Source organism: Manihot esculenta, chromosome 9 (assembly GCF_001659605.2).
Source record: "Manihot esculenta cultivar AM560-2 chromosome 9, M.esculenta_v8, whole genome shotgun sequence".
NCBI classification, from domain to species: Eukaryota; Viridiplantae; Streptophyta; class Magnoliopsida; order Malpighiales; family Euphorbiaceae; genus Manihot; species Manihot esculenta.
Genome location: NC_035169.2, coordinates 7404879 through 7549057, shown reverse-complemented (window position 1 = coordinate 7549057; position 144179 = coordinate 7404879). Strand labels below are relative to the sequence as shown.

At 33.7% G+C, this 144179-nt stretch overlaps 11 protein-coding genes, 1 non-coding gene and 2 pseudogenes across 19 annotated transcripts; 5 read left to right on the top strand and 9 right to left on the bottom strand.

Annotated features, from left to right (window-relative positions):
* Window positions 1-4956: 4956 nt before the first annotated feature.
* On the top strand, window positions 4957-6441 carry LOC110622728 (calcium-dependent protein kinase 1). Its single transcript, XM_021767330.2, has one exon. It carries the CDS (start codon window positions 5132-5134, stop codon window positions 6179-6181), a length of 1050 nt encoding a protein of 349 aa, XP_021623022.2. The 5' UTR covers window positions 4957-5131; the 3' UTR covers window positions 6182-6441.
* A 996-nt stretch (window positions 6442-7437) lies between these two features.
* On the bottom strand, window positions 7438-12533 carry LOC110622939 (myosin-binding protein 7). 2 transcript variants are annotated; one of them, XR_006352065.1, is made up of 5 exons: window positions 12237-12533; window positions 10348-12004; window positions 9887-9933; window positions 9172-9400; window positions 7438-7942 (listed from the first exon to the last, which is right to left on the bottom strand). XR_006352065.1 is itself a non-coding variant. In XM_021767696.2 (4 exons), exons 2-4 carry the CDS (start codon window positions 11782-11784, stop codon window positions 9298-9300), a joined length of 1587 nt encoding a protein of 528 aa, XP_021623388.1. In that variant the 5' UTR covers window positions 11785-12004; window positions 12237-12533; the 3' UTR covers window positions 9006-9297. The 2 variants fall into 2 exon arrangements, 1 of the variants encoding a protein (XP_021623388.1); XM_021767696.2 differs by lacking the exon at window positions 7438-7942 and having other exon boundaries at window positions 9006-9400.
* Window positions 12534-16272: 3739 nt separating this feature from the next.
* LOC110623574 (cell division cycle 20.2, cofactor of APC complex) lies at window positions 16273-18568 on the top strand. Its single transcript, XM_021768569.2, has 5 exons — window positions 16273-16643; window positions 16847-17125; window positions 17218-17484; window positions 17588-18172; window positions 18271-18568. Exons 1-5 carry the CDS (start codon window positions 16566-16568, stop codon window positions 18409-18411), a joined length of 1350 nt encoding a protein of 449 aa, XP_021624261.1. The 5' UTR covers window positions 16273-16565; the 3' UTR covers window positions 18412-18568.
* A 7311-nt stretch (window positions 18569-25879) lies between these two features.
* On the bottom strand, window positions 25880-43061 carry LOC110623523 (D-lactate dehydrogenase [cytochrome], mitochondrial). The gene is made up of 18 exons (XM_021768504.2): window positions 42727-43061; window positions 42477-42570; window positions 41967-42067; window positions 41145-41193; window positions 40771-40863; window positions 40203-40317; window positions 39857-39917; window positions 38566-38602; window positions 38434-38495; window positions 37990-38086; window positions 36185-36259; window positions 36005-36113; window positions 34115-34224; window positions 30681-30743; window positions 29754-29833; window positions 29504-29634; window positions 29259-29302; window positions 25880-26358 (listed from the first exon to the last, which is right to left on the bottom strand). Exons 1-18 carry the CDS (start codon window positions 42990-42992, stop codon window positions 26239-26241), a joined length of 1707 nt encoding a protein of 568 aa, XP_021624196.1. The 5' UTR covers window positions 42993-43061; the 3' UTR covers window positions 25880-26238.
* A 1888-nt stretch (window positions 43062-44949) lies between these two features.
* On the bottom strand, window positions 44950-48500 carry LOC110622457 (probable E3 ubiquitin-protein ligase BAH1-like). 4 transcript variants are annotated; one of them, XM_021766958.2, is made up of 6 exons: window positions 48097-48500; window positions 47369-47613; window positions 47025-47273; window positions 46797-46934; window positions 45224-45282; window positions 44950-45138 (listed from the first exon to the last, which is right to left on the bottom strand). In XM_021766958.2, exons 1-6 carry the CDS (start codon window positions 48287-48289, stop codon window positions 45033-45035), a joined length of 990 nt encoding a protein of 329 aa, XP_021622650.1. In that variant the 5' UTR covers window positions 48290-48500; the 3' UTR covers window positions 44950-45032. The 4 variants fall into 4 exon arrangements, 3 of the variants coding, with proteins under 3 accessions (XP_021622650.1, XP_021622651.1, XP_021622652.1); XM_021766959.2 differs by having other exon boundaries at window positions 47450-47613; XR_006351952.1 differs by having other exon boundaries at window positions 45070-45138; window positions 46762-46934.
* A 901-nt stretch (window positions 48501-49401) lies between these two features.
* On the bottom strand, window positions 49402-49474 carry TRNAR-CCU. The gene has a single exon. It is a non-coding gene; the product is annotated as a tRNA-Arg (tRNA).
* Window positions 49475-53852: 4378 nt separating this feature from the next.
* Window positions 53853-77790, bottom strand: LOC110622644 (ubiquitin C-terminal hydrolase 12). The gene is made up of 32 exons (XM_021767234.2): window positions 77568-77790; window positions 77218-77281; window positions 76887-77034; window positions 76621-76778; window positions 75444-75709; window positions 75137-75355; window positions 74954-75062; window positions 74753-74868; window positions 74179-74277; window positions 73903-74012; window positions 73144-73218; window positions 72810-72888; window positions 72577-72723; window positions 72418-72498; window positions 72189-72308; window positions 71835-71957; window positions 60343-60420; window positions 60148-60236; window positions 59956-60064; window positions 59695-59763; window positions 59500-59607; window positions 58980-59035; window positions 58689-58866; window positions 58485-58586; window positions 58341-58412; window positions 58033-58098; window positions 57720-57785; window positions 55434-55520; window positions 55182-55298; window positions 54908-54982; window positions 54703-54789; window positions 53853-54493 (listed from the first exon to the last, which is right to left on the bottom strand). The coding sequence occupies exons 1-32, from the start codon at window positions 77595-77597 to the stop codon at window positions 54452-54454; spliced, it is 3345 nt and encodes a 1114-aa protein (XP_021622926.1). The 5' UTR covers window positions 77598-77790; the 3' UTR covers window positions 53853-54451.
* Window positions 77791-83148: 5358 nt separating this feature from the next.
* On the top strand, window positions 83149-87385 carry LOC110622645 (pentatricopeptide repeat-containing protein At2g20710, mitochondrial). The gene is made up of 2 exons (XM_021767236.2): window positions 83149-83600; window positions 84518-87385. The coding sequence occupies exons 1-2, from the start codon at window positions 83313-83315 to the stop codon at window positions 85670-85672; spliced, it is 1443 nt and encodes a 480-aa protein (XP_021622928.1). The 5' UTR covers window positions 83149-83312; the 3' UTR covers window positions 85673-87385.
* Window positions 87268-89627, bottom strand: LOC110622646 (40S ribosomal protein S5). Its single transcript, XM_021767237.2, has 5 exons — window positions 89473-89627; window positions 89279-89384; window positions 87955-88226; window positions 87608-87811; window positions 87268-87517 (listed from the first exon to the last, which is right to left on the bottom strand). Exons 2-5 carry the CDS (start codon window positions 89375-89377, stop codon window positions 87463-87465), a joined length of 630 nt encoding a protein of 209 aa, XP_021622929.1. The 5' UTR covers window positions 89378-89384; window positions 89473-89627; the 3' UTR covers window positions 87268-87462.
* Window positions 89628-91165: 1538 nt separating this feature from the next.
* On the bottom strand, window positions 91166-91900 carry LOC122724692 (nucleoplasmin-like protein ANO39). The gene has a single exon (XM_043960423.1). It carries the CDS (start codon window positions 91765-91767, stop codon window positions 91315-91317), a length of 453 nt encoding a protein of 150 aa, XP_043816358.1. The 5' UTR covers window positions 91768-91900; the 3' UTR covers window positions 91166-91314.
* A 195-nt stretch (window positions 91901-92095) lies between these two features.
* LOC122724597 lies at window positions 92096-92442 on the top strand (annotated as a pseudogene).
* A 5085-nt stretch (window positions 92443-97527) lies between these two features.
* LOC110623151 lies at window positions 97528-100558 on the bottom strand (annotated as a pseudogene).
* Window positions 100559-106255: 5697 nt separating this feature from the next.
* Window positions 106256-110300, top strand: LOC110623149 (eukaryotic translation initiation factor 3 subunit C). 3 transcript variants are annotated; one of them, XM_021768066.2, is made up of 4 exons: window positions 106256-106458; window positions 106924-106991; window positions 107075-108868; window positions 109112-110300. In XM_021768066.2, the coding sequence occupies exons 2-4, from the start codon at window positions 106968-106970 to the stop codon at window positions 110081-110083; spliced, it is 2790 nt and encodes a 929-aa protein (XP_021623758.1). In that variant the 5' UTR covers window positions 106256-106458; window positions 106924-106967; the 3' UTR covers window positions 110084-110300. The 3 variants fall into 3 exon arrangements, with proteins under 3 accessions (XP_021623758.1, XP_021623759.1, XP_021623757.1); XM_021768067.2 differs by having other exon boundaries at window positions 106256-106490; XM_021768065.2 differs by having other exon boundaries at window positions 106257-106478.
* A 721-nt stretch (window positions 110301-111021) lies between these two features.
* Window positions 111022-115375, bottom strand: LOC110623152. Of its 2 annotated transcripts, none has more exons than XM_021768069.2 (3): window positions 115147-115375; window positions 112807-113748; window positions 111022-111865 (listed from the first exon to the last, which is right to left on the bottom strand). In XM_021768069.2, the coding sequence occupies exons 2-3, from the start codon at window positions 113734-113736 to the stop codon at window positions 111491-111493; spliced, it is 1305 nt and encodes a 434-aa protein (XP_021623761.1). In that variant the 5' UTR covers window positions 113737-113748; window positions 115147-115375; the 3' UTR covers window positions 111022-111490. The 2 variants fall into 2 exon arrangements, with proteins under 2 accessions (XP_021623761.1, XP_021623760.1); XM_021768068.2 differs by having other exon boundaries at window positions 115159-115374.
* Between the last annotated feature and the right edge of the window lie 28804 nt (window positions 115376-144179).

The window sequence follows — 144179 nt, the reverse complement described above, 5'->3', positions numbered from 1 at the left end:
TATTAAATAACTGCATTCAATACATAATGGCATGGCAATTACATCTTAATTTCTATTTAAAAAAAAATTGTTAAATAACTATATATATATATATAAATTAAAAATAAAATTTAAAAAGTAACGAGAGTAAGAAGGTGAAAAAAATCAGTTTAAATTAAAAAAATTAAATTAAATTGATTAAATTAAAATTTTTAATTTAATTTTTTTAAAAATATTTCGGTTAATATTTTAATAAAAATTTAGTTTTTCATTTCAGTTTTTAAATAAAAGATCGAAAATAAACCAAACCCTCCGAAATTTCAAAGCTTACAACGGCTATATAAATGCTGTTTCCTTGACTTTCCCTAACCCTATTCCCTTTCCTAACCTAATCTTCTTCCAGCTGCTTCTTCGAGCTGCTGCTTCTTATTCCTCAACCTTTTCTTCTACTTCTTCCTTCGCCATTTCTTCCTTTTATGTCCAACCGCTTCTTGTTCTTCATGCTCCTTGAGAAGCAGATTGCGAGAAAAAGGAGCATTAGGAGGCGTCGCCACTATCTGCAACACTGAGGAAGGAGGCTTTTTCTTATAGGTTTTGTGTGATGACTCTCCTTCTTTAAGATGCGTTTTCCTGGCTCACCGGACTAGACTCTTTTATGGTGAATCGAAGTACAGGATCAGTCTGCCCTGCTTTAATTATAGGCTGGATGACGCCATCTGTTCAGTGAAGTCTATAGAATTTTAAATTTATTTTCTTGTCTAAATCTGATTTTAATCTGAATATCAGAAGTCTGGTGGTTATTGGATTGGTTCTTCGTGAAGTAATTTTTTTTATCTTTTTAGTTGATTGTATTCCTGATGTTTTGTATATTTGATTGGCAATTGAGAATTTGGAAAGTTTTCCTGCTTGATTTTGGGAAATAATTCTGTATTGAGGATTGAAATGGATAGAATTGATCGGTTTTTCACCGAACCCAACTCATTATTCTCGATTTGGTTTATTTATTATTTTAATTTGATTTAGTTTATTAATATTTTACATTTTAATTTTTTTAATTTGATTTGATTGAACAGCCGCTTTTATCATTATTACTTTTATCATTATAAAGTATTTATTTTAATTATATTCTTATTTATCATTATTACATTTTACTATGTCTTTTTTTTTAATTATATTATTTATCTCTTTCATAATTAAATAATTGTAAAATTTATTTTTTTAATTAAATTTCATATATTTAAAATTTTATTAACAAATACTTATATAACAAAAGCAATATTTTTACTTTAATTTTAATAGTACTTAAAATTTTTTCGGCTCTTAAAACGTGTAAATGTGATTTTTGATATTATTATCATCAATAAAATAATTTAACAAAAATTTCATTAAATATTTATACTCCATATTCTATACTCAATAATATTGAAAATTTTGTACATATATTTCAAGATAATAAATAAGTTTTAAATATTGTTAAAATTAATTTAAAATATTATTTTATTATTTTAATATGTTCAAAAATTAAGATATGGTAAATTTAATATAAACTTAATGTTTATATAATTCTTTAATTATTAAAAAGTGAAAAATATTATAATTGGTAAAATATAATACGGTTAAATTTAATAAATATAGTTAGAATAAAAATATTTATTTCAAATAATTATTTTATTAATAACTATATCTATTTAAAAAAATAATTATTTTATTAATTAAATAATACTTAACAACTATCTTATAAATTACTATTAATTTTCTAAATTTAATTTAATATATTAACTAAAATAATAAAAAACCTTAAAATTTTTAATTTTTTATCAAGAAAAAAAAATTATAATATATACAATTTTTTGTAAGCAGTTTTATATAAGGTAAACTACTTCAACTTAGTTCAATTACTACTGTATTTTAGGATTTAAGCAACAGCATTATTACAACATATATATAAAATTATTATTTTAATATTATTAAAATAATAGTTTGAAAGCGATTTAAAATTTTTAAAAAAATATTTTTTTTATTATATATAATAATATATTTTAATAAAAAATTTATTTTATATTTAATAAAATTATAATTTTTTTATTTATAGTGAAAAATAATGAAATCGCTGATAGATATAATAAGTTTCTAATAACTACAATTAAAATATATAAAATAATAATTTATCGAAACTATTTTATTTTTATAATAGTGAACTGTATTAAAAAAAATAAGAGTAAATATTAAATTTAATTTTCTCAAATTAAAAAAAGTGATGTGTCTTAATTATTTTATATATGATACTATTTTTATATATGTATTTTAAAATTAATTATTTTATATCTCTTACTATTTTGAAAGTATTTTGTAGGGAAGTAAACTTAGTTAAAGCTTTGGTACGTATTAATATTTTTTGAATCCAACTTTATAAATAATATTCAATTTGGTCAACTAGATATGCTACAGAAATCTTTATAATTAAACAAAATTTATCTACGTAAAGAAGGCATTAATTGTATATTTAATAATTAAATTATTTGTCTATAAAATTAAATATATAATTAATTATAATTAAATAAAAAATAATATTATTTTTATATGTATATCTAATTTATATTTAAAATAATAAAATATCACATATGACATAACAACACTTGAATGTTCATAATTAATATTTAAAAATTTATCAAAATTTTATTCAAACATAAATATTAAGTAAATTTATTTAAAATTTAAACAATTATAAACATTAAATTTTTTCATGCTAAATTGTAAATAATTGATTATTATATATATAATCAAAGAACCAATTAAAAAAACATACTATTATTTTATAAATTTAAATATTAAAAATATTACATATTATTATTTTGCTTTTATTCATAAATTTAATGTTACAATCCAATCAATAACAACTCACTGTTTATGTGAAATTTATTATTTAGTATTGAAAAAAATTTTAATTAATTTTTTAATTTTAAAAAATATATTAAAATATTCATAACGTTTTAAAATTTATTAATTAATATTTCTATTAGTTTTAATGTGCTGTTAAAAATTTTAATATTTAGTTTTTATAGTTTAGAAAGAACCTAACTTTTCAGTTTTGTAGCCTATGGGTACATGCCTAAAGCATTTGATTCCTGATTAGCTGATTGCTTAGAGAAAGATGATCTAATTCTTTGAAACTGGTTTTGCCATATTATTAGATAGAGTGTTTTTGATAAATAATTAATTAGACGCTGTTAGAAATTTTAATTAATATCATTTAATTAAAATATTATAAAATAAAAATAAGTTGAAAAATGAACTATTTTATTGAAATATTTCAAAAATTGCAAAGTGTTTCTAGTAAACGCTATTTATAATAGAAACAAAATCCTAATATGTAAAATTATGAAAATATCTAAAATATTTAAAAAAATAATTAAAATACAAAATTGATTCAAAAACGATAGAATTTCCATATCAACTTTGTAACAGGTGTGCAGCTCTCGTAACACTTTTAAAAATCGTACGTCTCGAAATTCTCTCGCCGAAAAGTTATCCTGGATCTCTATTGGATATCGGTAGTAAAAAGTAGGACCGATCCAAATCTATCCTAAAGTCTAAGACTTAGTTTTTGTAAGTACATGCAACCTTTGGGTCATCTAGCTACAAGTTGGTGTTTGAAATATGTTACAGCTACTCTAAGGTCTACACTTATGATTTCATATATTATCTTTAACAAAATGAAACCTTGTTGTTTCTCCATGGTTAGTTCAGGCTTTTGGCTAGGTCAAGAATCTATGCCTTACTATTTTTTCAATGCGGTGCTTTCTTTGATTATACTCATTACCAGTTGATAAGCTTGAGATCCTTCAATTCTTCATGGTTTTTGTGTAAGATGCTTTTAGGAAGGAGGAATGAATTAATAGAATAGAAGTTTCAAAGACATGAGCTTGAACGCCTTCCTCTTTTGTTGTGCACTTAAAATTAAGAAACTGTTAAATTGAGCATAATTGGATAAGGTTTCTTTGTACTTTGCACTTAGCTGGTGCTTTGCTTTGATTTGGGCAATTCTCAGCTTTATAACAGAGCACACCTCAATTGGCTTGAGTGTTGCTCTTGAGACAATGTCTGACCCCTTTTTCCCAAAGTGCTTGTTGAGTGCCCCATTTATTTGAGGAACTTTTAGCATTAGTTTCCAGCTTTTAGCATGGAATTGTTGGGTGGGAACTTTCCAGCTTTTGGCAATACGGCCATGTCGCAATCCCCACATTTCTGCAAGTTATTCACTATCTGAATAGGGGCATGCTATTTTAATCCTCGTAATGCCATATGCTATAGCTTCTCATTGTACCTGCGCTGGACATTTTCTATTTCTTCATCATCTATGTCAAACATTGCATTGGTATTATTTCCTGTGTTCTTTCAATCTCTTCTATTCATGGGTCTGTTTTGTCTCCTGTGGTAAAATTATGAACCTCCCCATCTATGTATATCAAACTGTATCTACCTGGTTTCTTTACTCTTTCATTCATCATCCGACTTCAACATTCTCCCACGTGAGCATTTACTCTGGCTGTAATTTTTGTGTTAAATATTTGGGGTAAGACTTTAACCTGTGTTTAATTGGCACACCAAGTTTGGAATTATGACTTAAATGTGTTGAGTTATTTCTCATTGGTTCTCCAAATCTCTGCAAGTTATTAACTTTTCCGCAATCCGATTTGGGATTCAAATACATCTTCCGAATGAGAAGCTCCGATATCATGTTAAATCTGAGTCGGGCCTAACTCACCATAAAAATTAGAGGCATATTACTCTTTCCACAACCGAAGTGGGATTCAACAATGCACAATAGTTTTGTTCACTTGTAGGAAATTAATTTACCATTTCGCACGCATATTACATCACTCCTTGTTTTAGGTTTGGCCGTTTGGCAACATTTTTGAAGACAAACTTGAAGGAGAGTTCCATAGTGTCTTGGGAAAAAAACGACCACTTTCAATTAATATATTTAGACTGATTGGTGATATGATCAAGATTCACATAGTAGAACTCGCCCACCGTGTGTAGCAATTAGCTATTTGAAGGCGACTCGGAGTTTTTGTTGTGTCTTGCTGCAGAAAAAAGAGCAAGTGAAAATAGCAGAACTATTTACAAGGAATTGAATATAGTGGCCTTGATGGGTAATGTTTGCGTAGGGAAGTGCAAGTTAAAGAGTGTTTTCATTCAGTCAACCTCTGATACCACAGGATTTTGCTTCCAATCCCAAAATCTTTCTGTTTCCAGTAATACTAACAGAAAACATGTCAAGGAAACCTCAGTTCCTATCCTAAACAAACCCCCAAAACAAATGGTAATGCAAGCTGATAATGTGTTGCAGAAAAAGTCAGAAGATGATTTTATGGAAGTATTCACTTTAGGGAGGAAACTTGGGGAAGGACGTTTTGGGACAGTATTTGTTTCTATTGAGAAAGCAACAGGGAAAGAGTATGCTTGCAAAGTGATTGAGAAGAGAAAGTTGATCACTTGTGAAGATGTAGAAGGTCTGAGAAGGGAAATTCAAATAATGCATCATTTGATTGCAAATCCAAATGTTGCATTTATCCAAGATGCTTATGAGGATTCTGAGGCAGTGTATATTGTTATGGAATTTTGCAGAGGTGGTGTTCTCTTTGATACGATCAAAGAGCATGGTCATTATACAGAAAAAGAGGCAGCTAAGCTTCTCAGGACTATTGTCACAATGGTGCAAAGTTTTCATTCATTGGGAGTTATGCATCGAGACCTTAAGCCTGAGAATTTTCTTTTTCTCAATCACCAGGAGGATTCACCTCTCAAGATAATTGATTTCGGATTATCAACTTTCTTCAAGCCAGGAGAAACTTTCAGGGACGTTGTTGGTACTCCATATTATGTTGCACCAGAAGTCTTGAAAAAGCATTATGGCCCTGAAGCTGATATTTGGAGTGCTGGTGTGATCCTTTACGCTTTGTTAAGTGGGGTGCCTCCATTTTGGGCTAAAACGGAGAAAAAGATTTTTGAAGAGGTTTTACATGGAGATCTTGATTTATTGTCAGAACCTTGGCCTGTTATCTCAGAAAGTGCCAAGGATTTGGCGAGGAGAATGCTTGATAGAAACCCTGCTACTAGAATAGCTACAGGTGAAATACTGTGTCACCCTTGGGTTAAGGCTAACGGTATAGCTCCTGACAAGGTTCTCAGTTCCTGAATTTACAAGGACAATGTATAAATAAATGAATAGCTACTGTATTCATTTTTAGTGAGCCTGAAATTTTAGTTTCCTCCAACAATATCAGTTAGTGATGGAAGCTTTCTGACCTCCTGAAATTTTAGATAAAAGACGTAGATGTTTAAAAGAGAGTCGACTGCTAGAAAGCCATTATCAACGCGTTCAAAAGATCTTGAAAACCATGAAGCCATAATCCAGAGAGGCAGGTATAGCTCTTGGCTTTTCACTTTCTTGTAGCCTTTAAGGTACCGAGACCTTCATAATGCATGACACCAAGTTAGCGCCACAACAAGCAAACAACCTCACAGCATTGTAAGGAAAAAAAAATCCACATAATAGGTAACAGGCAACAACCTTTCCATAAGCTCACACGTCACACCAGCAGAAATAAACACACATCAGGCTAGGCAGGAGATTTTTTCTGCCCTGACTGGGCGATAGGAGAAAAAGAGTATAAAATCCTAAGACAAGAAGGAGATTGGAAGTGTTTTTTCTCTCAATCAAAATACAGAGAGAAGAAAAACAATAACAACCTTCAACATTGTAATTGCAAATACAAAAGCATTTCATGGACGGATTTTGCTTAGTCCATTGTATAATGAATGGTTGGTGTAGACAATGGAAAAAAATCCTATAATATTTGCCAATCTTTAGCATAATGGCAATCTCCAAGTGCGGTGGAATGTGCAGAGTGGCCCAGACATTCATTCTCTTGTGCCCACTTTGCATAACTTCAAAGTGACCTCAGCCTAGGCCAGATAGTCACCCTCCCTGCCTCAGAACACGTAGTGTGTTAGACATCGTGCCAGCAATCTGAGTTATTACCCAACAGAAAGATAGTGTTATCGTCTCTTAAGCATTGGTTGAGCGCCCCTGTTAATGAGCTTATTGCTGACAGAAGGGAACAGGTCCTCCAGGGAATTATCTTTTCAGTTGGACACGTTTGGAAATCCATAAATGGTGCAGTGTACAATCAGGAGTTTTTAAAGACCCCATTAGCTCCCTGTAAGGATTGCACTAGGAACTTCAAGGCATTCAGGATCTTAGTGGTCAACCTCAGATAACTAGCTCTGAGCATTCGTCGATTCCGATTCACTATCGATTTGAATAAATTAAATTCAAAATAATTAAATTCTTTAAATATGAAAATTGAATCAAATTGCATTTTTGAGAGAATTAAATCAAATCAGTTCAATTTGATTTAGTTTGATTAAAAACGATTTTAGATGTGCTTTGATTAATTATACTTCAATTTCTCCTTATTCATAAATTCTATTATAATTTAAAGGTCTAAAACCAGCCGAAAACAAATCAAACTACACAAACCCAGAAGACAAACATACAAATAACACACATGCCATTGCACCGATTCCTCCGCCGTACTGATAACATCCATCAAAGCACCATCGCAGACAATCGATATGAGAACAAGCACAAACATAGGCAATCAACGAGAACTAATACCAAACCCAGAAACCAGAAGAAAGAAGTAAGCTAACAGACAACACACAGGCAAGAAGAAAGCCAAATGCAATACAAGTTGGAAGCCTTCGAAGTAGAGCTGACCATCCATACAGCGATATGAAAGAGCAGACGTTGCAGAGCTCAGTTAAATACAGTGTGCATTAGCATAGCGGTCCCATGATATTAACGTCATCAAAAGCAGAACTCTCCCGATAGCCAAATGGAACCTTCGATAATAAATTTAGCTTCAATAGAAAATCCTCATCACATGAAGACCTGAACTTACAAAAAAAAAAAGAAAATAATAAAAATGACAAAACAAACAACAAAGCCACCCACTCAGCCAGTGGGAGCAACAAAAGATGGAGGTACCAAAAAAGACAAAATCAAACAATCTCTTCCTTGCCTTCAGACAGAGGAAAGAAAAACACAACAACCGGCAATACCACTGACAGAAACAAAGGCAAAGAAATCGAATCCTAGAAAATGCAAAAGCTCCTCTCGACGGCCTGACCTTTCGCTCCGTTCTCTCACCCTTTCTCAAATAGTCTCTTTTTTTCTCCCTCCCCCTTTTTGTTGTTTCATGAGTTCATTAGTTGGCCAGATTTGATTTGGCAGCTGATTTTCTGACTATCTTACTATTTATGTAATAATTTTCTTCAAAGAGACTTTAATTAGGTGGGTCATTCTCATCTTTATAGATGGATAATGTTGGTGGGCCCTCGTAGTCATGGTGGTCACAATTTTTTTTTTTTTCACCTTCTTTATTTCTATAATTAATGATAATAATATATTTTTTATAATTGAGAGAGAGAGAGAGAGAGAGAGCTCTGCAAGATTATGCGCCGCAGCATTCCTCTCCCGGGGTCGATGAGAGAGAGAGAGAGAGAGAGAGAGAGAGAGAGCTCTGCAAGATTATGCGCCGCAGCATTCCTCTCCCGGGGTCGATGACCATGAACAACAACCCAAACCACCATCTAGCTCACCTAGCTTTGATTTCAAGTTTCCAACACCAAAATTATGCTCAAGGTTTAGCTATTCTTATTTTAAAACAAAATCCCTATTTCAAGCATTCAAGATTCAACTGCTCTTCACCCCAAAACATTGCTATTTCATGCCATTCCATGAACTTAATAATAATGTCTTGTACAGCGTAACAGGTCAAATAATTGCAAACACGTCTGAAACAAATGAAGACATTTCGTTCTATCCTCAGTCTTGTCACCACCTAGTATTGAGTGAGACATTGCTTGCTGAAATCCTCGAGATGGATTCAACTTTGGATGAGAAAAAAAAAAAGATGCACAATTGAATAGGAACCATACAAGAATATGAAATATACAGAAAAGGACTGTCAAGAGACGTGCCTCAAGCTGAATTTCAATAAAAATTTCAATAAACTATACAGGCAAACATTCCCATACCATATCCATCATTCACTGATCTACCAACAAGATATAATTCAATCCATAGAAACCAAAATGAAAGAACAGTGCATAACATACCCAAATCTGCAGCAGCAATGAATCCAGAAAAAGAATGCAAAAAATTTTGGCAATGTGACCAAAATCTATGGGCTCACATATACCAACATCAGCATCCCATGGATATGGAAGTTTGACTAGGGATTTTCAGACTTGTGTACTTGTAAGACATCTCCATTGCCTTGTACGAGGCCCTTTATCCAGAAGCAGTAGCAGACCAACATTGCTTGCGGAAAGCCCACACATAAACCTGCCAGTACAAAATACGACGATGCCAAACATCAGGACACCAATCAAAACTGCAAACCATGCCCCCAATTTTCTCAGGCCAAATCAACTGATGATAATTAGACATATAATGCACAATGCCACGCATAACTCTCTACCTCTCTGCAGAACGTATACAGTTTTGTTACAGCCAAATTACATCAGTTTCCCTTAAACTTAAGCTAGCACTCAAGAACTCCAGGGACTACTCCTTTTTCAGTTGCTGGATTTATACTTAGGTTGATTTTGGGGTTATGTAAACCATCTCCAAAAATAAAAAGAATTCTTCCCTTTTTTCTTCAATCAAGTTTGTGTGGACTGGCATTTTCTCCTAGGTTTCAGGTGTATCTTCCTATTGTATAAAATATTTTGGGGAAGGGGAAACAAGTTCTCTATCCATGCTGCGAATGTCACGACATAAGTACATTAATCAAAGAAACTAAACTCTTATGCAAATCAATCTACTCACCTGCTTCGACGAGCTTTATTTCTCCAGAAAACGAAGGGCACGATCCACTGAACAAAAAAAATGGAAGACAAGAAAGTTTAGTGCAATAGACAGTATGCAGCATGGTGAGCACAAAATAGCTTCAACAATACATGTGAATTAGTGAGATTCCAGCAATAAAACATGTCCCATAAATAATCAGTTTTAGACAAAATCTAGCAAAGGATTAATTTAAATAATAAAATGCAAAAAAAAAAAAAAAACTATAAAATTTGAAGAAGTAGCTGGCAAATGCTTTTTCAAGAAATTCAGGGTTGAATGGAAAGAAACATAAAAAAAAAGATTAGAAAGAACCTATCATCCTCATCATACACATAGGTAGTATGAATTTCATTATGGAGAACACCTCACGGAAACCATAGTGCTAATGATAACAAATAGTACATACATATTTCATTCATATGCACAGTGTGTCAAATTACCTTGAAAATGGACAAGAAGGAAAAGGTTCCAAGAAGAGATGGCTTCCTAACTGGCATTCGCCTTTCTGGTGACATTTCCTTGCACAAATGTTGGGCTATTTCTTTCAACAGCACCATCTGCGCTTTATCAGTGCGCATTGAAATAATAGCCTGCCTCATAGATTCCCTGTCAGCCTCAAGTGCCTGAAGCCTCATATACAGCTTTTTTATATCAGGATCGCTAACATCAGGCCGGTTTAATGTATCCCTTGGAGTTGAAATATAATCTTCATAAATCCCGGCACCAGCTTTTGGTTCTGCAACACTATTATATGGTACCCCACTGTGGACAGAATCAATGGTGTAAACTCTGTCACTCATGTCATCTCCAAAATCTGATGCATTATCCACCTTTCTCAAATTTGAGGAATCTTCTGATTGCGAAACATAATCCATCTTCTTAAAGCTATTGGTGAACTTGAATCTAGGAGATTCACTTGCAAGATCTGGAACTGTTTCTCTTGACCTTCCTGTGAATGAACTTGAACCATCCACAGAAAAAATCCTGTCTCTTGGCCGCCTAGGAGAATGGCCAACTATCACCTTCTCTAGGATATTCTTCGAGACAGAAGATTCCCCATCTAATTGACTGCTACTAGGACTTTGCTCCATCTGATTGATCCTGTATTCCAAATTCTTCAAACGATCCCGAGCATGAGGAGTCTCACCAAAAGCATATTTCTCAATGTCCACAATGTCATCATTGCTCTCCAAAACGATAGGGTTCTCATTCAAATGGCATTTCAAGGGTGGATAATCAAATGCTGGAAATTCATATTGGGCAGCATCCGAATTTCCAGCCATACTAGTGTTGCGGCTAACCCCACTTTTATCACCCTTCTCCCCCTCTGCCTCGGCTTCAGTAAGCCCAAAACTCATCATCCTATGTTTATAAGCCTGCATCTCACAAGTGAGTGATTGAATGGCCTGATCTCTCTTATATAATACATCCTCAAAAGCCAAAAGCTCCTGTTGGTCATGTGCCATCTTCTCCTCTGCAAAACGCTTGAATTGCTTTGCTTCCATTTGGATCTCTGCCTTCTCCCTCTGCAACCTCAGTATCATTGACATTGCCTCATTTGCAGCTGTTGAAGAGGCATTTCTCTCCTCTTCCAGTTCAGCATATAAATCCTGTATTGCCTGCTGTTGGCCACCAACTGTTTCACGTAGTGCAGCACATTCATTCTCAATTTCCACACGCGGATTTGAGAAGAGATCAAATCCAGGTATAAAAAACCGATTTCCCTCAAAGTCATCATATTTTCGTTTCACAGATCGGAACCAAGAAACTGAGGAAGAAGAAGCTACTAAAGAGCAACTACAGGCACAATTGCAACATTTCACCAAAGCCCTTGACCGTGAAGGTGAAGAGGTAGGTGGAAGTACTTCCAAATCCATAAAGCAATTAGCATTAAAATTTAAGACGATGGAAGATCAATGCATAAGTGTCACTACTACACAACAAAATCAACAATCTAAAATCAACGTGTAAAAGAACAGTCTCTATCTTTAGAGCTCTGAAATTATCTCCCTCCTTGATTTACAGATCTTTTAATGACAATCAAATCAAATTAGCAGCTACTTTTCCTCTGATATCAGTTAATCACACGCAAAAGACCTAAACCAATAAAAGAGAACTCAAAATTAAACCCCAACAGATCGGGAAAAAAATAGAAAAAAAAATAACGAAAGAGATTAAAGAATAAGCGCGGTTTCCTCAAACAGGCAAATAAAACAAAAATTAAAGAAAACTGAGCTTTACAAGGAAGAATTCATTTTTCCCCCAGGGAAATCTCTCCAAAAGGATTTCCATTAATACAAAAAGAATCACCAGAGCACAAGTGAGTTACCAGTGAAAAACCTGATTCAGAGAACAAGCGCGAAGAGACGAATTCGGATGTGAAATTCTCCCGGGAAAATGAACTTCCCGGAGAAACGACACAGTTTAAAGATCACCAAACATGAATACCTGTAAAACTTCCGCCAACTTTCCCGGAAAAAAAAAATGAAAAAGAAAGAACAGAAGGAACAGCGTTTGGAGGGAAGGAAAATCGAGTGGCGAGAGCGAGAGGGATTGATTTGGAAAACCTAGATTTTATTATTATTGTTATTATTTTTCAATGTGTTAACTGGAGTTAATTTTTATTCGTATCGATTTCCATTTACAAGAGAAACAGTGTATTTATCGTTTAAGTATATTTTAGGGGCAGCAGAAAAAGCAGGGATTGAACGGTTGATTAGTGATTAGTGATTATGATTAAGATCGTGATTAGTTTCAGTTGGATGGAAATCCCTGTTTAACACCTAATAAGTGCTGCCTTTTCCTTTTTCTTTTCTTTTCTTTTTTTCAATTTTTAAAAATTATTAGCAAAGTAATTTACATTTTTAATTAAAAAATTATTATTTAATCAATAATTATAAAAAACTCATTAATTAATTTATAAAAAAAATTATTAAAATTTAAAAAAAACTCATTAATTTTAATTATTAAATATTTTATTATTTAATTTATATAATATTTAAAAATTTATTAATTATAAAAATATCTTTTAATTAATTTCTATCTATTAATAATATTTATATTTTTTATAATATTTAACTGTTGAAATTATCAAATTAAATAATTAATAATTTTTTAAAAAATTTAAATATGTTTTAATATATTTTTTAAAATTAAAAAAAATAATTAATAAATTTATATTTATTAAATAATAAATTTTTTAATTATTAATAAAAATAAAAAGAGATTTGTTCAACGGCCTCGGAAATTTTCCTGTTTTTTCACTGCTCTCCTCTAAAAAGCAGTCAATATTATAAATAATAAAATTATAATTGATTTTTCAAGAAAATTGCACTTTGATAGGCATGTACTGGGTCAAAAAGCTCAACCTTTATGACAGGTCCCAGTTTTCAATTTATTTCTATTTTTAAATTATTTATTAATTATAAATTTTATTAATAAAATTTTTCAAACCATGGAACCAATTAGCAATATTTCTTTGGTAGATAGACTAGTTTTTAAAATTATTTCTTAATTTATAAATTTTTAAATTAATTTTTTTATCAAAAACTTAAACTAATTACTACCCATAAAAATACAATATGGTAATATATTTAGAACTTATGATTTCAAATCCAATTGATCAATCTTGATAAATTGAATTGAATTTCGATGGTTCAATTAAATTTAAATAATTTAAAATAAGAAATTAAATTTTTTGGTTTTTATTAAATTAAAAAAAATTATAATAAATTTAGGGGAAAGTATAAATCTATTATTTTAGGGAACAATAAATAATGGCTTTGGCTTCATCATGGGAGTAGTGAGAGACCTCTACCTTTTAATGATGGCATGATCAAGAGATGTCAATGATTGATAGAAATTATAATTAATCAAATCTATTTTCTTTTTCCAAATATTATGAAGGTATGAAATTCATTAATAATAATAATAATAATAATAATAATAATAATAATAATAATAATAATAATGAGATGAATCTGTATTCATCAATTTGTAAAAAAAAAATTGAAATAAATTACATTTACAATAATTATTTTAATACTCAAATTATTAAATTAAAAAAAAGTGTGTGAATTATTTAAAATTTAAAAATAATTATATATTTTAATTTTTGTATTGATTAGTTTTTATAACGTAAAAAAATTAAGTTAATTATTAAATTTTTTAAAATTTTAATTGATATTTATTAATGAATAAAAAATTTCACGATAATAAAAATTTATTGTATATATTAATAGTAATTTTTTGTATAATTTTATTTTATGACGAAGATGATAAGTTTTGATAAAAGATCGAATATAAGAATGTGAGTTTTTATTTTCATCGATGAAATTATGTATTAATTTATTAGATTTTTATAATTTTATTTAAGTAATACATACTAAATATATTAGTATGGAATTCTGATTATTTTCTCTCAATAATAAATACTCATTACTCTCTTAGTTTTTTTATTTCACGAAAAATATTAATATTGTATAAAAATATTTTTTTAATAAATTTTTAACTTTTAAAGCTTTTATAAAATCTGATTAATGTAAGGTAATTTCAATTAAGTTTTTTTTTTTTTAAAGTAAAACGATTTCCTTTAATGAGATGAAATTAAGAAAGTTCTCATATAATATTTCTATTTATAATATCTAATGTCAATAAAGATATCCATTAAATAAATATAATATTAATTATAATACCATACTATAGTTTATAAGGCAAGAAAATCCAATGCATTAAGATATAACATCACTTGAACTAGATTTAACTTAGCTAATATCAATTAACAATCAAAATTTAGTTACTAATAAGATAATCCTTAATTAATTAATTTCTTTCAATCTTTCTCTAAATTTCAGTTTATATTCTTCATTATTTAATTATTTAATTTAATAATATTATTAAATTTAAATCAGACATAATTAAAAAAAAACGTCTAAAACTCTTAATTAAATGAGAGTTTAATACAAAACTCTTGTTATTTCTTTTTATCGATTTAAAAACTTAATAGCTTTCTTCTCATAAATTTAATAGCTTTCATTTCATACTAAATAAAAAATTGAATTATTACTAAGTTTTTAAATTTTTTAAAAAATTATTAATTTATCTAAATTTAAAAATATTCAATTAAAATATCAATATATTTTATAAAAAATTTATTAATTTATCTATATTTAAAAATTACTCAATTAAAATATAATATATTTTATAAAATCTAACTATTTAATTTTTTGATTATGTGAAAAAATTACAATATTCGCGATTATAAAAATAATTGATCAAATAATTGAAATATAGAAATTTGATTATGATTAGTATTTTTGGGTATTCGATCCGACTGAATATAATAAGACGGATTTGAGTAATTATAATTAAATTTGAAATAAATTTAAATTTAAATTTAAAAAATAATATAATAATAATGCGAATTGAATTCAAATTTTATTTATAAAATATCAACTACTTAAACTCTCGTAAATAATTGGTTTAATATAAAAATATATATTTCATAATAATATTTATATATTTTATTTAAAAATTAAAATTAAAGTTTTTTAAAATATTAAATTTTTTAAATGAAAATTATTAATACAAAATATTTTTATTTAAATTATTAATTAAAATATATAAAATTAAACAAATTCAAAATTTATTTAAATAATAATAATTAATTTTAAAATAAATTTATATAATTTATATTAATTTTTAATCGAATTTAAAAGTTTTGAAAAATTGCTAATATAAATTAGATTTAAATTCAATAACTTAATTTTCATGGTATTCTATTTGTTTACTTCTTTAATCATCATGATTATTGAATTTTTTTTTTCTGAAATAAAATAACCTATAAGTTGCATTGTATTGAACCATGTCCTTAATGCTAAATCCGTGTAATAATTAAAAAAATTCAATTTAATATATTATTAACCTTTATTTAAATTAGTTAAAAATTTCAATTTAAAGACCCGAGTAATTGAGTTCTTAATTTTAAGTTAAACAAAAAAATTAACTAACTTGAGCTTTTTAATCTTATATCTAAATCAATAAATCATAAAATTTTGTTTTTTTTTTAAAGAGTCTAAAAATTTTAATATAAAGTGAGATTTAAAGGAAAATTTTAAATTAATTTAGACTGAAAAATTAAAATTAGGATATGTTGAACTTCCTCTAAATACAACGGTAAAATTTTAATCAGAGATGTTTTAGGTAATGAACCAATTAAAAAAAAATTAGCTGGATTATTTGAAAATTACCAAAAGACCATGATGGGTCTGCGGCGGTTACTTCGAGGGACATATCCGTCAAACTACATTCCAACGGCACACTATTTATTATGAATCCTTTCAAAATAATCCTGCGAGCCAAGAAACAATAGAGAATTGATCAATCTTTTGTCTTCAATTGACTTTTCATTCACAATTCTTATCAGCCATTGTTTACTGTTTGATAATTCTCAATCAAACAGTACATTCTCTCAAAGCCACCCTGATCTCCTGCTCGACCTCCATTTGCCAGCAATACAATCATCAACCTTCTTTCTATCTCTCTTTTCTCCATTTTCTCTGTTAATTTCTTTTTTATTTTCTACTTTTTTAATTATGGATTCTTGTGTTTTGCAGGGTTAGTTTCTTGGTTTTTTCTCTGGCTCTCTCTTGGGTTCATTATGGATTCAAGGTTTATGTTTTCTTCTACCAAGATTCAATCCCGAAGCCCTCTTCAGAGAAAAAACTCTAGCGAAAATGTAAGCGAATTGTTAAGGATTTTCATTTCTTGGATATATTGATGCATTTTAGTTCTTTTTGTGTTTCATATCAATTCATCCCTATTCTTGCTCCATGGTCCAAAGGAGAAAACCAATTTCCCATTAAAATTTTGGTGGATAATTATCTGCTTTCAAGATTCGACTAATTTGATGATTGGCTTGTTTCTCATGCAAATCAACAGTTGGATAGATTTATACCGAATCGGTCAGCAATGGACATGGATTATGCACATTACATGCTGACAGAAGGAAGGAAAGGCAAGGATAAGCCCGCTGTCTGGAGTTCACCGTCCAGCGAGCCATACCAGAAGTTGCTGGCGGACACCTTCAATATCACCTCCGGAAGACGCATTTTGGCATTCAAGAACAAGGCGCCTGCTTTTGTGAACCCAATTCCGCAAGAGCTCTTGTCATCAGTTCGTCAGCCTAAAATTGTCAAGGCCTGGCGCCACATTCCTCAGGTAAGTTCATATTCTACTTCTTCAATAGAGATTTCCACAGATTAAATTTAGCTATAATTTTTTTTGTCTAATTACTTGGAATTGATTTGCAGAGTCCAGAGAGGACACTGGATGCGCCAGACCTGGTGGATGATTTCTACTTGAATTTACTCGACTGGGGTAGCAGCAATGTCCTTGCAATTGCTCTTGGAGACACTGTATACCTATGGGACGCTTCAATTGGGAATACCTCTGAACTTGTCACTGTTAATAGCGAAGATGGTCCTGTTGCTAGCATCAGCTGGGCCCCAGATGGGTGTCACATTGCAATTGGCTTGAGCAATTCCGATGTTCAGATATGGGACTGCAATAATCTACAGGTAAGTAGCAATACTAATTCCAATTGGTTTTCAACAGTCATTGGTTACCGTCGTGGATTTGATGTATTCTTGTTGCTGACTTCTTACAATGTGACAATTCAAGCATGTACGAACATTAAGAGGTGGCCACCAATTACGAGTAAATTCCCTGGCCTGGAACAATCACATTCTTACTACTGGAGGAATGGATGCAAAAATCATCAATAATGATGTGAGAGTAAGAGAGCACATTATTGAAACATATAGGGGACACCACCAAGGAGTTTGTGGGCTAAAATGGTCAGCTTCAGGCCAGCAGTTAGCAAGTGGTGGGAATGATAATCTTCTTTTCATATGGGATAGATCAATGGCCTCTTCAAATTCACCAATGCAATGGCTTCACAGGCTTGAAGATCACAGAGCTGCAGTGAAGGCCCTTGCTTGGTGTCCCTTCCAGAGCAATCTTCTGGCTTCTGGTGGAGGTGGGGCTGACATGTGTATTAAATTCTGGAACAGCCATACTGGTTCTTGCTTGAATTCAGTGAATACTGGCTCACAGGTCTGTGCTCTCCTGTGGAATAAGCATGAGCGTGAGTTGCTCAGCTCTCATGGTTTTACAGAGAATCAGCTCATTCTGTGGAAATATCCGTCAATGGTGAAGATGTCTAAGCTCACTGGCCATACATCTAGAGTCCTCTTCATGACTCAGGTACCTATCCTGAGAATCTAAACATTTACTTTTGTTTTTTTTTCCTGTTGCAGCTAGATTTGAAAAATACTGATGTCTTATGTTACTGTTATCTGCAGAACCCAGATGGATACACAGTGGCAACTGCTGCTGGGGATGAGACCCTGCGTTTTTGGAATGTGTTTGGAAACCCAAAAGTGGCTAAACATGCATCCAAAGCTAATCCTGAACCGTTTGCTCATATATCTCGCATCCGTTGATAATCTGCTGCATGGGCGTAACCAAGGGGGCAAGGGGGAGCCCTCTTCCCCACCCCAAGGTTTTTTATTTTTTATTTTAATTATATATAGTAAAATTTATTTTTTAAATTAATTGTTCTTTCAATTTTTGTATTGGCCTCTCCAAAAATTTATAAAAACTTTTAATGAATATAATAATTTTAAATTTTTGATAATTAATCCCTCAAACATTCAATAAGTTTATCCAAATGTTATTTTGAAATTTTTATATTTATAAATGAAAAATTCAATTGATAATTTATTTCTAAAATTAAATGACACTCAATCTTAATATACAATGTATCATATAATCTTATATTAGTTTTCTTTCTATTTGAATTTTTAAAAAATCATTTTATATATATATATATATATAATTATAAAAAAACAAATGATTTTATTTATCTTACAAATTTTAGATTTATTAACTTAAATTATTTATGATATGTTTACTTTATATTTTATTTATTTTTATTTTTTATGTTTATTAATTTTTTTAAAAAAATTATATTATTATTCATATATTTAAGATTTATATTTTTTACCTTTTAACTCTATGATTTTTTTTTTTTTTTTATAAATTTTAGAATCGTTTGCTTATATATCTCGAATCCATCGATAATCTGTTCCTGTTCTTGATACTCCGGATGCTGAAAGTCTGATTGTTATGATGCGATCACTCAAATCCTATAATTACTAGATTCTTTATCCATCAAATCCTATAATTATTAGATTCTTTATCCATTGGCGGACACTCTCTAGATTTTCAAGGTACAACTAACTTTTCTCTCTTAAGATTTAAAATATTTAAAAGCAATACGGAATCAGAGTTCAAGATCTCAAGCTATTTCATTTCTTCTATTCCACTCACCTAATTTAATTAATATTGATTTGAGCGCTATTGATTGTACATAATAACCGTTGAGTTTCATACCCGCTCGAGCTGAGTCGGGGTCTACGAAGGTAGATCAGCTCCTGAGCTCGGAACGCCCCTAGATAAGTCTACCCCGCGGTTTTGGACTGGGCTTCAACATGCATGACAGGCCAGGTCGTCCACAAGCCCAAAACCCGGAAAGAAGGAAGCCAGTTCGGTGATGGGACAAGGGGAGAAATGAGCAGACCCCGTCCCTTCGCAGCCCTATTCGCATGCATACTGGAGAAAATTAAATGGTCGCTTGACATAGATAAGGCGACTGAGAGGCCAAGTTGAAGGGGATATACTGTAAACTCTATTTTCTAAATCTCAGAATATCATAAGGCAACAATCATCTCACATTTTCTCTTTGCAAGACTTATCAGCTTATAAAGGGTGTGATCCAGACTTATCGGTCCATTTGCATATAATGTCATATTCGAACGGCCTGTCCTGAACTGTTGTCACGGGTTTATTATTAATATGGATTATTTGTGTTTGAAATTACTAGGCCTAAGGAGAGTTGCAATTGTTCGAGACAATCAAAATTCCGCTAAAAAATGTTATAGACATTCCACCAAGGATTTGGGAAAAATATATATGTCTGTCGATCTATTGGAGCAGCTCAAGTCTTGTACAAAGGCGAGCCAGTAGACCCATTAAAAAAGTCTTCAGTCTTATAAAGACATTAAAAAAGACCTTATTGGACATTGACCATGAAAAGCACTAGGTAATAAAAGAAAGATTAATAAACTTTTGGATACAGAATTGATAAAAGAGACCCAACATCCCACATGACTTGCCAATATAAAACTGGCAAAATAAGTCCAATGGTAAGTGGCGGATGTGTGTAGACTTCACAGATCTAAACAAAATATATCCCAAAGATTATTACCCTCTCCCATCAATCGACAAGTAAATTGACTCCATCTCGGAACGTGCGATAGTTTTTTTCCTTAATACTATTTCAAGGTATTATCACATACTCACTGACATTCCACCAAGGATTTGAGAAAAGTGTATATGTTTATCGATCTATCGAAGAAACTTAAGTCTTCTATAAAGCTTGAGCTAGTAGACCCGCTTAAAAAAGTAGGCTTTGGCACGACCCTAAATAAAAACATTAAAAAAGACCTTGTTGATTTATTAAAAAATATGATAATAACTTTTTTCTGAACATGTTAAATATCGACAGCTTGGTTAAACCAATACAGTAAAAGAAAATAAAATTTACCCTTGAAAAGCAGCATGTAATAAAAAAGTGATTAATAAACTTTTGAATGCATGATTAATAAAAAAAAGAGAGGAAGAGATTAATAAACTTTTGGAGGCCTATCCTGCCTGACTCGTCAACGCTGATAAAAAAGCCCAACGGTAAGTGGTAGATATGCGTAGACTTATGGGTCTGAACAAAGCGTGTCTCAAGGATCACTACCATCTCCCATGAATCGACAAGTTAATTGACTCATCTCGAGATATGGGGTAGTTTCTTTCCTTAATACTATTTTAGGATATCATCGGATACCTATCGAGCCCGAGGATACTAAGAAGATAACCTTCATTATAGACGAGTGAGTTTTCAGCTATAATGTAATGTCTTTTAGGCAAAAAAATGCAGAAACAACATATTAAAGGCTCATGATTGAAATTTTTAAGGATTTAATCGGAATCACAATAGCTGATATAATGACAAGTTGTGCATTGGAAGACCATTATTTATATGCTCAAAAAATGCTACAGACAATCCATTAAGGATTTGGGGAAAGTATATGTCTATCGATATATTGGAGAAGCCCAGTCTTATATAAAGCTTGAGCCAGTACACCTAGTTAAAAAGGTACACTTTGGCGTGACCTTAAATAAAAACATTAAAAAAAAAACTTTGTTGATTTATTGAAAGACATGATAACAATTTTTGCCTAGAATCTAGAAGTGACAAGGATAGAGCTAACCATAATCATGTACAGGTTGAACATCAACCGCTCATTAAACCAATGCAATAGAAGAAGGGGAAATTCATGTAATAAAATAAGAGATTAATAGACTTTTAGATGCAGGATTGATAAACGAGGTCCAATATTCTACATGGTTTGATAATATAGCACTAATAAAAAAGTTCAATGGTAAGTGGTGAATGTATATAGACTTCACGGATCTAAATAAAGAGTGTTCCAAGCATCACTACCCTTTTCCATCAATCGATAAGTTAGTTGATTCTACCTCGAGACATACGGTAGTTTTTCTTTTTAATACTATTTTAGGGTACCATCAGATACTTATGGAGTCCGAGAATACTAAGAAGCCAACCTTCATTATAGACGATGGGGTTCTTTTTAGGCTTAAAAATGCAGGGCACCGTATCAAAGGCTCATGACTGGAATTTTCAAGGATTTAATTGGAACCGCATTAGAGGTTTACATAGATATGGTGGTGAAAAGCCATGCACCAGAATAGTATTCTATATCTGCTCAAGAATGCTACGGATATTCTACCAAGAATTTGGAAAAAGTGTATATGCCTATTGATCTATTGGAGAAGCCCCAGTATGATACAAAGCTTGATCCAATAAACCCGATTAAAAAGATACGTTTTGATACAATCCTAAATAAAGATATCAAAAAAGACCTTGGTGATTTATTGAAAGACAGGATAATAACTTTTGCCTGAAATCTAGAAAAAGTGATAGGGGTAGACTCCACTATAATCATCCACAGGTTGAACATCAACAACTCGATTAAACCAGTGCAACAGAAGAAGAGAAAATTCATCACTTAAATACAACATGTAATAAAAGAAGAGATTAATAAGTTTTTAGATGCAAGATTGATAAAGGGGATCCAATATCTCACATGGTTCGCCAGCATAGTACTAGTAATAAAGCCCAATTGTAAGTGGCATATATGTGTAAACTTCACAGATCTGAATAAAGCGTGTCAAGTATCATTACCCTCTCCCATCCATCAATAGTGACTTTACATCGGGATATACGGTAATTTCTTTCCTTCATGCTATTTCAGAGTATCATCAGATACTCATAAAGTCCAAAGATGCTAAAAAGGTAACTTTCATTACAACAGGGGTTTTCTACTATAAGGCAATGCCTTTAGGTTTAAAAATGCAGGGCAATGTATCAAAGGGTCATACCTGGAATTTTCAAGGATTTAATCGAAACCACAATAGAGGTTGTTTACACAGATGATATGGTGGTGAAAGCCGTGCATTGGAAGACCATTCTTTATCTACTCAAGAATGCTAAAGACATTCAACTAAGGATTTGGGAAAAGTGTATATGTCTATCCATCTATTGGAGAAGCCTGAGTCATAAACGAAGCTTGAGCGAGTAGATCCGGTTAAAAAGGTATGTTTTGGCATGACTCTAAATAAAGACATTAAAAAAGACCTTGTTGATTTTATTAAAAGACAAGATAATAACTTTTTCTTGGAATCCAAAAGAAGTGACAATAGTGAATCCAGCCATAATCATCATGCACAGATTGAACACGACAGCTCGGTCGTGCTCGGTTAAACCAGTGCAGCAAAAGAAGTGATAATAAGAGGTCATTTAACTTAAAAATGGTGTTGCTGATAACTAAGACACCTTAAATATCCCCTCCAAAGTGTGGTTCAGACTTTCATATTGACCATCGTTTAAGGATGATACACATGACATTAGTTGGGACAAATCTGAGCCTCTCAGAGGCTCAAAAATAAAGTGAGATGAGAGAAGAACAGAGAAAGAGATGAGAAGAGAGAGGATTATTATTGGTCTTCATTCTTCAATGAATCTTTGCAGATACAAAGCTCTACTTCAATAATTGCATGTAATTGACTTCTCCTCCAATTCTTAAATCTGTTATTTCCCTTCAAAACTAATTAGCTTTCCTTTATTTCTCTACCCTAAGGGATTCTTCTTGCCCCTAAGAAGACTTGAATTTTGGAAATTGAGCAAGGATAAAAATTGATTCTCCTAAGTTGCTTTCTTGGAGAGATAAGTTGAGCTATTTAATCAGCCTTTGTAAAATCTATAGGCCATCTTTAGTAACAATCCTAGTCTGCAAAACTCTTTCTTGACCTACCACCACATCTTCATCCTGATATGAAGGTAGTTGAGTCCCCAAACTAGCATGTTCTCCAACCTTCTCTTTTAGCAATTGGACATGAAAGACAAGATGGATGGGTGCACCCTAAGGCAACTTCACTGTATAAGCAATTTCCCCCACCTTCTCAGTCCATAGAATTTGACAGTAAGCTTGAGCTGCTTTCTGATAGCCATGGAGGAGGAGGATTGTCTGTATGGCTACAATTTTAAATAGACTCATTCTTCCACTTCAAAATTCCTATCAGTCCTCTTTTTATCAAGGATTTGCTTCATCATGTTCTGGTTTGCCAATAAATTCTCTTTATGTAAATAAGAGATGTGTTGTCTGATACAGTTTAAATTGTACAGTCTTTGTTTAGCATGAAGGTAAGATATAAGGTAGAAATCCATACAAAGCTTCAAATGGGGAGAGCTACACACCACATTGGAGTTGCTTCACCAAAATTAGTTCTCAACAAGCAAATTGTGCATTTGATAGGACCAAAATTGATTATTTAGGCCATCCTATTTCAAAAGATGGAGTGAAAATGGATGCTGCTAAGATATCTATGATGCTTCATTGGCTTGTACCATCTACTGTCCAAGTTGTTCATAGTTTCCTGGGTCTCACAGGTTACTAGTGAAGATTCATATCCATGGCCACATCAGCTCAACCTCTCACAACATTATTGAAGAAGGAATATCAAGGCAAGCTAAATTAGTATCCAATAACACATAATGCTTTTGAAAAATTAGTGAAGAGTGCTTTGTTCCACTTCATATGGTTCTCATGAACAAGTTTTAACTCAATAGGTCGGCAAACCAATTGAAGATTCCATTTAGATTGATGCATATGATTCAATGGCCAAAACTTGTTGAGAAGCCTTTGGAGTGGAAACAAGGTGCTTGTCCCAATTGACGATTCCACTAATTATGGTGGAAGATCAATCACGAGTTTATGACTGCCATTGGCTTTCTTTTGTCCAGAAACATCAAATATTGGGTATATCTAAGAATGAAAGACTTGCAAGCGATAAGCAACAGGTTCAATATGAGTAGTAATTCAAAATAAACCATAGGAATGTGTTGATAGCTTTGGGCTAACTCAAGAAGAAAGCAAAGGATATAGCCTCCACCCATGTTTCTGCAGGTAGAAACTATGGAATAGACGGAGAAAGATGCCCATACACAATCTGAAAATAAACTTTAGCTTTGCAACTGTTATTGTTACTTATCTGATATGATGTTGGAAATAAACTCTCTTTGGCTGCGTTGAATTCTAAAGTAAATTGTTGTTTCTTTTTAGCAAGGGTAGAAATCTTGATAAGCTTATGGTTAATGATGGTGTAGCTATTTGACCTTTCTCACATGCTTGGTTCTCTTCCTAAGTATGAAGAATTTTAGAACTTGGCCAATTTATAGAAGTGAGATTTAAGAAATTTGTAATTAGAATGAAAATCCCAATTTCCTGTGTGATGAAGACTCAAGGGGGCCTTGAAGTACCCTTATTTATAATTGTTTGGTTCTTTTTCTTTTTCCCCTTACTTTCCCTTCTTAATTGAAATAGTGTGTACGAGACAATATCAAAAATATTTTAATATATTTTTTAAAATTAACAAACTAATTAGTAAATTTCTTCATTATATAGGGACTAAATAGTAATTTTTTCAAACTTAAAATTTTCCAAACTTAAATCTGTGTCAAGCGGATGGATGTACATATCTTTAGCCATTGAATTTAGCCAAATTAGGCTTACCCATCCTACTTCTATCAGTGGAAGAGAAAGAGCATGCAGCGGTGTTTATCAAGAACTGATTACCTGGCAAAATTTCTTGCAACTTCTTGCAAGGGATAACACAATATATATATTGTTGAATTTAACTGAATTGTCAAATTGTCCCAACTTCTATCAGTATTTATATAAATTTCATTAATAATTTATTTTATTAAGAAAAAAAAATTCCATGAATCCTTATAAATTTTATTTTAAAAAATAATAATAAAAAGTTTTCATATTGTAAATTTATTTTTTTGTTTCAAATAAAATCATTAATAAAAAAATTAATTAAATTAAATTCTCCCGATCCCGGGACAGCTACAAGGCTCTTCTTGAAGAGAGGGAGGCAAGAGGCTTGAGAGCTAAGTCCTTTTTCTTAGAGAGGTTAAGGAGAGAGATGAACTTCTCAAGTTTTTATCTATCTTCTCTTTGAATCCACTTCTCCCCTTTCATATGAATAAACTTCAGCAATTAATAGTTCTTTCCACATTCATTAATTCACATTGAAAATTAAAATTAATATCACATACTAATTCCCTCAACTCTGAGAATTTCATCAGCAGTTCCAGACAAATTACACTTTAGTTCATAAATCTCTAGACTTGATATCTCATTTTAATTCCTGACTTTAAGTGTTCATGTGTTGTGTGTAATTCAAACTTCTCATGAAAGTACCGAAAAGTTCATATTACATTTTTCGTTGTCATCTATTAGCAGCAAACATATAGGATTCCAAATTATACAATCTATAAGTATTTTTTTAGAGGGAACAGATCACACACTTTGGATGTGTGAAAGAAAACATAAGCAAGAACAGTAAATGTTAAGGTAACTCAAACTCTCAACACAAAGGAAATGGTACAATTTGAGGAGACATTGGCCAGTACAATGTCCTATTTTAATCCTGTGTGTTAATGAGGCAACTATTCAAAATGGTAGAAATGGCAAGGGAGCATACCTTTTGGAACACAACAGCCAACTATTGCAGATAAAGCACATGCCAATAAGGATGCCTCCACTCCAAGTTCACCAAACACGTCCTTAGAAGCAAACATGAGGCGGAATGAGCTTTCCTGGGTTCATGATGTTGTTTGGATCTAATGCTGTTTTAATTCTTTTCATCGTCTTCAAGGCCTCCACCCCAAGTTCCTTCTCCAGATACTGCAAAACAATGAATGAACCCATGAACAAGAAAAGAAAAATGAAAAGAGCCTGTGAAAACACTTGCTATATATTCATGAACTTGAACAAGAACTAGGGCTTTTAATTGGACAATCAATCATATATGCCTGAAAATGCTCAAGGTTGGTCAAGAACAAATAGTGACCAATGAAGCACGATTTTACCTTAAAATTTCAACTTGTAACGGAGATTAATTGAGAAACAAAGTGAGGTTGACAGAAGGAAAATTTGGAGAGTATATATCTTCAGAAACACTCTTAAATTTATAGCTAAAGAATTATATACTCCCTCTGTCCCATAAGTTCACTTAGCTTTTTCACACGTATTAAGAAACATAATTTTTTTTTATTAACTTTTCAATTATAGCTATATTAAAGACATTAAATTTTATTGAATACTATAAGATGTTTAGAATACTTATTTAAAAAAATAACAATTAATGAGAGGTTATATTGAAAATAAGATAAAATTAAATAGGGTTATAATAGTAAATTTATAACCAAGATGTAAAAAATGAAAGTGGACAATAATTCCGAGACAACCAAAAAAAGAAAATATGGACATAAATTATGAAACGGAGAGAGCATATTTGGTTCAATTAGTCCCAATGTAATATTCTATATTTATTCTATTACTACAATAACCATGCCTTAATCCCAAATTAATTGGAGTCTGCTATATAGATCATTTTTTGTCTTTCAGATTGTTAGTGATCAATCACACATCAACATTTCAAAAATTGTAAATCTTATGTTATTACTTACCTTTCTGTCATTTTATATTTCTCTTTTACCTTTCTGTCATTTTAGATTTCTCTTTTCTTTCTCGCTCTGTTCTACTAGTAATTTATCGGACTTCTGTAAGGAGTATTTGATTCTCTTAGTTGGACATGACCAAACCATCTTAATCGACACTATTTCATTTTATCTGCAATGATTGTTACATGCACTTTCCGGTGGATATGACCATGCCAAATTAACATCAATGTACGTTATCCATAAATATACAGAGCTAGTTTAGGACTCGGGACAGCCAAAAAGTCATTTCCTTTTTCTTTCCTATTTCTCTTTGGTTTACAAGACAGGATTTTATGTTATTTTGGTCAAATTCCTCGTTAGTTTAGGACCTTCATTTCAAGTAACAGGCTTCCCTATTAAATATTTGATTAAAAAGCATGGAAACCTTAGAGTACCGAAGTTTCAAATCTTCATATTTGATTTTGGTTTAAAATTAGATGAATATGATGCAAAAACAGTTAAGTGGGCTAAAAAATGATAAAATGACCATTTGTAGATGAACCACATCTTGTAGACATTTTACTTTCATCACACATTTAGGTCATTCGAACAGTTTTGCTGTTAGTTTTAAATAAAATTACTGTTTAAGCATTGAATATTGCAACTATTTACTGTTTCCTCTCAATTTTATAATTAATTACAATTTCATCCCTCATATTCATCTCTTCATCTTCTCTTATTTGGGAGACGAGAGATGAAGAGATAATTTGAAAATTCAGGTATGAAACTATAAATAATTTAATTTCTAGCGATTAAATAGCAATTTGTCATAAAATACTAGTGGCAAAATGGATGGAAGGATCTAAGCATGTAACAGAAGCAAAATCTAAGACTAATTCAGGGATCAAATCATTATTAGTGACAAAATCTAGGGATTGAATAGTAAATGTCCCTTTTAATCTATTTTCCAAAATAGAAAAATGGACGACGTAATAATAGCAAAATCAAAGAACAAAATAGTAACTTACCTTTTTAAAAGTAAGGTAGTTTAGAGTTTTCATTAATGACTGAAGGTAAATAAAGATGGACCATTTTGTGAACAGCCAAGGATGTTCTAAGCTATTTTCAAAAATTGAGGGAGGAAAGTGTTAATAAGGCAGTACCTGTGGATTAGATAGTAAATACCTAAAAGAATCGAAATAGAAAACAACACTGTCTCTCATCCCTTGCGTAAAAAACAAAAGGTCCCTTCAAGAAGCCACAGCTTTAAGAACAAAGGATTTGCATCTGATTATTGTTGAAGAATGGGATTACCAAAAGAGACTAATTCATAGAAGGCCACAGAGAAACCCCACACTCATGAATGGCTTGCTAGGGAGTGAAGTGCATTGAAGGTGTCTTTAGATTTAGGCCTTTTTATCTGTAGGCGTTTATGCATAAAATTTTTATTGTATAAAATTTTAATTTATAAATATATAACAATACTTTTAATAAAAATCAAAATTTATATATGAAGAATTTTGGACGAATTTTCTGTGTTTATTTTAATTGTCTTGATTTTTACAAGTTTTGAGTAATTATACACAAAGAATCAACCTAATTAGGAATTTCTACAATAGACCTAATTTAGGAATATTTACAATATGGTAGTTAATAAAATCCCTACAATCAAGCTTAATTAGAATTCAAAGAATCTGCCCATTTAGTAGCTGAATTTTCCTAAATAGCAAGATTGCGTTGGTCAACAATATCCGATATATTTATACAAAAAAATGAAACTTATAAAATTCAGTAAATTCTTATTAAAAATTAAAATCTAAAAATATGGCACTATATTTTTGTATTGACACAGTTCCCCGTGTCTGTTTCAGAACATGCCACTTCTCAAGTCTGTTTCAGCATTTTCCCATTTTTGCACTTCTATTTCCATGCTACGTGTGCAATTTTTTCAGCGAATAAATCAGTTTTCTCTCAAGTTGAATTTAAAGTTTGTTCAGAAACTTCCCACGATTTAATTAGTACTAAGCCTTTTTTTACGCTGACCTGCTGAGTGAGTATATCAAATTCGTTAAATGCATCATGGTATAACAACAAAATTTTACATGATAAATTTGCACAAGTTTATATCAATAAGCAATTTACCTTCATTTTCCCTGTGCCAACACCATGTTCACCAGTGCATGTTCCTAGCCAAAACCAAAAGAAGAGAAGGATGTTTTAGCACTAGAAATTATTTAAAGGAAAAAGAAAGTAAAGAAACATAGGCAGAAACATTTATGGAAGTAAGAAATAATTTTGTGAAGCATCATCCACTAATGGCCCATGAAGTGTTCAAGTATTAATGGTCTAACAGAAGGCACACATAACAGGCATCCAGCAGTAGGCACCTTCCATTGACAGGGCAGCGTTGACCATAAACTTGTTCAATCTTTCTGCTTCTTGTCGATCGTCTTCTTGGCTAGGATCAAAAAGAATCACGGTATGGAAGTTCCCATCACCAGCATGAGCAATAACTGTGCTGTTATTTGACACAAGGGAAACATAAAAAAACAGTGCAGTTCAATGGACAGCACAGAGCAACAAAGACATTAAACTTTTATGGTTTCTGGAAAATTTATTTATGCAAAGAACGCATACCAAACCAGGCGGGATGCATCCAGCTCTTGTTTAGACCTTGATATCAATTCTGCCAGGCGTGATAAAGGAACACAAACATCCTGCAGGGGATTGAGAAAAGAAGAACAAAGAGTTAATCTTAAGGGAGCTAAAAGAAACAGAAATACGTCTCTTTTCAGTCACGCTCACAGTAACACCATTCAACAAGAGAAGAAAGTTAAATATCACAGAGCATTAAGTTCTCAGTCTGCTTGCTCTAAAAGCACTTTTTCTACTATTTTAAAAGTACAAGGTAAAGATTACTTTTGGTTAGATGATACATATAATTTTAAAAGCAAAAAAATAGATAAAAACTAATTGCTTACAACAACAGGTAAAAAAATATATGCAATTTATCAATCAAGCTATTCCCACTACTGATATTGCATCATAGAAAATTAAAAATTACTAAAATTCTTTGCAAAAAGGAAAATGTCAAACCAAGTAACATCTAAATTACATAATGAAAGGGAAGAAGAAGAAAAGAGAGAGAAGAAGAATAGGATCATCATAAACACTTCAATCCTCAAGTTTGGTTGGTCATTGGAGTACACTTCCTTTCATCCTCTCTGGGAACCAAAAGGAATGACCATGTTCAAACAAAGGGCTCAGATTTTTGTCCAGATAAATTTAATTACAAGTGCTAGATAAGGATTGGGTCGCAACAAGTGACACAAGTAAGACAAGCAGATATATCATTCAAACAAGTCGCAGAAATTATACAAAATAAAGAATAATCTCCTACAATATACAAACACAAGAATTAGAGGATTACAAACCCATCAATTAGTTAACTGAGTAAAGGCAGACATTCTTATTTGTAAAATTAGCAGGTATCTGTCCACACAATTAAACAGAAATATTAACCTCGATTTAGAAGTTAAATATTATAGGTAATAAGTAACATACCGAGATCAGTGCCTCATATTTTGGTTCCATTGCAAAGCAAGCCCACAGAGCCTCTTTTCTAATCTGCACTAAACAAACAACTAGAATTACAAAACATAAAAAGAATAGGTAAGGAAACCATTGGAATCAAATCTTTAGATGGGTGATCTCTCTCTCACACTGCGAAAATTCAGTAATTGTAGTAGAAGAATTGTTGAGGGAAAAAAAAATTAATGGGGCTATATATACATAGATGTGAGCAGATAACTGTTAAAACCGAAAAGCTAAACTGATTTAATTACTGTTTTCAGTTCCATTAATTTAAGAAAAAAAGAAGAGCAAACCAAACTGAAGCAATTCACCCTACCAGTACCACATCTTTGTATTTCCTCTATAAAAACCTAACTATTTACTGGAACCAATCTCAGACCATAAAGCTCAGACTCAACATCACATACTTACACTCCCTTGTAAACCTGCTCACCCCGTGTAACCACAAGTCTCCTCTGTCCTCATGGCCTGAAGATAAAAGCCACATGCATCAGCAGCCTCCTGCTCGATGATGCAGCAGACCCACATACCCAAGCAGACCACAGGACAATGAAGATCACCCACAAATCCACATTCTCAGAACACAGATCTCAGACCCAATTTATGGTTTTCACTTTGCTGGATCTGGGTTTTACTTGGCTTTGATAGCACAATTGTGATTGCTCTTCCTCAAGACCCCGCAGTACATAGTCATAGATCTCCCTTCCTCTCAGAATTCACCTATGATTGTTGGTGCAGTAGGAGTATAAATGAACTAAACTATTCCTGAGTTGTTCACAGCGCACTTCAATTAGAGCTTGACTCAGTGTGGCTCCTTTAGAAAACAAACTGAGCACGAGCCTATTTTAGGCTCATTCAATAAATGAGCCAGCTCAATCTCAACAGTATTTGGCTCGTTAAGCTTTGTACGATTGGGTCATTCACAAGCTCTTATATAAGCTCATCAAATAGGTTCAAGAGCTAGCTTGTTTGCAGAAACATTTGTATTAGTTATTGTATTTTATAAAGTTGTAAATATATTTACTTTAGTTATATTTTATATAATTTAAATTATGATACAGCCAATATATAAAATGTTTTGTGACTATAGTTATTTGTAATTAAATTTAAATATTTTTATGAAAATTAAGTTAATTTTTATATGAGAAATAAATTTAAAATATTAAATAATAAAAATTCTATCAATATAAAGTAATATCATATTGCATTATAAATTTATAATTCAAAATCATGATGTAATTAATAAAAATATTGTATCTATGAAAAATAATAAAATGTAATTTTTTATGAACATGAAGTTAACTTATATATGAAAAATTATTTTGCAGATCATATAATAAATACTCTCTCAATTTTCAATATATATTTGTAATATAAAAATATATTAAATCATTTTATACACAAAATTGAATTAAAAATATTTAAAACATTTATTTTGAAATATTTTATTTATACTTAATTACTAAATGACTCAAAACTATGTATGTTTCGGCAATGCTGGAGTTTGAGCTTTTATTTTCTCTTCCTCTCATTTTCTCTCTAAATTTTAAACTTTTTAAACTATTTATTTAACATTAACCTCTCTATCTCCCTCTCTCTAAGTAGAGAACTCACCCTCTTTATAACCTATAAGAATATCCTTCATAAACCTTTAGATCTCTCTCACTTCCTCTCTCTCTCACACACACACTCAATCCTTTGAATCTTTCTTTCTTAACCTTTAACCTTTAAAAGGGTAAGGTTCAAGTTACCGCTCGACTATTTCTCTCAATTGTATACTAGTATTTAAAAAATAAATAAATAAAATTATCACATAAAATTTTACTTTATGCATTATGTATAGGATAAATGAAATTATTCATCATATAATGATAAATTGTAACACGCGCACACACATATATATATGTATATATCTATATTTTTATATATATGGGAGCATGATAATTTCTTATTATGATATATATATATAATTATATATACTTTTGTTGCATTATGCTTTGGTTAGTATTTACTTTTAATATGGCTTCAAACCAAAATTTGGTCTTAACGTCTTCATTAAATTTAAGTTCTATTTAAGCCTCTATGATGGCTTGTTAATATTTCTTTTCTTCTTTATTTAGCAAGTTTAAATTTTAAACAAACCAAATTCAAGCTTCACTCATTTATAGTTTAAACAAGCTGAGCTTAAACTTAACTAATTTATAATTTAGATGAGCTGAGCTCGAGCTTAATATAATTTAAACAAACCGAGCCCAAGCTGTATATTAAAGTTTAAGTTGAGCTTGAACCAAGCTCGAGTTTTAGATAAGAATGTCGAGCTTAAGCTACTCAAAGCTCTGACTTAGCTCGGCTCAATTCATTTGCACCTCTATATTGGCATCTTCTCTCCTCATTCTTCAGTAACAAATGTTCTCAATCTTGAGCTAGATGAGACAAGTTGTCCCTCCTTAATCCTCAATCACATATGTGCTTCCTTCTACAAATCTAGAAATTTCTATTGTCATTTGGGTATGTAATTTGATTCAAGGGTTATGTAAATTTTAGCTCTTGTATGTTAGGATTTATGTCGTTTGCAATGAAAGATTTTAAATTTTATTGAAATCTCGTGAATTTGTTGTTTGTGCTGATATTTTGTGAGATGCTATAAAATTTATTGAAACCTTGTAAATTTTTCGTTAGGTAACTTTGTGAATTGGGGAAACTGTTGGTGATGGGTATCACATTCCTAGTGAGAGAAGTGACAACTCAAACATCATTTGCTTCCGGCATTCTGTTCAAACTGCCAAAGCTAACTCAATTGGTTTAGTTTGATTTGATTATTTCATTTTGGTTCGGTTTTCTTTCATATTAGTTCAGTTTCAACCAATTGCACGCCCCTATATGCATATATGCACCATGGTTTTTAAGGTAAGCAGACACAATTGAGGAGCCAATGGCAATGACCACGCAATAAAGGTCTAAGAGCAAACCTGTATGCATCCAAATATATTTTACTTCTTAACCAGTAAGCATATCAAAAAGGGCACCAAGTGTAGTATGAAGAAGTATACAATAGAAATCTACCTATTGGTGAAACAAAAGCTAAAAAATAACATAGAAGATATAAAGGAATTTAACATGTGAAGAACATATGTCGCCAGAGAAGGGATGAAGTGCAAAAGAAGAGATCAATTCTGTTGTCTAGGGCAAAAAATCCTTAAGTGCAAAATAGACATAAGAAGTGGATTTTTATTAACACATATCAGTGACAAAAGAATGCAAATGCTACCAAAATAAGAAATTTGATCATTAAAAAAAACTTCTTCCATTAGCAGATAAAATAAGCGGAAGAAGTGCCAAAAAAATTTCCAGAACACAAAAGCAGCAGAACCGACAACTAAAACAAGTGCAGAAAGTAAATCTACCTTCCAAAGTTCCTTTTTAGCTTCAGGCTGTTCAGCAAAAACAAAATCTGAGCCATTGTGCTTAGAAACAATCTCCTGAACTATTAGTGTTTGCTCACGTGCATATGCCTCTAACAAACAATAAACATAACACAAAAGTACTCAGGACAGCAAAAAGTAAGGAGATAGTTAAAAATACATCTGCTGAGAAGGTGAACAAAAAGCACAGCATATTTCACGGAGTTCACATATTCTTTCTCTATATCTAGACAAACAGCACACCAACAATCCTCCAATCCAGTTAGTTTTCCCATGAAACAGGGACATCTTGGGTAAAATCTCAACAACCCTCCCACCAAAAAAAAAAAAACTGGTATTTTTGGTGCTCCAATTGCTGGTTGAGAAAAGTGAGAATAAGATTATGAAACCCAATGGTTTTAACAGGACAAGATAAAAGTTGCTAATTATTCAGACAGTTGTGGTTAGATGATGCAGACAACAAAAATCTCTAGGAAAAACAAGAGTGAGGATGATAGAGTTAAGAACTTGAAGAAAATAAACTAACAAAATAGGGAATCAGAAACTAGCGAAGGATTCAAAGCAGCAAGGAACAACTGCTTTCTCTTCATTAACCAGCAACCGAGCAATACAAATGTTAAATCTGGTCAGGCCTAACTCACTCCAAAAACCAGCCCAAAAACTACTAGCCTCAAAAGCTATCTCAAGAAGAGAAGTTGATATGGCCCATATAAGGAGCCCATTACCTTTTCCCAAATCGATGTGGAATTTCACATACTCAAAATTCTGGGCGTGACAAATTTATGAGAGGTCCAACCTCGAATGGAAGGCTCTGCTGCCATGTTAAATTTGGAGTAGGCCTAATTTACTCCAAAAGCTAATTCAAGAGGAGTAGTGCCCATGGCCCATACAAGGGCACATTACCCATTTTTCAAACTGACGTGGGATTCAACAAGAAAATACCAGCTAATCCTGGTCCCAAGCCACAAGGTCGTACTAAACAAATTAGCCAACAAAAAAGAATATCTCCTCATCATAACATTCTTATTCTTATAGGCTCTCTGTAACTAACATTGCCAGCTGTCATTCTGTGACAGACATGCTTACAGCACCAGAATCTTCCTTCTCCTTGCTAAAAGCCTTCTTCCTTGAGTAGACCCCGAGTCTTTTTGGCCTGTTCAACCCACCACCCATCTGTGTGCTAGAACCCTTTCCAGAGGACTTAAGCAACATACAGAGTTCATTTTGAGGTATTATTGCGTGCTTTCTAGTTCTTTTAGAGTCTTATTTATAGGTCTATTCAAATAAATTAGATGCTGGTCCAACATTTTAAGTCAAGATATTCTTTTAATAATTTCCAACTAGTATTAAAGCAGCATGATATAAACTAAAACAAAATGTTATAGCAACCTACACACACACAACCCCCAGCGAAAAGGAAAAATAAATAAACAAATAATACTCAAGGGGCATTTATGAGTATCATATATTTTTTACATGGTAATCACAAATTATTATCAGTTGACTTAATTGTTGTGATTAAACCAAAACAAAAGGAGGGATTCCAAATTTAGGAAATGTTATCTGGCTGGTAACTATGGGCACATCTCAACACCTAGAATGTAGTTAGGGTATGTTTATCATTGTTGTCAGATACGTTGTTGATAGAAGCATTCTTAAAATATATTAGTTAAAGGGTATTGAAAATTAAATTTGACATGTTTTAGGTCTAAGAACTCTAAAACACCAACACAGCTTTTTCAATAACATCAAAAATATAACTTGTTTGAAAGGACTATTTTTGGTTTAGAACCTCAATGCCAAACAAGGCCTTGCTTGGAATTTTTCTTTTAAAAAAAAACACATTCACAAGAAAAAGACATCATGTCTCACCTGTGCCTATAAATTCAAACATCAAAGTAGGAACTTCAGGTAAATTCTTCCCATTGGCAATATTAATAGCTCGTACTTGAACCTCATCCAGCAGTTCTACCCTTGACACCTAAAGCAATCAGAATTCAGAAGTCCATAAATAAACTGAATGCTTAAATAAATTTTGCACTTGAGTCCCACCTGTATCCCAGACAGCATAGTGGCGATGGCAACATCTGCTGCATCCTTAATTGTTGGAAAATTACACATTGCAACCTGCATTATTTTTAATTGCAAAAAACAAAATCAACCAACATAAGAATTATTAGATGAAGAATAACATAGATTGCAAGAACATAAAATGTCAAAGAAAATAACCGACACTAGGGTGTGGCCGAGGTGAGATTCTAATGCTCTATTAGACAGAACTTTATGTTTTCCAATACATATTTGCACGCCAGGAAATAATTAAAGTTCAATCCATGTAAACATGGAGCAACTGCTGATGAGAAATAAAGAACAAAGCCATAACTTTCCTTCAACTTGTAGTGGTCATAGAGTGTAAATATAATAGTAAATTATTATTTAAAATTATGATATAATTAAATTATATGAAATATGGTTATAAAATTAAAGGTAGAATTAATTTAATCCCAAACTTTATGACACTAAAAGTGCCACATTTGTTATATAAATTTAATTTGCTTTTATGAAAAGTTGGTTTTTAACATCATAACTAGAGTTAAAATGTGAGATGATTGGTATCTTTTTGAACTTCAAATTTGTATTTGAATTACAAACTATATTTAAGATCACTATATATATATATATATATATATATAATTGAGGATTAGCTAAAGAATAAATTATACAATATACTTAAAATACATATAAATGATTTCATTAAAAATAATTAAGCCATACAAGAATGAATTGTATAAAATGTTACGTGAATACAAACTATAAAAAGTTAAATTTATAATTGATTTTTAAAAAAAAATGCAATAAACACACACACACACACACACACTTCAAATATAAATATTGCCTTCAACCATTGCCACCAGCAAATGTTTGTTAAAAGAAAAACTACAACAAAATTTTGAAATCTTAAAACATGAGTATTAGCAAAATTCAAACCTTAAACATTCATCATTACAATAACAAGTATGATGATTTTTAATTTCTATGGTATAGTATGTTATAAGTTCTTTATAATGGTAGATACATTCATATAAAATGGATTTTTAAATTGAAATTTTAGTTAGCAAAAAAATGTATCATTACATAAAATATTAAAAAAAAAAAAAAACACTGAAGGATTTGGGATAGCTCCAACATGATTCAAGAGGGCTTATATACCTCCATAAAAAGAAGACTTGCTCTCCCAAATATAAATTCACATTCTTAACAGAATTTTAGCCAATTCGATCCTGTTATGAGCTTGTTTATTATTTAAAAAATTTTGGCTTGACTTTTCCTATGAGCTTGAGTTTGGCTCATTTATATATAAATAAGCTTAGCTCAAATTTATGATGAGTCGAGCTTGAGCTTCATATATTTTCAACTAGCATATCTCAAGCTTAGAGAAAAAGTGATGAGACGAGCTTGAGCATTGAAAGCTAGCTCCAAGTAATGTACACCCCTTAGTGGCCATCATAAAATTCATTTTCTTAACCTCAAATCAACAGTTGTTGCTTGTCTTTAATGTTTCCTTTTTTCTTAAAGTTTTTTTAAAATTAGCAGAAGAAAAATGCAAACATCCAAGCTAACATTACACAAGTCAACAAATGCTTTGCCTTTAGACAATATGGACCAGAAATCAAGTCTCAAGAATGCAAATATATTCAAATGAGAATATATAAGGGATAATTCAACAATGCACTACCAAATATATGAAAAAAAATACACACATAAAGCAGCAGATTATTATGTAACTAGAAAAGGAAAAAAAATGAAAAAGAAAGCTTTGAATTCAAACAAAGAAAAGATCAAGGTCAAGGTACCACTGAATGCTGTGGAATTTTCTGAAGTCGTAATGTGACCTCTGTTATTATGCCAAGCGTTCCTTCACTTCCAATCACCAAACGAGTCAAATCGTACCTAAATTGTACAGATCCAATAAACTCAAAAGCTTACAAATATAAAAGACATATTTGATTCGCTAAGAAGTTTTTCAAATTTCTTTCTCTTTAGGATGATGTTTTATCAATTTGATCATGATTAAAATTTCAAAGCATTAACAGACCACCTTTGTATCATGATTAAAATTTCAAAGCATTAACAGACCACCTTTGTATCATGATTAAAATTTCAAAGCATTAAAAGAGTTGGTCTCCAAATTTCATCATTACATTTCTTGGGAAATGCAGCTTTTCTAGTTAATGTTAATTTCACAAAAATTAAAGAAAAATAAAAGCTGCAGTGAAATGACAAAAAAAAAAACACACCCTGCAGCACTTTTACGAGCACGGGAAGCTGTCTTGACTACATCTCCATTGGCAAGAACTACCTGGATTAGAAGTAGTGTAAGAAATCAAACATCATACTAAGGAACCAGACTTAGAAGAAGAGGTAGGAACCTTGAGATTAATGACATTGTCTCGCATAGTCCCGTACCTAAAAGCTAAAAACAATATAATTAATTCCAAAAAACAAATATCATCCAAACAGTTCCTTATTTTCTAAGAATAACACAAAATTCTGAGTAAAAGAACACAATTAACATAAAAGTAAATATAATAAGAAAATGCACATGTTTCCTGACCATCTCAGGCATTGCCTCCTTGTCAAGAAGCATGTTAAGAAATAAATTATCTGCCTCCTTGCCAAAAAGCATGTTCAGAAATAAATTATAATTATACTCCAATAAATTCTGGTCAAGCAAATCATTTATGGTCATAACAAGGGAATTTAGTACATAACAGATGCGATAAGGCAGTATCATAATATGCTTTAAGACATCATATTTACAGTTAAACCATCCTAAAGAGCTTCTTGAAATTGAAAATCTTATCGCTGAAGCATGAGCATTCATATCGGCCAAACTGAAGACAGGATTCATAGTGTGATATTAAAGGGATACTTTGATGGCACACAACCAATGCAAACTAGGGACAATCAAACCCAAACGAATTTTCCCTTTCTTTTGAAGCAAACACGTAATCCTAGCTGATCCAACCCAATGCAGACCAAGTATAGAACAATAACAGAAGATGGGATTCATAGTGTGATATTAAAGGGATTTTTTTATAGCAACCAGTGCAAAACAAGGGAAAATCAAAGCCTGAACTTGTACTTATTAAAGAAACAAACACAATAATCTTAGGTGATCCAACCCAACGCAGACCACGTATATTGCTGGTGTTCAAATTAGCTACAAGAAAACTCTCGACAAACACCCTTTAGTAGCCCCAAATTTTTAAATATTTCAACAATTCCACCCAAATTATGGCAAGATTAAACCTATGCCACTTTGGTGCAAAAGGACACTATCTAAAGCAGCTGCTTCAGAATTTGTTGCTTGCAGGTGTTTCTACTGTCAGTGAGGATTCCTACAACAAAGAAGACAAATGGGGTCCATATATGACACTACAAATTCCTATTCCCTAGACATGCCAGAAAATCAATATCCAATTGGTTGTTCAAGCAAAAATAGGATTACGAGGTATAAGGAAAACATCAAATTACTGAAGAAAAAAAATTACTACACAAGGATGTATGAAACTTGGTCCCCCATATTGGCCACTAAAAAATTAATAGATAAGAGCCAATATAACTAACTTTACTGATGGGGAGCCAATTTATACCAATAGTACAACAAAAATAAATGAAATTAAGACAAGTGGAGAAACAAAGGATTACAGGAAATACCTCACAGCTAAAGATCCAGAGCAACGTGTAGCACACATTCCTCCAATGGTTGCACCAGGCCCTGCATATCAACAGGCATGAACTATGAAGAACATAATATTAATCACGGGATATACCAAAAAGAAAATCTTTAGCATATCAAGCCATGTTAGTGGATTATTTATTTTCACTGCTGTTAGGGCAAACCTAAAAAAATTGTCAATATTCACATTGTGCGTTAACATGGCATAAATACAGCTGGAGAAGTCCAGTCAAAAGCTTGAATTTTTTAACCTATGTTCAGCTTCAAGTGAAGCATATCATAATAATAGTATAAAATGTACAAGGTAAGAAATGGTGAACGTACCTGGATCAAGGGGAAAGAATAGACCATAAGGCTCCAAATATTCATTAAGCTCCATCCACCCAATCCCAGGCTCAACAACTACATCCATGTCCTCAATATGCAGAGCTTTAACACTCTAAAAGTTTAACAAGACAAGCAGCATAAATATCAAACAAAAGAAACCTCCAGAACATATTTATCTGTTTGTGCATCGATAAAATGAACATTTGTGCCATTTCAGCGTCAAAAAGAATGCATTAATTAAGAGAATACAAACTTTGGGTCAACAGAACATTTTTGGGTAGCAGGAGGAAGGGTAGAAAATAAATGAAATGCATCCTCAAATTTCTTGTTAGAACCAAATGCAGCGAGACTGAAGAGGTATAGTACCAAGGCTGTGGGATAACTTCAAAGCATACTGGTAATTTTCATTTAAGCTAATGTATCTTATGAATTATAAGAAGAGTAAGAATGTTGGACGAGTTACACAAAGCAGGAATTATAAATCATCATTCAAAGTAAAATAGCAGAATACCTTCTGATTAAATAATTAATCCCACAGTTTATTATAGAACTGCTTGATACGTACCTTCATGAGTGACATGTCAATGCAAACACCACCATGAGGTGATAATGTGTGGCCCTCGATTGATGTAGCTCCACCATAAGGTACTATAGGGACCTGATTAGATAAAAGTAATCTATTTTAGTGGCTTTCTTATCATAGTAAATATCATTTAGCCACAATGAACATAGCAATAAACTTAAAAAGGAAAGGGTGTCTACTTTTTACAAAATTAATATAGCATGACCAACAACCACCAAATTTGTGATTTAGATGCTCAGCAAGATCAGCTGAAATGGAAATCAAGACCTTGCTGGCAAAGTTTTAAACAATTAAAGAAGAAATTTTACACATGTATTAAGCACCTGTCACAAATTTATAGAAAAGGAAGTTCAGACCTTATGCTTGTCACAAGATTTTACAATGTTGGAAACTTCCTCTTCTGATCTGGAGGGAACCAAAATATTCAGTATGCTTTCCGCAAAGAAAGCTAAAGAACAGGATATATGGTACATTATAGAATGGACATAAGACAACAAATGAGAAGTGCAAGCAAAGATTTCATATGCACCATTATCAGGTATTTAATGAAAGTTCCTAGTTGTCTCTTTCTTTTCTACAAGAAATTTATTTGAAACACCTAAGCAACTTATTTAGAGACTCTCTGGTTAATACTCATTTATCAAAGAGAGGTAACTTGCAATCGTTCCCATCTAAGAGCTCTATTTCAGTAATTACACATCATAATTTTCAGATAATAACTTAATCTGCTTATTACATCCTTATGTTTTATATATGTCATGTTATTGCAACACAATTTCCACCACCACCACCACCCCCCCCCAGGAACCCTGCATTCTCCTAACTAACCCACCAATGTCAACAGCTACACTAACATCAGTGACACCTTGCCAGTAAACAATTTGATGCATAAAAAAAATAAAAACCTATACCCGATGGATCACATTTTAGAACATTGACAGTATTGAATAGTTCACAAAGAGATGATAGCTTAAACCAAGTTCCAGTTTGACGTTACCAAAAGTGAGGTAGTAGTGAAACTACTCTAAACTGACCAAGTTTTCATAAGAAAGAAAGGGTGCACAAGGCTAGCTCATTTGAGGAAATTTTAAGCAAACTGATTTGAAACAAAGGAATAGAACAAAGAAATTATGATAAAAAAATCATTTAGTGATTTGAAAGTCAAGAGTCAACCTCACCTTGGGAAAACAACCACATCAGGGATATGTACTGCACTATGAAAACTGTTCTGTGGCTTCCCATGAAAGTACCTTTCTTCATAATCCATTGTCATGTTATCCTGTAACTCCAAAATTATCATAACCCGCCCATTAAAGATATGGAAAAGTGTAAACATTCAAAAGCCAACAAAAACCAACAACAGAAAATTTACTACTTAGTCTACCTGGTATGGTGAAACCAACTAGTTAGTCCATTTGTTTTCAAAAATACATTAAATAGTCCCTGTGGTTTTGAAAACTCAACTAGTTAGTCCATTTGAGTTTTAAAACTACAGGGACTAAGATTTTAAAAAACATAGGGACTAACTAGTTAGTTTTATCATAATACAGGGACTCATAGTAATTTTCCCAAGTAATCAATGCAACACCCAGTCACTAATAGGCTTGAAATCTAAGTACTGGAGGCAGAAGCTGATCCAAAAAATGATAACAACACTAAAATACAAGTGAAGGATAAAAAGGGCACACCTGACAGATAGCCCTCAATTCATCAATAAGCTCCTGAGGGACCTTCCTGTGAGAACCCTCTACAACAAACTCGGTGCTACCTTTGCCTCCAATGCTGGATTGCCACAAAAACAATAGGACAATCAATGACAATCAAACTCTATAGCGTTACCATCTATCAAAAAAAAAAAAAAAAAAGCAGAAGCAATCACCTACAGCTATAAATAGTTAAGAAGAATAAGAGATAAAAACAAAGCACGAAGAAACGGACCGAGAATCGAGATTAGAGGAGTCACAAAGAGAAGGCTGAGGTTGAAAATGGAAGGCGAGAGATCCAGCAGAGAGAGCGAGGGTGAGAGGAAGGAGAGAGCTTGACCATAACAGAAATGGCCGTTTCGCAGTGCCGGAGCCGATGAGATTTGCGGTGGTTAGTGTGGTTTCAGACCTGATGTTGTGGAGAAAGGAGTTGCGGAAACTGGTGCAGGCAGTTTTGGAAGAAGAGCGTAAGCGAGAGAGCCATAAAGCGAAAGCGGCCATGCGTTCTTAGTGCCGATGGAAAATGATAAAGAGTGACCAAGTGAGATCTCGTGTCTCATTATTAGCATGTAATAAATAGAGGGCCAACATTTGCCCATTATTTTTTCATTTTTTCCGGGATTATGAGCAGCGTCTCGCCCCACACAAGTGCAAATTTGAAGATAGTCAGATTCTTCTCTCTCTAGTTTTTTGAGAGAGATTTTTCTTGTCTTTTAGTTTTTTTTTTTTCTTCTTATTTTTAAGAGTGAGGCTTTTTTCTATTTCTACCTCGATAATAATAGAAAGCTCTTCCACTCTAATTTATAAATTGAGTTAGTGAAAGAACATCATTAGTAGAATTTAGGTTCCACATATTTATAATGTTATTGTGTATAGACTTTTTGAATGTAAGGATTGGCTTCGTGGACTGGAGTCTCAATTTACTGATGTTGGAGTTCGGCATAAGAAAGGATGTCTCAAAGACATTTGAGTCCTTAAAACCTAGAGATTAAAATGACTAGAGATTTGCCTCATGTTTTATTTTGGGTAGTCATGGTGCCTTACGTGGATCCACATGGGAAAGGGCCATGACACTCTTGAAAATTTTAAATTATTTAAGTATGTTTAGGTAATTTTTTTTAAATTTAAATAAATAAATAAAATTATTATTAAATTTATAAATTTTTAAAAAATTTATTAATTTATTCCTATTTGAAAATTATACTATTAACTTATATTGAATATTTATATTTTAATTCATATATTTTTAAATATACATATTATTAGTATCTATAAGTTTAAATATCTATACTATTTGATTTTTTTTCTAAAGTCTAAATAAATTCACTAATAATTTTTTAATAAATTATTAAATAATTTAATTTTATAAAATATATAAATATTTCTATTCGGATAATTTTAATATAAAAATAAATTAATAAATTTTTAAAAACTCATAAACTTGATAATTATTTTTTCATAAATAAAATCGCTAACTATTAATTTTATAATAGTAAACTATTTTATTCTATTTCAATTCAAAAAATTTATTTTTAATTTTCGGTATTTCAAACTTTAAGTATACTAAATTTTTTTTTAAAAAAAATATTTATAAACTAATTTTTTTTTATTTTTTACGATCACTTTCTAATAATAATTAATAATAGTTATTTTTATTTATTTTTATGCGATTGAAATTATATATTATATTATTTAAATTAATAAAAATAAATTTTAAATTTAAAAAAAATACTATGAGTGATGGTTAGATTATTTAATATTTTCATAAATTATTTAAATATAAAAAAAAATTTAAACAAAAATGACTTGAGTTGGATTAACTTTTTTAAATAAATCATAAATATAGATAAAATTAAATAATATTTATGTGAATAATAAGTTAAACTATTCAAATTTAAATTCATTAACTTGTAAAATTTTATCTATATAAATTTTTTTCAGTTATGTTTTATCTTTAATATCTATATTAATAAAAAAATTTTAAAATAAATAAAATTAAAATTTTTAATAAAAATTAAAATTAGACCCGTCAATTAAATTCCTAAATCCGTCACCACTTAGATGAAACTAAAATATTTCTACTCCATGGAGATCCTCTAGTTTGTAAAATCTCCTCGGTTCAACTAGGGTTTTTAACGGAAACATCACAATTTTTTCTAATTTTGCAGGTTTCTTAACCAAAATCATGTGTTATAGAGCCCTTTAATGAACTGAGGGGAAAATCTTCATCACATACCATTTTTCTGGGGTATTTTGATCGGTGAGAATCTGAAGCTTTTAGTCGTATGTTTATTCATTGGTGCTTCAATGGTTGATCTCCTTCCAACCTCTTCTGCGAGACGACCCTTTTCGCTTCCATCTCTGTGTGAGACAACGCCTACGAGTTTCTGTAATCAAGTCTCTAGATTCATATTTTATCCATCTTGTTAGAATTTTGTTTATGTACTGGATTCGTATCGATAAAAAAACATACATAGAATTTAATTTAATTTTTGTCAAATTCTTGATTCCAAAAGAAAAGTAAAAGTATTTGATATGAAGTCAATAGCCAATCGCATATTTTGCCTGTAAATTCTGATACTCCTTGATTTGTTTCACCATCTCAGCACGTTCAGCGATCATCCTCTCCTTCCAATACTTTTTGCACCTGCAGGGTTTTTAAAAGTCAGCTATGGTGAACTTCAATGGGGATTTTTAAACAAAACTGGGAAGTGACTTTTCAATTTCTTCACCTTGTTTTTAATAGCAGATCTAATTCTAACATGTGCACTGAATTAGCATATACTCCAGCCTGCATATGATATGGAAGAAATGTAATGTAATAAAAGATTACATTTATTTCAACAAAAATAAATTATGAAATTACTTTTCAAGAAAAGAATTTATTTTCTATTATTTGGTTACAATGTTTAAAAAATAATAAATATTAATAAGATTCACATGTAGAAACTAGCAGAATTAATAAAATTATCAAAATTTAGAAAAACCTAATTTTCCATATTGACCAATTTTCCTGAATGTCCAACATACTAGAAAATGTGATAATATTTTCCCAAACAAATAAAGCCCAAATGCTCAAAGTAAACCCAACCGTACGGTTAGCCGTATTTGGTTCAAATCAAAAAAATCGATCGAATCAAATTAATTTGAAAATTCAATTCAGTTTTTTATTCATTTCGATTTGGTTCAATTTGATTTTTAATTTCAAAAATTTCGATTATTTTGATTCGCTTTAGATAAAAAAAATTTGAAAAAATCAAACCGAACCGATTTAACGATAATAATATATTATTTTTAATAATATAGAGAGATTAAATCATATTAAAGTTAAAATATTTCAATTAAATTTTAAAATACTAAAAATAAAGTATAAAAAATAAAAAATTTATTAAGAATTCAAACCGATCAAATCGAACCGAATCAGACCGATTCAATTCGATTTGGTTTCTGATCAAAATCGATTCGATTTATTCGATTCGATTTTGAACCGAACCGACCGAATGCTCGCTCCTACCCGACCCCCTTTAATAAAGCCTCCCTCCTACTTCATATCTATGAAAAGGTAAAAATATTTCTGCTTCAGTTCTCATTCCAAATAAGCATCTGTATATAGTGATTTAGCTGGAAACCATCCAAGATTAGAGTGCAGGGATTCAACTGTTGCAGTATTTCCTAAACCTAAAAGCATCAGAATCTTGTCATTGCTTCTATTCCAATCCAAATGCAGAATTATATTGTACAATTAATTCTCTGCACATAAAATATAAGAACCGATGTGGACTCTATTATTATTGGGAAGGGAAAATAGCAGCAAGCAGCGATAGGACATCAGACACTGAGGGTAGAGGACTAGGTTCCTGGTAATGAAGTCTGGCCTCGAGCAATTGCAAGCACCAGAGCAGAGACGCATGCACGTGCACATAAGATAGAGAATCATTGTGAGGACTACACGGGAGAACATCAATAAGCCAAAACGCGAGGAGAGAGATCCAAAACGTCATGATTAAGAAAAAAATTCACCTGCTTCTCCCTAAGCACAAGGCTAAGCACTATCAATGAAAAATGACAAATAGGAACCTGGTTGGAAGGGTAATGCTTAGATTTCATTTCACATTTGGCACATTTAATTTCCTACTAAGTATATAGACATTTAAAATGCATTCTAAGTTCTTCTCTTCCATTATGATTGGGTACATATTTATGAAAGCCAAAATCCAGTCATGCAAAAGTAAATAACAAAAGGATGTATACAGAAAGGTAAAGAACATACATAATGGGCATAATTTGTGTCGATCATGTACTAACCTCCCTGCAGATTGCGCACTTTGCATCTGGAGTTGCAGCTTTAAGGCCTTGAAATATCAATACAGAAGCTGCTGAGCATGCACAAGACTTGCAAAAAAGATGCCCACAGCTCAAGGCATATGGATTAAAAACTGTCTCCTGAGAGATAGGAGCCGAAAACAAAATAAGAATATGGAACATTATATTTTCTTTTCCTTGGAATGAAATGCACTAGACAGAAAATTTTACCAAGCAAATGGCACAAGTTAGACTATACTCTAGCTTTGCAGAATTTGGAAGCCTCAGCGTTATGACAGGTTCTGTAGCATTGAGATCACAGGAAAAATGACCACAAAATTCACTAAGTTCACCACCATCTGATCCATTAAAATTCAAATAAAAGGCTCCCAACTCTATTAGCCAAGGTGACCACAAAAGCTCTAGGTGCTCAGCCCTCATCTTCAACTTGAAATTCTTACCATTGACAGAGCTATGCACCTATATTAATGTACAGAAATGGTGTCTTCAATATAAGATAACACCAACGATGAAAGCATTCTAAAATATTAGAAATAGAATAAATCAATGCATACTTTATCATATTTCTTTAGGATTTTACAGATAGCAATTGCATTCATTGTAATATATTCAATCAACATCTGCCCTTGTTCTACCATGGCTTGCTGATCATTTTTAAAACACTGGCGTAGTCTCAATACATATCTTTGCATTCCTCTAGCAACATGAAGATGGAGGAGATGTCTAACTCTGGATCTAAAGCATCCAGCTATATCTGAAGCTTCTTTCATCAGTTCAGTAAAGAACATCTGATCACACACTACAAATTTCAGAAAGCTTCATTAACTTTGATCATACAAAAGCACAAGCTTCAAACAATAACTAAGATCAATATAAAAGAAAATCAATTCTGGATTTTTTTGTAGAACCTCGTATCAAAGCATAAACTGAGAGATTCAACTACCCACTTCTTTGAAAATGCCAATAAAATACAATTGATTGTTTAGTATTTTGGTCCTAATTAGCTGAAGCAAGGGTAATAAATTGGCAATTTTTGCCAAGTAAATAGTAATCATGGTTCCAATTATCAAAACCTATTGCTTCTCTGTAAAAAAATCTCAGAAATTGTAACTCCACACTAAAATAGTCCCTATTGATTTCCACAATATGCACCACAAAAACCCAAAAACTCGAGTTTACTCTACCGAGTTGACAACTCATAATTTAAAACAAAGTTCTTTAACAGCAATCACAGATAAATCCAAAGAAGCCAATGATTAAAAATGGGAAACTTTTAGCTTACATGGACAAGATTGACATTGGCACAAGTGAGACAAATTGGAATTGTCCTTATCTCGTTGATCTTGCTCACTTTGACAAGCCCTGCAGCTCTTTAGAACTTTCTTAAGCCTCTTGTATTCAACATGAGATAATTTATCCAAAAAACTCTGATTGTCTCCATGTAGATACTCCATGAAAGTCTCTCCAAACTTCATCCTCTCAAAAGTTAAATCAAATTCTGCTCTTCAACACCGTAAACCTAATATCAAATAAGAAAGAAATGTGAAAAGGGTATGATCAAGGTCTCAAAAATTCCCCAATTTTGGAAAGAAGAAGTGATTAGAGATGGGAATTATTCAGATGGAAAGGCCGCAAGGGTTTAGGCCAAAGCAGTGTTAGAGTTTGTTTAAACAAAGGAAAAAAATTAAATGTTTCCATGTTATGCAATTTTAGTGTGCATCATGTAAATATAAAAGTGGACCCCCAAATAAAAAATTATTAAATAATTTTAATTTTAGTCATCGAATATATTTGTTAAATTTCTATTGGCTTGTCATTCATTTAGTTATATTACATAATCACCCTGTAACCGTATAATTTCTCACGAACGAGAGTGTGGCCCGCGCTTTTCTCGGGGCGGGGGATTAAATTTGGAAATTTTATTATTTAGTTTAGTTTCGTGTAGAAAACTTATTCATCAATTTTTTTTATTTTTTTAAAATATTTATGACATTATAAAATGTTTCACTAAATATTATTTGCTCTTTTCATTTTAATAAAAAATTATAAATCTTTGAATTTTATTTTTATTTTATTTACTTTTCACTTCTTTAATTTTTAATTATTAAATAAATTAATTTTTATAATATTATACCACATCTATATTTCGCCCCTCTCAATTATAAAAATTAAATTATTAAAATGTAAATGAATAAATGAAATATAATAAAATTAAAAGGGTAAAATATTTTTTTTTAGAAAAAATAAGAGAGTAAATTTTCTATTCAGCCAAAAATATAATACACATAACAGTTGATGAAGATCTCGTATGCTAAAAGATTTTCATATAACCTTTTTTTAATTTAATTTAAAAAATTAAAAAGTTTATTTATCTAATTTTTAAATTGAAGTGCTTAAATATTTTTGTAATGATTTATTTGATATATTTTAAAATTAAAAAAAATATTTAATTTATTTTAATAGTTATAGTGCATATATAACAATTAGTTCATATTAAATTTTATTAAATTAGAATTTACATATTATTCTAATAAAAATATAAGAACTTAATTAGTAAAAAAATTAAATTGAATTAAAAAAGGAAAACCGCGCCAGGTAGGGGTCGAACCTACGACTTTCTGCTTAGGAAACAGACGCTCTATCCACTGAGCTACAGGCGCTCGTTAGTTCTAATAGACAATCAGTATTTGATAGTTGTTATGCAAAATTCCAAAATTCAAATCAGGAAATGATATGCATTAATAAAATGAATACTCTCATACAAAAACAATACATGAAATGATGTATTTTGATAAAGATTTAAAAAATGGATATGAAAATGAAATGATGTATGGATTTTGAGAAATCAACAATAAGAAAGAAAAAAAAAGGGAAAGAGTGAAAGGATACTAAAATGAAATTCAGATAAAAAAATCAATTTACTCACGATTAGAGAAACATAACAAAAGAAAAAGGCGATCGTTTGCTTGAATCTGTTTGTTTAGCAGAGCTATTAGGTAATTGCAATGAAGTTTACAAAAATAACAACCCATCTCCTTCAACTTAAAATATTATTTCAAGAGCACAACGAAATGATTTCAGTATACGTAAAGAGTCGATTCGTTTTAGAAAACCAAATCCAAAACAATAAGGAAAAATCAAATTAACAGAATTCAATCATAATCAACTTATTCCTTAGGAAACCTAGAAATCAAAAAATTCAACTGGAAATCATCCTTGTTAAATTGCAATTGAATTGAAAATAAAACTAAATTAATGCAGTGTATTTAGATGGGTAAGGAGAGATTTTTTTAAATAAAATAAGGAAAATTAAAAGAAGTAAAATTTAAACCCTTTTCAACCCATTGATACAATGATTTAAAAAATTTGAAGATTTTAGAAGTTTTAAAATATTAAAAAATCATACTCTTCTTAAATAACCTTTCTATTAAAAAAATTATTTTAAAAATCATATATTACCTCTAAAAATATTTAAATTCTTATTTTAATTACATTTAAAATTAAAATTTAGATAAATATCAAGAAAATACCATATAGCAATAGATTTTTAAGATTTGAATCAATAAAAATTATTCCTCTGGATTGTGATAAAGTAGAAGTCTCCATGCTCAATCTCTTAATCTATACGTGGAGAAATTCTTATTTACATTGAGTCTATGTATTTATAGTATAAATATATAAAATTTTATATGAATTTTACTATACATTTATATTATAAATTTATGTAAATCTCATGTAAATGATTTTTTTTTTACGATTAGTCCAATATTAATGAAACAAAAATAACATCTTATCATTTGAAAATATGCACAATCGCTTATCATTTGAAATATGCAAAATCGCTTCTAAATTAGTATTTATAAAAATCGAACCGAATTGATTTTGATCAGAGACCGAATCGAACCGATCTGATTCGATTTGATTCGGTTCGATTTGATCGGTTCAATTTTTATATTTTTTACACTTTATTTTTAATATTTTAAAATTTAATTAAAATATTTTAATCTAAATATAATTTAATTTCTTTATATTATTGAAAATAACATATTATTATCACTAATCGGTTCAGTTCGGTTTTTTCAATTTTTTTCTGATCAAAACTGAACCGAATCGAAATAACTAAAATTTTTAAAATTAAAAATCAAATCGAACCGAATTAAATAAAAAATCGAATCAAATTTTAAAATTAATTCGATTCGGTCGATTTTTTCGATTTAAATCGAATACTGTCCTTGTTAAGAACTCCATTTAACTTCCAAAAAAACACTCTATATAAACACAAATCTAAAAATTATAAAGAAAAAAATACAAAAATACAACCGTAATAAGGGAAGAGGATGGATCCATAATCAAAGGACCTTCTCCTACGTTTAACGGGAGAAATACTAAAAACCACATATCTCAGCTTGTTGAAGAGAGAATAAAGAAATGAAATTCTCTTTAATATTCTAAATAAATCCTCTATCTCTTGGCTCTTGCTAGGGATTATGAAAGCAAATAGAATTCTTCCATGCAATAACGAATATTGTTTTTTTTCGTTTGAGAAGCATCGGAAGGATCAGCAAGCGGCAACAATTCAGCATCTGATATACAAAATTACCAAAACCGTTAAAAATGCTACTTGTGCTCTTAAATGACGACAGTGCTTTAGATAATTGTATATTGGCTCTGTCATCGATTTTAAATGCAGCTGAGTTAAAATATTATTATTTAATAATTAAAATAATAAATTATAAAAAAATTATTTTTTTATAATATTTAACTAATTATTATCATAATAATTAATTATTCGTTATTAAAATAATTAATATCTAACAAAATGACTAGTATTTTTAGACTGAGCCAATAAAAATGTATACGCTTTTTAAGAACTTTGAACCAAGATAAATAATCGTATTGATTTAACAACTTTGGCTGTATTATACTATTATTTATGATACAACTAAATCACCTTATTATTTTTAATTAGTTACAATTGTGTTGTAATATTTAAAATACATTCAATCATTTATATTATAATTAAAAATTAAATATTTAGTAAATAATTTAAATGTGTATATATATGACATAAATTGTACTCAATTAATTTTAAGATACGATTTTTCATAAAAATATATATATATATATAATTATTTTTAAACACTAAAAATTAAACTGAAACCATATGAAACCGAATCAAAAACCACATCCCCTTATGTTCAACTTCAATGTTAAAGAGATCAATGCAGTTTTTACAAATCCAAGTTATGATAATTAGTTTGAGTGACAGTCAATTATTTTTAGTTAACTTATGATGAAAATATATTATATTATAAATAGTTTTTGTAGTGACCATTCAAAAAGTAAAATGTCAAGTAAATTTCGATTATAAAGAAAAGGAATAATAAAGAAAAAACTAAGACGAAATTGAGATATACGAAAAATTAGATGTTATCAATCGCGCCACGTAGGGGTCGACAAACCTACGACTTTCTGCATAGGAAACAGACGGCTTTGTTCATTGGTAACAATTTCCTAATAAACAACAAATAATAAATAAATAAATAAATAGGTAAATTTACAATCTGCATTTGTTAACATTAAATACTTAATTCCTACTTTCTTTCTATCTAACAATTTAGTATGATATCTCCATAATTTAAAAAATCAAATTTTTCTAAACATTATGTCAAAAATAAATTAATTATTCTCTCGATCTGAGAGATTTTAGATTCTACTCTCTTGATTCATAATTTCATTTTAAAAAAAAAACACATTAACTAATTCGTCTTAATCTCATAATTTAATTACTTATATGAATCTTACTTTTTAACTTTTCATAATATTTTGTTAGTCCAATACTAAAACAACTTCATTAACGTTTTCTTTATAAAAATCTAACAAAATAATTAAAGAGATTCTTGTTGTCTTAATTAAAGAGATTCTTATTAAGTCTTTGTTTTAAAAAAAAAAAAAAAAAAGGCTAAAAGATTAATTGGATAATATACAAGGGTCTAATAATAATTTACCCTTGATGAAGTGCAGAGAGACATGGAAGATTCAATGAGTAGATTTAGCAAAGCCATAGCATCCTTTTGCTTGAATCCCCCTTTAATGGTATTGTTTCTTCTCAGAAGCTATTAGGTCATTGCAATGTGGCTTACAAGATGAATGAGCGATCGCCTTCAACTTGAAGATCATTTTAAGAGCTCCGGCTACGTCTCTAGTACGTACCTCCCTGGATTCTTGTTCTTATTGTAAACCAGTCTCTGCAGCTGGATTGATCCTCTGTCACAGAAACTTAATAAGTTCTCTTTTGGGGGTTGTTCTTTGAAGAACGGAGGAAAGTTCAATAGCAGCTTGTTGCCAACTACTGTAAAACATACTTTCTGATACATTTCTCCGGGATTTACATTTTGTCTGCCTTTATTTTTTGTAGAATGGGCAAGTCATCGAGTTTTAAAGAGTCCTTCGCCTTTCAGACGTTCATCTAGTCTCTCTTGCATCTGAAGGAGGGGACAGAAGGAGAGAGGGGAAGACTAGGGGCTTTCCATAAAGTGAGTTGAATAACGTTTTCTTTGGAAAAAGAATTGTTTGATTTCACAAAATATAGAAAGTTTATAGCTAAATGATCCAGAAATATGAATCAAGCCATTAATTTTGATAAACTAGAGGAACCCTACAGTAATTCATCCTATGAAAATGGTTCTTGCCGTGGGTAATCTCAAGTGATTTATTAAAGACCTGTGTTCAAAATCTGCCAACAATATGATAACAAAAATATACTTGTTGAACAATTTATCTGCAAAGATTCAAGGATACGTCAGAGATGCCTTCAGTTTCTCTAAATAGCTTCCAGTGTTGCTCGGTTGCATATTGTGTTAATTGCAGATTAGGGGCAGGAAATATGAATCATTTACTCATTTGATTAGGAGTAATTGAAATCAGTTTCATATCCAAAAGAAACCAACAATTTCATTGAAACCCCATTGAACTAAAAACTGGTAGCTATTTATCATATCATAAAAACTAATGGGAAACAGCAAAGCTTAAAGGCTCTTGAAGAACAAATGAGATGCACTACATAAACAGTAGAAAAAGGAGGCGCCATAAAAACCTGTGGACAGCATAGTAATGCAATTCTTTTACAGGAAATCCTGAGCCCACAACTGTAAATTCAACCCAACCATTTTACAACGCCATCCCTTCACTGGAGATAATGACAAATAAGAAGAGAAAAGAATTGAAATGTCAAGCGCAACCAACTATACCCGGTATACATCCCCTAGTCAAAATCCTGTTATGTACTTGGCTAAATTACACTGGTAGCTGTTAATTGGTAAACCCACCAATCTCCAAAAGCAAGGAGGTACCCTCATTAGGAGGAGGAGCTCAAGAAAAGGTTGTATCCACATAAAAACCACACTACATAAAGGAGAACCCCTCCCCTTCCTCACCCGCATAAAAAGGGGAGCATGTATCCTACAAAACCAATTGCCTACCCCCTACATTTTTCGCCTTTTTCATTTGTTCTTTGCAATTCATTCATTTCCTTCCTTCAAATGTACCACTCAATCCTCCGCATCTCCATAAAACATTATATAGCATTAAGGATGTTGATTCTACTTAAAAGTGCAGGTGCAGGATCATCAGCTCGTCTAATTGTATATTTTAACTGGCTTCTCAAATGTATGACGGTTCTGCAATATTTTGAAACCAAAGAATGGTGACAATCAGACATCAATACATATTAATCAATTTCATGATAACTCCTGCACCGTTTTGGGCAAAAGCATTCACAAAGAAACCCCAATCACTTTTGAAATGTATATTAAACACACAGGAGCATCATTGGTAAAGATAACTCTGTACATGCATTAGTATTTAAGCAACTATGCGAAATATGTACCTGGTTTACTGCATAAGACCTCTTTGGTGTGTTGTCAGAATGCTCTAACCCAAGGTACTGCTCCCAAGCACCATAAACATCTCTTCTCTGAAAAAGAAAATAACACCATTTGATTTTACACCAAGCAATCACCCTAAAAAAATCACCAGACTATTGGATAACTCTTTCAAAATAAATCTACAGGAGAAAAAATTTTGAGAAGCACCTGAAAACGGGTAAACACTATGTCAGAATCCTGCAGATATTCTGGACGACCTAGTGACAGAAATGCAAATTTCCACTGACCAACAAAGAGGGAGATGGAAACTTAGTAATTGAAAGAATTGCACAATCCATAAAAGAAACAAAAATACATTCACAGATTAATGCACAAAATTAATTAGCTGCCAAGCAGCACAAAGTGCATGACTTCCCTGCCTTGCATGCACATGTTCATTTCTTAATCATACAAGGAAAGAAGGGTTTATTTTTAAAGATACCTTAGCAAATTCCTCATCAGGAACCTGCAATTTCTTTTGTATGCGAGATTTAACTTCAGCTAAAGTTTCACCTTCATGGATGACCAAGAAAAATGGCTCCCCAAAATTCTGTACTTGCTGTTAAGAATACAAAAGGTAAGTAATGGCACATAAGAACTTGAAAAGTACATGCAACTTGACATTCATTTTCATAACAGCCAGATGACTAGGAGCAAGTGAAGCCTGCTAATTAATTTAAATATGGTTCAATACCATTTGATTCTGAGCCGTCTCCTTTGTAAAGTGATAAACATGAATCAAACGATCATGGGGTCCAAGACTTTTCTCTTCCTCAGGAATCTGTGGAAAGAAAGAAGATATTAGCTTGTAGTATAACTAAATATAGCTTAACTATCCCTACATGTGTAAGCAACAGATGAACAATGGCTCCTCCATGTCAGCCTAGGGCCTAGGCTATTGGGCATTTACCAAATTCTCTTGGTAACTTGAAAGGTTAAACCAAATGGTTCGTGACTAAAATGCTACTGCAAAGAAAAATTATAATAAATGCAACTATCAAGATAAACTATAACTCCATATAGGAAAGTTTGAGCAGGCCAACAATTCAGAAACATCTGAAAAATATTGACAGCCTCAAAAATAGCTCCATTGTTAAATCACTGAATTAGTCTATAAATTTAACTTATTGTTTAACCAAAAACATAAAAAACAATTATTAAAAAAAAAAATATATCATTTCTATTAATGATCCAAATATGCGAACAAAATGATATGAGCTTCTTATAGTCAGAGGCGGAGCCAGTAGTAGGCCAAGGGGGCTATGGGCACCCCTAAAAATTTTTAATTTTTTTAGGGTATATATGTATTTTTTTCTAAAATATGAAAAATTATCATTAGATCCCTATATGTTTAAAAAACTTAGCAGCTCATCCTTATTTCAAAATTATTTAATTAAATCATTATTATATCTTATAAAATCAAACTCTTTAATCTATTTGTTAAAGAAATTTTTACTATTTGATCCCTCATCTCCAATATTATTTTTTAATCCAAAAACTTTGCTTCTCATTTTCAAGATTTTAAATCCAAGTCTACATTTAAATTTTTTCGTAGTGATTCCATTCATTATTTAATTTAATTTTATATACCACTTATTATTAAGTGATAATTTTTTTTATTTATCTCATTTAGTTATTAATCTATTTATATGAATGAAACTATATGAAAATAAATTTTAATGGGTTAGAATATTTTCTGTTTTTTTAGAAAAATTAAATTTCAATGGTAAATCATGTAGTAGAATATTATTAAAATACTATATTACTTTAATAGTATTATTTTTTATGAATTATATTATAATCACAGTGGGAAAAGATTTTTTTTGCAGTAAATATCATTAAAAGTCGACTTTATAATAAAATTGGTGATGAACCATGAATAATTTATCGATAACTTATATTGAAAGATATATTTGCAAATGTTGATAATGATATCATTAAGAATATATTTCAATCAATGAAAAATATATGAGAGTGATCATGATTTAATTATAATAGTTTATTCACTTTTTATAAGGATTTATCTTCTGAATATATAGTTATTTTATATTCCATCTTATAATTTTTGTTCACTTTGATTTTTCACACATGTTAAGAAAACAATTTAGTTTATTGACTTTCCAATTATACATATCAAACATTAAATTTTATTAAATACTAAGAAATATTTTGAATACTTATTTAGAAAAATAACAATTAATGACAGGTTGATTTGGAAATAACATAAAATTAATTATTGTCTATTTTACTTTTTCACACATATTAAGAAATATAATTTTTTCTATTAACTTTCCAATTATATCAATCTTAAATACATTAAATTTTATTAAATATTAAGAGATATTTTGAGAGGTTTCTTGGAAATAAAATAAAATTAAATAGGGTTATAATAGTAAGTTACATATTATAGTCTAAAAAAGAAAAGTAGACTTATTTCAAAAAAAAATATATGAATAAAAATTATGGGAAGGAGGGAGTAATAGTCAATTATATGTCTCTATAACAAAAGAAAGTGGACAATAATTTAGGATAATAAAAAAATATTGATAAAAATAATGAAGCGGGAGAGAGTATATTTTATTTACTTTAGTTACTTATTTAAATTGGGTCTCTGAACTAAATTTCTGCATCAGCCACTACCTATAGTCAATTGATGTTAGACACTGTGCTTCAATTTGGGCATTAAAGTGGAAGCACTAAAATTTTATGTGATTAGAACCTTCATAAACATGTGCACACATAAACACATAAATGCTTCATCCAAAGGCCATTTCCAACCAACACCAATATATATATATATATATGATCATAACCCACAGGAACATGCTTACACATAATATCCTACGTCTAAGTTCAAACTTGCATCTGTATCTAATGATCCCACAGAGTATATTTGGAGGAATATAAGACAGTCACCAGTAGCCACATTGAAGACAATAAAAGAACATATAACAGAAAGAGAAATGGAAAATAGACTTGCCTCCTCAGCACGCAGTGTCCAGTACTGGTCATTTATATTTTCAATTTTTTCATTATGAGGAAAGATCTGCAAATCCAAGATGTCAAAACATGAGTTATCAGGGCAACCAATAAATGGTACAAACGAAACATTTTAAAGATCAAATGTATTACTATAAAGAGAAACTGAAATTCCACAGAGCATATATCAGCAGCACAACTAGCAAACATTTTTGAAAGATCATTCCATATTGTCCAAATCATCCAATGATCACTGAACAAGGATGATTACTTTTATTTAAGTAGCAAACAAACCTCAATAGTGGACTCAATACCTTGTAAATCTTGTGATAGAAAACTTCAAGAAGACGAAGTTCTGCATTTGGGTGAGACAACTCTACCTGTTTCAAGGGGAAAAGGATAGGGAGTTATTATGGGAAACTCTACATAATACAAGGGGAGAGAGGGAAAAACGCACTAATCCACTATTTGATGTGAAAACTAGTCAAACTAATAAGTCAAGTGGCAATTTGGTCTTCCATGTTACAAGACACTTTCAGATCAAATGAGCATAATAATAGGTGTTTCAGCAATCATTAGAAGTGCATCAGCAATTGCAAAGCAAAAGTAAGAAAAGTCTTACCTTTGTTCTAAGTTCATTAATCACATCCCCCACAGTGCTCTGTTTAGGTAATCTAATATTATGAATTACCACCTGCAACAGTTACAGCAATGTTAGTCGGATGGCTCGAAGATGATACAGAAAAAGACAGGGGCAACAGATTACCTCATCTTTAGTAGCATGATGGAAAGCAACTTTCAGATTTTTCAAACCTTGCAATTCTGGAAGAGGGATATCCAGAACTTCATAGTATAAAATATCAGATGTCTGTGAAAAGAGGGAAAGAAAAAAGTTTGCATTATTTATCGTCATACTATGTCATTGTATTAAGAGCAAGGGCATGATTTCTTCAATCCATGCAACATCTACCTGGTTATAGTGAACTAACATATCTGACAGATGCTCCACTCCTCGATATTTAATTGGTTGGGGCTTAGGCTGCTGGGAGTAGCAGTTGTGAGATGTTAACCTGATCTTGGATGGATCATCTAAACCAATTTGGCGAGCTACTCTTTCCACAACATCATCATAAGTATGTAGCTTTGACCTTGAAAATCATCAATGGTAGTTTATGAATGTCTAACACCAAAACAGATTTTCAAAAGAAAAAAAAAAGGAAAAAAAGGAAAAAGAAGAAATGTTAGAATTGCAAGTACTTACAACTCTAGGCAAAAATCATCCTCTTTTGGTTTCTCGAGAGACCGAAAATGAACTATCTACAAAGCATCACATAAAAAAACACTAAATATAATCAAACACACCACAAACCCAAAAACAAAAAACACTTTTACTGGTGGTAGTTGCAACTCTGGAAATGGATATCAGATAACTGTATAGTATGTGTTGAATATCAAATGAAGCCTCAGTGCCCAGGACAAATATTGCTCATGCTAAAATTGCAATCCAGTTCCAAACTAAATGACAATGGACACATCAACTAGATGATGGGCCAAATTTTTTTGGGTTTGGGAATTATAATGATTCCTCATTAATATCATCTGAATCTTTCACGGTAAACTTGACAATTTATTGATATGGTCATTTGAATAAATACCAACAATATGAAACTTTGCACATCCATTGAGGAAGCATCCCAATAGGTAAGCTATTAATTTAGCATCCTGCTAAAGAAGAGTCGTACATTCTCTTTTTCATGCTTAGGTAAATAAAAACATTTTACCTGCCGATTGTGCACATATTCCAAAAATGAAGGCACATCTGGGTATCGGCAATCTTCTTCACCCGCAAGAGGAGTTTTCTGAAAGCAAATTATGTCTCCATCTTCAAGCTGCAGATTAAAGTGAATAAGGTCAATTACTACACTATATGATAACATTGCACAGATCCAGTGCACAAAGAAACAAAAGAATAGTACCTGACTTAATCGAAATGAGGTCCTTTTATCAAGATGTTCACACATGACACAAGGCTCAAACTTTATTTCCTGAAAATAAAAATAGCACATAGCCAAATAAGACATTACCCGAAAGGATATATTTAAGCACTTTGTTATAGAGATTAGGGGTCTTGCTTCCTGTGCTAGCCCCAAATCACCTTTCACTGAATACTTGCAGGATCATACACATGTTTGCATGTGTGATTGCATATAAGATATGCTAAATTTGACATAACAAACCTCATAAAGTTCAATCTCTTCATCAGATGCAATAACAGCCATTTGTTTAAGCTTTGCCAAGATTTCCATTGGTTTTCCAGAACCCTTCACAAAAAGCCTACCAACATATCTGGCATCGCAGAAAAAAATATCAGAAGGCATTAAATAAATGCAGAGGGAAAACAAGCAAAGAGTACAGATCATTTTCCGCACCGTAATTCTCCTTTGGCAGGATCATAAAGCTTGAAGAAAAGAAGAATATCTTCTTTAGTTTTTTCAGGAGGAGCAATAGGACGTAAATCCTGGAGTGTTGCACAAACTCAGTACAAATATAAATTTATTTCCCGGACAGCAGTGCATAAGCTAGCATTAAAAGCTTTTATCATGGTTAATAGCAATATGTCATACCAGTCCAAACTCTACTTCCAAGAACAACTTCAATTCTGCATTGTGTGCTTTATTTGAAACTTCCCTCAGCTGTCCAACCTACAACAAGTGGATATCAACCATGGTTTCAAATGTACAGCTATTATCTACAAGTTTGAAGGGATCCATTACCTATCTACAAGTTATACATAGGCAAAAGTAAACACAGGTGCAAAGTATTTCACGTTGAGTAATGGCAATGATGCCCACTACTCATGTGTGATTCCATTTTTTTCCTTTGACAAGAAGCTCATTTCAGTCTTCTGCTTCTGGTTTATGGGGTTCTCCACTTCTGTCTCTCACTTTCTCAAAACTTTTCTTCTAAAATTTATCATTTTACACATTTTGAGCTAACGTAATCAATTAGTGAAAGTTTATCTGTGGTAAAACTGCGCAATCTATATCCACAGTTTCCAAAGTGTGAATTATCTGTCTTTTGTTTTTGCGGTGTTATTTACTTATTTGCTGAGGAAATTATGTTATGCCAGGTTAATATATTTTATGTCTTTGTATGATGTATTTATAGTTATTATTTAGTTGTATATCTTAGTTTTACTTGTATCTTTAAATATCTATCAAATGAACTTTGCAAAAATGAAAAAAAAAATTGTGTAGCAATAAGCAGTTACTGTTATGTTATAGTCATTACAAGTCTATTCCATTACCTGTAACTGAGAAAAAAGCCACAACCGCTATTTAAACCCATGATATCATCAGATTGAAAAATGAATTTTTATTGAGAAAATTGAAAATGTTATTTTTCATTCGATGCATTAATCACTATAATTAGACATGGCCACAGTCCGGTTCAGACCGTGAACCAGACCAGAATCGGACAGGTCAAATCCGATACCTGACCGGAACCTTAGACTGGGGGGCCAGTTACAGTCCCCTTCTGTGAACCAGAACCGAAACCGAACTGGAACCGTCCGATTCGAACCAGCAGTCCAATTCGATTTAGGTTCAATTTTTCTTTCTAAAATAAATCATTTTATAAAATTGTGCAACTTAAAATTGATACATAAGCAAGTTAAATTATCAAATAATTAAATTAAAATTTATTTTTAACTTGTAAAAAATATTTTTTACATTTAAATGTAATATTATTTTTTTATATTATATGTAAATTTATTTTATTTTTTATCATGTCAATGGATATATTTTGGACATTTTACTTATTTAATAAAATATATATTCAATAATATTTAAGACCTATATTTATTTCTTTATATTTTATTTGAGTTTTTTACTTTCAAATTTTTTTCAATTCGAAATCGAATTGTCCATTTATAATTTGGACTTAATTAAAAACCAAAACCAGAACCATGAAAAACCAGAAACGTAACCGCTTCAAAACCAAACTGGAATCGGACCAAAACCGTTAAAAAACCAAAACCGTCTCGAACCACTTTAAATCGGGCCGATTCTGGTTCGGTTCAAAAAATAAATCAAACTGCCAGTTCCGAACCCAAAATGCACTACAAATTGGGCATTGCTTTAGTAGGTATAGCCCTTTCAGTAAACTCAGGCTCATATGGCAAATTAACCACATGTCTTTTTCTGGCCCAAAATGCATCTGGGCTTTCAACACAAATACTATTTATCATTTCTTCCTGGATTATTTTAATCCTCTGTTGGACTTTAGGTTCTTTTAACCTATCTTCCATACTTTTGTAGACTACCTCCTGTTTTAAGGAGTTAATAAATTTTTTTTATTTTCTATAGTGCGTTTTTAACACATCTATTTCCCTTACCCTTGGTTGCGTGGTAAAATGGAAGGTAATTACCTTTCCATTTATCTTAGTGCTTATTCCTTCTTCAGTTATTTGCTGAATAGGATATAGCATATGCAAAAAAGGGTTTCCTAAGATAACTGGATGAGATAATCCTTTTACTATTAGGAAAGGGATTTCGAAGCAAATACCTTGGTTGCAAATAGCAGTATTGTTCAGTTTGTGATCAAGGCATTTGTTTCAAACAAATATTCTTTGAGTACCACTATAGTGATCTTTGTGTGCCACTTGTGGGTAATTACCCTGTCAGCCATATTAATGTAATGGAGATTGTTAATGTCTTTAATCTCTGTTTCTAACTGCTTTTCTTCTGGTTCTTCCATGGCTAGTTGGTGCTGTTCATTTAACAGCTCTAGGATATTTATCTTTTCTTTTATCTCTATAATCTCAGATTTTACTGAGTTAAGTTCGGCTCTTAGTTCCGCCACTGTTGGTGACTTGGTTCCTTTTGTCTCTTCGAGGTTTTAACTCTTTCTAGAATCTCTTTTAAGTCGTAAGGAGACTGCTTACTGTCGATTTTCTTCTCGATTGGATTTTGCACAGTTGTGCCAGAGTCTTTGTCTTTATAAAGACTGATGTAGGTTTCTAGCTTCTCTCTTTTCTTTTCTAGATTTTCGATATTATCGATCAGATCCAGAATGAGGTTGTCTTCTCTTGTTAGTACTAGAAGACCATTCATAGCACACAGCGACTTGTAGTAATCGCAATTTCCTTCGCATTCATTTTTTTGTTCATCATCTTCTTCTGAACTGCTATCTCGTTCTTCTTCTGAAGTGTAGTCTAGAGCATTAAGTGTCATACTGTTCACAAAAGTTACCAAGAATCTGTTTCCCATAGAACCGTTCCTTTTGCATTTGCTTATGAATTTTTAATTCATTGCAAAGGATGATTCCTGCAGTAACCACTTCAGAGGCTAGTTCTCCATACGTATACTGATGGTACGGTTATGCTTACTTCATATTTGATCTCGTACTCGTTCAGCAAAGAGTGTGGGAAGTCCTGCCAAGAATTTTTCTTTCCAGACATTATTCTGGCTATCTTCCCTAGTAAAGACCAGAGAGAAGAAACCTCCTGAGTGGACTAATGAGTGTACCTTAGCAGTAAGACGGATCAAAGATAGGGTAAAGACCCTACCATGCTTAGCCATTCCACACCCTGAGTCATTTAAAATAGTTGAAACAGATGCATCTGATAAAGGGATAAAGGGTATGGAGGAATCTTTAAACAAATGATGAATAATAAAGAAACCCTTGTAAGATTTACAAGTGGTATCTGGACAGGACCAAGAGTTAATTACTCTACAGTAAAGAAAGAAATTCTTTCGATAGTTCTCTGTGTCCAAAAATTTGAATCTGATTTATTGAATCAGAAATTCCTAATTAGGATTGATTGCAAAAGTGCAAAAGAAATACTTATTAAGGATGTTAAAAACATCGCCTCTAATCAAATCTTTGCTAGGTGGCAAGCCATTTTGTCTGTTTTTGATTTCGACATTGAATTCATAAAAAGAGAAACTAATTCATTACCTGATTTTTTAACTCGATAATTTCTTACAGGAAATGAGTTCAAGGACTCCGGCCAAAAGGCAGCATGAGGAGTCATCACCCTTACCGGTTAAAGAATCGGATCGGGTTAAGGAAGATGCTTATAAAATAAGCATCAAACCGGTGAATGAAAAAGAGGTAAATTACCCATATATCCCTATCAGCTATTATGTTCTAAATCCTATTGAAAAAATATATGAGAACCTGAGCCCGTATGAAATAGCTGATTATTATACTGAACATCATTCAGCAGTTCCATTTCTCTCAAAAGCTTTTTTGATTATTATCAAGCTATATTGACAGAAACTGGATCTGTTGAGATTGCACCCACAGAAAGAACTGGTCATCAATGGGCTTATAGTAAGTTCATTATAAAAAATATTATAACCAGTGAGCAATGGGGTGATTCTCTTCTGAAACAAAGAGAACTGAAATACGGAAGACCAAGATGGTATAGTTACTTTGACTATATCCAAGCTTGGACTGAAACCCTGTTATATGAACAGTTCCAGCTAGAAAATGAAATTAAAGAATTTCCTCCTTGGTTTCACGAATGGTTCTTTAATTGGGGAATTTTCCCAATAATGTTACCAGACAAAGTAAGATCTGTTTATAAACAGTTTACAGAGGTTAATCAATCTCTCTTAAATCCTAGACTTGATTTTACTCTTCAATACAGAGTACCATGGATTGTCAGATGGGATTATATTTTAACAAACAAAAAGCCCAAAAAATTTAATGAGTTTACCATTAATAATGTGAAATGGTTAACACGAAGAATAATGATAAAATGGTGGGATAAGTTTGAATTTTTTGGTCCCTTATCAGTATTCTACCATAGAGGCATTATTGACCTGGTTAAAAAACCAGAGGAATCTTCTGAAAAGTCAAAAATGACTCGGTTACTTAAGGAGTTATTTCACTCCATCCCAAAAGATGAATTAAAGCAACATCTGTCCCAATTACTTGAGCACTTGTCAGATACAGCAACCACTAAGGAAAAGCCAAGAGAAAAGGGAGAATGCTCCAGAACAAAGTTCAAACGCGCCAAAGAAAGCAGTGACTCAGATGATGAAGACATGCTGTCAAATTTCCTCTTTCAAGACAACCAAAATCTGGATGAGCCAGACGAAGCCACTTGGCCTTAGTGGACACCGCACTCTCAAAAGTAGATTCCAAGAAGATAAGAAAGCAAGAATAAAGCCAAAAGCTCTGACGAACGCCATGAGATCATCAAAGATTCCCTCAGACTCTATAAAAGGAAGCCAAAACTTAAGTGATGGGCATTCAAAAAATCCGAGTAGAAAACTTTCTCTGTAATCTCTAGCTCTACTCTTTGTAAACAGTTTGAATTTTAGTTTCATCTTGTATCCTTCAATCTTATGAATGAAAAATTCATTTCAAAAATTTGAGCATCGATCGCTTGGAAAGAAATTATCACAACTCTCTCTCAAATCAGAAATAGCAAAAATATACAGGAAGAGAAATCTCCCTGTCAACGATTTAATCGGTGTCAAGGATACTGTTGGAGAACCATCTGGAAAATTTGATTATCTAGTCTGGTATACAAAACCAGAATCTGCAGATATTCCCTTCTCTTCAATTAAGCCAACCGGTTGGGGAAACGACTTTTAACAAGAAGAAACTATTGTAAGTTTATATGTCTAATATTATTTTATCTGCTATTAGAAAATTAGTCTTGATAGATTTAACAAATCAACAAGAGGTACTAAGTTTTAGAAACGAATTAATTAACGAAGGACAAGAATTATATAATTACCATGCTGTTAATCATAATGAGCACTGTGACCGTAGAGAATACCAGAGGACTTTAGCTTTGTTTAATGTTATTTTAAATTATCTATATCAATTGTTAAGAAATAATAATTTTTAAAATTCTTTGGTATATCAACTGGAAAACCAGACTTCCTTAATCCAGCAATACCACTTTCTGCCGTAGAGGAGACATGGGTGACAACGTCACGTACCATTGAATTGTAAAATATTTCCCTAGTATTACATACCAGACAGGGAATCTGACAGCATGTCTTCATCATCTGAGTCACTGCTTTCTTTGGCGCGTTTGAACTTTGTTCTGGAGCATTCTCCCTTTTCTCTTGGCTTTTCCTTAGTGGTTGCTGTATCTGACAAGTCCTCAAGTAATTGGGACAGATGTTGCTTTAATTCATCTTTTGGGATGGAGTGAAATAACTCCTTAAGTAACCGAGTCATTTTTGACTTTTCAGAAGATTCCTCTGGTTTTTTAACCAGGTCAATAATGCCTCTATGGTAGAATACTGATAAGGGACCAAAAAATTCAAACTTATCCCACCATTTTATCATTATTCTTCGTGTTAACCATTTCACATTATTAATGGTAAACTCATTAAATTTTTTGGGCTTTTGTTAGTTAAAATATAATCCCATCTGGCAATCCATGGTACTCTGTATTGAAGAGTAAAATAAAGTCTAGAATTTAAGAGAGATTGATTAACCTCTGTAAACTGTTTATAAACAGATCTTACTTTGTCTAGTAACATTATTGGGAAAATTCCCCAATTAAAGAACCATTCGTGAAACTAAGGAGGAAATTCTTTAATTTCCTTTTCTAGCTGGAACTGGATAAACCAACTGAATTTTCTCTTTATTTTCATATAACAGGGCTCCAGTCCAAGCTTGGATATAGTCAAAGTAACTATACCATCTTGGTCTTCCGTTTTTAAGTTCTCTTCGTTTCAGAAGAGAATCACCCAATTGCTCACTGGTTATAATATTTTTTATAATGAACTTACTATAAGCCCATTGATGACCAGTTTTTTCTGTGGGTGCAATCTCAACAGATCCAGTTTCTGTCAATATAGCTTGATAATAATCAAAAGCTTTTGGGAGAAATGGAACTATCAGCTATTTCATACGGGCTCAGGTTCTCATATCTTTTTTCAATAGGATTTAGAACATAATAGCTGATAGGGATATATGGGTAATTTACCTCTTTTTCATTCACCGGTTTGATGCTTATTTTATAAGCATCTTCCCTAACCCGATCCGATTCTTTAACCGGTAAGGGTGATGACTCCTCATGCTGCCTTTTGGCCAGAGTCCTTGAACTCATTTCCTGTAAGAAATTCTCGAGTTAAAAAATCAGGTAATGAGTTAGTTTCTCCTTTTATGAATTCAATGTCGAAATCAAAAACAGACAAAATGGCTTGCCACCTAGCAAAGATTTGCTTAGAGGCGATGTTTTTAACATCCTTAATAAGTATTTCTTTTGCACTTTTGCAATCAATCCTAATTAGGAATTTCTGATTCAATAAATCAGATTCAAATTTTTGGACACAGAGAACTATCGAAAGAATTTCTTTCTTTACTGTAGAGTAATTAACTCTTGGTCCTGTCCAGATACCACTTGTAAATCTTACAAGGGTTTCTTTATTATTCATCCTTTGTTTAAGGATTCCTCCATACCCTTTATCAGATGCATTTGTTTCAACTATTTTAAATGACTCAGGGTGTGGAATGGCTAAGCATAGTAGGGTCTTTACCCTATTTTTGATTCGTCTTACTGCTAAGGTACACTCATTAGTCCACTCAGGAGGATTCTTTAACCTTTGGAATAAAGGCTTAGCATCCTAGGCTAGATTTTTATAGAAATCGGCTACATAATTCAGACTTCCTAAAAACCTTTGGAGCTGAGTTTTTTCTTTTATTTCATCTGGAAATTTACTAGCAAACTCTATGGCTCTATTTATAGGAATAATAGTTCCCTTAGCAATATTGTGGCCTAAAAACCGAATTTCGGTTCGGAAGATTTTTATCTTCTTTGCAGAGACTACCAGATCGTTTAATTTAACGATCTTTTCTAACATTTTTAAATGCTTGAAGTGTTGATCTATAGTCTTAGAGAAGATTAAAACATTATCTATATAGACTATAGCAAACGCTGAATAAACGTTAAAGATCTTATTCATAATCTTCTGGAATTCTGAAGGGGCGTTTTTTAACCCAAATAGCATGACGTTCCATTCATAATGCCAAAAGGGTACTGTGAAGGCCGTCTTGTACTTATCTTTTTCAGCAATTTGAATTTGCCAATACCCTGACTTCATATCGAACTTTGAGAAAATGGTTGCTTCATAGAGTCTGTTTAACAGATCTCTTTTATTGGGCAAAGGGTATCTAATCCATCTAAGCGCCTTATTTAAGGGCTTGTAGTTTATAACTAGTCTCGGAACACCTCTTTCCAATTCAGCAGCATTTTCAACGTAAAACGCTGGACAACTCCATGGGCTACTACTCTTTCTTATTAACCCTTTCGCTTCTAGCTCAGCAATTTCTTGTTTACAAATCTCTAAGTGTCTCGGCCCCATAGCTATGGGCCTTGCTTTAGTAGGTATAGCCCTTTCAGTAAACTCAGGCTCATATGGCAAATTAACCACATGTCTTTTTCAGGCCCAAAATGCATCTGGGCTTTCAGCACAAATACTATTTATCATTTCTTCCTGGATTATTTTAATCCTCTATTGGACTTTAGGTTCTTTTAACCTATCTTCAATACTTTTGTAGACTACCTCTTGTTTTAAGGAGTTAATAAATTTTGTTTTATTTTCTATAGTGCTTTTTAACACATCTATTTCCCTTACCCTTGGTTGCGTGGTAAAATGGAAGGTAATTACCTTTCCATTTATCTTAGTGCTTATTCCTTCTTCAGTCATTTGCTGAATAAGATATAGCATATGCAAAAAAGGGTTTCCTAAGATAACTGGATGAGATAATCCTTTTACCATTAGGAAAGGATTTCGAAGCAAATACCTTGGTTGCAAATAGCAGTATTGTTCAGTTTGTACCTTACTGACATCTTGCTTCCATCTGCAGTATGCAACTCCTCAACTGTTTTTGAGAAATATTTGGACGGAACTAATCCTTCATTGATGCAGTTTAGGTCAGCGCCAGAGTCGATCAAGGCATTTGTTTTAAACAAATATTCTGTGTACCACTATAGTGATCTTTGTGTGCCACTTGTGGGTAATTCTAACTGCTTTTCTTCTGGTTCTTCCATGGCTAGTTGGTGTTGTTCATTTAACATCTCTAGGATATTTATCCTTTCTTTTAGCTCTATAATCTCAGATTTTACTAAGTTCGGCTCTTAGTTCCGCCACTGTTGGTTCCTTTTGTCTCTTCGAGGTTTTAAGTCTTTCTAGAATCTCTTTTAAGTCGTAAGGAGACTGCTTACTGTCGATTTTCTTCTCGATTGGATTTTGCACAGTTGTGCCAGAGTCTTTGTCTTTATAAAGACTGATGTAGGTTTCTAGCTTCTCTCTTTTCTTTTCTGGATTTTCGATATTATCGATTAGATCCAGAATGAGGTTGTCTTCTCTTGTTAGTACTAGAAGACCATTCATAGCACACAGCGACTTGTAGTAATCGCAATTTCCTTCGCATTCATTTTTCTGTTCATCATCTTCTTCTGAACTGCTATCTCGTTCTTCTTCTGAAGTGTAGTCTAGGGCATTAAGTGCCATTACTTCTTGCTCTGAATCTGTTTCTTTGAGCAAAACTTTTGCTAATGCTTCTTTTAAATCTTCTTCTATTGTCAACGCTTGAATTTGCTGCTTTACTCTGCATTTGTTGGCGTAGTGACCAACCTTTCCACATCTGTAGCAGACTATAGTTTTCTCTGCTTTGCTTTGATTAGACTTCTTTCTTTCTTTTGGCTTGTGGCCCTTATCTCTCTTTGGGATCTTTCTGTGGTCTTCTTTGTAAGGACGTCGATCTTTGAAGAAAGTTCTTTTTGGACGATGATGGCGACGCATACGACGACTGTCCTCCCTACCCCCCTGAAATTTCGTGGAGGGAAATTTAATAGGTGGTAATCCATACTGTTCACAGAAGTTACCAAGAATCTGTTTCCCATAGAACCGTTCCTTTTGCATTTGCTTATGAATTTTTAATTCATTGCAAAGGATGATTCCTGCAGTAACCACTTCAGAGGCTAGTTCTCCATACGTATACTGATGGTACGGTATATTATCGTTATGCTTACTTCGTATTTGATCTCGTACTCATTCAGCAAAGAGTGTGGGAAGTCCTGCCAAGAATTTTTCTTTCCAGACATTATTCTGGCTATCTTCCCTGGTAAAGACCAGAGAGAAGAAGGTATCTTTATACCATTTAAAATGAGAAAGATCTGGGCATCGCAGATTTATTAACTGCTCTTGCGCTCTGTCAGTAAACATGCTGGCTGATCTGATGAAGTGTAACCCTATTGTATATAATAGGGTGTTGACTACATATGGTACTTGTTGGGCTCCTTCTTGTTTAACCATATTGAATATTTGAGCTTTTCCTTCATTGGAGACTGAGAAGTCCCACCAGCCTTTTAGTTGGCCACTAAACCCTGCTATTAGGGCTCTTACAGCGGCAGGGTCATCATTACCCTTAGCTCAACATGCTGTAGCATTCATGGTCATGTACTGAAGGACATTTTTGATTTGATAATAAGATAGCCCATCAATATTCCATTCCTGAATGGATGATCCATCTACTTGCACCGGATTATAGCTTGTGTCTTCATACTGCAAGTTAATTGGAGATGGCCCGGGATAGTATGGCTTCAAATCCATCGTGGCCTGTGCTTTAGGATATTTTATCCTATTTACCTCGGCTGGGTCTGTTTCTCGTAACATTGATTCGAGCTGAGTAAGTTCTTCTTCATTTTGCCTTTCTTCTCTTTCTGTCTCGTTCCCAGATTCCATAGTTAATGGAACAATTGACTTCTTCTTTGGATCTTCTTTTAGTCCCAGTTTAGCCAATCTTTTTGTTAATTCTTTCAGCATTTCTTCTTTCTTATCTAATTTGATATTGACGCTTTTGCTATCCATGGGTTTAAATAAAACCCTTTCCTCCAGTTTGGTGCCTGATGATTCCGCCTTTTCTTTTCGTGGAAGAATGTCTACTCCTGTTGGTTGGTATGCTATCTTTGAGACTTGATTTTCAACTCTATTCAGCTGTTGCCCAATTGTATGAAGGCTTAGGTTGGTGAAGTTTTGTTGCCTAGCAGCAGGATTTTCACTGTTGTCATGTGAAAAGGGGATGCATTCTCCTTTAGAATTTTCTGTTGGTTGGTATATAAGATCAGTTAAGGGTGGATGCATTTCTTTAAGAATCTTTCCATGGGGATTGATGAAGGTCTTGTAGTTGGTCTCAAGGGTGATCAGAAAGGAAATGTCTTCAAAATTGGGGTATGGTTTTTTTAGTAGAGTGAAACAGTGGTGTATAAATTCAGGAAAGTCTTTACTCCCCTGTTTCTGATACTTGTATACTTTGTATTTGTTATGCCACAGCTTTTGCTCTTTGTTGGAAATTTCCATACTGAACCATTTTTCAAACGGCGTTTCTTCCTTTTCAAGAATCATGATCTTGAAGGATCTGGAGATCACACTTTCAGTGTCATAGCCCATGTCGGATGGAGTTGGGCTTAGAGGCTTTTCATAAACTGGATTTGCTATTTGTTCTTCAGTCCTTTGGACTCCAATCACAGAGTTGCTTCTTTGAATAGGAGTTGATACTGAAGTTCTTGGAGGTAATGATTCTGATAGTAAGGATGCATTGGAATAAGATCTTCTTCCTTCAAAACTTCTGCTTCTGGCTAAAGAGATGGCTACTGATCCTTTATTGTTTTGTACTATTGACTGAACAGTAGTCGATTCTTCCTTCTTTGGTGGTGCAGCTTCTTCAAGTATCCAACTTTCAGGCAAATTAACCTGATCCCATTGAATGGACTTTGGAATTATTAAATTCCCTTTTGACATATTAGTCACGAACAGAGTAGTTGTTCCCTTTGGGGATCAGAAAACTTAATCCTAATTTACAGGATTCATTATAAAGCTATAAATACTGTAGTCCCTAATTTAAGGGAAAAGGCTACTAAGTTAATATCCCCAAACGTAAGTGAAAAAATTAGGCTAGGATTAACAACCCAAATGCATGTTTTTATTTCAGGAACTGAGGTATGCAAGCAACAAGACCTCAAAAAAAAGGAGCAACTTTATCACCCATTCTCACGATGAGCAATGCTGAACACATGTAGATAAACTATAATAACCAATTTCAATAAGGAACTGAGAAATGGAGTAATTACTGATTGCGCTTCCTCATGAGCAGTTAGTGGTCGATTGGGACGATATGTATGATTTTGACGCTTTGCCCATATCCAAAATCGCTGAAGTTGTACTGGTACACCAAATTCTTTGGCAACCTCTTCCTGCAAACCAGCTCAATTTTAAACACAACAATTTTTATGAAAATGCTGCTCAACATACCGAGTACTTCAGAAATTTGGATTCACCAATCAGCCATCAGTGACAGCCCCACCCCAGAAGAGGAGGGAAGGAGGGAAGAAGGGTGGAACCAGGGGAAGATGGAAATGGAATTGCCAATATATATGAACTATGAGCATTTAACAAGAGATGAATATCAAAGAAGTTAGAAGTACCTTAAAATGACTAAATGATGTCTGCTTCTGGATACGGAAATTACGGACTTTGTCATGATCCACAAGGTCAAAATAAATATCCCTTCCAATCTGCTCTTTAAGATCCTCATCTCGTGCAACCTAGATGCAACAACAAGGGACTCGGTGATGATTTTTCTCAGAAATAGTTAACCTAGTTATTACTGTGATAATAATACTATGGAAAAAAGAGGAAATGTGAAAGAAAAACCTTTATAATGGTATAGAGATGGGCTTGTGCTTTATATCTTCTCTTGTCTTCCTTCTCCTCTTGTTCTTTTTTCAACCTAACCTGGAATACAATGGATCATGTCAGTCTGACATACACATGCACAAACAACAGTAATACATACAAGAGCAAGAAATCTACCCTCAGGTGTTCAGCAATGTCTTTTTCATCAACATTACAAATTATATTGTCCTTGTCACTTTCGCGTATATACACAAGCATGTATGCATTTGAGTATTTTGTGAACTTAAAGGGAGCATTGTTAAAGCCAGGATTGGTCTGTGGAAGCTGGTAAGAGAACAAGAAAACAAAATCATTCACTCTTTATCATGGATATCATGACAGCTTTCACACCACCTTGGGACAAGTGTTACCTCTTCCTCGCCTCCATACTGCTCTTCTAATGCCCTCTTCATATCCTCCTTAGTCACCCGTTCATCATCAAATTTGAACCTAGAACAATAATACCAAGTAACTTATGGGGATAAAATAGTAAATTGGTCATACAAGCACATATCTGCAAAATAACAATTCATAGTTATTTAAAAATAAATTCAAAAAAGAATGTCATCATTTGTCAGGTGAAGCTAACTAAATAGAAACAAAAATTGATGTATGTAAAAATGGAGCATTGCAACAACTGGTTACCAAGAGCAATATATACATGTAGAATAGTTGCAAAAAATTTCCAAAGCACACAATACATACCACTGATCAGAAAGGGTTGGCCTGATGAAAGCATAATAATGTCCACCATGCACCCCTCCACTATGGACCAAGACACTAGGGGAAAACAAGAAACAAAGAAATCAATATGCTTAAATATTTTCAGAAAGTAAACAATATTTCGAAGCTGCATCAAGAGAAACACTCATATACATGTTTCTTATACTTGATGTTCTTAAATAATGCTTGCCAAATATGTCAAGTTTTTTTTTAATCATACAGCGTTCTCTCTCCTTCAAAGATTCTGCTCTAGCACACAATGTAGATATATTTACAGAAACAAAATTTATAATAACTTATTCAAAGAAAGTGTTCTAGCCCAAATGTAGATCTATTTACAGAAAAAGAACTGCACTGACTTATACAAAGAATGTGAAGAAGAGATTGCAATGTAAAGGTGCAGAATACTAGTGAATAATGCAAATAACATAATTTCTTGCAAAATACAACCTAGAGCAATAAGAACAACACCAAATACCAACAGAGAACTAGAGAGTTTAACATGTTCAAGAGATGCTGAAACACAGCAAAATAAAAACAATAAGCCTCATGTGAATCAAGTGCATTGACACTTGGCACAAATTGAAAACAAGTGCCAGAGTTAAAGCAAGACCATGCAACAATTTTGAGAGTAATAATGAAAACCCACCAATCAAAACAGTTGAGGGACTTATTAAATCACATCAACCAAACTATTACAAATACAAAATGAAAAAGAAAAGGTACCAAGATGACTCATACCTGTGAAGCGTGTAAAGGTTACGAACGCTCCTGTCTGCTTCCGGCGATAGATATTTTCCATTCTCTCTATCAAGGTCAAGTTGAAGAGGAAACTCATAGCGGTCATTAATCTACAAAAAGGGAAAACTCTGTCAGTAATGGAACCAAAGATAATTAGTTTTAGTCAACTGTTATGGATCAATAGAGCAGAGTTCATTTATTACTTGTACAGTAATGCAATATAAGAAAACCGATCGTGCAGCACATTTAACATATGAATCAGCATTCAATACTGACCTTCACCATGGTGTCTCGCATAAAATCATACTCAAACCTCTTCAGTTGAAGTTGAAGAACAGGAGGAAAGTCAATAAACAAGACACCCTTCTTAGCATCCTACAAGAAACATAATTTACTATCAGAACCACATTCAAAATGCCTTGAATCATAAAAAGATAAACCACAAAGTCTATAGACACATGCAAAACCATTTTTTCATTACTAATAAGTCCCTACTCATGGATATATTTCATAAGAATGCTTGGGGAATCCCATCACTCCTATAGTTTTTCTTAACTGCCTAAAATGTATTCCAACCTTCAAAGATCTGTCCAGGGACCCGACAATTTCAGCTAGAATTACCAGAGTCATCACTATGTGGAAGATGCTAGTAAGTTACATGTCTAACTCTGAGAAAAACTATCAACTTCTACACAATTACACTGAAAAAAATGACAAGACAATTAACAATTAAAGAGAATGGATGGCCTAAATATAAAGTTGGTTTGAAACATAAAATACACTTGTCTATGGCCTAGGCAAATTTCAATTTTCTCTAACTTTTAAGTTCTAATTATAATAAATAACAAACCTGCAGACCATGTTCTTCAGCGTGGTATTTGTTATCACCCTCAAGTCTTTCAACTTCTACATACTTGTCAAAAGAAGCATATACATCCCGGCAACCTTTCACATCAAGCTGGAGATCTGCCATGCAAATGCAATATCAACATTTCAGCATCCAATAGAGACATTAAGACCAAAAGTTTGGATGCTCTTCAAATATAAATACCATAATATGACTCTTTTCTTGTAGATTTATAATCTACATTAATGCACTCGATATAATTCATGTGATGGCCCTCAAAAAGCTGCTGTATTGTCCCCTCCACAACAGTTCCCTGGACCAGCGGAAGAAAATTCAGCAAGTATTAACAAACCAAAATATATACCAAAGCAACTGAACAATCACTACCTTCATCTTATCTTCTAGCTTCTCACATAGAACCCTATTGAGTTCTTGTACATCATGCTGCATGAAGGAATCATATGTATCCCATCCAAAAGATTTTGTCAGTTCCTTTGTTGCAACACTGGTGTCATTATATTGCAGCTTATAGAATAAACTCTGCAGAGCCAAAGGAATGCTTCCTGTAGGCATGTCATTCTCAGTTGTTGGCATGTGGTACACAGCCTGAAATATCAGTTCCATAATTAGAGGGATTTCATTTTGATGACACATCAGACAAATCTAAGCTTAGGAAAACCAAGAATATGCCAACCTTTCTAAAATAAGGAATGTGGTAGAGAGTCTGCAGGAGAGAGTTCATATAACATGTTGCTCCTTGGTTCTTCAATCCTACATATCCAGTCTCTTTTTTTGAGTCATATGACCAATAATCCAGAATCTTACGAACAGCAACTTCAGCTTCCACAATAACTGTATCATTTACAAGGTATCCTCTACTAGGATCATAAAGATCACTAAGAGGCATAAATGATGTGAAACCCCAATCACTCTCTCTTACATTGAATTGATGCTGTGTGTCTGCAGTTTTAGTTTAAGGAATAAAATGTGAGTTACAAATATCCAGGCCAATAACCTTGATTTTTTTTTAACAAATACGAAAACAAATTGCTTTATTTTTTTTAATACTATAAACTAGAGAGTTGTTTTCAATACCATAAACTAGAAAGTTGACATCACTTTTATAGTTAACAAAATTTCCTCACTGTTAACCAAAATATTTGACAGCTCAGAGCAACCAAAACATTTCATGTTTTGCTTAATGAGGCAGTTTAAGTAAAAAAGCTAATTTCACACTGTAGCACGAACTATAATAACTATTTCTGCTTTCCATTTAAGATAAAAAAGTTACCAAGTGGCTACTCAAATAGTATTCTTGAAATACTGGACGAACTTAAGAACCAAGGACCTCATGGCTAGTCCCAAGGGCCAACAACGAAAAAGCCAATCTATATATGCACATGTAGGTTGCCAACTTTCTAATCTAATCTTCTAAATATAGCTTATTTTACAATCAAACTTCATATACTCTGAGCTTTATTCTCAGCTTTGGACATCCTCAAAAGAAACAGTGCCAAGTCTATAATTGAAACTCTATCAGAAATTATAGAATCAACTATTCATTGGTGATGTAACCAAAAGTATGCGGAATAAACTCTCCCATTCATAAATCCTTAATAAGATCACAAAAGATGCAATCAATAATTTATTACGATAACAATTAGGCACTCACCGGTTACAATCAATAGACACTGACACGTGTTTCACAGGTATTATAATTACAAACTAAAGTTGAGTCCACATTATTGCATCTGTAGCACATTTAGTTACATAATACCCTTGCCATAAATTACAGGCGACAAATAACTGACTTTGAAGTGGAATTACAATAATAATATATCACTTTAAGCATATACAATAAACAAAGATACCTTTTCTAATTGAATACTTGTTATGAATTTGATTGACTACAGCCAAACTGAATTGTGCATATCTACTCCATCCATATGGCAATGTGGCAGAATCTGCTACATCCAAATACATAGACAAGTGGTCCACATTGTTTCCCTTGGGAAAAATTAGTATTCGCCTGCCAGAACCCAACCAACATAATTGCAAAAACAATCATAAGCATTTGATTACAGTTAAACTTCATAGGCCCGTCCAATTATTCAAAAAGCAAAGATCGTACAACTACCATTTATAACTGCCAACGAGGAATGTATCAGAATAGTGCTTCTTAGTGTTCAACCTAGAGAAATTCTCAATTGTCCATGTAAATTTCATGGAAGGAGGATCCTCCACCGCTTGATTATCCACAGTGCTAGCTGAATCCACTTGAGCCACTACAAGCACATAAAATAAATAGGTAATTAGCACCAAAATCAAAACCCTAACACCATAACCGATCAATCCCCCAAAAATGTCACGCTACCACCAACATGAAGCAACAACTAATTCCAGATCCACTTGATCACATGCAATGAATAAAAAAACACACGATTAAGGTAAAAATCAAAGTCTCTAACCTTCCATAGGCTGTGGACCCTCAACCAAATCTGAATGCGGCACGAGCATCTCCTCGTCTTCTTGCTGCAAATCCAGAAAACATGAAAAATCAAAGCTGCGATCGAGCAAAACACTATCCCTATAACACTCAATCAAACCCTAAACACACCTAAAAAACACTAACAAAACAAATAGAAAAAAACAAGTCTCCTTTCAGATTCACAGCAAATTCACACAACTCCTCAATCCTCCGCCACAACCTCAAACGATCCAAACAGACTTTAAAACAAATGCAAACAAAAGCGAAACTACATGTATACACAGAGCTAGATAATTCAGTGTGAAGAGATAAAGGAGAGGGGCGCCTCACATCTAACGGAGGTGGAGTCATCAGAGTCATGGATAGCGAAAGGGCGAAGCCGTTTGATCGGAAAATCTGAGTATCGAAACCGAATCAAAAGCAGATAATGAGAAAGAACAGAAGAACAGTGAGACAAATACAGAGAAAATATAGAAATAGAAAGAGAGATGGGGGGAGAAAGGAAAGCGGGCTCTGCAAGGAGAGACTCGCGAAGCAACTGGCTAAAGAGAAAAGGCTCGGAGTTTTTACTGCTTAGAGGGCATATCTGTGATTTTGTTATGAGATGAGGGGCTGCAAAGGAAATAGAGGAAATTTATTGGGCTGATTAATGATTATTGCGGCTGCTGTGGAGACATGGATGGGAAAAACCAATCAGAGAATGACAAATCAGTCCACAAGTTAGTGACGTACGGAATGGCGACGTGGCATGGGGTCACGTGCATATTGAGAGATAGGTGACAAGATCTGTTTCTTTCCTAGGACTGCTCGGCGCTTGCTTTTTTTTTTTTTTTTAACTTATTTTTCTGTTTTACTGCTGTAATTTATTAATTAAAAAAAATTATATCGGAAGATAGTGTATTGGCTTTATGTTGTCGCCATTTTTTATTTTTTTCTAAATTTATATTATTTGCAAATATAAAAATAAATGAAATCAACATAATAGAATTATCTTTATTATTTATCAACATAAATTCTTTAATTATGATTAAGATAAAAATGAAAAAACATTTTCATATTAGTTAATCAAATACTTCAACTTAAAATAATTTAACTCTCATTTTTTTTAAGGATATAAATTAATAAATCAAGTCTAATTTAGTCTCAATAACCACTTAACATCGTGAATTAATGCATATCATAGTATTAAATTTATTTAATTAAATAATAAATTAAATGTGTATTTTTATATCAAAATTTATGAAAATTCATTATTATTATTATCAAAATTTATATAAAAAAAAATCATTGTCCTTATATCGAATTTATAAAATTTGTTTAAGTAAATAACTGTTTTAAGATAGTCTCTTAAATTATTTCTTAAAAAGTAAAGACAATAAATTATACATTCTAAATTTAGAAATTTTTATGAAGTTTATATAATTAGTATTCCAATTGGATTACAAAGATTACCCAATCCAGTATTTATGATTCATTTGATTATGTAATCTAAATTTAGTAATTTATATTGGCAAAGGCAGTTAACCAAAAAAAAATATTTTTTACCATTTGAGACATTTGTTAAGATTACCATATCAAAAAGTAACCATTTAAATTTAAAAAATTATTAGCTGGATTTTGAATTTTAAATTATTCGATTTTAAAATAATTTAAAATATATTTAATATATATCACTATTAAAATTTGATATTTAAAATTTAAAATTTAAATGATTAAATTTTTCGTTTAGACTTATCCTCGTCAAAATAGTTTAAAATAATCTATATTTTAATTTAAACTCTATTCTCTGTATTTTAAAAGGGGTAGAACTCTCAATCCCTATATTTAAGGGCAAATTTGTAAATCATTTTATTATTTACTTTTTTTATTAGATATATTTTGAATTTTTTACTGCCTTAAATATTCAATCATATCATATTAATAAATGATTAGGTATACTTTTGCACATATACCATCGTACACGTTTATATATAATCTATTATTCCTATTGCAAGGAAAACCCCACATTTTTATAATTTATAATTAGCTCCAATTCTAATTAAATTTTAGAGGTAAACGTTTAAAAAAAAATGTATTATTTTAATTAATATTACAGATTATTTTATTATTTTAATATATATTACACTAATTTTAATATCAATTGGTTAATATATTTTCAAAAAGAAATTTCTTATTAGCAATAATACGGCAAATAAATAAATAGGTATAAGTATTATTTGGTTCAAATTAAAAAAATTAATTGAACTGAATTAATTTTAAAAATTAATTTAATTTTGTATTCATTTCAATTTGATTTAATTTTTAATTTAAAAAATTTCAGTTATTTTGATTTAATTAAATTTTAATAAGAAAAAATAATAAAAAATAAACCGAATTGATTAGTGATAATAATATATTATTTTCAATAATATAAAAAAATTATATCATATTAACATTAAAATATTTCAATTAAATTTTAAAATATTAAAAATAAATTATAAAAATTAAAAAATTTATTAAAAATTGAAATCAATCAAACCGAACCGAATCAAATTGAATCAGACTGATTTAATTCGATTCAATTTCTGATAAAATTAATTCAATTTGAATTTTATAAATACTAAAATTTTAACTTTTAATTTATTCAATTTAATTTAATTTTAAACTAAACCGCGAATATTCGCGCAGCAAACAAATGTCTCCCATTTTGTTTTATATTTTTTGTTTCATTTATTTGCCATTTTAGTGAATGAAGAAATATTTATTTTTTATTAAAAAAAAAACGCTTTACCCTTTTTCCACTCATATTAAATGGTCTTTATCTCTCCATCGTCACTAGTTCTTTTATTTTTTTCAAGTACAGGAATAAAAAAAATAATAGAGTCAAATTAATCAATTATTACTTTTTTTAATGCAATTATCTAATCCGTTCTTCAATTAATTTTAAAACCTTAAAGAAAAATTAATGAGAACTATTAAAATGAGAAGGACAGAATCATTCCCTTTTGTTTGGTTTCTAATTAGAAACGTTTGTTTTATCCAAAATATTTTTTTTAAAAAAATATTTTATGTTATTTTTAGGGTTTAAATACTTAAAAAATAATTAATAAAAAATATTTTTTATAAAAAATAAATCATTTTAAAAAAATAATGTGTTCTCATTAAAAAAAATTATTTTTTACTCTTTAAGATTTGTATTAATATTTAAATAACTATATAATAATAAAAATTAATTATAAAAAATATAAAATATTTTTATAACACGTAATAAAAGGAATTTAATGATAGCTATATTAAAAAATATTTAATAATTAATGCTGGAACTATATTTCAATTATAATTTTTTTATATATAATTTTAATATTTAAATAATTAAAATTTCATTCTGTAATACTTTTGTAACTCGATACTTTTATCTTTTTCTATTTCTTAAATATAACTTCTTATTTTTTCTTTTTTCATGAAAGTCGATATCCATCAACTGACTATCGATTAAGAAAAAGATGTCGTTATCCCTATTAAAAGGTCCAAAGATATTTCGATTGTCACTTAAGATCTATATATGATGAAATATTTCTCACATACAATTCAATTAATTTTCAGAATATGTAAATTCCTTTGATAAATTTATAACAACAATTCTCATACAGTTATTGCATTGAATGATTTAGTTTCTAATTATAAGTCGGATATTTTATTTTTGATAGAAATAATATAAAATTTTTTCATAATTTTTTACATTTTGATAGTTATTTCTTAGTTAATAAATAAGGATTGAGAGGAGACATTTTGTTAATGTAGAAGAGTTATGGGTCTGTTTTTATAGTTGGCTTTTCTTTAATTTTTATTAATAAATAAGAATTATTAATTTTCAAATGGAAATTTACTAGTTATTATGGATTTTCGGAATTACAACGACGACATAAGTCTTGAAATTTTATTCGAGTTTTATATCATAGAAACTCTTTTCCGTGATTTTGTTCGGGAGACTTTAATGATTTATACTCGACAAATGAAAAAAAATAATGAATATTTTTGCTAAATTATCTTATACAGAGATTTATACAGACATTTTTACTAAATTATCTTATGCAAGGGATTGATTTTGAATGATTATAAATATTTATTAGACTCTAAAATTGATATTTCTGTTAGATGGGTTCATCGTAAAACTACTCTAATTACTCATACTTTAACTAGAGAATCTGTCCAATATAATTAATCGTCTCTCTATTTGGGATGATATATCTCACTGATGAAATTTTATTTATACAATCAATAATTTTATTTAAAAAAGATACTTAATTATAATTATTATATATCTTTACCGGTAAAAATACTTTATTGAGTATTATTATATGATGTAATTAATAATAGTTTTTCTTTTATCAATATCGTGGAGATCTTGAAATATTTTATATATTTTGATATATTTAATTTACGTATCATAAATCGAGCTAAATTGTATTTTTAGAAAATGCTATTTATAGTTTATTAGAATTTTTTTAATTAATATGAAAAAAAAAAGTTTTTATACGATGAAGCAAGTACAGCTAATACACAGCACATGTTAAATAATATTTAATATATAAATAAGGTAAAATTTTAATATTTTTATATAAATAAACTTGCAACTAATTAATCATATGAAAAATTATATACAATTTCAAATAAAATAAAATAAATTTTTTAAAAGAGTCGAAACTCGAATATCATGATTAAAAAATATATATACCATCAATATTTATGCAGCTTTTAACTATTTCATTCCTGAATTTCTATTAACACTGCAAAACTTATACAATATAAAGTTTTTGCTACTACAGACATAGATTTAATTATCCCTTCTAAAAAAATAATTAAACTTTTATTTAAAATTATAATGATATTCTATTATTTAAAAAAATAATTAACTCAAAAAGTCTGTTTTCTTACTACTTAATAATATTTAGCTATTATTATAATTATATTGTTTTTGAGTTCTTCATTTTTAGCCTTTATTTTAAATTTATATATAATGGAAAACAGTAATGTTAATTAGGGGTGAGCATTCGGTCGGTTCGGTTTAAAATCAAATCGAATTAAATAAATCGAAAATTGAAATTTTAGTGTTTATAAAAACCGAATCGAATCGATTTTGGTCAGAAACCAAATCGAACCGAACCGATCTGATTCGGTTCGGTTTGATCGATTTTGATTTCTAATAATTTTTTTATTTTTTACACTTTATTTTTAATATTTTAAAATTTAATTAAAATATTTTAATTTTAATATGATTTAATTTCTCTATATTATTGAAAAAATATATTATTATTACTAATCGGTTCGGTTCGATTCGATTTTTTTGATTTTTTTTATCAAAATTAAATCGAACTGAAATAACCGAAATTTCTAAAATTAAAAACTAAAGCGAACCGAAATAAATAAAAAACCGAACTAAATTTTTAAATCAGTTCGATTCGATCAATTTTTTCAGTTTGAATTGAATACTCCTCGTTAGGGTGGATTAGTTTTGAATATCTTATCAGATTAATTCTAAAAACAAAAAGTTTAAATAGTTTTTTTTAAATAAAAATTTAAATAATTATAATAAAATTTACATTTAAATTTAAAAAATAATATTTATAATAATTTTAAATTAAATTTAAATTTTATGTATATATATTTATCATTAGATTTTGTTTATATAAGTAATTAATTTACTGTCAATTTATTTTTTATTTTTAGTAGAAAATGGAGGAGTGAGGTCATGAATTTCAGTTCGGTAAATTATATACGAATTTAGCCGCCCAAAAAAGTCAGGTTAGGCTCCAATCCATTGCCAATTTTTTTAAAAATAAAATAAAATAAATTTTTATATTTGGACAAGCATGAACCAGATTCGAATTTGGACTCCTATTAATATTTTATTTACAATCTTGCCCAACCAGATCACCAATGAAGCCCAGGCCCAAAACTACCAACTCAGTAACTATCTGCTTTCTTCCTTCCTCTTCTAAACCCTAAATCCTCGTCTCGAACCCTTACCCTACACTTGATCATCTATCTCCCTTAACTGGAATTCATCGTCATTTGTGGATTCAGTTGTTTCAAGAAATGAATTTTGCTCGATTATTTACTGGTTTGGGTTCCCGAAAATTGTTGGCTTTTTCGTTTCACTCGACAACGCCAATGCCAATGCCAGCACGGCATACATTTGGAAGAGCAGGAAACGACCCAATGAGCGAGCTCTACCGTCGTATTACGCCGATCGGAGATCCACAGGTCTCTATTGTTCCGATTCTTGACCAGTGGGTTCAAGAAGGAAGACCCATAAGTAAAGATCAACTCCGAATCTTTATCAAGGAATTCCGGTACTACAAGCGTTTCCATCATGCTCTTGAGGTACTGGCTTTATTGGCTCACTTTAGGTTCAGTGGATTGATTCAATTGCCATTTCTTGTTAAACAAATGATTTCCTTAATTTCGCATTTTGATTTTTGATAATTGAAGTGTAAAGGGTCTTCTTTTGCGGTTTCAATTTTCTCCTTTTTTTTTGTTTTAAATTAATGGGCAGTAATATCTTTGTAAATGTTATTCGTGAACTAAATGAAAAAATAGTTAGTTTGATTGGTAGTGGATGGAAAACTCTCTTGTTGAGCAGTTGTGTTCTCTGTTTATTGTTATTATTTTGTAATTAATGGGCATTAATATTTGTGTAAATGTTATTTATCTTGAAGTAAATAAAAAATGCTCCTTCGGTCCCATATTAAAAAATATAATTTTTTATTAACTTTTCAATTGTATCCACAATAAATATATTAAATTTTATTAAATATTAAGAGACATGTTGACGGTTTTATTGAAAATAAAATAAAATTGAATAGATTATAATAATCTATTTATATGTTATTATAGTCTAAAAAGGAAAATGGGTAATAATTTTGAAATAATGAAAAAGGAAGGATGGACAAAAATTATAGGACGGAGGGTGTAAGTATTTTAATTGGTAATATATGGCTGAAAATCTCTATTGATGAGCAGGTGCGTGACAACTGTTTTCTGTGTTTATGTTCATGATATATTTAATTAATAGCAACCGTTCCTATGATGTTTTCCCTATTTGGAGATATATTTGTTGGCAATTGTCATGAGACGTAATGAATGAAATTTGTATGAGTAAAGAAATGTGAAAGATAATGGAGTGTAGTTCTGTTATTGAATTTATTTATAAAAAATTTATGTTTTTGCATATCAAGGTTGATTCTATGATTTCTTGAAGTGCTAGCTCCTGGTTAGATTCTCACATTCTTTTCCCTCAGATTTCACTGTGGATGACTGACAAAAGATACTGTCCACTTACATCGGTTGATTCTGCCCTCCGGCTGGACTTGATTTCATTAGTTCATGGAAATGAAGAAGCAGAGAAATTTTTCAATAATATTCCCCAAAAAATCAGAGGCGTTGAGGTTTATAGTACCCGTGTCAACTGCTATGCTCGTGCAAAATCTGTTGAAAAAGCAGAGGCAGTACTGCAGAAGATGAGCGATTTGGGATTTGCTAGGGAAACAGTTACTTACAATGTCATGCTTAATCTTTATTATCAGACTGGAAATAGAGAGAAATTTGATGCATTAATTCATGAGATGGAAGAAAATGGCATTGCTTATGACAGATTTACACTTGGCATTCAACTAAGTGCATATGCAGCTGTTTCTGACATTGAGGGAATGGAGAAGATTATAACAAAGATGGAATCTGGTAATGGTGTTGTTTTGGATTGGATTATTTATTCTAATGCTGCAAATGCATATACAAAAGCTGGGCTTTTGGACAAAGCTTTGGAAATGCTGAAGAAATGTGAGGGATTAGTTTCTAGCAAAAAAAGAAGCAGAGCATATGATTCCCTTCTCACACAATATGCTGCAATAGGGAAGAAAGATGAAGTATTAAGAATTTGGGAACTATACAAGAAGAAAGAGAAGATTTACAATAGGGGGTATTCATGCATTATGTCCTCTCTATTAAAGTTCGATGACATTGAAAGTGCAGAAAAGATTTTCGAGGAGTGGGAATCCCAGCATCTACAGTACGATGTCCGTGTTCCAAATTTCCTTATTGCTGCATATTCCAGAAAAGGTGATATGGAGAGGGCTGAAAGCCTTCTCAAGAGGATAGTATCAAAAGGACGGAAACCCGATTACTTTTCATGGTTTAATTTGGCTGAAGGATACTTAAAGAATAATCAGACTTCAAATGCTTTTGAGATGATGAAGAAAGCAATATTAGCCTGTGGACCAGGGTGGAAGCCAACGAGTGAAAGTTTAGCTTCCTTTCTGGAGCACTTGAAAGGGAAGGGAGATTTTGATAAAGCGGAAGAGTTCCTAAAATTACTCGTGGACAAAGATATTATTTCTTTAGATGTCCAGGAAAGATTGTTGAATTGTGTGAAAGCTAATGAGTCAAGCTTGGTGTGAAGAACAGAGACTGAAAACAGAATTTAGAGATGAGAAGAAGAAGAAGAAGAGATGGAGTTGAGAAGTAGAAGATTAGAGTGAGATGAGAGCAAGAATCAGATTAGATGAGAAGAGACAAGAATCTAGAGAGAGAATCGGATGATCTCAGTTATTAATTCTTCAAGAATGGTTGCTGAGTACTTGTCAGCTGTTATTTATACGTGAAAGTCGTATAACTGCCTCTAACAAACTCTAACTATTATGCTGATCTCTTTAGAAGTTTCCTTCAAATCATACTAACTAATAATGGCTTTTCCCCTCCATCTGATTAATTGGTTCAAAGTGGCAACACATTGTAGTATTGGGTATCAGAAGAGAAATGTTAAATGCTAATCTCAAAAGTTTCTCTAGTGTGAGAACAAAAAAATGAAGCAGATGGTAGAATGTTCATTATGCCAAATACGTACATCTGGTCCATGATAAAATGCAGGCAGGCAGGCAGGCTGCATCCTGTTTCTTCATTTCAGATTAGCTATGAAAACTGTTATTTAATTGCATAATCAAATTGCTTTTAGTTTGTTGAAAAGATGGAAGCTCGGAAGAGTGGTTTCTCACTTTCTTGACGTCACCAAAGCAAACTGTGCCATTGCTTGGCGTCTTCTGCAAAACATTGCTCTTGAATTTTATTCCATCCATCAAAGGCAGAGGAACAACGGGAGGTTTTTGCTTGTATAGTTTTAAAGAGCCCTTGTAGATTTAGTTTCTCTTGCCAATCTCTATAATCTGGTTGTTGTTTGGTTTTTATTTATTTTTCTGGTTCTACTTTATTTCTAGGTCACTGTAGTCGATAAAAAAATGGTGTTTTTCGATCTAGTTGATAAGCAGTAGTTGGAGTTTTTGAGAATCAGCTTTCAGTTGATGGAAGGTCTTTGCATATCAATAGAAGTATCTCAGGAATTTGCATACTATACTATCTACCGAAGTTTACATCTGCAAGATTTGCATCTACATCTGCAAAAAGTATTAAAATTAGTGCCTACTAATATTTGCATCTAAAATGAATGACTGCATTTAAAATTAAACTCAATAAAAACTTCCCTCTTAAATTTTTTCTTTGATATGAACTTATTCATATTCAACTCAGTTTAAAAATGAATAACACTCCGCTCAACTCAAGTTTAAAAAATTTTAACAAACAAAACTTTTCAAAACACAGCTCAATTCTTACACCACCATCCGTGAAACAAAGGGAGCTTGCAATAATTTAACAAGTTTTCAACAGACAACAGCTCGACTCATAAGCAATAGTGCTGGCATTCACTTGAGCGCATAATTTGAACCTAGAAATAAATTTGTGCCAAACAAAAAGAAAATCATTTAAATTTAATGAACAAAAATTTGAAAGAAAATTTAGGCATATAAAAAAATACTTGAAAATTTTAGAGGATATTCATAAACATAGCAAAATAGTAGTAGAAAAACTAAAAAATCCCGAATCCGGAGTGCTTTGAGCAAATTCTGTCACATCTAAAGACTGAAAGCACTAAAAAACTAGAGCATTTATCTGGGCTAACATTATAAATTAAATAAAAAAGGTAAATAACACACGCAATTAAGCAATTTAAGTCGCTAATGGATTCTTAATAACATGATATAACACCAAATAAAAAGAGAGCAACCTCTGCCACAAATGACAAAATCACTAGTCTTCCCAAAGTTTTAGAACAGAACTACCCAAAGTTTTAGAACAGAACTACAAAAATCTTGAGAAAAATAAAAAACTTTTTCCACTGCCATCTTGCATTCATCCCTCAACGGTTGGCCTTGGCAACTCTTTCAATCTCATCCTTTTTCTTGATGGCATAACTGAAACCACACGGTCATGACAAATAAGCACGCATGATAGATATTGAATATTAAGACAGTGAGATAATCAAAACTAAGAATGAAATCAACCTGTTGGAAGAGCCCTTTGCAGCATTGATAAGCTCATCTGCCAAACACTCTGCAATGGTTTTGATGTTTCTGAAAGCAGCTTCACGAGCACCAGTGGTGAGGAGATAGATGGCCTGGTTAACACGCCTAAGAGGAGAGATATCCACAGCCTGTCGCCTGACAACACCAGCAGAACCAATTCGAGTAGCATCTTCCCGAGGACCACTGTAGTAATACAACAAAGAAAACATTAAAATAAATATATAAAAGGAAACAAACATAAATCCCAAAGGTCTTCACAAACAGGGACATCATGCAGTGAAATTTAAACATCCAATTATACGCCAGCAAAAAACTAACTAATGCACCTGTTAATCACAGCATCCACAATAACTTGGATTGGGTTTTGATCAGTTAGAAGGTGAATGATTTCCATAGCATGTTTCACAATCCTGACTGCCATCAATTTCTTTCCATTGTTTCTACCATGCATCATCAATGAGTTTGTAAGCCTCTCTACAATTGGGCACTGGGCCTTCCTGAAACGTTTAACTGAGTACCTCCCAGCAGTGTGTGGAACATAAGTTGCATGCTTTGCTGGTTGGACTCCAATGTAGTCACTCAGGGAAATATCATTGACCTGATGCATTAAAAGAAAAAAAAAATCTCCAATGAAACCTAATTGAAAAGATTGAACATAATATATCAATTTCAAATACTACAGCAACACGCAAACATGCCCTCAATCACAAAGACATAAACCACATATTAAAGATTCAAGGTCTGAATGTAATGTTCTATGATCAACATATACATTTGACAGGCTAGCTAACCAAAGCATAGAACTGGCAATAGAAGATGCAGTCCATAAGGCAGCAAACAATAATGGGGTATGATACTACAAAAACAGGGGGCTGTTCAAGACAATCACAGTAAATCAACATTAATAACTACCCTTCTCAATTTCAGCGAAGCATGAAACAGATTGATGGAGTGTTCACCTTATAATATCTCTATGAGAACAATACCAATTAAAATTAAGCCCAGCAAGTTGGGCCCTCAACAAAACAAGCAAAGCATGCTACTACAATCAACCACAAAGTATAACAATCCTTTAATTCTCTTCCCTCGACTGATACTTGCAAGAAGGCAGATAAAGCAAACAAATTATCCAGAATTGCCAAATTAATCATTTGGCTGCTATCCTTATTAAGCAGTTCCCTAACAAACAAAATTACAAGAAAGCTTCCATAGTAACAAACCCAAATTAAAATTGGAACTTGGAAAGTTACTCAATGCTCAATATCCACAATTAGCATGCACAAAGTAAAACAAGAAGAATATAGCACGGAAAGAAAACAAAAACAGCCAACTCACAACCCCTAGTCATCAATATGTGTGATATTTGGTTTAAAATTGATTGTACTCAATAAGCTAAAGATAATTCTATAGTGAGCAAAGAATAAATCACAAAAACTGGACAACACAAAATTAACAACCAGAGAATACTCAAAGCCCAGAGCAGCAGATCAAATGATAACAAAAAAATCATTATAACACAGATCTAAGCATACATACAATTGCATTAAGATTTAAACATGGCCATATCCAAACATCAATCAGAAGAAAAATGCATTTGCATATTAAAAATCATTAAAATGATTAAGAGTGAAAGGATAAGCAACTTATAACCTGAACTTCCTCAAAGGTCCATCTGTTGAAGAGTTTAACCTCGTTGTAAGGCTGAGTAGGTTCCGCCGTCAATGGCGTTGTCGCCACAGCTGCCGCCATTGCTTACCTGTACATGTAATACATAATAGTAAGCAAGCGAGAGAGAGCTTACACAATAGAAAAGAGAATTCAAGCAATACATAGGTATAGAAAACCTGTGATTCGAGGCAGCGAGTGAGGAGAGAGAGAGATAGAGAGAAGCGTCTCAGCGACCAGCACAAGAACAGAAAAGTGCATCCATGAGGGAGCCCTAATTTATAGTACTGCAATTAGGGTTAAGGGTTTTCTGGGGATTATTGAGTACAGAAGGGTACACGCTATAACAGTGAGTCCTTTGTTTTAGTGGACCTCATGGCTGGGCTTGTCTTAAGCCATCCCCTCAAGAGGGGAAAAACATTTCTTTTTCTTTTTCTTTGTATGTTAACGCCCTGTTTGGCGTTTTAGAATTAAAGAAACAAGAGGAACCCTTCTCTTACTCTTCTCTCATTCCTTTCCTCTCTGCTGCCGTCTACTTCTTGAGGTGTGATTTCTCCTTCGTTTTTCTATGCGTGTATTTTCTAAGCTGATTAAAAAAAAATCAAAATTAGACTTAATCTTTGATGTTAGTTTTACCTGCAGATTTTTGCTCCATAATTTTTTATTTTTTATCTTTTCAATTTGTTTATAAGTTTACATTAAAAAACTTTTAGTTATAGAGTAAATATGCCCTAAACAGCTTTAATTTTTCTGCATTTAATTGTTTTTTTTTTACTTGCTGCAGTTGCTTATTTGAATACTATAATGCTTTAAATTTCAATTTATATGTATACGTTATTTCAATCTCATTATTCAATTTTGACTCAACTGTAAAGTGGATTTAGCGTATTTAATAAATTTTATGAATTTTATGAATTTGTTGCTAGTTTTTCTACGTTAAAATTAAGAGTTTTTATGTTTTTTTTAATATTTCTCGTAATAAATTAATAAGGGTATCTGATCTCCTAACTTAAGATTTTAATACCTCTTATTTGATTTTAAATTTATTATTGTTATTTGTCGATTAGGTATTTAGTGAATAAATGAAAATAAACAAGTTTGTTATTTGGTCAATAAGAAATGGAAAAAAAATAAGAAGACATTAATTTAGAATGTCAAAAAGTAAATATTTCAAAATCCAATTTGTGAGTCAGGATGAAATTTATTTTTTCTTCTCTTCATCTTTGTTGCTCATAAAAGTATACATATTTAGATGACGAGCTTATCTTCAAATATCCATAATTCTATATTTTATTCATAAAAGATTATATTTGATTACTTGCTTAGCAATTGGTATAAAAATAATAAAATTGAGCAATTGACATTTTAAATATAAAAAAATTTCATATTAGATTTACAACAGAAGCAATGTTTTCTGGTAATTTTGAATTTTTTTTCTCCTATTTAAATTATTGTTTTTTTTTGGTTAAGTTAGTTTTGTAATGCTTTATAACTATCTTGGTTGGTGAGTAATCAAGGCCTTCCCTTGTCTTAATTGGAGAACTTAGGGCTGTGCAATCGGTCGGTTTGGTTCCAAACCGAACCGAACTGATAAAACCGAAAATCGATTTGTTAAAATTTATAAAACCAAAAAAACCGATTATGAAGGTATAATCGAACCGAACCGAACCGATAAAAATCGGTTCGGTTCGGTTCAAACCGAAATCTGTATTTTTTTTTAATTTTTTATTTTTAATTTCAACAAAATAATTTAATAAATATTCTATTAAAAACCATGGCCAGAAGTCGCAGATGAGAGAAACTCCTCGCAACCCAGTCCCAGATGAGAGAAGCGTTCACCTGTCCTTGAACCACCTGAAACTCTTTCTGAAAGAGCCTTTAACTTTCCCTTCTACACTGTAAACCTTATAGCTAGCGACTCGCTTCTTTCGTTGCAGCTCCGGATCATTGAAACTCCAGCTCTTAGAAACAGACCCACTTGCAGACTTGCCCTTTTTGAACCGAACATCATTGTTGCCGACCTAGGTTTGGGCTTGGGATTGTGTTGGGTAGACGGAGGATGCATAGGAGGCGCTATAACATCTAAGATCTTGCATGTTACTGACACCGGACAATGAAGTGGGACCCATATCTCCGGCACCAACAGAGAACGCAACCCAGTCCCAGATGAGAGAAATGAAGTATATGCAGAAAATTATATAAATTTGGACATATATTACCTCTTCTTCACCGTCTTCATCCTCGTCATCATTTTCCTCCTCGTCGTCGTCGTCATCATCATCGTCATCTCCGCCTTCACCATCGTCATCGTCGTCTCCGCCTTCACCATCGTCATCTTCATCGTCATCCTCGTCGTCGTCTGCCGACTGAACCGGTGGCCCTCTGGAGGATTGTAAGACCTGAACCTCGTCGTCTTCGTCGTCCTCGCCCCCCTCATCAGTCATCATCGTCTTCGTAGTCTTCGTCGTCCTCATCTTTCGGGAGAATAGGGGTGGGGGAATCGGGAGATTGGAGTTTGGAGAATGTGGAAAATGGGATGGAGGGGTTCGGCGAAAGGTATGGAGGGGGTTGGGGTGCTGGCCTGCTGGGTTGGGTTGGGCTGGGTTGGGCTGGGTTGAGTTGGGTTCGGTTTTTCGGTTTGATCGGTTATTTAACATGTTTAAACCGAACCGAACCGAAAATCGAATAATTTTAAATCTACTAACCGAACCAAACCGATCTTTCCGACTAACCGAACCGATAAACCGAATTTCATCGGTTCGGTTCAGTTTTTCGGTTTAGACCGAGAATTGCTCAGCCCTAGGAGAACTCATTCGAAAAATGGCAATTATTACTGCTGGGCGGGCCTTCACACATCTTATCAAGATTCATCATGAGGAGCATCACAAGCTGATTACTCATGGAATCTATGGATTTGTTCGTCATCCAGGATATACTGGTTTCTTCATTTGGTCAGTTGGCACTCAGATAATGTGTTGTAATCCCATATCAACAATTGCATTTGCTATTGTTGTCTGGCGCTTCTTTGCAGGCCGGATACCATATGAAGAGTTCTTCTTTGAGGCAATTTTGGTTCGTAGTATGAGGAATATGCACAGCGAACTCCTTCTGAGGTTCCATTTGTGAATTGGAGATCTAATAGAGCTTGACCAACGCTTGCATTTTTTTTTCCACGGCTAATTTAAAATTCATTCATCAAGAATCATATAAAAACTGCAGTTTTTTTTTATTTTTTATTTTCTCTTGAGATGATTTGAAATTTATTAAAAAATAAACTAAACTACTACTGTAATACCCGGCTAGACTCCGGTATCGGAATTCCTACCATCCGGTGGAATCTCGGATGTCGGAGACCTCTAGAAGGGGTAAAACCATGTTTTCATGAAATGTTTTAATGTTTTTCATGATTTTAAATGAAAAGGAAATGAGTTTTTGCATGAAAACAACCTTGGAGGAAAACTTAGGTTCGGCCGCCGAAACTCAAAGTTCGGCCTCCAAACATGCTTGCATTTCGGGTGTGCCTTAGGCCCCCGAAGGCATAAGTGAGGGAAGCCCAGGTTCGGCCGCCGAACCTCAAGTTCGGCCGCCGAACATGGCATGCATGCGGAGGCACGTTCGGCCCCCGAACGTGGCCTGGCTAGCCACTATAAAAGGGTCCCTTAGCTAAAAACGGGCAAGCTTTTCTCCCCATTGTCGGCCAAGGTGAGTTCTCCGCCGTTCCTCACCAATCTTGAGTCTTTTCCTTCAGATCTTTCAAGTTTTTCACAAGTTTTTGCTTTCCTTTGAAGATTTTCAAGTTTTGAGCAAGTTTTGGACTTGGAGGCCCAAGGAGCTAAATCTCTCCCAACTCCAAGTTAGATCGCCTCTACTCTCGATCTTCAAGAGGTAAGAGTCGATCTCTAGCTTACATTATGTTTTAAACAAGTTTTATGCAAGTTCATGGGGTAGAAAATGCATGAGTAAGCTTATGTTGAGTTTATGGGTTTTTGATGAGTTTTTGAGCAATGTGGCTTGTAATGTGTGTTTGATGTGTTGTAGTTGGGGTTTAAGGTAGTTTGAGACCCCTAGGAGCTTGTATCCATGTTTTGGTTGAGCTATATGCATGATGGTATGAGTTGGGAGGCAAATGTGCATAAAGGAGCCAAGTTTCTGCCCTTTGGCAGAAACCAGGTTCGGCAGCCGAAGGAACTTTCGGCCGCCGAACATGGCTGGGGAGGCAGGCCTTTCGGCTGCCGAAGTTGCCCCCGAAAAGAGACTTTCGTCTCTGTCTGGGACTTTCGGCCGCCGAAGGTGCCGCCGAACCTGCCTGAGTTTCGGCTCTAGAGGGACTTTCGGCCGCCGAAGGTGCCGCCGAACCTGCCCTGTTCTGCCTTCCTTTGCATGTTTTTGCATGATTGTTTTGAGGTGTTTTAGGGGGTTTTTGGGAGATATTTTTAGAGTTATGTTCTAGTTGTTTGGTCCCTCATTTGAGTCCACCTGTGTAGGTTCGGACCCGAGGAACCGAGGACCCCAGCAGTGAGTCAGCTGCTTCAGTCTTGGTCAGAGCTAGCCAAGAGGTGAGTAGAATAAACCTTTACGAATTAAAGCAAATAAATTATAAAAGTTTTGAGCATGTTCATGCATCATGAATGCCATGTGATGAAATAGGTTGTTTGCATTAGAATCCACGAATATGTTGCATTGCATTTATGATGTTGATGTGGATTGGTTATTGGATGACCCTTTAGTCCTCATATGATATGATGATGTTACGGCATGATATGGTATGGAAGTCCAGGTTGTACCCATTCTACGTCCCTGGCACTATGTAAGAGAAAGTCCAGGTTGTACCCATTCTACGTCCCTGGCACATTGGTATGTTATGATATGTTATGTTAAAAGAAAGACCGGTTGTACCCATTCTACGTCCCGGCACTTTGGAATGCAGAGGACTATTGGTGACAATACCATCCGAGATGTGATTTGATGTGATGTGTTGCATTACATAATGGCATGAGATTTTTAAATGTTGTTTTCTATTATTCTGCTCACTGGGCTCTAGTAGCTCACCCCTTTTCCCTAATCCCCCAGGATTGCAGGTACGGGCTAGACAGCGAAGTCCAGAAGAGTAAAGTCTTATGTTTGTAATAGTTAGAAAGTGGACATGATAAATTGTAAGATAATGTAAAGTTGAAAAGTCATGTATGTATACTGATATTGAGGATTAGAAGTTGTGCTTGACTCTATGGATGTTGTTATCCCTTTTAAATACATGATCTTAGATGTTTTATGATATAGATGTTTAGCCAACTCAACACATGTTATGCCACCCATTGGGGGCATTGACGAGATCACACTGAGGGGTCAAGTTTATAATTATGTATATGTTCAGTGCATGCACAGGTTGAGTTTGGTGTATGAGGAATGAATGAAAGAAAAGTTTTAATTTTTATGTATGATTGTTGATCATGTATGAGATTAAACAGGTTTACAGGTTGCATGTCAGGCTTGCTACGGGTCCCGGCGGCCTTAAGCCGATCTGGATCTTAGCGCCGGTAGCGGTCCGATTTTAGGGTCGTTACAACTACGTTTTTCTATAATCAGACGGTTATTTAATTTTTTTTCGTCCTTTCTCCTTAGTTAAACGGTTATTTAATTCATTTCAGCGTCTGACAAGGTCTCAAATGTAGACGGATAGGTTCCCTGCTGATCCATCAAATCAGATAAGTTGGATCTCTTTTTGTTGGGCCTAAATCTCAGTCTGTCCGGCCGGCCTGCTCAAGCGTAGTTTAGGTCGCAGCCTAGTAGATAGACTTGCACAGTGGACTTAATATGATTTTTCTACGAGAGTTCGACTACGAGCCGAATAACAGCTGTCATCAAATCTTAACAAAATTTCAATCATTAAATTACCAAAACTAAACCAACTTAAAATTGAAGTTAAAATTAAAGTAAACTCTTCTATCTAAATTTTATTGACACTAATTTTTAAACTAAAACTAGAGAAGGCAAATGTGTAATGTTTTTGAACAACTCATATAATTGAATTTCTTAATGAATTCAGGTAGTATGTAGCTCGGTTTTGGCATGAATTTTGATTTTGAAAGCAGTACCTCTATTAAGTTCGGATCATATTCAAATTTTTTTAGGTTAATTGCAAAAAAGTCCTATATTTTTATAATTTTTTACAATTTTACTTTATCTTAAAAATAACCAATTTAAGTTTATATTTTTAATTTTCCAAAAATTGCATCATACCATTAAAATTGATGTTAATCCACTGAATCATCCCGATCGCCATATCATCGCTACATCATTATAATATAATATAAAATAATTTGTATTCTTTACAATTTTTTATAATTATATCTTATATTTTAAAAATAATAAATTTAATTCTATACTTTTAAAATTTCACCAATTATATCAAATTATTAAAAAAATCCACTAATTTTCTATTATATCATTAATAAAAACACTGTATAATTATGCCACATATTATAAAATTAGCTAATAGATGAAATTTAACTTTCAATTATATAACGGTATTAAAATATTAAATTTCATCTTTCAGTATAAATTTACCCTTTAATTTATCTTTTAAATTCTACTCTCCAATCTCTAATCCCCATTTAAAAAAAAATTATTATTAAAAGGCAAAATAAAATCATCACTTATCTATTTTTTTATTCTCAATCTATTTGGTCTTATTTGATTTATGAACAAATTTAGATCGAAATACAAAAATTTAATATTTTTAACTTGCTACAAATTTTAAGGGTAAATTTAACTTTTTCTCTGTAAAATTACCCATTAAACTTTTATTCATATACTTATAAGCACGGAATATAATATGATGATAATATAATAATGTGATAATAATATTATATCTCCATTTAAAATAAATGTGACATTTGTAAGTAGATTAACGATTATTTTGATAAAAATTTTAAAAGTATAGAAATAAATTATTTATTTTTAAAATATAGGATATAATTAAAAAAATTATAAAATATAGAAATTTTTTAAAATTATTTTATTTTATATTATGACGATGTGGTAATTGCATGATGATTTCTGTTAATAGATTAATTGAAGTTTAATAGAAATTTTAACAGGTGAATATAATTTAAAAAAGTAAATTATAAAATTAAATTGATTATTTTTAAAATACAGAATAAAACTATAAATAAATTATAAAATATAAAAAAAATTTAACGATGAACTCATTTTTTTAAAAAATAATTCGATAAATAACTTCGGATTACATTGATGGCCCAAGACACACGGAGAATGTATTAAGCAATATAGGATTTCTAGGCCCAAAGAAAACAAAACCCAACCCATGCACCTCAAAACCCTAAAGACCCACAACCCAATACCCATGTTCACCACCTGGGTCAACATAATCCAAAGCGCCGCGCACCTATTCTCCAAGTTTCCGACCATATTCAGATCTGAACACATTCAAAATTTTATTTATAACAATTAAAATTTTTATTTATAACAATTGTATCAATCATCTTAACAATTGTTCTCTTATTATATACCCATAAATAAATTAAATATTAAAAATAAAAATTATCAGCATATTATATTATTTTTTATTTTTTATACAACAAAATAGAGTATGTAATGAAAATTAATTACGTTATATCATTCATTATTATGTACTACATTATGCTAATACCGATAGTAACCTTGTTTTTTCATATGCTTTAACAATAGGGAAACGATAGCAGTAAGGGTAAAAGGGAGAAATTCCATTTTTGACTCTAAACTACGGGGCATTGTCCCATTTTGCTCAAAATTAAAATTTTATTCTAATTCGCCCCTTCGAACTTAGGATTAAACTAGCCACTTTTTAGCAATATTAAAACAATTATTTTCAAGATTTTAATCATAAAATATTAATTTTATATTTTAATTAGTATTTATTTTTAATTAATTTTATTTGCTAAATATAAAATTAATATTTTATAATAAAAAATTTGACACTATTATCTTTTTTTGGGGGCAAAAAGATAGCTAACTTAATCCTAATCAAAAGATTTGTAAAAATTAAATAAAAAATTTAATTTTGGATAAAATTGAACATGCCTCAAAATTTGGGGGAAATAATGAGATTTGTTTCGGATATTAAAATGACCAAATGCCTAAGTGACAACAACAGATTATTTAACTAACAAATAGAGGATTCATTAGTATTAACTTTAAGGATAATACAGTAGAAATAACAGAGAACTCATGGGGAAGAGCTCTAGTAGAAGCTCAAAATGCTTAGATTCCTTGTCTGAAAATGCCAGAGAATATAAATTTAGGAACAGCAAAAAAATTATACATATGCATGATCATGATAAAGACTAAATAAATTCTCAAGCTTTCAGAGTGGGATGTACAAAGGGGGAGAAAAAGTGTAGAAGGAGATCCTATATAACCTTCTCTACCCCATATGAAGAATTAAAGGAACCTTTCTTGCATCTGAAAACACAGCCTAGGATGCTGCAGTTTGAGACTACAACACCTGACCTGAAACAAGGGGATTTCTGGACGCTCTTTCTCTGCATATTGTGGTTGATGTTGAAGCCATTGGGCTAAAACGGGATGTCGCTGGGGGAGTTGAGTTGGCACTTCCATATCTGGGAGACAAGTTTGCATGCTCTAAAACCCGGAACTGAAGCTCCGATGGATAGTCCCTCATACACCCAATACGTGGCCCTGCCCCTGTTGTCCATTTAGAGGACAACTGATTCGCCAGCTGATATGACTTCATTCCTTTATGTGAATCTATCCTTCTCATGATTTTTTCTTTTGGGATTGGTTCATCATCATCTTCTTCTTCTTGATCTTTGTCAAACAGATTCATCTTAAGAAACATGAAATCTTCCTCTGTCAAGAATGAATCTTCTGCTGATTCATAACCATCATCTTGGGGAAATGAATCTTTTGCTGATTCATAACAACTGTAAATGGGAGACATCTGAGGCTTGGTGTTGCAGCTTGGTTCAGTTGCAAACTCATTGGAAGTTTCATAATTTGGTATGTCAAGTTTAGTAATCCTCGAGCATAATTCGGACAAGTTTTTTAATTGTAGATTAGTATTTTCTTCAGCATTAGAATCTTGTGCCCTAAAATATGTGTTCTGCTGGGGTAAGCTTTCAATGTTTGTTACTTTGATGTCTTGACATAAATCTGCATCTGGTTGGTTGTATCGGACACTACTGCTGTCATCCTTTTTGGTAATGAGTTCTTCCTCCTCCTCGGGAGTTTCCTGGAATAGAGGTAGAGATGTGTATCAATGGGTAGCCTCTAGATTTGTGAAAGACATCAAAGGAAAAAGACCTTTTTCTGCTATCAGCCCCAGTGATAATGCTTCCAAAACCTATCATAGGGCTAAAGAAACTTGCTATCCCAGATTCGCAGCAGATTTTGAACTTCATTGAAATTATTGAAACCAAACCGTGCTTGTACCTTTACATCAGTGAGGTCTATGTTCTGTTCCCTTAGGAAAGACATGAACTCCTGAAAGTTCTCTTCTGTTGGAAGATAATGTCCACTGTGAGGCCAGACCGCCTATGAATTTAAAAGAAATATATGAATACATGAACAAAGTCTCAATGTAAGAAAATAACCGAATTCATCATCTCACAACACCAGATATGGTTTCTGTTCTACCTTCAAAACACCATTTTCTACAATTAATCTTCCAGCAGACAGTGTGGCTCCACCAGCTAGAAAACTTGAATGCTGAAATGTTCCTTTCTTCTTCAAACCGACATATAGGGTCTTTGATGTACTGAGAACAAAAATCCACTTAGCATCTTTAGGTCCTCCTGTTGTATCAAGAAGCTTCCCACTTTGCTTGTAGACAAACTTTCCATTCTCCAGTACTACTTCATAACACTCCCTTTCAGGCTGCAAAGGAACAAATACTACTAATAATTGGAGGTCCAACAACCGGCTAATCAAAACGAAAGAGGTAAATGGAAAAATTTTAACTTTTTTAACTTGAGACCAGGACATGCTATAGAGTAACTATAACTGAGAAGAAATTGGCAGTCCACTCATGACTACTAAAATGATAGAACGATTTTGGGGGGTGGGGGTGTAATACTCACAGGATCAAGATACTTTATGCACTGTTGTTGAAGCTTTGATCTTGGACAACGATCGAGGTTGACTTCTCTCCCTTCTCCAATATCAAGCCTGCGGGTTTAGAGTTGACTTATTAACTGTAAATGGCATATTCCTGATTGCAGAGCAAATATCTCTTTTCGCAATAAGTCCTTGAAGGCCAAGAAATCTTACCAATAGAAGAAAGGTTGTTGACATTGACAGTGTAGCCAATTGACATAATAAAATTGAAGATTATGGCCATACCGATGCCGAGGATCAATCTATTGAAAGGAAACAAACAAAAATAAGAAAAAGGAGTACTAGTAGCTAGGTTCATTGAGAGATTGTATTTAAGACTGGAACTTACTGCCTCAAGCCAATGTTGGAAGGCAAGCTTCCTAGCCTTTGCATCCTTAGACAAACCTTTCCCCACCTGCACAAATTTTAAAACATCTGGTGGATTAGAAACACAGACAGACTATAATCAAAACACATGTTTAAAATTTACCTTGGCAGCTCTCGTTCTTGCTCTTGACCATCGTGAAGTAGCAGTCTCTGGTTTCTCAATGTCAAAGAAAGATATAGAGCTTCGCTTGAGTTCAGCGAAATCAAGCAGCTTCCACCTAAAAAATGTGATAAACTTATGTTGATAAACAGATTCAATCAACAGAAAAATTTACAGAGTTCCTTTTCTCATTTCTAGTCTAAGTAACCAAAGAGTGATACAAATTAATACCATTTTTGCTCAACAACAACTGCACAATCTGCCAACTGCCTTCTGGTTCTGAAACTTTTGTACACTTTCTGCAACCTGAGTGCAGCCTGGTGCTTTTGTGTCCCTGATTCAGCCAATGGTACATGGTGATTTATCTCAGATAAGCTATCATATCTTGTCAATTGATCAACCTCATCTCCACTTTCAGGGCTAACAGATCTAGAAATGTCATTTTCTATTTCTGATGCAAGAGAGTTAAAGGAGAATGCAGCATTCATTTCTCTTCCTCTACAGCTTATCGTAGCAGGTTCTGAATCACGACCATTAAAACTGACAGAATGCCACCCAGTTCTCATGTCTTCGTCCCTGAAACTTTTTGATCTCACAAGAACAATATCAAAACGATTATCCAAATCATCAAAATCAGCAAATGAGCATGAAACTGCTATCCCCATTTTATTGAAAATAAGGAAATTAGGTCTTCCTAATGTACTCCAACAACCAATATCTCAAACAATATATAGAAGGTCTCTTGCTAACTGTTTAAAAGAGCATGAAACAGAGCATTAATTCTAAGTATAAATGCAAGAAACTAATTTCTATAAATAGCATTGTAAGGTAGGCAAATGTAGACCAAATTGTCAGTATTCCTATGTACTACTACTATTTATATGAATTTTAATTAACACCTTGTTTGGATGACAGGAAAATAAAACGGAAAAGAAAATAAGAGTTCATCACTTGTTTGGATAGAAGGAACAAAGGGGAGAGGAAAATAAGTTGAAAATTTCTCCAGAACATCAACATGGGTTCAACCAAATTCAAGCATTTTTGTTATTAACAGGTAAAATATATGAAAGTAATACTATAAAGCTACACATAAAAAGGTGAACTTAGAGCTTTGAAAACTCCTTTGGCAAAAAACAAAAAAAAGAAAAGAGCTTTGAGAACTTGTTCCAAAACTACGACATGCTTACTAAGGAAAAGAAAATGATTTTTTTTTTTCTTTCTAAATTCAGCTAAATTTCATGGGACCCATTTTTGCAGAAAATCAAAAGCATAAAATTTCATGAAAGGAAAATCATGTGCATAATACTTTTTTCCCTCTACAACTTTTTACAAAGACCATAGTACTCCATAAAGGGCCATTCAATCACATTCACTTCATAATTAAACAAGAAAATGATAAGGCACCATCTTAAATGAAACCCCAAAAAGAAAAACTAATAAAACAAAAATAACTAAACAAGTGTAGAAGGAAAGAAAGGGTAAGCTTACCTGAATCAGGGACAAAGAGACGAGAACCAGAAGTCAATGCAGACAAAATACAAGAAAGAGAGAGCCAAGAAAAAGGTATTGTCTGAAAAATGGATGCACCAATGGAAAGAAAAACAAAGAAGAAAAAAGAAGCAAAACCCAAAAGAGAAAACAACACAACTGTCTGAAATTGGGAAAAAAAATGTGAGAGAGAGCGAACAATGTGGGATTAATTATTTTTTAACAGATTGGTTTTTATTAGAGCTCTCTCCTTTTCTCTCTCCCAATGGTTTGTGTATTTTTGGAAGGTAATCAAAGCTGGTAGGCTGGCTCCTTGCTATTCTTGCAAAGTTATATATAGAAGAAAGCCAAAGAATATCATTTTAAAAAAACAAAAGCCAAAGAAATTTCATAACTGGGATGTCGTTTTCGGTTTCAGCTCGGTATCTATCTAAGAATTGAAATCATACTGAAATTCAATATAGTTTTAGTTGGATTTTTCGCTATTCCAGTTCTGGTTCTGTATGATTCTCAATTTTTTTTTTTATTTTAGTTTGATTTGGTATCGTTCCAATTGGTTAATCCTAAAATATATGCAATTTATTCATAAAAAAATTCATATTTAAATTACCATATATTATATAATCTTTAATTATAGGTTATATATGTAATAAATAATTAAATGTATTATAAATATATTAAAATACTTGTAATTAAAAATAATAAAATAATTCATTATTTTTATATCTAAATATATTAATGAAAGATAGATGAATAAAAAATAATAATAGTATATAAATATAATCCATAATATAATAATTACAATATACATATATTATAAAATTAGTATACATGAATATATATAATTATGTTTAATTTATTATAATATAATAAAAAATATATGTAAATAATCGAGTCCAAAGTCATTTCGGCAAGATATAGATTCAGAACGATTTCAATTCGTAAAATAAGTTTGGTTTCATTACCACATTAATTCAAAATATTTCAATTTAATTTTAATAAAAAATAAAACTAAAATAAATTTAATGTGATATAATTCATAAAATAAAAATGAATTGATATTAATATTGAGGTTGAAAGAAAAATTATATTAAAGATGAATAGGGTGTAAATGAATCAAATCGTTTGTGAGTTATTTAAAATTCGGTTTGATAAAAATTCGATCGAAGTTGATTCGATTTCTAAATGAGTCAAAATCGAACTTAATTTTTAGACTCGTTTTGTTGAACTTCATAGTATTTGGCTCATTAAGACTCGTGAGCTCAACTCGTTTATGAATTCGTGAACATGCTTGCGAATAAACTCGTAAATAATTTGGTTAAATAAACTGAAATTATTATAATAAAAGAAATAAATTTAAATTATGCATATACTTTCATGAATCAAACCTAATTTTTCTAAAATTCAGCTCTATATAATTTAGTTACACTCTTAAACTTGTATATGTTTGATTCATTAAGATTTAAAAACTCATATTTATAAGTTTACGAGCTAATTTATAAATATATTTATTTAACTAAAATTATTTTAGTTTTAAATTTATTAATTTTAAATTAAAACTATATATGTAAATAAATTGAACTAGTCGTGAATTATTTGATATTAAACTTGATAAAAACGTGACTCGTATAAACTCGTTTGCTAAACTAGCCAAATTTAAACTTCTTAATAATCGACTCAAATTCAAAATGAGTAAAACTCGAATTCAGTTCGAATTTGAAAAAATTTTATAATAATTTAATACGTGATTATTATTATTATTAAAATAATCATTCGATTAACGGATTATTAAATCATAATAATTTAATTTTTGAGATTTCATTTTCTATAATAATTTAATACTTTTAATTTTAATAATTTAATATTTTTAATTTTAATAATTTATAATAATTTAAATTTATTCCTTTTAATTTGAATTGATTTTTTTAAATATCAGTTAATTAATAATAAATTTAATAAAAATATTATTTTATTAAAAAATAAAAATTTAGTTACTAAATTATTTACTATTTAAAAAAACAGTGAATAAATTATAGATTTTGTTAAAGTTTATAAATTTTTATTGTAAAATACCCTTATTTTTATGTGCTCCCCACACATTATTTATAATCATTTATATAGGGGTAAATGAATCAAACCGTTCGTGAGCTATTCGATATTCGATTCGATAAAAACTCGACCGAACTCGACTCGATTTCTAAACGAGCCAAACTTGAACTTAATTTTTAGGCTCGTTTGGTAAACGAACTAAGTTTGAGCTCCATAGTATTCGGCTCGTTAAGACTCGTGAGCTCGATTCGTTTGTGAGTTGATGAGCAGACTCGTGAACAGTCTCGTTAAGCAAACTGAAATTACTATCATAAGAGAAATAAACTCAAACCCTGCATATACTTTAATGAGCAAAATTTAAATTTTTTAAAATTCAGCTCTATATAGTTTAATTACACTCTTAAACTTGCATATATTTGGATCATTGAGATTTAAAAACTCATTTTTATAAGTTTACATGCTAATTTGTAGATATACTTATTTAATTAAAATTATTTTAGATTTAAACTAAAATTTATTATACATGTAAATAAATTAAATTACTCGTGAACTATTCGAGACTCAGCTCGATTAAAACTCGACTCAGCTCGATGAAAACTCGACTCGTCTAAACTCGTTTGCTAAACAAGCTAAACTTGAGCTTTTTAATATTCGGCTCGAGTTCGATATGAGTAAAACTCGAATTCAGCTCGAGCTCGAAAAAATTTTAACAAACCAAGTTTGAGCTTTTCAAAACTCGACTCAGTTCATTTACATCCTATATTTTTATATATATATATATATATATACACGCGCCTAATGAAGGTTAATATTGTAGCTTTTTGATAGGAATTTCATAATTTTCATGAAAATTTACTATTTCATTTTTTAATAAAAAAACTATTAGTTAATATATCAATTTTAAAAAATATATTAAAATATTATTTAAATTTTAAAAAATTAATTAATTAGTCATTATGATAATTTTAATCATTAAATAATTTATTATGTAATTTTAATCATATAAAAAAATTTATTAGTTGATTTTTTAATTTTATAAAAATATGTTTAATTAGTATGTGTTGATAATATTTTAAATTTTTATATAGTATTTAACAATTAAAATAATATCTATTTAATAATTTTTAAAAATTTTATATAATTTTAATATATTTTTTAATATAAAAAAGTAACTAGTAAGTTTTCTTTTTAACACATGAACAAACAATACCATTTCTTTATTTAAAAGAGAATATTTGAGAGCTAGCCTTCTTCCCAGGGGTGAGCAGAATCCGGTTCGAACCGAAAAAACCGACCGAACCGAACCGATTTGAAAATTTGGTTCGGTTTTTTATACATTTCGGTTCGGTTCGGTTTTAAATTTAGAAATTTCGGTTATTTCGGTTCGGTTCGGTTTTGATCAGAAAAAAACCGAAAAAACCGAACCGAACCGATTAGGAATAATAATATGTTTTTTCAATAATATAGAGAAATTAAATTATATTAAAATTAAAATATTTTAATTAAATTTTAAAATACTAAAAATAAAGTGTAAAAAATTTAAAAAATATTAAAATTCGAAACCGATCAAACCGAACCGAATCGAACCGAATCAGATCGGTTCGGTTCGATTCGGTTTCTGACCAAAATCGGTTCGGTTCGATTTTCATAAAATCTAAAATTTCGGTTTTCGGTTTATTCGGTTCGGTTCGGTTTTGAACCGAACCGACCGAATGCTCACCCCTACTTCTTCCTAAAGCAAAGACAAAACTAAATGTGTGAAAGGCTTTATCTTAGTGGCTCGAAATATTTTCATGCGGAGTCAAGTGCTTTGTGATAGCTACCATTAGTCACATTGCCATAACTTACAAAGCACGAGCTTGACCTGACGACCTCTTATGTTTATGCCCACTGGCTGCCTAATCAAACATTAAAGAAGGATGCTCAGAAGACGACCTGCTCTTGACGACTAAAATGAGATATTGAATCAGACATCTCTTTGCCCTTCATGGGTTCAAACTGTGGACCTTAAAATCCAACCAATTAATTGCATATTTCTAGCTAATATTTTATTTATAAAAAAATTAAATTAAAATATAATTTTTATAATTTTAAAACTTTTAATAATTTTTAATTTATTTAAATGGATAATAAAGGCTTTTAGGTAAAAATTACTATTTAATTTCTAGATATTATCATTATTAACTTTTATATTTTTAAAAATTTATTAAAATATCATTATGTTTTATTTCTATCAACGAAATATTCAATCCGTCAATATTTTCTTTAAAAATAAGTTATTAGAAATGAAAGAAAAAATTTTTAAAATTTAATTTTACTATCAAATAAAATATATTATTTAATTTTTAAATATTATTATTATTAACAGGTCAGTCTCTATATTTTTAAAAATTTATTAAAATATTTTTATTTTTTCAAATTTATTAAAACATCATTATATTTTCTCAAATATATTAAAATATTATTATCATTTCTCTCTATCAACAAAATAGTCTATTCTCCTAAAAAAAATTTTTTTTTATTCTACTTCGCTTTAAAAAATAATAATAATTTAATTTTTTATTATATTTTTAACAGTAAAAAAATTAAAAATTATTTTATTAAAAAAATTAAAAATATTTTAATAAATTTTTAAAAATATAAAATTAATTTATTAATAATAATAATATTTAAAAACTAAATTATAAACCTCCGACGTTTAAGAACTGAAATTTTTGAAAAACTTCAAGCTCTCCTCAATGTCGGTTGGAAAAGCCTCCTCCCAAATAAAAGGCAAGTCGGAGAACCAAAACTACGTCGTTGTAGCTTAGGGTTATAATACCAATTAAACATCGTTTTTCATTTCTCGCTCACTGCCGCCCCCTTTGTTCTTCTCGCGAATCCTTCCCTCATTGCTCTCCTTCACTGCCTCGCTTTCTCTATCCATCTGTTGCTGTTTTCACTGACGACTGCTTGGCCGGTGGTTTTCCAGCAAGGACAGCACTTTTTTTCAGCAGCGTTCTCTCTCTCTGCGAGAAGCCGTTGCCGAGTTAACGCCCTTCTCTCGCTGTACTTTCTCTTGTATTCTCATCCATCGTCGACCAACCTCTTTTATCCTTTGTATTCTTTATTATTATTTTTGCTTGATTTCTGATGATGATTTAAGTGGAGTAAATCCTTGACTTACGAGTATATGAGTGTTGACTCTTTTTTTTTAATAGTTCACAATGTCTGTTGCTGTTTATGTATGTTATATTTATAAATATATATATATTTTTTGTAAATAAATGCTTCTTGATTAGAGAAATATGAGGCAGAATTGTCTTGAATGCTAACGCCACTTATAATTTTAGTTAGTTAATGGCTTTATTTTATTAGGGTTTTTGAGGGATTATTAATTGATTAATTACTAATTAATATTCGTTTACTTCTGATGTTTTAAATTCTGTTAGTATGTTGAAAAGCTTTTCATAGATTTATCTTATCTTTTATGTCTTTACTTATATTATATCAGATTCTCGAGTGCTTTTGGTTCTCTCCATTTAATTTCTGCTAAAGATGGCATCACGATTCTGGGGACAGGTTTGTTTCTACTAGCAAGTCTTTATATTGGGATTTCGTATTCTGGGACAATATAATCTTCATTATATCATCTTTTTTTACAGGGTGGTAGCGACTCTGAGGAGGAGGAGAGTGAATTAGAAGAAGATATTGATAATGAGGCAGAAGGTGAGGCTACCACTGAAGCCCCGCAAAACAGATATCTCAGAGGAACAGCTAGCGATAGCGATGGCTCTGATGACCAAAAGCGTGTGGTCAGGTCAGCCAAAGACAAACGTTTTGAGGAGATGTCTGCTACTGTTGATCAAATGAAGAATGCAATGAAAATCAATGACTGGGTCAGCTTGCAGGAGAGCTTCGACAAAATTAATAAACAGCTTGAGAAAGTCATGCGGGTGACGGAATCTGAGAAGGTCCCTACTCTGTACATCAAAGCTCTTGTAATGTTGGAGGATTTCTTGAATCAGGCTTTGGCAAATAAGGAAGCAAAGAAGAAAATGAGCAGTAGTAATGCTAAGGCCTTGAACTCGATGAAACAAAAGCTGAAGAAGAATAATAAGCAGTATGAGGATTTGATTAATAAATACAGAGAGAATCCAGAGAGCGAGGAGGAACAAGAGGGAGATGAGGAGACTGAAGAAGAGGAAGATTCAGATTCTGAGTTCGTGGAAGACCCTTCAAAGATTGCTATGTCTGATGAGGATGAAGAAGATGATGAGGATCGCCAAGATAATCAAAGTGAGATTGAAGGTGATTGGCAGAAGATGATGAGCAAGAGAGATAAGCTCATGGATAGGCAGTTTATGAAAGATCCTAGTGAAATCACATGGGATATAGTGAACAAAAAGTTTAAGGAGGTTGTTGCCGCTCGAGGTAGGAAAGGAACTGGAAGGTTTGAGCAGGTTGAGCAATTAACCTTCCTGACTAAGGTTGCTAAGACCCCTGCACAGAAGCTTGAGATTCTTTTTAGTGTGGTTTCTGCCCAGTTTGATGTGAATCCAGGACTTAGTGGTCATATGCCTATAAATGTATGGAAGAAATGTTCTCAGAATATGATGGTTATTCTTGATATTCTGGTCCAGTATCCTAATATTGTAGTGGATGACATGGTTGAGCCTGATGAGAACGAAAGCCAGAAGGGTACAGACTACGATGGGACTATTCGGGTTTGGGGGAACTTGGTGGCTTTCCTTGAGCGGATAGATACTGAGTTCTTCAAGAGCTTGCAATGCATTGATCCCCATACACGCGAGTATGTTGAGCGACTGCGGGATGAACCTATGTTTTTGGTTCTTGCTCAAAATGTCCAAGAGTATCTAGAGAGGGTTGGAGACTTTAAAGCTGCATCAAAGGTTGCCCTTAGACGGGTTGAGCTGATATACTACAAACCGCAAGAGGTTTATGATGCCATGAGGAAATTGGCTGAGGATGGGGATAATGATGAAAAGTCAGGGGAGGAGCCTAAGGTCGAGGAAAGTAGAGGTCCATCTGCATTTGTTGTTACTCCTGAGCTGGTTCCTCGAAAGCCTACATTCCCTGAGAGTAGCAGAACAATGATGGATATGTTAGTGTCACTAATATACAAGTATGGAGATGAGCGAACTAAAGCTCGTGCAATGCTTTGTGATATCTACCACCATGCTCTATTGGATGAGTTCTCAACTGCACGTGACTTGTTATTGATGAGTCACCTGCAAGATAGTATCCAGCATATGGATATTTCAACCCAGATTCTTTTTAACAGGGCCATGGCACAGCTTGGTTTATGTGCATTCCGTGTTGGGCTAATCACTGAAGGACAGGGCTGCCTTTCTGAGCTGTATTCTGGTGGAAGGATAAAGGAGTTGCTTGCACAAGGTGTTTCACAAAGTAGGTATCATGAGAAGACTCCAGAACAGGTACTATTCTTTCTGTATCATCTGTTGTAGGTTTCATCTTATGTCCATTATTGATTGCTGTCTCATTTTTGCTTTCAAGTTCTCAACTTGATAGCTTTAAATTGCAGAAGCATTTAGGGTTTTAAAGAATGCCCATTTAGCTTGAATGTTTCTTACATTTGATCCAAATGTACCGCAGCCGGTATAGCATGTGCATATTATTTTCTCAAGTGTCCATTAACAGTTGTAAATTGATTATAACAGGAAAGGCTGGAAAGGAGACGCCAAATGCCATATCATATGCACATAAATCTTGAGCTTCTGGAGGCTGTGCATCTTATTTGTGCCATGCTACTGGAGGTCCCAAACATGGCAGCCAACACGCATGATGCTAAGCGCAAAGTCATTAGTAAGACGTTTAGGCGGTTGCTTGAGATGAGTGAGAGGCAAACTTTCACAGGCCCTCCTGAAAATGTAAGGGATCATGTTATGGCTGCCACTCGGGCTCTTGGCAAGGGAGATTTCCAGAAGGCATTTGATGTTATCAATTCTCTTGATGTCTGGAGGCTTCTCAGGAACAGAGACAGTGCCCTTGAGATGCTTAAGGCCAAGATCAAGGAAGAGGCTCTGAGGACCTACCTTTTCACCTATTCATCATCTTATGAGTCACTTAGCTTGGACCAACTCACCAAAATGTTTGATCTCTCTGGAGCCCAGACTCACAGCATTGTTAGCAAAATGATGATCAATGAGGAGCTCCATGCAAGTTGGGACCAGCCAACTCAGTGCATTGTCTTCCATGATGTTGAGCACACAAGGTTGCAGGTTCTGGCGTTCCAGTTAACAGAGAAGCTGTCAGTTCTTGCTGAAAGTAATGAAAGGGCAATAGAGGCAAGGATTGGTGGTGGTGGTTTGGATTTGCCTATGAGGCGGAAAGATGGACAGGATTATGCTAGCATGGCTGCTTCAGGTACCAAGTGGCAAGACAATTTGTCTTACACTCAGGGGAGGCAAGGCTCGGGGCGTTCAGGGTATAGTGTTGGTGGTGGGAGACCACCAGCATTAGGCCAAGGTACTGCTGGCGGTTATTCAAGAGGAACACGTGCAGGTGGATATTCTGGAGGGTCGCGGTATCAAGATTCTGCATATGGTGGCTCAGGAAGAACTTCTGTCAGAGGATCTCAATTGGATACTTCTAATCGCATGGTTAGTTTAAACAGAGGGGTTCGTGCTTAAGTATTATTACATGTATACTTATTGATATTAAGCGAGTGCTGAAAGAAGAGAGAACGTTGATTTCCCTTTGCATGGCAAGTATCTTGTATTGTTGGTTCCAGAGATTTGCTTTCTTGCTTTTTCATTGCATTTTTCTTTACAAGCAGAATTGAGCCTCTACTAGACTTGTAAACTTATATTTTTGGCTAACAAGAGCTGTCTATTCCTGTTTGAATTATTGAATGCTTTGCCCATGCCAAGTGCGAGGCCAATGCATTATGTTGGAACTCTTGCAAGTAGTTACTAATGACTTGATTGGCATCCTTTTGGGAGAAGGTGAGAGTAGCGTGCTTATTTTTTTATATCCTTGCCAGGGTGACTTATTATTTCATATATTTGTATTCTATTAAAAAACTTGCATTAGAATGAGATACAAATTTTTGGGAGGGGAAAAAAAAAAGGAAACATAGAATAGTGGCCTTTGGTTCTGACTTGGTGAATAAAGCTGTTTTGTACACATGGATATTGTCCGCCATCAACCGATGACCAATGGGGCTAATTGGTTATGGTTGCATTTGAGTTCGAAGTTGGGGCGGTGTCACTTGCATTACTGGCCTCCTGTCCCATTTTAGAGGCGCTAAAGCCTGTACTAAGCAGATAAAAAGAGGAGCTGAAATTGCAGCAGAATTATTAACATAGAGAAAAGCTTTCATTGCTGAAGACGCTAGATGAGATAGAGAACTGATTGTGTTTGCATTTGCCTGCTCTTGTTAATAATAAGATTCAGAGATACCGTGGATAAATAATGTCTATTTTCATCTCATATTTTTTTCCTCCCAAGCCTGAAACCCAGGCAAACAACAAAGTGATTAAACTAATTGACTTGTCATTCCTTTAAGAAAGACAGAAACTGAGCTTCCTTGAAGAACTCTGCATGGTGGACTCGAGAACAGGAGATATTAAAGGTAAGAGATAACTAATTCCACTACATATTGAGCAACAACAATTATCTGTAAGACATCCGTATGCATCTGTATATAGAGCATTAAATTGCCATGAATTTCAGTAGTTGTGTTTACTCATTTGACGATTGGGATCATCAAGTTCTGATACTGTGGTGTATAAGATACCTCGCTTTACTTGATGCAGCAAATACATGCCATAGCGTCGTATTGCCATTTAAATTATATGATTTCAGAAGAAACTCTTGGTAAAGTATAATTTAATGAAAGAAAAGGTGTAGAAGGGAAAGAACAAAACCCAAGTTCTAACGACCAAAAATCTTGTGGAGGAACAAGTGTTTGAGCACCTGACAAGTAGCATGATTGAGCTTCCCGCTGAGAAAACACAAGTGATTTGTGTTGGAACGAGGCTTCTAGCTTCCTCTGAAGCATGAGCTGTTACACGTGAAGTCCCCTCTTCACCAACCTAGTTTGTGGCCTTGTTCCATTTTTCAGTAACACTATCTCCAGCCTCAGGTGATCCTCCCATAGCAGACTTAGGAGACTCTCCACCGACCTTGTTTGTGGTATTGGTCGATTTTTCAGTAACACTATTTCCAGGCTCAGATGATTCTTCAATTGCAGCCTCAATGGACTCTGTACCGACCTTGTTGGATGATTCTTCTAGTGCCTTGTTTATAGCCTCTGTGGATTTGTCCATAATATCATTTGCAGTCTCAATTGAGTCCTCACTATCCTTTCTGGGAGTGCATTCTAATGGCCCAAGCTTTGCATCAATATCCCTGACTTTAATGGTTAGAGATCTTACATCTCTAGATGCTTCAAGCTGACCAGGAGCTGACTGTCATGGAAAATAAAAGTTTCACCTCTAGTTAGAAACTGGGAACCAATTCATGCACCATTATATTAACAGGACATAGCAAACAAGTGCTAGTGAATAACAAATGAGTGATCAATAATCAAAATGTGAAAAAGGATGAACCCATCTACAAAAGGCATGCAAGTAAGTTAATAACGCTGAAAAGAGTGGGACTCCACACAGAAGAAGCAAAGAACAAAAGACAACCATTATTGAAATGCTTATAACTTTATGCCTTAAGTTGGACAGTGTGTTTACGTCCAGAATTGATAGATGAACTCCTAGTTTACCATGTGGAAGAACGCCATTCTCTTGCGTCGTACGCTTGTGGATGAAATGTAAACTGGCAGGAAGTTTATCATGCAGGGCATGATATGGAATTTATTGTGGCCTATTAAATATGATATCGACAATAAAAAAGGCAATCCCATGTCAAATTTCAATGTTGGATGTGGACTGTTTGCTACTTCTTGAAGGGAAAAATTTAAGGAAAAGTTAAAGAAATGGTTAAGTTGTAAAAGGGGCTGTGAGTGAAAGGAAATTCAAGAAAAAAAGAAGAAAAAAAAAAATCCCAGATCCCTCCTTCTCCTTGTCCTCAAGGAACCAGCACACAGAGGGAGACATGTAAAGTAATCAGCAGATGTCAGTAACCAAACTATTCAGGTTTCTAAATCTAATACATAATCATTAAGTAAATATATATTGGTTAAAACTTACTCTCCCTATATGGAAATGACGCAAACAAGAATGTAAGAAATACTGGTTAGTTAAGTACCCAGTAATGCCCTCATTAGGTGCTCACAATTAGTTTACACAGTTTGACATTCCAAAATGTGTGAGAATTTTTTTCTTACTGGTCTACAATCACTCATGGTCTTACATTATATCATGACTTAAATTTATATGTTAAAACTATGGCATACCTTCACTATTTGATCCACCCGTTCTTTTAGATCCTCCTCAGTAGCTCCCTTGTGAATATTTTGAAGAGCAAATACCAAGTGCAGATGGAAATCCTCTGAACAGTGTTGCTGAATCCGACACCGGGCTATGGTGGATTGACAACCCACGGAATAGAAAGGACAATTCACAAGTTTCATTGGACAGATAGTTATGCAATGCCGGTCCATTTCACGTCTCATGATGCTGTCTGAGCACTTCTGCTCACATGGGATTATTTTGAAAGGACATGCTGAATCATGAGTCTCCAGTTTGCTTGCACAAACGACAACAGTGCACCCCTCATTTTTGCAGTTAAGGGACCTAAAGCCACAGTTGACAACATGCTCAGCTAGCTCTTCTGTTGTGTGGAATTTCTTGTCACAGTGAAATGTATTCTTCAAGTCGACATTCTTAAGCAAAGTCTGCGCAATTACTTCTCTCCTGTCTGTCAGCCAAAACCTATTTTCTTCCATCTCCTGTATGAAATCATCTATATTGTCTTCTCTCTTTTCACTTAGTAGCCATCCTGAAACCCGACTAAAGAAATTTCTCTTTGAACTTGCAAAGTCATCAACAAAATCAGAAATGATATCATAAGGATGGTCAGATACCTCTGTATTTGTACCACCTTCCAAAATAATGGTTTCAGCAACAAAACTTTCGCTTCGCTGGGTGAGGTAGTCAATCATTTCCTTTCTCATATCAACAGCCACTGAAGCAGGGGACCTGAAAAGACCACCTGTTGTGTTGTCCACACAAGCTGCTGCTAGTCCAGGGAGGAATACTCGGGTTATTTTGTATACTATTTCTGTGTCACAAAGGTCACAATGGAATGCAGGGCATCCTTCTTTTCCCTCTTTAATTGTCTCTTTTTCTGGAACAAGTTCGACATTGGTTGTGGGAACATCCATGCTGAAAGAGACCTACAGTAAGTTTGTTCTTGAAACAGTTATTTATTGGCCACCAGTAAAAGCAAAGAAACTTACAAAGGCATCCAGAAATCACCACCAAGTGAATAAACTATTGATTGAGAAAGAGGAAATTCTTTAATTCAAGCCACCAGAAGTTCTATTAAACCAATCTGTGTGGTGAATGTCCAAACCTTTTCTTTTGAACTGTCACTTGGGAGCTTTTTCCCATTGTGCCTTAACTTCGCCATAGTGTAAATAGTGTAAAAACGAAACAATAAATGGATTTGCATTATACTTCCACATTAGAGAGAATTAATTAAAACATTTTGAAAAGCATATGAGTTGCTATTTATTCCCTTGAAAATCAGCACCTGCTTTCAAAAGAGGCAAGTATGCTTCTCATCGTATTCTTGTTCTCCGATTTTCGATCTTTTCCAATGTATAAACAACTCCATTGGGGAAAAACACTATCCAGCCTAAATTAGAGAAAAGCGTAGATAAAGTAAGAGAAGGAAAACCATCTAGTTGAGATAGAGATCATGTCCAAAGTTCTTGTTTATCATCTTCACATTAGGTGCCATATTATTTGTTGCCATTACAAATTCACTCCCACTGTTCGCTTCTCATCTTTTCAAGTGGCATGGTGGTTCTGATTCCAATGCTACTTGGTTTAATGAAGAAGGTTTTCAAACTTCGAACGTTTTTCTCCTGGATTCCACTTGCAGTTCAACTCTCCAAAGTCGGAAACGGGTTCTTTTCAACCAAGAGGAACAACATATATAGGAGATATTGGGAATTTTAGAACTACTTTTTTGAAGAATAAGAATTTTATTTCTTTTAAAAGTTCTGCGTGATTTGTGATTCATAACTAGAATTGGATTTAGGGTTCTAACCTAATGCTAGTAAAATTACAAATACTCTACGTAGAGGCCTCTGGTCTCCGCATGTTTGGTAGAGTTTTGATATGATTGACAATTGCTATCAGCTAGTAATCTGACAATGTCTCCAGACTCTTCACCTTTTGAGAATTTGTTTCTCACCCCTAGTCACCATAACTCTACTGGTTCTACATCAATTTCATGTCTACAAAATATTGATTCTCTCCTCCACACCATAAGAGGGAATGTCTACATATTTATATCAACCAAATTTAGCTTTCTCGAAAAACGCCACATTTGAAGAAACAACCAAAGTTTTGAAATGTCCATTGATAACAACTGCATTCATTCCCCATTTCAATTCATTCACAAAATTGCAGTTCCACTGCTGGATCTGTCCTTTCTTTCTACTGCTCAAAAACCCCAATTCCCACCTTTTTCTCGTTTTTTGATGAATCGAAAAGTTGCTTAACGAAAAAAAATAAGAAATTCAATGCTTTGCACAGAAATAAAAAATAAGGAAAAAAAAAACCTGAAGGATCACCTGGAAAATTGTTCAGAGATCCGAAAAATTTGAAACCCACCAATTGGATGGGACACCAGAACTCAAAATTCAATCAGAAAGAGATCAGCATTTAGATTAGGCGACGTTTCCCCACTCTTTGATTTGGCCGGAAAAGGAGAGAGAGAGAGAGAGGGGAAAATTTCATAGAATTTAGAGGTGGTCCTTTCTTTCTTTCCTTTATTGTATTGTTTGTTTTATTTGTCAACCGCTTTAACGGTCTTGCTCTTTGATCTCATCGTTTGTTGATTGATATTTTACAATTTTGCCAAATTATTTATAAAAAAATGTAGTAAATTAATAAAATAATATTTTAAAATATACAAATACAACTTTTTTTTTTGAAATAGACAAATACAACCTTTTTAAATGTATTAAAAATCATTTTTATTTATTTTATATAATTATTCAAATTTCACACAAATTTCTATGTTTTATCTCAAATTTTCTGTGAAAATTACTATTCTTTCAAATAATCATTTTACAAAAAATTATATCAGTAATTATAAAAATGATAATATTTTAAAAATAAATAAATATAGTAGTTTTTTTTAAAAAAATAATTAAAAACTTAAACTTTACGGAATTTATGTATTTTGTCTCATAAATTTATATAGAATAATACATATTTTATCATGTAACTATTTAAAATTAATAAACAAATAAAAATCAACAATTTATAAAAATTTTAAAATAGTATGACTTTACTAAAATATAAAGTATATAATTGATAATAGTGTTATTATATTTTTAGGCTATTAAAGTTAAATAAATATATTCTTATCAATATATTTTCATCCTATTAATTTATCAATATTATAATTTATTTTTTAAAACTAATTATATAATTTAAAATATTAAATTAAAAAATTTACTATTTAATCTCTAAATATTATTATTATTAAAAGATAGTCTCTCGATTTTGAAAAATCTATTAAAACGTTCTTATTTTTTTACTCTGTAAATAAATTAGTCCTTTCATCTAATTTTATTTATTTTTTCCGTTAAAATATATATACTTCTTTCTTTCTTTTTTCGTGAGGACAAAATAAAATTTTAATAATGGAGATGAATTTTATAAATTTAAATAATAAATTTTGAATTAAATCATTAAACTTTCTTTCTTATTAATATTATTCTCACCTCTCTCTTTTATTTATCTCTCTCCTACCTTTCTTTTCCCTTATCATTATTTCACCCTCTTCCCTATTTTTCTCCTTCCAAACAACAAATTTCAATAAATATTTTTAAATTACACTCCGAGACTTAGCCTGATGGAAAGTGCATCCTAATAGACTTGAGAGATCTAAGGTTCTACTCCCCCAACCCTCTATTTTAAAAAAAAATAAATATTTTTAAATTATAATTAATAGTTATAATAAATCATTATTTTTTTTTAAAAAAAAAATCATTATTCTACTCCATATTCATTTCTATTTCACATTCAAGTTTAAAGATAATTCTTTCTTTGAATTTGAATTTTGGGATACATTTTTATTAATTTATGTTGTGTATTATTATATCAAATCATTTTTTTAAAATTAGTTATAATAATTTTAATGAATATTCTGTTTATATATGTTAAAAAAAAGAAATGATTAGAGAAGAAAATAAATTAATAAAAAATAAAAATTATAAAAAAAGAGAAAAGGATAGAAGAGAAGAAAATGAGAGAAATTAATATAAATAAAATTTAGAGAAAATGAAAGAAAAATGGAAAAAGTAATAAAAGAAAATTATAAAGAAAAATGGAGATAAAAAAGAGAAGAAGGAAGAGAATGAAAAAAAAAAAGAATAAAAGAAAGAAAAGGAAATGATAAGAAAACATTAAGAGGAAAAATTATGAAATAAAAGAAATTAAACGAGATAAAATAATAAAAAAAAAGAAAAGAGAAAAAAAAAAGATAGAATGGATGATAAAAGAAAGTAGGTGGTGTTATATTATAAAATGAATTATTAACAGATTTATTAATGAAGTTATAATCTATTATATTATGTTAATTATAAATTATATATTTATTATATTATGTTATATTATAATAAAAATATTAATATTTTATAATATTATTTAATTCTAAATTATAATATTTATTATATTATGTTATATTATAATTATTGAATCCCGCATGAAAAGAGAGTATGTGGCCCTTATATGAGTTATAGGCAATCCTCCCATTGAACTAGTTTTTGAGATGAGATAGATCTGGTCTAAATTTAACATAATATCAGAGTATCACCACGAGAGATTTAAATTTTTTTAGAGATTTAGAGCTCTATTCATTTGGATTATTCATAAAAGGGTAATATTTGAAAATTTAAAATTTTATTCATTTAAATTATTCATAAAAGATAATATCTAGAAATTTAAGAGTTTATTTGGATTACTAAAAACATTAATAAGAAAGAAAGTTTAATGATTAACCTTTTAATAACTAGTAATAAATATATAATAAAAAATAAAATTTATTAGCTATCAAAATAATTTAATAATATAAATTATTTAGTTTGATAGAATAATATCAATGGAGGTAATATTAGAAAAAAAATTATTTTAATCACATTAACTACTTTTGACATTATGTGAAAAAGAAAGTAAAATTTATATATATAAACCATCTTAAAATTAAATTTGTCTAACTTATTTTAAAAATTAATTTAAATAAAAAATATCTAAAATTCTTATAATTTACACATTATTCTACATGAAACCGTTGTGAAATTCAATAATTTTTAAAAAGTTATTGTACTCCATCATGTAGGGTGAGCAGTATTCGGTTCAAATCGAAAAAATCGATTGAATCAAATTGATTTAAAAATTTAGTTCGATTTTTATACATTTCGGTTCGGTTCGGTTTTTAATTTCATAAATTTCAGTTATTTTGGTTCGGTTTGATTTTTATCAGAAAAAACTAAAAAAACCGAATCGAACCGATTAGTGATAATAATATATTTTTTTCAATAATATAGAGAAATTAAATCATATTAAAATTAAAATATTTTAATTAAATTTTAAAATATTAAAAATAAAGTGTAAAAAATAAAAAAATTATTAAAAATCGAAACCGATCAAACCGAACCGAATTGGACCGAATCAAACCGGTTCGATTTGATTCGGTTTCTGATCAAAACCGGATCGGTTCGGTTTTTATAAACACTAAAATTTCAATTTTCGATTTATTCGGTTCAGTTCGATTTTGAAACGAACCGACCGAATACTCACCCCTCCGAATCATGTGGTGGAATGATAAAAACGTCGACCAAGTAGCCAGTCTCTCCTTAACTCTAGGATTTCTTTATGGGTCACAATTGAGCTTTAGGCTTTAGAACTTGCTTTCCTTTGTATATATATTGGGTTTATAATTTTGGGCTTCAGCCCTCATTAATCAAATTATTTATCTTAAAAAAAAAATAAACACGATGATAAATGAATTTAAAAAAATTTAAAAAATCTCATATTCTACCTTCCAGATTTTCAATTTTTATTTTAAAAAAAAAACAGCATATTTATTAATACAGCAAAGTTGGCTAGCAGCATTTTTAGTTCTAACTAAAAGCATTGAATGAGGAAGAATGGCCAGAACCATCATTCAAATCCAAAAGCTTTTTACAACACGAAAGCAATAAAAGCCTGGGATGGCAAGTTTGTTGGTTGTATTTATTATTCTCCCAAATTGAAAGGGCAGAATCCCTTTTGTATTTTCAATTCATCTATCTCAGATTTTTTTTTCTTAATTAAAATTCTGTTTGTTTTATTTTATTTGGATTCTAGGTTGAATTTATCATTTTCTAATAATTTTAATAAAATTGGGTTTTAGTCAATGAATCAGAAAAGCTTTTTCTCAATACAAAATCTTTTAGTTTAATTATTAAGAAAGATTGATTCTGCCTGTTCTGAAAGAAAGTCTTGTTAATAATTTGATAGCAAATTGTGTGATCCACCAAGAAATACTTATAGATTATTAAAATTATAATTATAAATTAATAGTAATAGTTTGAGAAATATTATATTTACTGCTATATTATAAATTAGTGATTTATTTTTTTAATAAATAAAAAATATAATTAAAATTATGATATTTTTTTTAAAGTAAAACTACTTATTGTATTAATAAAATTTCATCAAACAGAGAAAGATATCATTCCAAACAGATAAACGATTATACTTGATGGATTTTCTAACTAAAGTATGAGCAGTTAAAGTAGTATTACGACGAATTCATTTAATAGAAATATCAGTTCTAAAGTCTAACAAAAATTTACAATCAAACTCTTGTATAAGATAATTTGGCAAAAATACTTCTCAAGTGTCTGTCTAAACCCCCTGTATAAGATAATTTGGTAAAGATACTCATCATTTTTTCTCACCTCTCGAGAAAGAATCATTAAAATCTCCCGAACAAAGTCACAGAAGAGAGTTTCTACTAGATAAAGCTCTAATAAGATTTTAAGATCGACGTCGTCGTTGCGATTCTGAAAACCCATAATAACTAGTAAACCTCCATTAAACATTACATTTCAAAACAACCGAATCAATAAAATTTAAAAAAAAAGCCAACCAAAAAAACAGATCCATGACTCTTCCATATTAACAAAAGGTCTCCTTCCAATTCTTGTCTATTGATTGAGAAACAATTATCAAAATGTAAAAAGTTATGAAAAAATTCCATACGAGAACTAAGAGTTTTTGTTTTCATCAAAAATAAAATGTTCAGTTTGTAACTAGGAACCAAATCATTTAATGCAATAATTGTCTGAGAATTATCGCTATAAATCTGTCAAAAAAGTTTACATATTCTAAAAATTGATTGGATTATATGTGAGAAATATCCCCACCATACAGAAATCATAAGTGACAATCGAAATATCTCTGTAGTTTTTAATAGGGACAACAATATTTTTTTTTAATTGATAATCAATTGACGCAAATCGTTTTCAACGAGAAAGAAAAAACGAATTAAATTTAAGTAAGAGAAAAAAGCGAGAGTATAACTCACAAAAGGACTACAGAAAAAATTTTTTAATGGATTTAGAGCATAGCAATTGTGATATTATTAAATATAAAATAAATTATTTATTAAAATATATTAGTATATATATAAAATTAAATTTTCTATATAATAATTTTAAAATTATTATTTTAATAATAATAATGATAATTTTATAATTATTATTATGATATTATTGTATAAATGTAAATAGTCTATGTTTTAATGGTTAGTTGGAACTTTTAATTCCAAATGGAAACTTTAATGTTCAATGGTTGCCTTCTCACTCAACCATTCATCCTTGTCTGCGCCTCTGCGGCATGCCATAGCTAGGCATTAGCCCTTAAAAATTATCTGTCGGTGTTTGTACGATAGCTGCTCGTCTCGAAAATATCGTTTTCGAGATTTAAATTTGAGCTTTATATCATTAATTTAAATTATTTATTTTAGTTAATTAATAGAGTCATTTATTATTTAATTTTTATATTATTAAAAAATTATTAATTAATTTATTAATTTTAAAAAAATATATTAAAATATTTTTAAAATTTTAAAAAATCAATTAAATTATCTCTCTATTAATTTTAATCATTAAATATTTTTAAAAAATTTAAAAATCATTAAATATTTTTAAAAAATTTAAAATACTCTTAATATAATGACCTATTAATACTCATTCTAATACTCATTTCATTTCATAATTTTTATTTAATTTTGATTTTTTAATTGTTATAAAATTATTCTTTAATATATAAATTAATTATCATAATACTATTTAATTATATTTTATTTTTAAAAAAATTTTTAAAATATTTTTTAGTATTTAATAAAATTTAATATATTTAAAATGGTTATAATTGAAAAATTAATAAAAGAGATTATATTTTTGAATGAAAAAGTAAAGTAAATAAAGATTATGAAATGAAAAAAATATATTTTTTATAAAATTAAATAATTAATTATTAAAAATTTTTTATATTATAAAAATTAAATATGTAATACCCGGCTAGACTCCGGTATCGGAATTCCTACCGTCCGGTGGAATCTCGGATGTCGGAGACTTCTAGAAGGGTAGAATCATGTTTTATAAAATGTTTTCATATTTTAATGGTTTTTAAGTATGAAATTAAATGAGTTTTTGCATGAAAAGTCTTTGGAGGAAAACCCAGGTTCGGCCGCCGAAAGTCAAGTTCGGCCGCCGAACGTGCATGCGTTTAGGAGGCATGTTAGGCCCCCGAAAGCATGAGTGAGGGCAGTCCAGGTTCAGCCGCCGAAAGTCAAGTTCGGCCGCCGAACATTGCATGGATGCGGAGGCACATTCGGCCCCCGAACGTGGCCTGGCCAGCCACCTATAAATGGGGCACTTAGCCGAAATGGGCGAGCTTTCTCCCATTTTCGGCCACAGCAAGCTTCCGACCTTCCTTTTGCAGCTCTTGTGTTCTTCCTCCAAATCTCTTCCATTTTTCTTGAGTTTTAAACTCACATTGCAAGTTTTGAACATTTAAACCAAGTTTTGGAGCTATGGGAACTCAGGAGCTCATTTTCGTGAATCTCCAAGTTTAGGTCGTTTCCCTCTCGATCTTCAAGAGGTAAGGGCCGATCTTAAGCTCCTTATATGTTTTAAGTAAGTTTTATGCTAGATCTATGAGTAGAAATGCATGTTAGGTTATATTTTGAGTTATGGGTTAATATTGATGTTTTGGTCAATGTGTGTTGATTGTGGGTGTTTGAAGTGTTGTAGTTGGGGTATTTGATGTTCTGAGGCCCCTAGGAACTTGTATGCATGTTTTGGTTGAGATATATGCATGATTGGTGAGTTTGGAGGCGAAAATGCACAAAGGAGCCAAGTTTCTGCCCTTTGGCAGAAACCAGGTTCGGCAGCCGAAGGCACTTTCGGCCGCCGAACATGGCTGGGGAGGCAGGCCTTTCGGCTGCCGAAGTTGCCCCCGAAAAGAGACTTTCATCTCTGTCTGGCACTTTCGGCCGCCGAACCTACCTGAGTTTCGTCTCTGTCTGGGACTTTCGGCCGCCGAAGGTGCCGCCGAAAGTGCCCTGTTCAGCCACCCCATGCATATCTCTATGTGATATTTTCAGGATGTTTTAGGGGGTTTTTGGGGAATATATTAGAGTTATGTTTATGTATGTTTGGTCCCTCATTGGAGTCCACCTGTGTAGGTTCGGACCCGAGGAACCAAGGACCCCAGCAGTGAGCCAGCTGCTACAGAGTTTGTCAGAGTCAGCCAGAGGTGAGGGGAACTAAACTTAACCTTTTTAAATTAAGAAATGAAATGCTTTTATCATGCTTCATGCATCATGATCATATTATAGGTTGTTTGCATTAGAATTCACGACTATGCCGCATTGTATTGTTGTGATAGATGACAGTGGATGGACATTAGGATGATTCATTAGCCTTTCGAGTACGAAGTCCTGTGGTGCCCATAATAGGGCCGGGCAATACGAAGTCCTGTGGTGCCCATAATAGGGCCGGGCAATAACTCCGAGTACGAAGTCCTGTGGTGCCCATAATAGGGCCGGGCATGGAGTTGTGGGATTTTTGAATCAGTCCATCCGTGGTGTGATTTGTTTGTGCAGTGACGCATTTCATGATAGCATGTTTTAAATATTCTTTTTATAGTTCTACTCACTGGGCATCTAGCTCACCCCTCTCCCCTAACCCCCAGGTTTGCAGGTACGGGATAGATAGAGAAGGCAAGAAGAGAAAAAGTCATATGTATGTAATAGTTAGTTTGTGGACATGACAATTGTATTATGATGAAATGTAAAAATATTCAGGATATTATGTAATGAGGTTATTGAGGATAGAGTTGTGCTTGACCATAATATATTGTTAATCCCTTTTGTATATACATGATCTTATGTTATGATGTTTATGTAAACTAACTTAACACAGGTTGTTTGCCTTTAAGGCTTGATGAGATCCCACAGAGGGACTATGTTATGTATATGTTCAGAGTATGCACAGGTTGAGTTAGTTGACGACAGTATGTATGAAGAAAAGTTTTAAATTTTTTATGTAGATGGTTGATCATGTATGGGATTAAACATGTTTACAGGTTATATTAGGCTTGCTACGGGTCCCGGCGGCCTTATGCCGATCTGGATCCTAGCGCCGGTAGCGGTCCGATTTTCGGGTCGTTACAGAATGGTCCCGGCGGCTTTATGCCGATATGGATCCTAGCGCCGGTAGCGGTCCGATTTTCGGGTCGTTACAGAATGGTATCAGAGCCCTAGGTTCATATGGTCGGACCTAGAGTGTCGGGCTCATAGATGTTCTAGAAGGTCAAGCACAATAGGAAGGTCATGTCCACTAGGATAGGATGTTGAGTCCTGTCTTGTATAATGATGTGAAATGCCATGATTTTGTACAGGTGCATGGATGACATGCTATGCTATGTGATGTATGTGATGAGGGTTCATGTGTACCCACATGAGCCATATGATGCTAATGTTTGCTTGTTATGAGCTGTTTTTCAGAGAATAGGATGAGAGGAACTCGTCGATCTGCGCGATTGACTGGAGTGCCACCTGAGGATGAGGGCACGAGCGCCCGTCCTCCTACATTGCCTAGGGCAATGTCTTGTAGAGCCAACAGAGATAGAGTGTCAAGGGACCCTAGAAGGTCTTTTGATGCTAGCAGAAGGGGGACAAATAGAGGAGGAAGTTCTTCAGATGTGAGGGAGGTTATGGAAGAGGATCAGAGGAGGGATGGGAACCTGGATGTGAGCATGCAGGAAGAAGGGACAGGGGAGTCTCAGGGAGGCGTTCAGGCCTCGGGGTATGGTTTTCCACCCCATTATCCACCCTTCCCACAGGGTTCAGGGTATCCGATGGGAGGCACATCGGATTACTCCAGCTTTAACCCCTACCCTACCTACATGCCTTATCCACCTTTCTATCCACCCTATACACAGTACCCAGCTTATCCACCCTCACCCTTCTATCCAAACCCGGCAAACCCCACCTCGGGGAATGCTGCACCTCCACCTCCACCACCTACAGAACCAGCAGCCCCAGTTACTCAACCTCCTAGACCTAGCTCAGTCGATGGGAGTAAGGTAAAGATGACAGATTACCTCAAGCTAGATGCTCCCAAATACAAGTCAGGGGATGACCCCTTTGAGTATCTGAGAGTAGTGAAGACAATAACTGATGAGCTAGGGGCAAGTGACAGCAGGGCCATTCAGATGGCAGGGTTCACTTTAAAGTGCAAGAAGGCACGGGAATGGTTTAAGTGTTATGTGGACCCGAGACTAGACGGTATGACATGGGAGGAATTTGCGAATGAGTTCGCTGGATGGGCTTTTCCAGACAGTTCTAGAGAATTGAAAATGATTGAGTTTGAGCAACTGAGGCAGTCAGAGCACATGAGTGTAGAGGAGTTCACGGATAAGTTCTTAGAGCTATTGCCTTTTTCAGGGCAAGCTCTAGGTTCAGATACGAAGAAAGCCAAGAAATATGTTATGAAGCTGCATTCCAGGTACTCCTCGTTGGTTCAGTCAGCTGAGAGAGAAAGTTTCCACACTGTGGTGGATATGGCTCGAAGAATGGAGGCAAGTGCTATAGTTGAGGGGTCAGTGAAGCAGTCAGTGACCCAGTCTTCAGGGGTTAAGACCCCAAGCAGAGGAGGACCAGGTTTCTCTTCTCAGAGCTCAGGTAAGAAGAGGTGGGATAGCACCACCAAGAAGCCGAAGAAGAATAAGTTTTGGAACAAGTTGAAATCCGGTCTGGGATTCGGCGGTGGCTCGAGCTCAGGCTCAGATGGTACAGAATGCCAGAGATGTGGAAGACCGCACAGGGGAGTGTGTCGAGCTGGGACTAATGCATGTTTCAGATGTGGACAGGAGGGACACATAGCTCGGGATTGTCCTAGAGCGCCTTTTATGGGCCAGCCCCAGCAGACAGCTTCTGGTAGTGTGGCACAGCCAGCAGTTCCAGCCACAACTCAGGGCAGTGGCAGAGGTAGAGGGAGAGGGGCAGCCTCTTCTTCTGGTTCCCGAGGTGAAGGTCCATCAGCTCCAGCCAGGATCTTCACCATGACACAGCAGGAGGCTAACACATCCAACACCGTGGTGTCAGGTAATCTCGTCATTGGGTGTTCTGATGTGTATGCATTAATGGACCCGGGTGCATCTCATTCATTTATTGCTCCGAGAGCCGTTGAGAGGTTAGGTCTGATAGTCTCTGGGTTAGAGTGTCCCCTATGGGTCAGTGGACCCAAGTGTGACCCGTCAGTGGCAGTGTCAGTCTGCCAGTACAGTCCAGTTTTTGTTGAGGGAAGATGCCTCTCCGCCAACCTTGTGGTTCTAGATTTGACTGACTTTGACGTCATTCTAGGGATGGATTGGCTATCTACCCATGGTGCTACCTTGGACTGCAGGGACAAGGTAGTCAGGTTCAGAGATCAGAACGGGTCAGAGGTCGTCTTCAGAGGAGACAAGAGGGGCACACCTAGAGGTCTGATATCAGCTCTTCAGGCTCATAGGTTGCTTAGGAAGGGATGTCAGGGGTACTTAGCTCATGTGAGAGAGCTAGACAGTCAGGTCAGGGAGCCGGCCTCGGTGCCAGTTGTCAGAGAGTTTCAGAATGTCTTTCCTGATGAGCTTCCAGGTTTACCACCTGCTAGGGAGATAGAGTTCGAGATAGAGTTGATGCCTGGAACTAGACCGATCTCTATCCCTCCCTACAGGATGGCTCCAGCCGAGTTAAAGGAGTTGAAAGAGCAATTGCAAGAGCTGGTAGAAAAGGGTTTCATCCGACAGAGTACCTCACCTTGGGGTGCTCCGGTTTTGTTTGTGAGAAAGAAGGATGGATCCCTTAGACTTTGTATCGACTACAGGCAGTTGAACAAAGTCACTACCAAGAACAAGTACCCATTGCCAAGGATCGACGATCTATTCGACCAGCTAGCAGGAGCGGGTTGTTTCTCCAAAATAGATCTGAGATCGGGGTACCATCAGTTGAGGATCAGGGAAGAGGACGTACCAAAGACAACTTTCAGGACCAGATATGGGCATTTTGAGTTCCTTGTGATGCCGTTCGGGTTAACTAACGCCCCTGCAGCATTCATGGATCTCATGAACAGAGTGTTTAGCCAGTACCTGGATCACTTCGTTATTGTCTTCATAGATGACATCTTGGTGTATTCCAGGAATGCAGAGGAGCATGCCCATCATCTGCGGTTGGTCTTGCAGACTTTGAGGGAACATGGCTTGTATGCCAAGTTCTCTAAATGTGAGTTCTGGCTGAGGAGCATTTCGTTCTTGGGGCATGTAGTGTCAGAGAATGGTATTGAGGTAGATCCCAAGAAGACAGAAACTGTGGCTAACTGGCCTAGACCCACTTTAGTGACAGAGATTAGAAGTTTCTTGGGTTTGGCAGGTTACTACAGGAGGTTCGTTCAGGACTTCTCAAAGATAGCAGCTCCTCTGACCAGACTAACCAGGAAGAATCAGAAGTTTCTGTGGACCGACTAGTGCGAGGAGAGTTTCGAAGAGCTTAAGAAGAGGTTGACTTTAGCACCAGTGTTAGCTCTGCCATCTAGTGATGAGGACTTTACAGTCTTTTGTGATGCGTCCCGTGTGGGACTGGGTTGTGTACTGATGCAGAATGAGAGGGTGATCGCTTATGCTTCTAGGCAGCTGAAGAAGCATGAGTTGAATTACCCCACACATGACCTTGAGATTGCAGCAGTAATCTTTGCACTCAAGATGTGGAGGCATTACCTCTATGGGGTGAAATGTGAGATTTTTACAGATCATAAGAGCCTGCAGTACATCTTGAGTCAGAGGGATCTGAATCTGAGGCAGAGAAGGTGGGTGGAGCTGCTGAGTGACTATGATTGCAAGATTCAGTATCATCCGGGTAAGGCGAATGTCGTGGCAGACGCCCTAAGCCGGAAGTCACTAGGCAGTCTATCCCACATCGCGGCAGAGAGGAGACCAGTGGTGAAGGAGTTCTACAAGCTTATTGAGGAAGGTCTACAGTTGGAGTTGTCTGGTACAGGTGCTTTAGTGGCCCAGATGAGAGTAGCACCCGTGTTTCTGGAGCAGGTGGCTCAGAAACAGCATGAGGACCCGGAGTTAGTGAAGGTTGCCAGGACTGTTCAGTCAGGCAAGGATAGCGAGTACAGATTCGACAATAAGGGGATCCTCCGCTATGGGAGCAGACTATGTGTACCAGATGACATTGGACTAAAAGAAGACATTATGAGAGAGGCTCATAATGCAAGATACAGCATTCACCCCGGAGCCACCAAGATGTATCAAGATCTGAAGAAAGTTTATTGGTGGCCAGCTATGAAGAGAGAAGTAGCACAGTTTGTGTCAGCCTGCGAAATATGTCAGAGGGTGAAGCTGGAACATCAGAAGCCGGCTGGAATGCTTAACCCGCTACCGATTCCAGAGTGGAAATGGGAGAATATAGCTATGGACTTCGTAGTGGGGTTACCGGCGACGTCCAATAGATTGGACTCCATATGGGTGATTGTGGACAGACTCACCAAATCTGCTCACTTCATTCCTGTCAGGAGTGGCTACTCTGTGGACAAGTTGGCGCAGGTATATGTGGATGAGATCGTCAGGCTGCATGGGGTTCCTGTTTCGATAGTGTCAGATAGAGGGCCCCAGTTCACCTCCAGGTTTTGGCGGAGTCTGCAGAATGCCATGGGTACTAGATTGGATTTTAGCACTGCCTTCCATCCACAGACAGACGGACAGTCAGAGAGGACCATCCAGATCATAGAAGATATGCTAAGAATGTGTGTGTTGGACTTTGGCGGTTCTTGGAGGCAGCATCTACCTTTGGTGGAGTTTGCCTACAATAACAGCCATCATGCTAGCATCGGGATGGCTCCATATGAAGCTTTATATGGAAGGAAGTGCAGGTCACCTGTTTGCTGGGAGGAAGTTGGAGAAAAGGCCTTGGCAGGGCCTGAGCTAGTAGAGATCACCAGCAGGGTGGTACCCTTAATCAGAGAAAGAATTAAGACTGCTGCAAGCAGACAGAAGAGTTATGCAGACATCCGCAGAAGACTAGTAGAATTTCAGGAGGGGGATCTGGTATTGCTTAAGGTGTCTCCAATGAAAGGAGTGGTTCGGTTCGGGAAGAAAGGTAAGCTGGCTCCGCGGTACATCGGACCCTTTGAAGTCTTGCAAAAGATTGGGAATGTATCGTACAAGCTGGATTTACCTGCTTCTATGGCAAGAATCCACCCGGTTTTCCATGTTTCCATGTTGAGAAAATTCGTGTCAGATCCGGGCAAGGTTCTTAGTGAGCCTGATGTGGAGATCCAAGAGGATCTAACCTATGTTGAGCAGCCAGTACGGATCTTAGACACCCAGATCAGAAAGCTAAGGAACAAGGAAATCCCGATGGTGAAAGTCCTTTGGAACCACCACAATATTGAGGAGTGTACCTGGGAGACACGGGAGTCTATGCTCCGGCAATATCCTCATCTCTTTTAAGGTTAGTTTCTATGTGTTTTATGTGTAGGTTGTGTTGTTTGCTATGCATGTGCTAGTTGAGGAACATTCGGGGACGAATGTTCTTAAGGGGGGGAGAATGTAATACCCGGCTAGACTCCGGTATCGGAATTCCTACCGTCCGGTGGAATCTCGGATGTCGGAGACCTCTAGAAGGGTAGAATCATGTTTTATAAAATGTTTTCATATTTTAATGGTTTTTAAGTATGAAATTAAATGAGTTTTTGCATGAAAAGTCTTTGGAGGAAAACCCAGGTTCGGCCGCCGAAAGTCAAGTTCGGCCGCCGAACGTGCATGCGTTTAGGAGGCACGTTAGGCCCCCGAAAGCATGAGTGAGGGCAGTCCAGGTTCGGCCGCCGAAAGTCAAGTTCAGCCGCCGAACATTGCATGGATGCGGAGGCACATTCGGCCCCCGAACGTGGCCTGGCCAGCCACCTATAAATGGGGCACTTAGCCGAAATGGGCGAGCTTTCTCCCATTTTCGGCCATAGCAAGCTTCCGACCTTCCTTTTGCAGCTCTTGTGTTCTTCCTCCAAATCTCTTCCATTTTTCTTGAGTTTTAAACTCACATTGCAAGTTTTGAACATTTAAACCAAGTTTTGGAGCTATGGGAACTCAGGAGCTCATTTTCGTGAATCTCCAAGTTTAGGTCGTTTCCCTCTCGATCTTCAAGAGGTAAGGGCCGATCTTAAGCTCCTTATATGTTTTAAGTAAGTTTTATGCTAGATCTATGAGTAGAAATGCATGTTAGGTTATATTTTGAGTTATGGGTTAATATTGATGTTTTGGTCAATGTGTGTTGATTGTGGGTGTTTGAAGTGTTGTAGTTGGGGTATTTGATGTTCTGAGGCCCCTAGGAACTTGTATGCATGTTTTGGTTGAGATATATGCATGATTGGTGAGTTTGGAGGCGAAAATGCACAAAGGAGCCAAGTTTCTGCCCTTTGGCAGAAACCAGGTTCGGCAGCCGAAGGCACTTTCGGCCGCCGAACATGGCTGGGGAGGTAGGCCTTTCGGCTGCCGAAGTTGCCCCCGAAAAGAGACTTTCGTCTCTGTCTGGCACTTTCGGCCGCCGAAGGTGCCGCCGAACCTACCTGAGTTTCGTCTCTGTCTGGGACTTTCGGCCGCCGAAGGTGCCGCTGAAAGTGCCCTGTTCAGCCACCCCATGCATATCTCTATGTGATATTTTCAGGATGTTTTAGGGGGTTTTTGGGGAATATATTAGAGTTATGTTTATGTATGTTTGGTCCCTCATTGGAGTCCACCTGTGTAGGTTCGGACCCGAGGAACCAAGGACCCCAGCAGTGAGCCAGCTGCTACAGAGTTTGTCAGAGTCAGCCAGAGGTGAGGGGAACTAAACTTAACCTTTTTAAATTAAGAAATGAAATGCTTTTATCATGCTTCATGCATCATGATCATATTATAGGTTGTTTGCATTAGAATTCACGACTATGCCGCATTGTATTTGTTGTGATAGATGACAGTGGATGGACATTAGGATGATTCATTAGCCTTCCGAGTACGAAGTCCTGTGGTGCCCATAATAGGGTCGGGCAATACGAAGTCCTGTGGTGCCCATAATAGGGCCGGACAATAACTCCGAGTACGAAGTCCTGTTGTAATACCCGGCTAGACCCCGGTATCGGAATTCCTACGTTCCGGCGGATTTTCCGTTGGAAGTCGGGATTCGAGGATGTCGGAGCTTGCCTTAAGGGTATAAGAAAGGTTTTTAAGATGTTTTTTTTTAAAGTGTTTTTATCATGTTTGCATGTTTTGAGTTAAGAAAATTGAGTTTTGAAATGAAAAGGCCAAGGGGACAAAAGCCAGGTTCGGCCGCCGAAGGTGAAGTTCGGCCGCCGAAAGTTGCATGGTTTCGCATGCACGTTAGGCCGCCGAAGGAAGAGTCGGTTGGCCACCACAAAAGCCCCTTTGCCCGAGACTTGAGTGTTAAACACTCTGTTTTTGGGTCAAAGGTAGGTTCAAGCTCTCCTTGGTGTGATTTTTCATGTTTTCCTCAAATCTTGCATGTTTTCACTTGATTTGCGTTTTGGTTTAGAGTTTGGAGCAAAAGGAAGCAAAGTTGAGCACTTGGAGATTTTGAGTGAGTTTTTCCCCATCTCCAAGCTTGGATCATCAATCCTCTAGTTCTTCAAGAGGTAAGCATGGATCCTCACCTCCCCTTATGTTTCAAGCAAGTTTTAAGAGTTTTAAAGAGTTTTATGGCATGTTTTGGAGTATAAGCATGAGTTTGAGCATATGTTAATCATATGAGTTAGTATGAGTTTTGTTGTTGTTTTTGGGGTTTGAGCTAGTGTTTAGGCCCCTATATGCATGAGATATGTTGTGTGTTAGTTGAGAAGTGTTGGTATGCATGTTATGGGTGTTTGATAGGATTTTGGAGGCTGAGAGCATGAGTTGTGCTCGGATTCTGCCTTTCTGGAGAATCCAGGTTCGGCCGCCGAAGCAAGGTTCGGCCGCCGAACCCCTTGTGGAGGCAGTTTCGGCTGCCAAACCTTGCCCCCGAAAGCTAGGCTTTTGGGTGAGAAAGAGACTTTCGGCCGCCGAAAGAGGAAGTTCGGCCGCCGAAAGTGCATGAGTTTCGTCTCTGGACGAGGCTTTCGGCCGCCGAAGGTGCCGCCGAACATGCATGAGTTTCGTCTCTGGAGAGGGGTTTCGGCCGCCGAAAGTACCGCCGAAAGTGCCCAGTCCAGCCTTCTTTTGCCCATTTTTCCATGCATGCCTATGATGTTTTAGAGGGGTTTTGGGGAGATATGAAGAGTTATGTTTAAGTAAGTTTGGTCCTCATTTGAGTCCACCTGTGTAGGTACGGACCCGAGAGACCAAGGAGGCCCACAGAGTTAGAGGTACAGAGACTGCTCAGCAGTTGACAGAGGTGAGTGGAACAGAACTTTATTTTAAAAGTTAAGAATTGTTTTAGCATGATTCATGCATCATTATGCCATGTGTATGTAGGATGCTTTGCATTAGTATTCATCAAGTTGATGCATTGCATTATTACTTGTATATGTGGATTGGACCGAGGCGATCTCAATAGCCCATAAGTCTGTCATTATTGTATGTCCTGTGTGAGCTCCTTTGGGGCCGGGCATTTACCTTGGATGAGTCCTGTGAGAGCCCTTATAGGGTCGGGCACCATGAGTAGTTAGTGAAAGACCTGTGTGAGCTCCTTTGGGGGCCGGGCACTGACAGAGGGAGTTTTGGGATCATGTCCAATCCGAGTTGTGAAATGTTTGTGCAGTGATGCATCATATGATAGCATGTTTTAAATGTGATTTTTTATAGATTCCGCTCACTGGGCTTTAGCAGCTCATCCCTCTCCCTAACCCCATTTTTTCAGGGCCTCAGAGAAGAGAAAGAGAAAGAGATAGCAAGGGTAAAAGACATATGTAATAGTATAGAATCGTGGACATGAAAATGATGTACAGTACAGAGTTATGTAATGTATAGAAATGATGTAATAGCAAGTTATGTATTGAGTTATAGAATTGTGCTTGGCCCTAGAGTATGTTTATCCCTTTGCACATGATCATTTTATGATTGTTTGAGACAATGTTGTTATGAGAGCTAGGCTTGGTGCATGGTAGTATTTCTATCTCTGTAGTTACTGTATGGTACCAGAGTAGGTATCACTCTTTGAGTGCATACAGACAGAGCATGCATAGTCCAGGCTTAGTTGATGAGAAAAGTTTCAAGAAAAGAAAAGATAGCCAAGCAAAGAAAGAAAAAAAAAATAATAGAGAAGAGTAAGTAACAGTTTTAAGTTTAAGTGTGATCATGTATGGGATTTATCAGGTACACAGAGTTGACAGTAGGCTTACTACGGGTCCCGGCGGCCTTAAGCCGATCTGGATCCTAGTGCCGGTGATGGTCCGGTAAGCGGGCTGTTACAGATTGGTATCAGAGCATAGGGCCTCTAGAGTACGGTGTGCTGAGCTAAGATGCTCAGGGAGTAGAGATATCTCACATCGGAAAGAGGTTGTTTTAGAGGGCAAGCACAATAGGAAGATCATGTCCACTAGGATAGGATGTTGAGTCCTGTCTTGATGTGTAATGCCATGATTTTATGCATGTGCATTTAATGATATGCTATGATATGCTATGCTATGAGTTGAGGGGTCATGTGTTTACATGGATCCTATGATGCTAAAGGTCATGTTATGTTTTCAGAAGTTCAGATGAGAGGAACCCGGCGATCAGCTAGATTGACTGGAGCTCCGCCCGAGAATGAGGGTATGGAAGGGCGTCCCCCTGCTTTGCCCAGAGCTATGTCCCAAAGGGCAGGCAGAGAAAGATCATCAAGGGACCCTAGAAGGTCTTTTGATGAAAGCAGGAGGGAGACAGAACAGAGAAGAAGATCTAGTGATACAAGGGAAGAGATGGATGTGGATCCAAGAAGGGATGGAGGGTTAGGTGTTGGCATTACAGAGGAGGATGTGGGATCATCACAGGGAGGCGGTCAGGCCTCGGGGTATGGTTATCCACCCCACTATCAGCCCTACCCACAGGGCCCAGGATATTCGATGGGAGGGACGTCGGATTATCCTAGTTTTCACCCATATCCCACATATATGCCTTATCCACCGTATTACCCCCCATATCCACCATATCCCATGTATCCACCCTCACCTTTTTACCCCAGTCCAGCATACTCTACACCAGAAAGTTCTGCACCTCCCCCACCACCACCAGTGGTACAACCAGAAGCCCCAGTTATCCAAACACCTCAACCTGGCCCATCTGTGAGGAGCAAGGTAAAGATGACTGATTACCTAAAGTTAGATGCTCCTAAGTACCAATCAGGAGATGATCCGTTTGAGTACATTAAAGCAGTCAAGATGATAGCAGATGAGCTAGGGGCAGATGATACCAGAGCCATTCAGATGGCAGGGTTCACTTTAAAATGTAAGAAGGCGAAGGAATGGTTTGGCGTCTATGTGGACCCTAGGTTGGATAACATGTCTTGGGAGGAGTTTGCTAATGAGTTTGCCGGATGGGCATTCCCGGATAGCTCGAAAGAGCTAAAGATGATAGAATTTGAGCAGCTCAAGCAGACAGAGGATATGAGTATTGATGAGTTTACTGACAGGTTTCTGGAGTTGCTGCGGTATGCAGGACAGGCCTATGATACTGAACAGAAAAAGGCCAGGAGGTATGCTATGAAACTGCATTCCAGGTATTCCTCTTTGATCCATGCAGCCGAGAGGGAGAGTTTCCACACCGTGGTGGATTTAGCACGGAGAATGGAGGCTAGTGCCATTATACAGGGTACAGTGAAACAGCAGCCGGCACAGTCCTCTGGTTCTAAGATCCCAGGTAGGGGTAAGTCAGATCCCTCTTCACAGGGTGCAGCAACTTCCAGTGGTAAGAAGTGGAGTGGTTCCACTCAGAAGTCGAGGAAGAATAAGTTCTGGAACAAGATTAAAGCAGGTCTGGGATTGGGCAGTGGCATGAGTTCAAGTTCAGAGGTTCCAGTGTGTAGTAGGTGCGGTAAAGCGCACAGAGGAGTTTGTCGCTTTGGGATTACAGGATGTTACAGGTGTGGCCAGGAGGGACACATGGCTCGTGAGTGCCCTCAGGCATCTTTCACGGCACCATCCCAGCAGACAGCTCCAGCTAGCATGCCACAGCCACCAGTTTCAGTGATGACGCAGGGCAGAGGCAGAGAGAGAGGGTCAGCCTCTTCATCTGCAGGTCCCAGAGGTGGAGGTCCGTCAGCTCCGGCGCGGATTTTCACGATGACACAGCAGGAGGCAAACACTTCTAACACCGTGGTGTCAGGTAACCTTCTCATTGGGTGTTCTGAGGTGTATGCTTTGTTAGACCCTGGTGCTTCGCATTCCTTTGTTGCTCCCAGAGCCATAGAGAGAGTGGGTTTGATGACGTCTGGGTTAGAGTGTCCCCTATGGGTCAGTGGCCCTAAGTGTGATCCATCGTTGGCAGAGACAGTCTGTCGACATAGTCCAGTATTTATAGATGGTAGATGCCTTCCAGCTGACCTTGTGGTTCTAGAGTTGACAGATTTTGACGTCATTCTAGGGATGGATTGGCTATCTGCATATGGTGCTACCTTGGACTGCAGAGACAAGGTAGTTAAGTTCAGAGATGAGGATGGATCTGAGTTTGTCTTCAGAGGAGACAGGAGGGGCACGCCTAGAGGTCTGATATCAGCCCTACAGGCTCGTAGGTTGCTCAGGAGGGGATGTCAGGGATATCTAGCTCATGTGAGAGAGCTAGACAGTCAGGTTAGGGACCCCAGTTCAGTGCCCGTAGTCAGAGAGTTCCCAGATGTGTTTCCAGATGAGCTTCCAGGACTACCACCTGATAGGGAAATAGAGTTCGAGATAGAGTTAGTGCCTGGTACCAGACCGATCTCTATTCCTCCCTACAGGATGGCACCAGCAGAGCTGAAAGAGTTGAAAGAGCAGCTACAGGAGTTGGTAGATAAGGGTTTCATCCGTCCAAGTACCTCACCCTGGGGTGCTCCAGTGTTGTTTGTCAGAAAGAAGGATGGATCCCTTAGACTTTGTATCGACTACAGGCAGTTGAACAAAGTCACTACCAAGAATAAGTATCCTCTCCCCAGGATCGATGATCTATTCGACCAGCTAGCAGGAGCAGGTTATTTTTCTAAGATAGATCTGAGATCGGGCTATCATCAGCTGAGAATCAGGGAAGAGGATGTACCTAAGACAGCTTTCAGGACCAGATATGGGCATTATGAGTTCTTAGTGATGCCGTTCGGGTTGACTAACGCCCCTGCAGCATTCATGGATCTCATGAACCGAGTTTTCAGAGAGTACCTGGATCACTTTGTTATTGTCTTCATAGATGATATCTTGGTGTATTCCAGGAATGCAGAGGAGCATGCCCATCATCTGAGGATAGTCCTGCAGACCTTGAGAGAGCATGGTTTATATGCCAAGTTCTCCAAGTGTGAGTTCTGGCTAAGGAGCATTTCATTCTTGGGGCATGTAGTGTCAGATCAAGGTATAGCAGTGGACCCCAAGAAGATAGAAGCTGTAGCCAATTGGCCTAGACCCACCACAGTGACAGAGGTCAAGAGTTTCTTGGGTTTGGCAGGCTACTACAGGAGGTTCGTTCAGGACTTCTCTAAGATAGCGGCTCCTATGACCAGATTAACCAGAAAGAACCAGAGATTCGCATGGTCTGACCAATGTGAAGAGAGCTTTGAAGAGTTAAAGAGAAGATTAACTTCAGCACCGGTTTTAGCTCTGCCTACTAGTGATGAGGACTTCACAGTATTCTGTGATGCGTCCCGAGTGGGATTAGGTTGTGTGTTAATGCAGAATGACAGAGTAATAGCTTATGCTTCTAGACAGCTGAAGAAGCACGAGCTGAACTATCCGACACACGATCTTGAGATGGCAGCTGTTATCTTTGCACTCAAGATGTGGAGGCATTACCTCTATGGGGTGAAATGTGAGATCTTTACAGATCATAAGAGCCTACAGCACATCCTGAGTCAGAGAGAGTTAAACTTGAGGCAGAGACGGTGGGTGGAATTGCTTAGTGATTATGATTGCAGGATCCAGTATCATCCGGGAAAGGCAAATGTTGTAGCCGATGCCTTAAGCCGGAAATCACTAGGCAGTTTATCCCACATTACAGCAGAAAGGAGGCCGGTGGTGAAGGACTTCTACAGGTTAGTTGAGGAAGGGCTACAGTTAGAGTTAACTGGTACAGGTGCTTTGATTGCACAGATGAAAGTTACACCCGTGTTTCTGGAGCAGGTGGCTCAGAAACAACATGAGGATCCAGAGTTGATCAAGATTGCCAGGACTGTTCAGTCAGGCAAGAGCGAAGAGTTCAGATTCGACGACCAAGGGATTCTCCGATACGGGCATAGACTATGTGTACCAGACGACATCAGTTTAAAAGGAGACATTATGAGGGAAGCTCATAATGCGAGATATAGCATTCACCCTGGAGCCACCAAGATGTATCAAGATCTAAAGAAAGTTTATTGGTGGCCAGCAATGAAGAGAGAAGTGGCACAGTTTGTGTCAGCCTGCGAGATATGTCAAAGGGTGAAGCTAGAGCACCAGAAGCCGGCTGGAATGCTTAATCCACTGCCGATTCCAGAATGGAAATGGGAGAACATAGCGATGGATTTTGTAGTGGGGTTACCGGCGACGTCCAACAGACTAGACTCCATATGGGTGATAGTGGATAGACTGACTAAATCTGCTCACTTCATTCCTGTCAGGAGTGGCTATTCTGTGGACAAGCTAGCGCAGGTGTATCTTGAGGAAGTTGTGAGGTTACATGGGGCTCCTGTTTCTATAGTGTCTGACAGAGGACCCCAGTTTACCTCCAGGTTTTGGAGAAGTTTGCAAGAGGCTATGGGCACAAGATTAGACTTCAGCACTGCTTTCCATCCACAGACTGACGGACAGTCAGAGAGGACCATCCAGACCATAGAAGATATGCTTCGAATGTGTGTGCTAGATTTTGGCGGATCTTGGAGGCAGCATTTACCCTTAGTGGAGTTTGCCTACAACAATAGTCATCATGCTAGCATAGGGATGGCCCCATATGAAGCTCTGTATGGGAGGAAGTGCAGGTCACCAGTTTGTTGGGAAGAGGTTGGAGAAAGGTCCCTAGCAGGGCCTGAGTTAGTAGAGATCACGAACAGGGTGGTGCCCATTATCAGAGAGAGGCTCAAGACTGCTGTTAGTCGGCAGAAGAGCTATGCAGACGTTCGCAGAAAGCACATAGAGTTTGAGGAGGGGGATCTGGTCTTGTTGAAGGTGTCTCCAATGAAAGGGGTGGTTCGTTTTGGGAGGAAAGGTAAGCTGGCTCCGCGGTACATTGGACCTTTTGAGATTTTGCAGAAGGTTGGAAATGTGTCGTATAAGCTTGATTTGCCTATGTCTATGGAAAGAATCCATCCAGTCTTCCATGTTTCGATGCTAAGGAAGTTTGTGTCAGATCCGGGTAAGGTTCTTAGCGAACCAGATGTGGAGATCCTAGGAGATCTCACCTATGTAGAGCAGCCAGTGCGGATCATTGACACCCAGATCAGAAAGCTAAGGAACAAGGAGATCCCGATGGTGAAAGTCCTCTGGAACCACCATAACATCGAAGAGTGCACCTGGGAGACACGGGAGTCTATGCTCCAACAGTACCCCCATCTCTTTTGAGGTGAGTGTTATGTGCTTTATGTTCTGTTCTGTTTGTACTTTGTTTTGAGTTAGAGAGGAACATTCGAGGACGAATGTTCTTAAGGGGGGGAGAATGTAATACCCGGCTAGACCCCGGTATCGGAATTCCTACGTTCCGGCGGATTTTCCGTTGGAAGTCGGGATTCGAGGATGTCGGAGCTTGCCTTAAGGGTATAAGAAAGGTTTTTAAGATGTTTTTTTTTAAAGTGTTTTTATCATGTTTGCATGTTTTGAGTTAAGAAAATTGAGTTTTGAAATGAAAAGGCCAAGGGGACAAAAGCCAGGTTCGGCCGCCGAAGGTGAAGTTCGGCCGCCGAAAGTTGCATGGTTTCGCATGCACGTTAGGCCGCCGAAGGAAGAGTCGGTTGGCCACCACAAAAGCCCCTTTGCCCGAGACTTGAGTGTTAAACACTCTGTTTTTGGGTCAAAGGTAGGTTCAAGCTCTCCTTGGTGTGATTTTTCATGTTTTCCTCAAATCTTGCATGTTTTCACTTGATTTGCGTTTTAGTTTAGAGTTTGGAGCAAAAGGAAGCAAAGTTGAGCACTTGGAGATTTTGAGTGAGTTTTTCCCCATCTCCAAGCTTGGATCATCAATCCTCTAGTTCTTCAAGAGGTAAGCATGGATCCTCACCTCCCCTTATGTTTCAAGCAAGTTTTAAGAGTTTTAAAGAGTTTTATGGCATGTTTTGGAGTATAAGCATGAGTTTGAGCATATGTTAATCATATGAGTTAGTATGAGTTTTGTTGTTGTTTTTGGGGTTTGAGCTAGTGTTTAGGCCCCTATATGCATGAGATATGTTGTGTGTTAGTTGAGAAGTGTTGGTATGCATGTTATGGGTGTTTGATAGGATTTTGGAGGCTGAGAGCATGAGTTGTGCTCGGATTCTGCCTTTCTGGAGAATCCAGGTTCGGCCGCCGAAGCAAGGTTCGGCCGCCGAACCCCTTGTGGAGGCAGTTTCGGCTGCCAAACCTTGCCCCCGAAAGCTAGGCTTTTGGGTGAGAAAGAGACTTTCGGCCGCCGAAAGAGGAAGTTCGGCCGCCGAAAGAGGAAGTTCGGCCGCCGAAAGTGCATGAGTTTCGTCTCTGGACGAGGCTTTCGGCCGCCGAAGGTGCCGCCGAACATGCATGAGTTTCGTCTCTGGAGAGGGGTTTCGGCCGCCGAAAGTGCCGCCGAAAGTGCCCAGTCCAGCCTTCTTTTGCCCATTTTTCCATGCATGCCTATGATGTTTTAGAGGGGTTTTGGGGAGATATGAAGAGTTATGTTTAAGTAAGTTTGGTCCTCATTTGAGTCCACCTGTGTAGGTACGGACCCGAGAGACCAAGGAGGCCCACAGAGTTAGAGGTACAGAGACTGCTCAGCAGTTGACAGAGGTGAGTGGAACAGAACTTTATTTTAAAAGTTAAGAATTGTTTTAGCATGATTCATGCATCATTATGCCATGTGTATGTAGGATGCTTTGCATTAGTATTCATCAAGTTGATGCATTGCATTATTACTTGTATATGTGGATTGGACCGAGGCGATCTCAATAGCCCATAAGTCTGTCATTATTGTATGTCCTGTGTGAGCTCCTTTGGGGCCGGGCATTTACCTTGGATGAGTCCTGTGAGAGCCCTTATAGGGTCGGGCACCATGAGTAGTTAGTGAAAGACCTGTGTGAGCTCCTTTGGGGGCCGGGCACTGACAGAGGGAGTTTTGGGATCATGTCCAATCCGAGTTGTGAAATGTTTGTGCAGTGATGCATCATATGATAGCATGTTTTAAATGTGATTTTTTATAGATTCCGCTCACTGGGCTTTAGCAGCTCATCCCTCTCCCTAACCCCATTTTTTCAGGGCCTCAGAGAAGAGAAAGAGAAAGAGATAGCAAGGGTAAAAGACATATGTAATAGTATAGAATCGTGGACATGAAAATGATGTACAGTACAGAGTTATGTAATGTATAGAAATGATGTAATAGCAAGTTATGTATTGAGTTATAGAATTGTGCTTGGCCCTAGAGTATGTTTATCCCTTTGCACATGATCATTTTATGATTGTTTGAGACAATGTTGTTATGAGAGCTAGGCTTGGTGCATGGTAGTATTTCTATCTCTGTAGTTACTGTATGGTACCAGAGTAGGTATCACTCTTTGAGTGCATACAGACAGAGCATGCATAGTCCAGGCTTAGTTGATGAGAAAAGTTTCAAGAAAAGAAAAGATAGCCAAGCAAAGAAAGAAAAAAAAAAAAATAATAGAGAAGAGTAAGTAACAGTTTTAAGTTTAAGTGTGATCATGTATGGGATTTATCAGGTACACAGAGTTGACAGTAGGCTTACTACGGGTCCCGGCGGCCTTAAGCCGATCTGGATCCTAGTGCCGGTGATGGTCCGGTAAGCGGGCTGTTACAGTGGTGCCCATAATAGGGCCGGGCAATACGAAGTCCTGTGGTGCCCATAATAGGGCCGGGCATGGAGTTGTGGGATTTTTGAATCAGTCCATCCGTGGTGTGATTTGTTTGTGCAGTGACGCATTTCATGATAGCATGTTTTAAATATTCTTTTTATAGTTCTACTCACTGGGCATCTAGCTCACCCCTCTCCCCTAACCCCCAGGTTTGCAGGTACGGGATAGATAGAGAAGGCAAGAAGAGAAAAAGTCATATGTATGTAATAGTTAGTTTGTGGACATGACAATTGTATTATGATGAAATGTAAAAATATTCAGGATATTATGTAATGAGGTTATTGAGGATAGAGTTGTGCTTGACCATAATATATTGTTAATCCCTTTTGTATATACATGATCTTATGTTATGATGTTTATGTAAACTAACTTAACACAGGTTGTTTGCCTTTAAGGCTTGATGAGATCCCACAGAGAGACTATGTTATGTATATGTTCAGAGTATGCACAGGTTGAGTTAGTTGACGACAGTATGTATGAAGAAAAGTTTTAAATTTTTTATGTAGATGGTTGATCATGTATGGGATTAAACATGTTTACAGGTTATATTAGGCTTGCTACGGGTCCCGGCGGCCTTATGCCGATCTGGATCCTAGCGCTGGTAGCGGTCCGATTTTCGGGTCGTTACAAAATAATAAAATATTTAACGATTAAAATTAATAAAAATAAATAAATTATTTTTTTTAAAATAATAAATTTTTAAAAAAATCCTTAAAAATTGTCTAGATCCCACATAAAGGGATTGGGTTGCTCTGTGAGTAGGCTACAGTTTCCGTCGTTAGTTGGAAATTTAATTCCAAAAGGCAACTTTAACATTTAATTGTTGCCTTCTCACTCAACCATCCATTCATCCATCCTTGTCTACGGCCTGCCATTGGTAGCCCTTAAAATTTATCTGGGGGTGTTTGTACGATAGCTGCTCTTCCCAAAAATATCGTATTCGAGAATTAAATTTGAGTTTTTTGTTTTAAGAATTAAATTTGAGCATTCTATCATTTCAAATAACTTATTATAGGTAATTAATGTGACGTCATTCTATCGGTAAATCAACTTTTGATTTCTTTTTATTTTTTTAAAAAAGTTTGATAGCCTATTTTAAATTTACAGTTTTCATCTGCTGCTTTGCAGTGTAGTTTACGCTACAAAAATATATGGATATAACAATTGATTTAGATTTATTAATAAAAAATATTTAATATATAGAGAATTTTAAAATCTGTTGTTAATCCCATAATAATGTTTAAGATAAAAAAATAATGTTTAATTTATCAATATATTTTGAAATATGTTAGTGATTACCGCTGAATTTTTTCATTTTGGTTTAAGACTAGACTCATGAATACAGCTCATAGTCTGAAAGCTTCTAATTCTCACCCAAGAGCCAAGCCCAGACTGCTCAGCTGAAGGACCGGAATTCACCGAGATTCCTCTATGCGGTCGGCCCAGCCTTTCGGTCCAGTAATCAGGCCTCCATTAGGCTCAGCCTTAACCCCATCTTTCAGCCAGCCTGTCCGACTGGTAGGTCCACCCGCATGCATACCAAAAGAGAATTAAATGGTCGTTATGCATATAGCAAGAATCTAATATTCTCGTACGTCCATATCCGTATGGCAGAGACACGTAACCCAATGACGGAAATTTCGTTATACGTCAAATTTCGTTATACGTTACTAACAGATAAAAGAAAAAAAATAAACTTAGAGACACTCTCCTCACAGAGGAAATTTTTTGCTAAATTTTACAGAACTCTTGTAAAACTCTATTTTCTGGATATCAGAAAAATAAACACGTATAATTTTCTCTCATTTAGATTTTATTTATTTTATAAAAAATATTTTTTATATTTCTTAATATTTAAAAATTTTTAAAAATTAGTTAACGGGCCTACTTTAAAAAAAATTAAGTTATTTTTTATATTTTGAGAATTATATTAAGATTTTTATATATAAATTTCTTAATATATTTTATTTTTTAAATTAAAATTAATTAATATAAATTATTTTATTAGAAAAAATTTATTATCTTAATTGAACATAATGGTTCATTTTTTTAAAAATATTAAATTACTATCAGATTCAGTATACTACTTTTTTTTTTAATTTTTCTGTTTTTCTATCAATTGCATCAATGGATTTTAAGTTAATTGGTTGATAATTTTAATAATTTTAAAATTCCATTTATTTGTAAAAAATAACTTATATTTAGAAAATATTTTTTAATAAGGTAATTTTTTATTATTTAATTTTTATTTAAAAAATAAAATATATTAATACACTTATATATAAAAATATTAATAAAATTTTTAATATAAGAAATAACTTATTTTTTTTTGAAAGAGAAATTTAAAAAAAAATTAAATTTTTTATTTAATTAATAAAATATTTTTTGTTAATTAATTTTGTTGAGTGTTCTAAATGATAAACAATATAAAAATTACTTTTCATAAAATAAAGGAAGAATTAGAAAAAAAGAAAAAGAAAAATCCCATTTGTATTAGCAACGTAAAAGTACCAACAAAAAAAATTCTTCTAGAGAGTAAAATATGTATTATGTTCATCAATTATATTTGTAAATAAAATATTTATTCATAATATATTTATATTTTTTTTAATAAAAAATTATTATTTAACCAATATAAAAAAATTTACTAATTGGTTCCTTAATTTTAAAAAATATATTAAAATAATTTTAATATTTTAAAAAATTTATTAATTAATTAATTCTTTACTCTTAACTATTAAATATAATAAAAAATTTTAAAATATAAAAAAAAATTTAATAATAGATTTTTTAAAAATTAAAAAATTAATTAATGAGTCTTTTCAAATTCATAATTAAATAATATAATACTTAATATTAAAACTATTGAAAAGATTAAAACTCCATTTATTTTATGAAAAATATTTTTTTTACATTTTTTAATATTTAGAATACTTAATAAATTTAGTCAACACAAATATTTTTCTAATCAAATAAAAATTTAAATCATTTTAAAGAAAATAATTTTCACTTTTTGAAAAGACTAAATTATTTTTCATATATCAAAAATATTATTAAAACCTTCATATACAAATTTGTTAATATATTATATTAAATTTAAATAATAAAAAATAAATTATCTTATTAAAAAATATTTTTCATAAAAATTTTTACAAAAAATATTTACAAATTATTTTTTACAAATAATGGAGGCTAATTAATAAACAAAATGTTTTTCATGAAAAATAGTTTTCAACAAAATAAGTTTTTTTATTATTTATTATTTAATTTTAATTTAAAAATAAAATATATTAATAAATTTATATATATATAGCTATTAATTATAAAATTTTTAAAATATGAAAAATAACTTTTTATTTTGAAAAAAAAATATTTTTCATTAAAAAAATAAATTTTTTAACTAAAAAAATATTCTTTCATTAATTAAATTTTTTGAGCGATGAAAATATTAAAAAATATTTTCTATAAAATAAATGGACACTAAAAAAAAATAGTCAATAAAAACTATTTTTTTATAAAAAAAATTAAATTATTTATTATATTTTTTGTTTTTTTAAAAGGAGGGATAGAGCCCTTTAATTTATAATACGATCATGAAAAATATTCATACAGTCAGCATCCAAGAGGAGTTTAGTACTAGATGAAGACAAATTAATAAGACTCATACCAAAAACTCCACCATGCGCACTATTCGCAAGATAATCCGCGACCATATTAGTTTTTCTATATATTTGCACGACCTTAATCTCCCATTCTCGCCGGATAAGAGCTCTGCAATTAATAATTAAAGACTGCCGTCTATAAACACCACTGCTTTGACTTTGAAGAAGCTGATAATTTTATTAATACATTTATATATAA

Coding starts and splice junctions, on each gene's coding strand:
- LOC110622645 (XM_021767236.2), top strand. CDS start 83,313: ATGAATTTTGCTCGATTATTTACTGGTTTGGGTTCCCGAAAATTGTTG. Junction 83,601..84,517: donor GTTTCCATCATGCTCTTGAG/GTACTGGCTTTA, acceptor CTTTTCCCTCAG/ATTTCACTGTGGATGACTGA.
- LOC110623149 (XM_021768066.2), top strand. CDS start 106,968: ATGGCATCACGATTCTGGGGACAG. Junction 106,992..107,074: donor CATCACGATTCTGGGGACAG/GTTTGTTTCTAC, acceptor CTTTTTTTACAG/GGTGGTAGCGACTCTGAGGA. Junction 108,869..109,111: donor ATGAGAAGACTCCAGAACAG/GTACTATTCTTT, acceptor TGATTATAACAG/GAAAGGCTGGAAAGGAGACG.
- LOC110622939 (XM_021767696.2), bottom strand. CDS start 11,784: ATGGATTTGGAAGTACTTCCACCTACCTCTTCACCTTCACGGTCAAGG. Junction 9,934..10,347: donor CCTTCTTGTCCATTTTCAAG/GTAATTTGACAC, acceptor TTTTTTGTTCAG/TGGATCGTGCCCTTCGTTTT. Junction 9,401..9,886: donor AATAAAGCTCGTCGAAGCAG/GTGAGTAGATTG, acceptor TTGTACTGGCAG/GTTTATGTGTGGGCTTTCCG.
- LOC122724692 (XM_043960423.1), bottom strand. CDS start 91,767: ATGAGGACGACGAAGACTACGAAGACGATGATGACTGATGAGGGGGGC.
- LOC110622728 (XM_021767330.2), top strand. CDS start 5,132: ATGGGTAATGTTTGCGTAGGGAAGTGCAAGTTAAAGAGTGTTTTCATT.
- LOC110622646 (XM_021767237.2), bottom strand. CDS start 89,377: ATGGCGGCAGCTGTGGCGACAACGCCATTGACGGCGGAACCTACTCAG. Junction 88,227..89,278: donor GGACCTTTGAGGAAGTTCAG/GTTATAAGTTGC, acceptor TTAATGCATCAG/GTCAATGATATTTCCCTGAG. Junction 87,518..87,607: donor GCAAAGGGCTCTTCCAACAG/GTTGATTTCATT, acceptor GTGTGGTTTCAG/TTATGCCATCAAGAAAAAGG.
- LOC110623152 (XM_021768069.2), bottom strand. CDS start 113,736: ATGGATGTTCCCACAACCAATGTCGAACTTGTTCCAGAAAAAGAGACA. Junction 111,866..112,806: donor GGGTGGATCAAATAGTGAAG/GTATGCCATAGT, acceptor TTTCCATGACAG/TCAGCTCCTGGTCAGCTTGA.
- LOC110622644 (XM_021767234.2), bottom strand. CDS start 77,597: ATGACTCTGATGACTCCACCTCCGTTAGAT. Junction 60,237..60,342: donor TGGAAGTAGAGTTTGGACTG/GTATGACATATT, acceptor GCAACACTCCAG/GATTTACGTCCTATTGCTCC. Junction 60,065..60,147: donor CCTGCCAAAGGAGAATTACG/GTGCGGAAAATG, acceptor CTGCGATGCCAG/ATATGTTGGTAGGCTTTTTG.
- LOC110623574 (XM_021768569.2), top strand. CDS start 16,566: ATGGATTCAAGGTTTATGTTTTCTTCTACCAAGATTCAATCCCGAAGC. Junction 16,644..16,846: donor GAAAAAACTCTAGCGAAAAT/GTAAGCGAATTG, acceptor GCAAATCAACAG/TTGGATAGATTTATACCGAA. Junction 17,485..17,587: donor GGGACTGCAATAATCTACAG/GTAAGTAGCAAT, acceptor TGACAATTCAAG/CATGTACGAACATTAAGAGG.
- LOC110623523 (XM_021768504.2), bottom strand. CDS start 42,992: ATGGCCGCTTTCGCTTTATGGCTCTCTCGCTTACGCTCTTCTTCCAAA. Junction 39,918..40,202: donor ATTCTTTCCCCTTGATCCAG/GTACGTTCACCA, acceptor GTTGATATGCAG/GGCCTGGTGCAACCATTGGA. Junction 38,603..39,856: donor TCTGGATCTTTAGCTGTGAG/GTATTTCCTGTA, acceptor TTTAGCTTTTAG/GTACGGGACTATGCGAGACA.
- LOC110622457 (XM_021766958.2), bottom strand. CDS start 48,289: ATGAAGTTTGGAGAGACTTTCATGGAGTATCTACATGGAGACAATCAG. Junction 45,283..46,796: donor AGTGCGCAATCTGCAGGGAG/GTTAGTACATGA, acceptor TATCATATGCAG/GCTGGAGTATATGCTAATTC. Junction 45,139..45,223: donor GATCTGCTATTAAAAACAAG/GTGAAGAAATTG, acceptor AAAACCCTGCAG/GTGCAAAAAGTATTGGAAGG.